The sequence below is a fragment of the Thermobia domestica genome, chromosome 10, assembly GCF_964235325.1.
Source record: "Thermobia domestica chromosome 10, izTheDome1.hap1.1, whole genome shotgun sequence".
Lineage (NCBI taxonomy): Eukaryota > Metazoa > Arthropoda > Insecta > Zygentoma > Lepismatidae > Thermobia > Thermobia domestica.
In genome coordinates, this window is record NC_137463.1 from 269,111,868 (window position 1) to 269,220,192 (window position 108,325).

A 108,325-nucleotide genomic window follows, 5' to 3' on the forward strand; every position below is an offset into this window, starting at 1 on the left:
CTCTGATAGATGAAAATTTCACTCTCATGAAACTGTTTACAGCTTCATTATATGATGATGATGATGATGATGATTATTATTATTATTATTATTATTATTATTATTATTATTATTATTATTATTATTATTATTATTATTATTATTATTATTATTATTATTAACCAATCAAATCAAATTATTGTTACATTACAAACATATATTCGTATTATCTTACCTATGTTACATTCCCGTGTCTATTTTCAAGACAGCAGTTTGCCCCCAGCTGAAAAATACTTCCGACGCCACTGGGGTTATTTATATTTGAAACATCATTATCAACAATTGTCGATCCATTGATAGATGAAACTCTTTCCAATACTTTCTGACAGCCATCCATCTTGGACAATCTGTTTCCAAGATGTCACACCACCTTGTATTAGGATGCTGTGTAGGTCTCTATTGTCACTTGTATGCAGTAAAAAAAAAAATGCTTTTGTCCATGTTGTATAGTTTGTTTCCTAAGAGAATTATGTGTATCAATCTACTATCTCTCATATATATCGAGAGAGAGAGAGTGAACCGGTTGTTAAAAATTACAATAGCACCACTGTATACAAAGGTGGTTTCCGATCTATGGTGACGATTTCAAACTGCATTTACCTTAGGAGAAACTATATCACCACCATCGAGAGTGCTCCGTTTGGTGGCCCTGCATCTGGACAATTGCCCGACAACGAAGTTTCTACTGTAGGAGACAGGCACGCAGTGTAGTCATGTCAAGCCGCAACCACTCCTCCTGACAGGATTTCCATAGCCCTTCAAAGGTGTGGGGTCTTTTGTGAGACAAGGCGTGTTTGTGATACTGTAGCTTTTTTAAGTTTGCAACTCTGAATAATAAACATAATATTGTAGCTTTTTTTTGTTAGCATATAGATTTTAGATATGTAAGCCTGACGTGGTGCCATTGAGAAAAACATAACTTTATATTGTGTTAGCAACACTGTTGTTATTGTAAAGTATGTCAAACAACTTTACCTTCTTGATATTAGATTCACACAAAATTTGAGCGTATTTTTTAAATCTAATAGCTTAGAAGCTGTCTCCAGTTAGAAAAAAAAACACCCTCTATACTTACTGCATCACTCGCTACACTGATGACTGGCCGATCTGGTGATTTCTCTACGTGTTTTGAAGGTCACGCTAAAGATCTGCCATTATGAAAAACGTGCCAAAACTAACTTGCGCAGAGGAAAATCAGTCTCGTTTCTTAATTGCCGCACTATGTATACAATTTGTACAAGATCATCTTATTCTCTCTTTGTTCTGTTTCCATATTTCGAAAAAGAAAAGAAAGTAAATGAAGAATTACCATTATGTTGCTAAAAATAGCTTCGCTGTCTACGAGAACAATTGCACTTAATTTTCCTTCCAAGCGAAAACATTTTTATATCGACTAATTTCTCTTCATCGCAAATGAAGAGACCAAGTAAAGAGAAATCCTGTTTAGTCTTCATTCATAGAATGAAATGAAATCTTTGAAGTTAACGTTCGACGATTATGCCCTTTTTAGGCTAAGGGAGACTATGATTAAAGCAATTGAATGATGATGGAATAATTGGTGGAATGAGAAAGTGGTAGGAAACGGGAGTAGGAAGCCGGAGATCAAACCAGGGACCCCATGCACCAAAGTTAAGCGCCACCGTGACCCTCTCTTCATTCAAGTAACTCCATAATAGTTGATTCAACAACTCGGAAATATCTTTGTTCCTACCAAGGGCGCCGACCCCGGGCTCCCCAAAGCTCATGTGGCTTCCATTACTGTATTTGTAAATTTACAATATTTGGCATAATTTGAATACAATTTGTTTTAAAATCCTCATATATGCTTTCTGTATCTGAATGCGCCCCCCCCCCCAAATTTATAGAGAAATCGGCGCCCTGGGTTCCTACGGGAATAGAACTGAGACCACGCGCACTACATATTCAGCTATACGGATGACCGTAGATGGCCATTTAGCATTGAGTTCATGCCCTTCAATAGGGATTGCGCTCACTTATTTTATTGGAGCTTGAGTTAGCACTCTTTTGGACTCGGACTCAATAACAGATGCATCTCCCATTCAATCTGATTTTGCATTTAAAAAAGATAGCCTGCGATTTATAATTTAATATATTAATAATTCAATAAAAATACGGGCAAGTAACCTTCAGTATGAATGCCATTTGTCAAAGAAGAAGTTTCCGCAATTCAAAAATAGCTCGTCTCGAGAAGGTCATATCAAACGATCTCTATTTTAAGAGGTACGAACAGTGACCCCTGGCAACAGTTCTCGTGTTTATCCACAAATACAGCCAGCGAAGTGAAGGAAGTGCAGCAGCATCAGACGCAAAATGCCTTTGAAAGTTGTTGCAACGGCTTCTGACGATGAGCGACATTTTAAAGATGTAGCAACATTATTGTTTCATGCGGGGAAATTGTACAGCGGGGCGGAAGATGGGAAAGTTAAGGTAGGTTTCTACTCTCTACATTGGTTTAGATTTTTGTAATATAACAGGATAACTACTTAATTATTCTGGTTGATTTGAAGTGTAAAGAGTTACAGCGGGTGGATGTCCTGACGTTGATAGAGTTTTGTCTTGTGTTACGAAGTGAATATCGGAAATGTACACTCATGTCCAAATTGATTGTCGCATATCTATAACTGTCTTCTTGTAAGAATATAATTTGATGATGATTTTGCAGGGTACTTCAAATACTGATACTATGTGTATAATCGGGAAATGTATATTTGTGGTAAATTTCATAGGAAAAGAATTACAAATACGAAAATTAGAATGAATAATACAAAATGTTGCTAAATGCACAAGAAAGTTTTATTTTCGTTTTATTATTCTTATTTACTGCTCTTTTGACATGAAATTTGCCACATACATGTCTTTTCCGATTATTACACATACTAACATTGTAAGAAATACCGGGCGAATTCGTTATCAAATTATATTCCTAGAACAACATATTTATAGACATGCAACAATAATTTTGGACATGATTGTACAGTAATTTGAAATGTATATCCATGTTGCCTCTTTTACATTACTATTATTATTATTATTATTATTATTATTATTATTATTATTATTATTAGTAGTAGTAGTAGTAGTAGTAGTTGTAGTAGTAGTAGTAGTAGTAGTAGTAGTAGTAGTAGTAGTAGTAGTAGTAGTAGTAGTAGTAGTAGCTATTAAACGTAGCATGTGCGTCACTGTTAAGAGTGTGTGTGTCTACCACCGTTAGAAAGCAAAAAAAATAGATTAAATCTACTGCTTAACTGAGCTCCTCCGTGGCTAAGCGGTTAGCGTACGCGCCTTTGGCGTGGGAGACCCGGGTTCGATTCCCGGCGGTAGCTCATGTGGTTCGGATTCCACGTTAATCAGTAGGTCCACGTCTCATATAGCCTCGCTGCTGAAAGGGACGCTAAACTAAAAATCAACTCAACTACTGCTTAACAGCGTATTTTTTAAAAATATACACTCACAAATGAATAAGCAGCCTGTTTCAGCTAAATGAAAGCTATTTTTTTATTGGCAATGAGTGACATTTTTAGTGCCATCAAAATTAGTTCTAGCGCTATTTTCGATGACTATGCATGAGAATTTACCGTGGGAATATGTCGTTTCCTTCAAATCGATGCTATCCACAGGTGGATTAACCATTAAGAAAAATATCCCTCCCCTGTACTTAGGACATGAAGTGAAGAGTGGCACCTCATACAATTTTTAGACAAATTTATCATGGTCCATATGGTGCAACTGAACCATTAGGGTCTATCCACAAAATCTATCCCCTACAAAATAATAATAATAATAAAAAAATAAGCATAACTACTGCTCCATATACAGGGTGTCGCAGGAGAAAGGGGCAATATTTTGTGAAATAGTAGTATGGGTGATTCTAAGCAAAAAAGTTCATATCAACATTGGTCCTAATCTCAACGGTTTTAGAGCTACAGATTGTGAACGATTTTTGACTTTATGTTGTGTATTGTTCACCCTGTTGTTATTCTGTAGAGGTGAATTATAGCAGATTTGAAAGGCGATGGAATGGCCTTTCCAACGGTATGTAACATGTGGCAGTTGTATCTTTGGAATGGAAGCTATTTGATAAAGTCAAGGTTATTTAAAGAAATTGAATGGCAACTCTGATCCCCAAATATCCCGTAATAACTTCTCTTCCAAAGACATCTCTGCTATGTCTTGCATATCGTTGGAAAGACCATTCCATCACTTTTCAAATCCGCTATGTCCCACCCCTTTAGAATAACTATAGGGTGAGCAATGCGCAATATAAAATGAAAAATGGTTCACAACCTGTAGGTCTCAAACCATTGAGATTAGGACCCATGTTCATATGAACTTTTTTGCTTAGGATCACCCATACTAGCATTTTCCGAAGTATTGCCCTTTCCTCCTGGGATACCTTGTATATAGTAGAGAGTGCAGACCAACACCAAGGATCATGAAAGGCGAAACCATATATACAACCACATATACCAGAGGAAACATTGTATACAGTATGCGAACTTGGTACACTTTCTGTACAACGTCACGGAAAACATGTATATATATACACCCACTCCATCAAGAACATAAATTCTTTGATGGAAGTAAGGCACGAGGTTAAGCCCTTGAATTTATATACACAATAAAAAGCAAAAAGAAAAATACTGGTAATGCAAGTAATTGATGGAGAAATGATCCCAATAAATTCCTTCACATTAGAAGCACTTCATACGTCAATGGAATAAAAAAAGACCAAATTCGTTGGGTTAAGTTTTGACCCCTTAAGCCCCTATTCTACAACTGCTTCAAATTGGAAAATGTTATTCCCCTTGTTCACTTTCATTTTAATTCCCGCACAAATAGCAGCTTGTGTGTGTCCCTTCATTCCTCATTTTTCGTACCTTCATTCTCACCGTCGGTCGTGTGATTAATCCAATTGGGTAGAAAAGCGCGATTAACTAAGTAAACTTATCATCATCAAAAAACCGAACAGGTATTTCAGACTTCGTCCGTTTCTGATTTTGAAAACGCTCCTGATTACATTATAAGTCATTACTCGGCACCTTGTGTACGACATCGTCATTTACAAATCATATATCATAACTTTCTTTAGGTAATAAGTAAAAACTTACTGTGATTCTTATTGAAAAGTTTGATTTCCGACCGTAGTGAGGAAGAAAAAAATTAGCAAATCTATTTCTTTGCAAACCGACAACAACATTGATTTAATAGGGTGCCAATACTTTTTCGGGGCGACGCGTCGTTTACTCATTTCCAACAGTTTTTTCTTCTTGCTAGCGCCCGGGGCAATCGCCCTGCTCGCCCCCTACAGACTACGGCTCTGATAACAACAACATAACCTTCACGCGTGGCACTTGTTAAAATCGTAAGCTAGAAATGAAGGCACATAGATAAATGATAGGCATTCTTCCATAAAATCAAGAAGTTCCTGTGGACAGCTATCCTAACTACAATTTTTCCATTGTTTTCCATAGCAGCAAAGAGAGCACGTACAGTCGGAAAGGTGTGCTAGCAAACTGCCAGCGTTGGTTCAACAGTGTAATTGGCTATTTCCCTCTAGCATTTGACAACAAACTAATGGTCGTCACTTCCGCTCTCAATCTAATATGTAAGTTCAAGCTCAAAGAAGTCTGCTTGTTAAAGAAAGCATAGCCCAGTCGTGTAAATATATTTCCTAATCGTACTTATCTTTCAAGTTCCTTTTTTGGAAGCAACAAAAAATTGCAATTTTCTCTTTCATTATAATATCTATAATTCAATACAAAACAGCCATTTTAATTCAACTTAGAGCCAAGAGCGCCCATGTTGTGGTTTTCAGGGGGGGGGGGCAAGTATAAGCGACATATCAAATGTAGTCTCAAATTTTGCGGTAACTATTCTAAAATATCTATTGGGTTTTCGATCTTCCGAAGCACAATTTCCTCTAAAGAGGGGGGGGGGGCGCTCGCCCCCTTTCTTCCCTGATGGGCGCCCTTGCTTATAGCCATAGGCGCCAAAACCTGCGTCTCAGAGCCTTTAAGCCTCCCAATAATGTCATTGAGAGTACTGAGCATGAGCAACACCAATGTTTCAATGCCAGGTTCACGTTTTTATTTCCATAAAACCATTTTCCTGACTAAGGTTTAAACAGTGACGAATTAAGTGTATTTTATTGTTTTTAAATTATCTATTGAAATGAAATGAAATGTTCAATGATTATGCCCTTTAGAGTAAGGGAGACGGATGTTTAAGGCAAACGGATGATGAAAGAATTGGTTGAGTGATAATCAAGGTCGGTTCTACCATATGTGCAACACGTGCATTTCCACGGAGCGGCAAAATCTGTCATAACTTTATTATTTAAAATAACTTCTTGGAAACAGACTTCATGTTCATGATTTTTAAATTTACTAAGCTGATCTTCTATTTCAATACTACATTCATAAATCATATTTACGTCGCATTAGTTTTAAGTTGCATGGACAGTGCTAAAGCAAATTGTCAAACAAATCTCAGCATGAATTGCTTGATTGTTGTCAAATACTAAACTCTCGAACAGTAGCGAACACCTGTTCCATTTAGTTATTAAAATTTTGATGTTAAAACTAGTTTTGTCTTTGTCAGAAACAAGTTCAAAGTAGAAACAACTTTCTTTAGATTTTCAACAGATGTAAAGAAAAAGCAAGGAATAAAGATTAAAAAAGCTACTTGCACTGGAATTGCGAACTGATTTATTGAGATTGAAGCTGGATATTGAATTTCATAAAAAAAAGATTATCATTTTTCCTCTGCAAGTGTGTAACATAATAGATTATTATTTAAAGAAAAAAACAGAGACAATGAGATTATATTTGTAGTTTCTAGGCTTTTCTGAGTGCGAGTACTCCTTCCCTCCCTCTCGTTGTTCATGATGCCGTAGCATACTTTAAATCACATCTTTTAAGATTTCTTCTTTCTGGAGAAAGGGACCGAGAAGTGATGTCATTGCACGGGGCAGCAAGTTGGCTAGGGCCGACTCTGAAGTTAGAATTATTGGGCCTAGTGCCAGACCCTACATCCAGTTCTGGTGATAATGTGAGAGCAAACGGGAGTACCCCGAGAAAACTCACAGACTCGACGTTGTCTACCACTAATTTGGCTGGGATCGAACCAGGGCACCACGCACAAGAGATAAGCACTCTACGGTTGAGCCACCATTAATTATCTACTTGGGGCTATTTAAATAGTATTAGCGTCCCCAAACAACTAATATTTTATTTCTTGCTAAATGCTTATTAATAGGAAGACATGTTCTTGCATGTTTTTTTTTCTGCTCCCAGTTTTAACTGTTTACTTGTGAACATATTTGTCGGTTTATTAATACCTAAGTTGTAGCGACTGGATGGCTTCTCGCTCCGAAGACTATGTCAAGACTTTTTTTGTCACCAAAATTTCAAACTATCTCGACCATTCACATACTTAGAACCTACAAGTTTGTCTAGGATTTACTCAGTCGGACCAAGCAAATGCTGGGATGGAAGCAGGGCGCTCTTCCACTTTGTAAAAAAGGCGAATAACCTGTTTACGACTGAAAGGAAGTACAACTATCTTTCAATGTATATTCAATCACCCAAACCTTGTAAAGACATCTAAATTTTTATGAAGTTTTTGAGAACATCAATGAAAAGTTCAAACATTTTTAGAGTAACTAGCTGAACCTGCGCTCTCTACACAGCGCATCATTCGCATATGAGCATAAATCTCTTTCTCATTCCTCGAAATATCTGTACATGTCCCTTTACAGACACAAGTGAAAGACGTCTTGATAAAAATTGGCAAGAAATACCATAAAGGGGAGATTTTTAAGATTATTTTTTCTAAATATCTCGCACCATTTGCAAGATTTCAGCCTACTTCTGGTTGGAGTTTCTAATTCATGTATGACCAGTGTTTTCTTTCTTCTTGCATGCAGTAGGTAATGAGCATATACATTACATACACAATTAATAATAATGTCAATGATATATGGTGTTCATTGGGAAAAACAACTCCAAAAATAAAGATTTATCTTAGACTCGAGAAATGGTTATGCTTCCTTTTTCAATATTATTTGGCCATTAAACAAACGCCTGAGACATATACAACCCCAATATACAACTATGTGGTGTTGGAATGTATAATGCGTAGGATATGATGCTTTAGTTTTTTTAAAATCTCAACGCTTCCAGTGTACCCTTAAAAATGTAATAAAGAAATAATGGTCACGTTTTTTTTAATATTCAATTAGAACTGGACAATCTAGCAAAATGTGCAATCGATCAGTGAAAACGTCATCTTTCTAAGGCCTGTAGTTTCCGAGATCTCATTGTCGAAATGATTGGTCACAAACATATAAACGTCCACAAACATACATGCATATATATATATATATATATATATATATATATATATATATATATATATATATATATATATATATATATATATATATATATATATATGGTTTAAAAGAACTCCAAAGATGGCAGCACGATTCTTCATTTGCATTGATTTTGGAGAAAGCTTATTAAAATACAAAGACTTTGAACAATAATTTTAAAACATAAACTTTATGAAAAAGATTTATTTAAATAACTTATTTAAAGAACACACACTTAAAATTTTTGTCTGTGTTAAACGTGAAATCACATATAACCTTAAATGAAAGATTTGAAAGCCAAAGTTATAGGTTGGAGCTCAGGCGTTGCTAACCATCGTCATATTTCCGATTATAATCTCCTTCCTCTTCCGCAAGCAGGCTTTCGACCCTCTTATAGTATCAATGATCAGCTTATGCGCCTTACCACCAATATCACAATGCAGTTCAACACATCCAAACCTTCCTGTCTGGTCTTATTCGATTTAGAAAAAGCTTTTGATAAGGTGTGGCACCTTGGTCTTGTTTCCAAACTCTTCTCTTACCGCCTTCCCCTGTGTTACATTCGTTTTATCTTCCACTTTCTTTCTTGTCGAATTAGTTATATAACTATCAACAACCACCTCTCACACCCTATATTTCTCCATTCTGGTGTCCCTCAAGGGTCCTCACTATCTCCGTTATTATATCTGTTATATGTGGCCGACTTTCCTCCTTTGCCTGGAAATATCAGTTTATATCAATTTGCAGATGACACAGCCTTTCTCGCCATAGCCAACACTATCCAAGAGATAAACCGAACTCTACAGCTTGCTATTGACACATTTCTCGCCTGGTGCACACACTGGAGACTGACCTTAAATGCTGCTAAAACGCAAACCATCATCTTTCTTCCTCCGAACAAACGCTCTCGCGTGTATCGCAACCCTGCTAACTTCCATGTTCATGTCGACAACGTTCCTCTTCAGCCTCAAAACACCGTCACTTATTTAGGGATAGTTTTTGACAGACATCTTAAATGGACTGCCCATCTCAAGTCCATCTGCAGCAAAGCCTACAATCGTCTCAACCTTCTACGCCGTATCACTGGTACTACCTGGGGATTGAACACCCACACCCTCTTAACCACCTACAAAGTTTTTCTCCGCCCAGTTCTCACTTTCGGGTTTACCGCCTGGATTGCCGCAGCTCCCTCCTTTTATACCAGACTTCAAATTCTTGAACGGCACGCACTCCGTTTAGCTTTCCGTATACGCCTTCCCAGCCCAACGCATGAACTCTACGATCGTACCTCCTTTCCCCACATACTCTATCACCTTGAAATCTTATGCCTCCGCTACATTTCAACTCGCTTTCAAACTCATCACCCCTTACTTCTAGACACGATGCATCACTTTGCTTTACACCCGACCAATGTCCTTCTCCGTCATACCCCTCTTTCACTCCTCTTTACCCTGTATCACTTCTCCTTACCACCTGACAGTCCTGACCATCTTTTCATTGCAGACTACATCACTAACACGGCATCACCTTGCATTATTCCATCTTATGCACAGTAGTCCTCTTGTCTAACTGGGCTTCCCCTGTCTCCATCAGATCCGGAGTTGCCCCCGGATCAGAAGATAACACACATCTGTCTTGCATTATTCCATCTTATGCACAGTAGTCCTCTTGTCTAACTGGGCTTCCCCTGTCTCCATCAGATCCGGAGTTGCCCCCGGATCAGAAGATAACACACATCTGTCTTGCTAACAAAACCCGTTGCTGTGACGTCTTGTGCACCTCATTACCATTCATTCCCATCCCCCTTCCAATATGATTATGGTTAACGGCCATAATGTCCAACCCTTTTGATAATATATGATATACTACTGTGTTGATCAGTAAATGCATTAATATATTTATGATGATGTAAAATAAAATGTTGAAATAAAGTTTAATAAATCTACTAGTACCCATCCACAATTCCCTAATCCCATCATTCCTTTACTCCACTTCCCGATACAAAGGGCGGTACCCTTTGGGCGGGAGCTAGTCGTCCACGACTAGCAAAAAAAAAAAAAAAGCGTTGCTAACTGCTGTTGTAACATTTTAATAGATAATTTGAACATACGAATAGAACACTAAATATTTTGGTTTGTTTAATTCAGGGATTATCAACTTGGGGATCGAGATCCCTAGTGAGATCACGAAAAGGAATATACTAGTATGAGAGTCGGACGGAAAAAATATTATTATTATTATTTATTTATTTTATTTTATTTTTTGTTTTGATAGATAGACATTTATTTCCATACTTATCCTCAAATACAGTAAACAATGCGTGTATTAAACAAAATTTTAAAGAAATAAAGAAATTAGTAATTATCAAAATGCTTATTACAAATCAGAAATTACTTATAGCAGATTGATAAGTAAGGGTCTTGATCAAAAAGGTTGAGGAAGTCGTTCAAGAGGTCACAACTTTGTGATAAATAATGCGTTTAAATCATTGGCAAGTTTCTCTTTCTTTCGAATGAAATCGTATTTTTAAAAAATCTAACTCTCCTTCGTTTATCACATCTCTAAAATTGTTTGACGTACAAACTTCAAATTTTTCATGTGTGTTTTTTCCTGAACTCTTTACCGAAGGATAAAACTGGATTTTGTCAAATGCGAGATGAGATTTGGCTACGCTTCAAAACTAGGAAGACATTTACGGGGACTTTCGGAAAATTCATTCTGGCATAGAGGAATTCTATTTTACAGTTTTCCCGAAAAGGGAAGAATCTTCGGACTTCGGGTCCAAGAAAGTCATTTAACTTTTCTTCAACTTTGAAACGACGCATTTACAGGTGACGTGGAACAACAGAATTCAAGTAATGTGATCCACTATACATTTTACCTAACAATTTACTTGATTTCAAAATTCCAGTACATAATTTAATTTTTTGTATAAGATAAAACACCAAACTAATTCGTATTTGAGAGTAGCATGCTTTGCATATAATTATGATCTTATCATAATAACTGCAAATCACAATGTTTTTGGAATTATATCGGAATGTGGATATGTGTAGAATGAATCAACAGTCTGTTGCTTTAGAATAGGATATTTAATTATGACAAACAGTCAAGCTGTTGTCTCAAGTTTTATACTCGGACATTTTACAAATCTCTTAAATCGATGTAATTTAAATGAAAACAAAAAGCTGAACAAGAATATAATTTTGCGGACTCTTTTGGCTGCAAAGGTTTTTATATTGTCCTCAAAAGATAGCTTTGAAGCTAACTTATCCTCTATGGATATGAACTTAAGGTTGGTGAGTCGTTGTTGTTCTGTTAAATTTCTGAGGTAATTTTTTTATGATCTTTAGTTTGCCAAAACTCCTTTCCTTGCCTTATAGTGAAAATAAATATTTGTCCAGTTTCGCGCCCTCCCAATCCGGTGCTTGGGGCGCGAGTCCTGTTTGCTCCCCAAAGTTAGGTTACTGCATCTGCGCATTGTTAAAAGTTGTTTAGGAGTTAATGTGTGAGTATTTACGTAACACCAGTATAACCAAACTTGCATTAATAAGTATCGTGAAACCAGACAAAAAAAAAATGTATATTTTTTTCAAAAGCTTTCGATAACTACTTTTCCCGTGCGAAGAAGGGCACTTCTGCTGGTCCCTAATAAAATAAAGAAATCAAGATACATCTATAAATTATTTTTGCCTGGAGATACATAGAATATTCTCATTTTAAATCCTGTAGAAGTAAAAATCAACCGGCAGAAAAATCACATTGACAGAGCTTCTTTCTTATTTTGATTGATTGGTAGTTTTAACTGTTCTTGCCTCATCTTTCTACTTCTGCTCATCATTTGTAATTTGAGGAAAATTTTTGAAATCCTCAAAATATTGAGTAATCGAATTCTCTTTCCCAAAATCTTATTTTTAATTAAATACTATGATTTCTCTGTAAGGGAAGGAGTATTAAATGAAAATAAAAATTTGGTAAAACTAACGTAACTTTTATTCTAGATATGGAATCCTGACCTCACTCTTTCAGGAGAATTCCAAGCCCATTACAACGCTGTTTACCATTTGGCGGCCAATGGTGGCACTCTGTACACTTGCTCCAACGATGGAACGCTTCGCTCCTGGTTGATTGAATCCCGAACTCTGAAAGGAGTTCTCCTGAGATATGAAGACGAAGTGTGGCGTCTCTTTGTTTCCGGAGGAAAGCTCTATTCAGGAGATACTAACGGAATCGTAAGTCAAAGATAGTTTTATCAAATATTTATATTATATTTGTAGCTATGCTATGTAAATGAAATGGCAAAGATATTTGGTGACTAATAGCTACAAACACAAGCTTTGTTGTACACAGCGCGGCAAATAGAAAATGAGATTGAAACTAGAAAATAAATCAATGAGAAACGGAATCAACTTACCTCGGTTTATTCAAAGTAGGAACCTCGTTTGTCCGCTTTTCACAGTCGTAGAATCATATCTGAAAGTCATGGACTGTAAGATGTTCAAAAACCCCGTTACTGGTTTCTGGATGGTACGAACATAGTCAAAAAGCAATTCTTTACTACAGTAGTGTGTGTGTGTGTGTTTTTTTTAATTTGGAGAAAAGAAAGTATTTGCAGAGAGAGAGTCTGCCGGGTATGCGGGATGTAACACACAAACAGTTTTTTTTTGGGGGGGAGGATTTCCCGCCCGTTTCTGATCCTCCATTAAAGAATAGAACACAAAACGAGTGTACAGCTTCCGTTTCTTTGAACCCTTTGTTATTATTTGGCGAATATTATCCTTATTCACTCCCAGATGTTTGATTTTACCCGGAAATCTGCATTTTGATAATTTAAACTAATATTCCGAACTTTGTCAATCGTTTCAGTGTTCTAATTCATATGCTTGGCCTTGGGCGCTCATCTTCCAGCACTGAGCCTCTTTTGTACTTCAAACACACGGCAGCGAGAAGAGAAACCGTATCCATAAATCTTTCTGAAGATGTTAGATGTTTTCGTTAGTTATCCTATTGCGCACCGAAATTGCTATTTAGTTTGTTCCATTGTTGAAAAGGTGACGAGATATCACAGTACCAATCCATACCTACCCGCATCACTTCCCAAAATGGCGATTGGCCGAGCTGAAAAATTCGGCACGTGTTCCCAAAGTCGCTACGAAAATCTACCATGTGTCACAATGAACTTCGAAAAGAGAGAAAAACAGCCTTATTTTCCACCTGCCGCGCTGTATATTTAAATTCTAACTGGAATCATTTTGAAAAATGATTACAAAGACATCTCTTAGTAATTGTTATGTTGAATGTGTAATTTTATGTATACTATTAGTAATTATAGTATGGGCTATCTTCAGAGATATTATGGTTTTTCAAAACCATTATGCCCACTGTACAAAACTATTTGTTTCAAAACTGGTTTTACCATAACAGTAAGTCTTGTCTATAGTCTACATATTCCTTTGATACTTTATGACTCATTCCTCTAAATTTTCACCACCTCCCTTCCTCGAGTACTTTTAAATTTACTCGATGATTATGATTCGTACTAGACCCCCTTACCCTGTCACGATCTTAATCAAAATGTGTGTCCTAGTTTAAATTACGCACTTACCTTCCAGTTGTTAGAGTAGATTGTCCAATATCGCACACTTAAACGTTTACCCTACTCAGGTAACCAACTAACCATTGGAACAACAAAACATGCTAACAATACTGGTAGCATGGGCATTCATCTTTAATCATAATAAAATTTGTACTAAAGGAGGCTGAGAAAAGGCAAGTCAGATAACTTAGACCGAAAGGCACATCATACATTTTGATAACACGGTATTACCAAATCTCTCATGGACAACAATTTGAGTTGCTGACGTCATATTGAAATGAATAATTCTGTAATAATATACAAAAGTAAATGCCCATAATTTTATCTTTTTAAAAATATTTTTCTTTATATTTGTAACTGGGAAGGCATGTGATTTTGGGATTAAGTAGTAGAGCCGCGCCTGTTCATACGTCGCTACTTAGCACAAAGTAAAATGAAACATTTCCGTCTATTTTTCAGATCGCCATTTGGGAAGATGAAAAGCTGAAACTTGCTTATAATTTAGTAGAGGAAGTTTGGGATCTGATTGTTGAAGACAACTTCCTTTACACTGTGCGAGACAAGGATGTTGTGGTTACAGAAATGGTGGAAGGTAGGAAAGTACCTTATGTATTTCTCATTTGCAATTTAACAGAAATTTCTCTTTCTACCTTATTTATAATCGAATTAACAGTATCTACATAAAATGCCTATGTACCATTAATATCATATATAAAGAATGAACTGAATACATGTAGAAACTCTAGCATATAAATGTTACAATCTTAGTGACTTCTTATGACCATTCGAAGAGAAAAGTACCAAAATACGAATCAGAATTTGGAATCGGATTTTACGCATTTGATTGTATCTTGATAAACTAGATATTAAAATTTCTTGATACATTGTAAATCCATTTTTGATGTGTTATTCGCTTTTCAAAGAAGTGATACAAAACACACCACATGGCACATTAGCGAATATAATTCCATTCGCAGCTTATTCATTAAATCAAATTCCTGTAAACTTTTACTTGGTTTCCAACGATCTACGCTGGCCTCCCTACTCCTGTTTCAAAGCAAATGTAATGAAAATGTATTTTTTTCTATTTCATCGACTAGCTGACATAGTGATGTATCTTTTTTTTCTTTTTTAAACCAATTTATGGTTATAAACTCAAAATGAATTTCGATCTTAAGATGGTTATCAAATTTGTCATGTGGCCAAACTCTTTGTTCCACCCATCATGACCATTTTGGTATTTGTCTGGTCAATATATACATAACGCCATCCACTTACAGCACGTATCTTAGATTTTCGGACCATCCTATTTTCTTAATTTTCTATTAGAAGTATTATTTATTTGCTTTCTATATTTATTCTTATAACGTAAACTAAATGTTTTATAATGTTCTACCTCATGCATCTTCTTGTACGAAATGATATTTTCTCTCTTGAACATCATGAAAACGCTTCCTATTACAGAGTTTGGGGATTGAAACTAGACAGGAAAACAAGCAAGAAAAAGTTTATTACATCGAAGTCGAAAGCGGCTCCCTTTTCGAGTTACGAGCGCGAGAAAGTGCAGAAAATTGCACTTTGAGTATTAATAGCGTAAAGACTAATAGTGAGTAGAAGCTGTAGTATGGTGAATTTCAGGGGAAACCATACTTGAATTTTCGAAAAATGCCACATTCAAGATATTCAGGAAATTACGCAAGACTTAATTAAACCTTGCTCCATTTAATCCACAATTATCTATGAGACCTTGACTTAATTTGTGAAATTCTGTATCTACTTTCTCCATACTCTTGACTTGGTATTTCCTGACAACACAGATGTGGTTTCCTCTGAAATTAACCACAACGCTTCCTCTAACACTTATTAGTACTAGGCTAGTCGACAAAGCGTTACCCCCCACAGCGAACGCGGCCTAAGTGGCTACACGGTAATTTTAGTTTCACCAAAGTTGTAAATCATACTATGAGCCAGTCAGGGTTTCCAGGTCTTTTCATTTCCCGCGCCACAAGTGGTAGACCTGGATTCGATTCTAGGCAGGAGCTTATGTGGTTAGGGTCCCACGTTGAGCTGTAGTTCACGTCTGATGTAGTCTCGCTGATATAGTCGAAAGAGACGGAGCAAGAGGCATTTATTTTTAAAGATATCCTCTGTATCGAAAACAAATATTAGACCCCAATCAATAAATTCCAACATTTACACTACTTTATACTTTACTAGCTATGCACGTGCCTTTGGAGAATGGGGTTCCGGATTCGAATCCTGTGGGAGATCATTGAAAAGTTTCAGCGCATAAAGGTAGTTTAGATTCCACCTTAAACTGTAGGTTCACATCTTGTATAGCTTCGGTGCTGAAAGGACCGCTAAATTCCAAGCCACCAACTATAAAATTTACATCATGATATTTTTAACCAATTCTCTGGTTTAATCTTTTAATTTTTTTTCCTCTCATGATTTTGGCTTCTTCTGAAATTCCTACTCGCTACCAATTTTAGCACCTTATTTTCAGTTTCAGAACAAAGTTGATAAAACACGAGCAGTTACAGTTAAAATAAATAAATAAAATAAAATAAACATATCTTTCCTAGGAATATTTCTAAGCTGCATGGAAAGAAATGTCTGGAAACTGAAACATTATGTGTTTGTTTTACAAAACTAAGTTTCGAAATAATTAGGCAACGTAGTTTTTTGGTCATTTCAAAGACTGGAAAGAGAATAAGATGTATTGAATCCCAATTTAAAATTATCGTCTTTGCTGTTTAAAACATTTTCGATATACCTAAGTACCAAACTATTAGAGGTGGCATTTTCCGCCTTTCTACTGTGCACACATCTATGGCTTAGACCATCTAAGGGCAATTGTTCCATCATCTAACATATCCACCCCATAAAATGACGCATAGCCGACCCTGGCCCTTTCGAGCTGTTGCGCCTTAAGGTTTGGTATATATTAGGTATATTGGAAGTTGGCACAACTGTAACAAAGTATTTATTATTATTATTATTATTATTATTATTATTATTATTATTATTATTATTATTATTATTATTATTATTATTATTATTATTCATAGTGAACATACAATTTGGCTCGATGTAGCTCTACTTAATAGTATTAAATGAAATCATAAAATAAGAATATTCTTACCTTCTTCATTCTGAGAATTCCGTTCCATTCCCTCCCAGTCTGGAACAAATATGGCAGCCACTTCTCTCCACATTTTTATTTTTAAGTCACGATTCATGTAGTTCGGATCTCTTAAATCATATAGGCATGGCCTATTTTGTATTTCGATTATAAACGCCTCTATGTTAAACACACTAACCATGACTGGATATGTACACAGGACACGTTTTCAAACACAACTGAAAATTTCTCTTTGTGATTACACTTGTGGTTATCTGTTTGGGGGTGGAGTTCGAGCTTCGGAGATAGGGGCTCAAATTCAAGTTATTTCGTTGTTTCATCTTTTACCTAAAGCCAAATATTTTGCTTATAGATTACCATGGCACCAGCTAAGTGTCAATCAAGTGTATCACGAGAAATCACCCTATTGTGTTACATAGATTTTTCTGTGATTAGCTAATTTTTCGGAATTTCCTTCTATTTTTGTGAATTTTCTTTTGTTATATACACACATACTTTATAATAGCAGAGTTCCAATCTCTGCACAAAGCGTCTTCCAAGCAGTTGTTTCTTGTTACAATCCCCTTGCCTGGCAACACGTCTTTCCTTTCTGTCCTTCCTTTTGAAATCTTTTAAACAGCAGGCGGTCTATTGTTCCGACCTGCACCAAATACGCTCGAGCCGGCGTTTTCTCAGCGATTTTATTGCTTTCGCGTTCATGTTTAGCCGCTCAGATTTAAATACATGGTCAGCGTATTTCAAGCATACGCATGAGCAATAAATGCGCTTTGCGATCGCTTCAAATAGCCGCCCACTTAGTCTTTGGGCTATTAAGATTAGAACAAACAGGATATGCATATGAAGTAACAAAATTAAAAATCTGGATGGGGAGCTACATTTTGGAGAATAGTTATCGAACCACTTAACCTATCAACCGGAGACTAAGAAAAAGATTACTTACAGTATCATAGGTTAATTTAAGACCTTATTTAACTCTCTGCGTTAAGTAGGTCAGGTTGTAGAAATGGTTGTACTTCCAATTCGAGGCCAATTTATGGCTGAATTAAATTTTGATGCCAGCTCCGATGTTAGAGTCGGGTAGTATCGTTATACCCAAATAAAACTTTAGTCCAATAATTTCATTCGGGACGAGGCTCAAGATTTCCGCAGAAGCAATTAAAAAAAAAAAAAATCACAAACGACAATCTTACCGAGCGAAGTAGCTCAATTGCTAGAGCGTTCACCTCCCATTCGGGAGGTCGTGGGTTCGATTTCCACTGCCGACCATCCTGAATGGGGTTTTCCTCAGCCCTACCAGGCAAATGCCGGAATAATACCTACTAAACAGGCCATGGCCGATAAATTCTCAAATCCTTTCCATTGTTATTATTGTTGTGGGTATCCAGTATAAAATGGCCTCTTAGCTGTATCTAGTGGTTGTTAACTAAATAAAATAAAATAAATGCACACTCTAGAGAAAAACGAGAAATAGATAAAGACAAAAAAAACCTCCTTAAAGTCTTTCCTAAAAGAAACAAAGTTGTAAACTAAAAAATGGGAGATTTTTCACTTTTTAAATTCAATTTTGAATTTTTAAGATTTTTTAGAAATTAAAACCGAGGAAGCAAATACGGAAACCCACAAGTCTAGCTCTTCTAGGTAGATTATAGTTTTCGTGATCAGACATTTTCTCAGATATTGAACGGTGTTCTATCACTGTTTATTAAATTATTAAGCCTTGAGCACACTGTCACACAAAAGGATTTGAAAAGGACGCTGCCTGGACTTATCAGCTAATGTACTATTCCAGCATTCACTTAATCCGTCAAAAAAAAGTTTGGGAAGAACAATGAGGATGGCCGGCTATCAATTTTTTAAAAATAGAATTATTCGCACAGTTGTTTCCAGCAAAATTTAAACCAGGTCCGTTCTTATAATAATAATAATAATAATAATAATAATAATAATAATAATAATAATAATAATAATAATAATAATAATAATAATAATAATAATAATAATAATAATACATCGGTGAAGAAGGTGTGGAAACCTCTTTGCAGATCAGCTATCTTGATAGGTTTTTCTTCATTCGCACCACGCAAATATCGGAATAGTACCTAACTTATAGGCCCCAATTAGTCTCCTTTGCAATGTCTTTAACGAAGGATCTTATTCCTCTGACTTCTTCGAGATCAAGCCGGAGATGCCAGAATAACCTTTATAATGTGAAATCAATAAATTAATAAATAAACATACTTACATCTGTTTCTGAACTAATAGTTGGGAAATTAACTTCTTCTTTGGATTTTTCTTCCCTATTTCTCGATATTTTTGCTTTTACATTTTCGCCAATGGAATTTACATTGTCTCTTTTCCTTTTTAACCAATTTTCTAACACCTTCTTGGACATCTTGCAAATTGCGAAGCAACTCTTAATTCGTCACCCTCCCCCCCCCAAAAAAAAGTTTTAACACTAAGCAAATTCGGCTACTATAAGTGACGGCTCTACTGAAATGTTCAAAGATTGTTGTGACATGCTCATACGCTAGGTCTTTCCTGACCTTTAGGAATGCGCGAGTCGAGTCCTGACCTTTAGACGAGTCGAGACAGGATTTTCCTGGCAAAATTTGAGTCGAGACACGGCTCTTCCAATAGAAAAATATACATTTTTCGAATCCAGACAACACTTTTACAGCACATTTTCGAGACGAGACAGCCACAAATCTTGTCTCGTGTGCATCTCTACTGACTTTTGTTTTCCACCTCCTCCTGTTGACAAATTTTCTTCAAATATTTTTTATCTGAACGAAAACGAAACAACAAAGAAAAATGTTTATTTTATCCCATCCTTTTTTTTTTTTTTTTTTGTTTTGTCCAGTGGGTTGCGGAAAAACTACTACTAGTACTAGCTGCTGAGTATATATGAAAATCAATCGCTGCTGTCTTTGATGTTAATTGCGGCCACAAATGAATAGTACTAATCCGAAGTTCGCTGTTGTATTTGATGGTATTGGAAATGACGGTGAAAGCTTCAACTAGACCGACGATAGGTCATGTTATTGTGTTAATTTTGTGAGGGTCAACTTTTTCTTGGCGTAAATATAGTCATTTAATTTCCTTTTAACCCTTGAAATAAAGTAAAGACTCATTTTTTCGGAACCTCCTTACACGATTGGAAAGGAACTGGTTCCATTCCGCATTGCCTTGCTCAAATTGTATCCAATAGAAGAAGATGAAATCTTTTTTGAGTTTTACGTCCCACGGTTATGCCGGTTAGGCTAAAGGAAACGGTGATGATGAGTAATGAATGAAATGGTGGAATGAAGAAAGTGGGAGGAAACGGGAGAACCCCGAGAAAACCCACGCACACGGTGTTCGTCCACCACAAGGTTCACTTGGCGGGGGCTGCGATCGAACCTGGGACCCTAAGCACCAGAGGTGAACGCTCTACCACTGAGCCACCGCGTTGTATCCAATAGGTAGACTGAATTTGGACCAAAGAGGGCGTGAAACCTGTGATCATTGCTATGTCAAAACAGAACAATTTCAATATCACCACCTGGATATACGCCCTACTCTTTACATTCCTCACCACTTAACACTATCTCCCACTGATCTTTAGATACAAAAGAGTTTCTAAGAGTTTCCAAGAAAAACATTTAGAAACAGCTTGGCTTTATTTTAGACCTATTATAGTACCGGAGGTCAGCTTTCAGAAGGTAAGGACAGCTCATGTGACATCTTGAGAAAAAAAAAAAAAAAAAAACACTGAAGGTTTAGTTTGATGTTTTCCATTGTAGAAGGGATTCTCAGAAAACTCGGTTCCCACACCCCAAAAATGCAAACACTTTTTTAAAAAATTAGACACCACTCGCGACAGCCTGACGACCATCTGTTTAGTGATTTTTTTAGCTACAGTACATAAAAAGTAGTTTTTTTTTTTAATTCAGTCAGTATACTATGAATCGAATGTAGTGTATACTCACGTACTTCCTAAATTTTAGGTGGCTATACGATAGTTTCCAAAACTTAGAGGTGGGTATACGCCGTATGCCCGCGTATACCCTCCATTACATCCCTGTATATAGATAGATAGATAGTGTACGAGTGATTACTATTTCTACAAGGTTGTGTAAGTGTAGGTAGTTTACACAACACCAGGACCGTGGCGTGGGGGGCGACGGCCCCGGGCGCCGAAGTAAGAGGGGCGAAAAATTCGGGAGAAAAAAGGAAAAAAAGATACGAAAAAATGTTTGGAATATACGTATGAGGGCGCCGTCGTATACTCTCGCCCCAGGGGCTGATTTTGAGTTTAACGTCCCGGTCAGCAACGAGGCTATATGAGGCTCGGATCTACTGATTAACATGGAATCCGAACCACATGAGTCCCACCAGGAATCGAACCCGGGTTTCCCGTGGAGTCATTTTCTTTTAAATTTCCCTTGGAATATTCTTCGCGTAATTATGAAAATGAAATGAAATTTTTGAGTTTTACGTCCCACGGTTATGCCGGTTAGGCTAAAGGAGACGGTGATGATGGGAAATGAATGAAATGGTGGAATGAAGAAAGTGGGACGAAACGGGAGAACCCCGAGAAAACCCACGCACACTTCGCGTAATTATCTGACAGACTATAAAGTTTCATAACAATCAAAGTTTTTGCTTATAACTTTTTATTTTGGTTTATTTTTCTCAAAAATCATAAATAATTATTCATTACTACACTGCTGTGTTAACTAAAGCGCAAAGAAGCGATAACGTATTAAGAAAACGGAGTTATTAATGAAAATGTGTAAGTTACACTAAATGCGAACTTTTTATTGTGGATGACGATACTTACTTTAAAGTGAGAGATGCAAGTAACAAACGCTTATCCAAGAAATTTGACGGTTAACTGTAAGAAAGTACGTACTTTTCCTCTCCCTCCACTTTCAAATATGCAGGAAATGAAAACAGCAAGTGAGGAGAAAATTCCCTCATCCCATTGCAAATCACAGACAGAAGAAAATATGAAACTGCACTTCAAAATATTTGGGAATATTCCGTTAATACACATTGCGTGTTTTCCTCGATGTAAATATTTGTTGAATAATAATAATAATAATAATAATAATAATAATAATAATAATAATAATAATAATAATAATAATAATAATAATAATAATAATAATAATAATAATAATAATAATAATTTTCCGTCTACTTTTGCTTAGAAAATATTCATTATATCTTGTTAAAGAACAGCAAAAAAACCTACTATGTATACATACACATAAATTTAACTGTAAACAGTATTGCAAATACAGCTAGAAAGTTCTTTAAAACAAATAGATTTGGTAGTTTCTTTTGTTTAACTCAATAAGGAAAATAGAATTTGGATCATAATTTTAAACATTTTATGATTCATAAAATGTTATTTGTGTTATTAGTTTATCGGGCCTACCCTACTTGTGGGATTACGCTTCGAAACTGTACGTTTTAAGGAAAATAACTGTAATAAAAATAACTGAATATCACTGAACAGTAAGGCATATAATAAATTAACTTTTAGGATATGTAGAAGTAATTATAAAAACTTTGCTACAAAAATACCTACACATATCATTATAAATTTAATAAGCTTCAAAATACAAAGTAACAAAATAGAGTATATAATTCAGTCTACAAAGCAATTGTTACTTAAAGAATGGACATACATTATTTCAAGAATACAGAGAAGACGAGAAATGTTTACGATACTTTTCGACTCGTCTTGATTCTCATCTCCAAAGCGAGACGATAATTTCAGTTAGCTTTGTCCCGTTTCAAATGTAAAATATTAATTCTCGTCTCGATTTTGTTTGTTTTGTTTTAGAAACGAGATGAGAAATTCCTCTTCTCGTGAGCAACATTAAACCAAACCGAAATATTTTTTCCAAACGTCATGTTTCTGGTTGTAATGGTATGGCCTGAGCGATAATAAGCTCCTAACTTTTAATCTTCTACGAGATGATAATAATTACTGTTAGTTTATTATTATTACTATAATTATTCCTAAAGATTTTATAGTTCAAGTATTGAAACATCCGAGTATTCAAATATCTGAAGATAATATAACGTGTGTCATCGCCGATCAATCGCCACCAAAAATTCTAAAAAAATAATCGGCTCTTCGTGGGTCCGAACCTAGAACCTTCATATTACTAGTTGAGCGTCTTGACCACTGAACTAAGATTACTACGCGGCAATTGATGTTGCTCCTGAACAACACGAAAGTTCTATATTTTTCCTCACGAGGATATTTATTGTACCATTGGCGATGATACCTACAAGCAACATCTCTTTTGTCGGATTTTTTTTTTTTTTTTTTTTTTTTTTGCGCTCCGGAAATTCGAAAATTTAGCCGTATATGTCACTAGAGTACTGACATGTTTCCAACGTTTGGCGCCTTGCGTTTCCGTCTTGTTTGTTTTATTGTGTGCAGCACTGAAGAAATAAAGTTTCGTTTTACGGTTTGACTACAAACTAGGCGAAGGTTCACTTGATATTTATGTAAAATATTGTGTCAATATCTTACTTACTAAAGTAGAATTACGCCTTTGAAAACTGTTTACTTGAGAGCAACACTGCCAGAATATGGTGTATTTCAAGACAGTATCCTTTCACAATTACCCATATACTCAAGGATGTAGATAGGGGCACGGGTCCTCCAAAATTTAGCTTGCCCCCAACTGTCAGAGTTTACTACACATTTATTTGTAAACTCACTATATTTGGGAGGCCAAACTGTTTCCATTTGCAATATGCCCCTCGAAATCAGAACTCGGTCTACGTTACTACACATACTGTAAAATTATGCACTACCGCAACTACCAGTTTGTTACGATTGCGCAAGGTCTAGTTTTCTCGGTTCGTGTATGGGGTTTGAATCTACTACGACCAATCTACTGAAAAACAAATAAACGTAAGAGAACTGTTTCAAATAAATTTATGGTTAGCATAACGATACATTAGATACTTCTACTATATACATAATAGCACCGGTATATAAGTGAATAGGCTCAACTTCTTTTATCAAGGAGTTCCGGGTTCGATTCCCTGTAGGGGCACAATATTGGTTCGTATCTCACATTGAATTGAAAGTTCCGTCCTTAGGACACCATCATTCAAGGAAAAGAAATGGCAAACCACTAGAGCAGAGTTTCCCAATCTTTTTCAACTTGCGTCACACTACGGGTGTTACTTGGATTCTCGCGGCACACTTACAGATATTATTATTCGTAAATATAAAAGAGAGTGGTATTTTTTCTGAGATTATTGATCTTCTCACAGAAAAGAAAGCTCTATCACTGGTTTTTCCCCGTGGTAAATCATTATGCTTATTTTTCATTCTAATTTGAAAATAGAAAACAATTGGAATGAAATATTGGACTCCGATTTCTAAAAATACGCTTTCTTTTTAAAAATTGTATCCAACCTTTTACTAAGAAGGAAGATCACTAAATAACGAAAGAACAAACAAATCTCTTTTACTTTTAAAACACAAATGTAGGTAATTTGTCGAAAGGATTGAATATTTTAAATTTTCAAGTTACGAAATAGTATGCAACAATAAAGAAGCAATAATGGTCATAACAATAGTAACAAATACTTTTTTCAACATTAGAAATGTACAGAATAGTAACCCGGAATGAAACTTAAAATTGTAGGTTCATAGTAGTTTCACAGTAATGTGAAAAACAAATATACATTTTCCCTACGTTTTGCTATTTGATTGTATATAAAATTAATAATTTTGTTTTAATTCCTCGCGGCACACCGGTTGGGAAACGCTGCACTAGAGGTTCACCTTGCTCAGTGATCCGTGTGTAATTGTTTGGTATCATCAGAAATATAGCAATATATACAAGCAATATATGTATTCCTGTGCAAGTAAGAAAGTAATCAGTGTGCAGTTGTTTCGTTATGTATATAAGACTGGTTAGCTTTCTAAATAATTTTATCTTAATATCTCCTGCTCAAAATGGCTTTAGATCAAATAAATCTACTGAAACTGCTCTTTACTCTTTTCTCTATTCTGCTTTAAATTCAATAAACGCTAAGAAATATACAACCGGCATATTTCTTGATCTTAGCAAAGATTTCGATACAATTGATCATCAAATTTTACTTAAAAAATTGCAAGATTATGATATTAGGGGAAATGCTTATGAGTGGTTTAAATCGTATATATCCAACAGAAGGCAAACTGTTGAAATTAACTGTCAAACTCGAGACACTCAGGGAGTAAGCAAATGTTATTCAGATACCAAAGAGTTAAAATTTGGAGTTCCTCAAGGTTCCCTATTCTATTTTTAATATATATAAATGATTTGCCACAATGTTTAGACTCTGCTAAAATTGTTCTGTATGCTGACGATACAAATATATTAGTTACTGGAGAAACTTACGTTGAGTTATGTAATGCAGTAGATTCCACCATGTCTGCCATCAGTGACTGGATGGATAGAAATAAACTAATACTAAACACAACAAAGTCTTCGTGCATGTGCTTTCACGTAGCAAAAAACGAGATAAGAAAACGCCCTTGTGTAACAATTAACGGCAAAACGTTGAATTACGTCTCGGATATCAAATTTCTTGGTCTTTGGGTGTCAGATACATTAGATTGGAAAATTCAAATTCAAAAATTATCTAGTAAATTGGCTCAAACCTGTTACATGTTAAAGCTTTTACGAAATAGTGTCAGTCAACATGTTCTGCTCACAACTTATTTTGGACTTTTTCATTCTAAATTGAAATATGGTATTATATTCTGGGGATCTACTGCACTGCTAAATTCCATATTCGTTTTACAAAAGAGAGCTTTAAGGTTTATGACCGGAAGTAAACCTCGAACTTCTTGTAAACCTCTATTTAAATTTCTTGAAATCTTATCTCTTCCATGTTTATATATATATGAAATTCTAAAATTTGTAAGAAAAGATATACAGATAGATACAAGCACCTTCCGGTTGAACTCAGATATTCATATGCATAATACAAGACAAGCGTCTGACCTTCATGTAGAGTCCTCACGTTTAAAAGTACATAAGAATAGTACATTTCCTATGGCAGTGAATATTTATAACAAGCTTCCTTCTACTTTAAAAAACAAAACATCTGGTTTCAATAAAGCAGTCAAGTCCTACCTACTCGAGCACTGTTTCTATTCTGTAGAAGAATATCTCGCCTGTAGTAAATAATGTTTAAAGTATTTATATTTTGTATATTTATAATGTAAGGTTTTATTAACTGTTATGTTGTTTTATATCGATGTATGTAAATTAGAATAATGAAAAATTGTACCTTTTTTGTTTTATATAAATTCATACTATTTTAATATTGCATGTAGATTTAAATCTATACATATGTACACATTCAGTGTTCTTATGACGTGTCCAACTCATACGTTCACTTTGTGAACAATTTGTATGAAAAAGGATGAAAATAAATACAATACAATACAATACAATATTCGGATATATAGCAAGAAATATATAAATACAGTATTTCATATGGTGTGTGTATTCCACATACAGTATATATTTCTGTTAAGTATGAAAGCAATCAGTGTATAATTGTGTGGTAGTATCAGAAATATAATTACAAACTACACGCATCTGTATATGTAAGAATGTAATCACAGTGTGTAGTTGTTTTGGTATTATCAGATATATATCAGAAACAAATATATATACGTAATTGTTTCATATCATGAGAAATTTAGTCACACACACATACGTATATATATACAGGGTGTAACATAAATGCATGGCCAAAAGTGACGAGGTAATTGCTGACATACAAACAAGTAAAAATGTTCCTATAAACATGGGCTTGATGCTGCTTCGTTTCCGAGATACAGGGTGCTCAAATGTCGAATCACTACAATGGCTCACTATGGGAAAGTGAATAGAAATATTCAATATTACAGGAACAATACTATCAAATGGAATTATGCCTGTGCAAATACATTTACACTAACATAGGAAATGAAACTAATCAGCATTTGCAGTCATTGAATTGTCAGTGGTACCAACCTGGTACAAAGTGTTATGTTTTCAAATAGCATCCACACGTTAGCATATGATTACTAACATCAAAACGTTCCTAAACATGGGGCAGATTCCGCTTCATTTTTGAAAGACAAGGCATCCATGTGTGAAGTTCATTAACGGCCCACAACCGTTCATAGATCAAAACTACTGCATGTTTCCAAAGATAAGTATTTGAGAAAGGTATTCGATGGAGGACGCAGCGTTCATTTATGCTACACATAAACTTCGGAAGACATTGCGCCATATTTAGGAACGTTTTGATATCAGCAATCATATGCTAAAGTGTGGACGTCTACTGCTATTTGAAAACATAACACTTTGTACCAGGTTGGCAACATTGCAAACCTAATAAACTCAAACATTGATTAGTTTCATTCTCTATGTTAGTGTTAATGTATTTGCACAGGCATAATTCTACTTAATTGTATTATGATTGTATTATTCCTGTAATATTGAACATTTCCATTTACTTTCCCATAGTGAGCCATTGTAGCGACTCGACATGTGAAATGCAGCGCGGCATCAGACCCATGTTTATAGGAACATTTTTACTTACTTGGATGGCCTCAATCTCCTTGTCACTTTTGGTCATACATTTATGTTACATTCTATATATATATATATATATCTTTGTAGAAGAACGTAATCAGAATGTAATTGCATGATATTTTATAAGATCATAGCCAGCAATAGAGTTGTAAATAGAAAAAAAAAAACGGTTCGTATTTTTTCAGAAATGTACGTTTTTTTTAAAAAAAAACATTGCCTCTCGTTTTTTTCTAAATTTCCTTTTTTTTTTCAAATAGTCATTTGTAATGCATCTTACGTCTATTTAAGTATAAAATTTTTTTTTTATGTAGGTGTAATCACCGTAAAATGCAACATAAACGCTAGATACTGATACGCTACAAATATTTTACAATTTACATAAATACCATACCTATTAACAATTCGGGTTTCAGCAGTTTTCATCAATATCAACTAAGAAATAAAAGTAGAAATGAAATTTTGTTTTTTCGTGAAAGCAGGCCTTTAATAAGTACGAAAATAATGTCACGAACAGTATAAAATTCAAATAACTTGTCTAAAGGTAAAAACTAATACTAATTTGCCTAATAGTATTTTTCTAAATGTCATATATAAATAATTTGTCGACTAGATATATATATATGATATGCAGAGCCGGCTATATATGCAACACGTGCATTTTCGTGGAGCGGCAAGTTTGGATGGTCCGGCAAAATCTGTCATAAGTATATTATTTAAATTAAATATTTCTTGTTGAAAACAGACTTCATGATGATGGTAGTTACATTTACTAAGCTGACCTTCTATTTGAATACTGCATTTAGAAATTATGTTTAGGTTGCATTAGTTTAAGGCCACATGGACAATGCTAAAGTAAATGGTCGAATAAATCCGAGCACAAATTGCTTGATTGTTGTCAAATGCAAGAATTCAATTCTCGAATAGTAGTGAATATCTGTTCCATTTAGTAAGTTATCACAGTTTTGATATGAAACTAGTCTTGTTTTTGTCAGAAACAAGTTCCTTATCATTGAAGATAGAAACAAGTTATTTTTTTAAAAAAATGTTAGAAGATGTAGAATAAAAATCAAGAAATAAAGATAAAAGAACTAGTTGCACTGGAATTGCAAACTGATACATTAAGATTGAAGACCGATAGTGAATTATATAAAAAGGATTACCATCTTTCCTGTGCAGGTGTGTTTGCTTTATCTTTCACTAACATAATAGATTAATATTTAAAGAAAAAGCCTTTCTGAGTGCAACTGAACTTACCTTCACCTTTGTTGTTCATGCTGGAGTAGCATACTTAAAATTATGACTTTTAAGATTTGTTCTTTCTGGAGAAAGGGGGAGGCGGCAAATTATGCCATTGCAGGAGGCGACAAATTGACTAGGACCGGCCCTGATGATATGTATATACAAGACATGAATATAGAATGACTCAATTTGAAGTAATGCAGGGTGTTTCAAAATTAATATTAGGGTTTTGAAACTTTGTAGTATCTATTACAATTAACTTACAATTATAAATATTATATCAAATGAAAGAGTAAGGTGATACGCACACCTTGTATTGTACGCACGCATGTACATGGATTGTTTCTTCTGTCTGCCGTTAGAAAGAGCAAGTAGCGAAGATGGAGACTAGAGAGCAGAAAGCTTTTTGTGTTTTAATAAAGACTGAATCTGTACAGTGCAACCGTCTGTGTGAAGAATATTAAGGAGACGCTTGCAATACGTCTTTATCGTTTGCAGTTGCTACAGGTCTAAAGCCCACAGACTACGGTTTACGTGCCAATTTCGCAAGTGAAATATTCCTGCATAACAATGAAGATTTTCTGGATCGTGTCGTCTTCAGTGATAAATCGACCCTCACCTAAGAGCTAATGTGAACACTCATAATGTTTACATCTGGCCGTCAGCAAATCCTCAGGAGATGGTACAGTTGAAACGAGACTCCCCTAAATTGAATGTGTTTTGTGTCATATGGCGGAAAGTTTATGGACCTTTCTCGCCTATCAACAAGATTGTCGTGTGACGAATGAATCTCACATTGAACACTTGTAGCAAAGACTGTTTGAGGTGTTCTTTTACTTGATGCATTGCTTATAATTGTACGTAAAATGTAATAAGTACTACGAAGACTTAAAACCCCAAAATTTATTTTGAAACATCCTGCATTTCTCACCAACAGTGTTGGAACTAAGATGTAAAAAGGAGAGAAAATTTTCCTTATAAAGTTATTGTTTACAACGATATTATTATTAGTCGAGACTATAACTCCAACAACAACACGAGTTAGTAGTCAAAAAAATGTAATCAAATGTATACTCGGTAGCCCAGGTGGCCAAAGTGGCACACACGGGTGTGACACTTGTTTAATCCGCTCCTCTGTGGACACTAATTAAGATATCGGGATATTATTCTTGCAAAATATGATTGGACTATAGTTTATCATATTAATTTCTTTTTCTTCTGGTGTCGAATTTCCTTCTCAAATTTCACCCCAGTCAAAAAGTCGAGAATTTTCTAATTTCGAATTTCCTTTACTTCTTTTTTCCCTGTAGCTTCCTTCGTTGTAGAAAGACATCCTTAAGACTTGCCTGGTAGACACCTCGAATGGATACCTAACTATTGACATCAATTGGACAGGCCTGCACGCACTGTTGCCAATTAGGAAAATTAAAATTCTCCTATATTTGGGCAAAAAAATATAAATTTTTGTTTATAAATCTGTAGCTATGTGTCCGAGTGCAAGTCAACTTACGCCAATCAAACATTTGTCCTTATTTAACAAACGCAAGTACAAATCGTTACAATGGGGTAATTAGGGGGCGCCCATAAAATTCGTATTTAGGTTCTAACCCTTGATTTTTCTAGTTTTTCCTTACTTTTCAGTTTACCGTAATATATGTTTGGTAATTAGAAGCTTTGTTCCTTAAATATCGCCATAATACTTATAGGATATATTAGTGGTGTACCAATGTTTAAGATAGTTTGCGTCTGTCTGGTAGCAGTGTTGCCAGCTACAGAAAATTTTAATTCCAGATTTTAGGGGGAAATTTTGGAAAAATTATGTTTTGTCTCTATTATTTCCCTCTTGTTGGCTATATCGGAACAAACGTACCAGTATCTGGAAGTCTCGTCTTTGCTCTACACACGCACTATAGAAAGTTTCAATAGGATAATTAGGGGAAGTACAGTTGAGGTTTACAGTAGACCTTGTTCTCTAATTGGAAAGATAACTGTGATTTTTTTAATATGAGATATTTTTTATTGACATGCTTACTTTATTAGATATCGTCACAATACTTGTAGGATATATTAGAGGGATACCAAAGCTTATTTTAAGATAGTTTGTGTGTGTGTCTGATAGTAGTGTTGCCAGCTACAGAAAATTTTAATTCCAGATTTTAGGAGCAAATTTTGAAAAAAATGCCCTTTTTATTTCTATTATTTCCTTCTTGTTGGCTACATTCGAACAAACGTACCAATGTCTAACAGCCTCCTTCTTAGCCTGCACAGCGCACCATAAAAAGTTTCACTAGAATAATTAGGGGAAGTACAGTTGAGGTTTATAATAAACCATGTTCTGGAAATAGTAAGAAAATGGTGAATTTCTGAGGTAGAATGAGATTTTTTTTAATTTCATGCTTACTTTGTTATATATCGCCATGATACTTGTAAGATATATTCTTGGCGTACAACGGTTTATTTTCAGATAGTTTTCGTCTGTCTGATGGCAGCGTTTCCAGCCAAAACAATTAATTCCGCTATTAGGTGAAAAATTCGGAAAATTTCCCTTTTCCCCTCCTCTCTATTATTACCCTCTTACTGACTACATTGAAACAAACGTACCACTACCTGAAAGCTTCCTCTTTGCCCTACAGAACGCACCATAAAAAGTTTCAATAGGATAATTAGAGAAGCTGTAGCCCCGGCATATTTGATTTTTGCTTCTGAGGCGTAAAAAGTGTCAAAATTTCATGTGTATGATAGAATTTTTTCTTTCCCCTCTTTGAATGGAAGCAAGCGACTTCAGGATTTCACTGTACCTTGTCAATACACCAAAGATTTGTTTAGGTGACTTGAACCCATATAGCAGCAGTGGTGCTAGATATAAAAAAAATTGAAATTCGGTTAGGGAATCTTTTGTAAATTTTCACCCCTGCATTTCCCTCAATAATTTCCCACCCGTTGGCAATACTGCAATGCAACTTACACCAAAAAATAGCCACATCCATTTTCTAAAAAACAAGACATTAACTATATCAATCGAATGAACAGTTTTTGAGCAATAAGTCACTAACTGGAAATGTAGGAAAACGCCAAAAGTGACCTTGGGCCGAAAGGAATAATCACACAATTTTGCTCGTATAGGTACAAAGAAACAAACGATTTGAAGTTACGAGGGCTTCGACTTAAGTTCTGTTGATTATTTCAATAATCTGCAACATAAATCAATAAATAATAGTTGCCAAAAAAAAAAAAAAAAAAAAAAAAAGGAAAAAGAACGATGTTTTTTATTGAAAAAAACTTCACAAAAAAACCGTTTTTTACAACACTAGCCAGCAATATATATATATATATATATATATATATATATATATATATATATATATATATATATATATATATATATATATATATATATATATATATATATATATATATATATATATGTGTGTGTGTGTGTGTGTGTGTGTGTGTGTGTGAGAGAGAGAGACATAACACGGCAAAAAAGATACCTCAAATTGGCATGGTTGCTTGTGGGCAATGTATCATATTTCATTTACTGTAAACAATAAATTCATTTTCACCCTAAATTTTGGATTTAGTACCTAAAATATGCAAATCACCCTAATGTGAAAATTTTAACACAACTCCACGTTTTACCAATTAAAGGGATAATTTACGCGCCGTATTTGATTCAAAATAAAGGAGTTTTGTATTTTGTTTGTTAAAAATCTGTAATATTGATAATTTAGTTAATACAACGATATAATGCACTGCGAGTCCTTATTTACACATTCCAGTGTTTTGCCAATGAATTTGACCATAAACAAGCTACTATTTTGAGCGAACAGAAAAGACACTTTATTTAGGCGAGCTAGAGTAAGTAGCGTTTAGGTGAATGGATATCGTTGTGATTTGCAATTTCCTGGTCCGGGTTGGATTCTCGCCCTCTCCCTTTACACTTTTTAAAATGTTTAATTTACAAGGCTGAGCTCCAGTTGGATGCTGCTAAACGAAGATAATATCCAGTGGATAAATTCAGTGATGATGTAATCCTAAAAATAAAGGAAGAAAAATGAATGGAGGAAACGAGTTACAGAGTTAATTCTGTTAATGGTTCCATATTTGATATTAACCGTTAATTTCGTGCATTTTTAAATTGTTGTTAATTGACACTATATTCTCCCCTTTTCTCCATGTGTCTCAATGTGTCAATTTTCACAAATCAGGAACCATCAGTTATATATGCAACCTAAGGGGAAATACGCTTAGTACGGATAAGTTCTCCAACTCGTTTGAGTGTTACCGAATTTTGCATTTTTAATATTTACAAAGAAATTACTACGTACCAATATTTAGCATTCTCAAAAGTCATTTAACGAATAATGAAATCGGACAAGTTCTTCTTTCGAAGTAGTATTACGTATCAATCAGTGGCGCCGGAACCAAGGAGCTCAGGGTCTGTTAGACCCCCAAAATTTTCATTGGAGGCTGGGCTCTTCCCCCGAATCATCGATCCATATTTTAATTGATTTGCAGGTAGGACTACTGTTAATAGTTTCAAAACTCAGTGCAAGGCTTTGGGTTTACTTAAAAAAATAGCGTACTACATATACCGTATAATCTATCTGTATATTATTTGATACGCTTATATGTACAGTCATTTGAAGCCTCTGGTATCCGTATCGTTTTTTTTTTTTCTGGTATTGTGCTGTTTACTGTGAGTACAAGTGTCCAAAGACTCCCTTTTGTCATTTCGTCAGCCAGCGTTTCTCCTCACTCCTGCATAAAAATACACTTCTACGATTTGTTCTTTTAACAGGTGGGGGCAACTTCATGCTCCTGTTCTAGCTGCTCTACCAGGCGTAATTAATCTTGGAGCAGGCGTAGTTGGGTTGCCTAACTCACGTATTTTGTACCTCAAGAATTTATGTGGTCCACTGTACAGACATTCTACCATAACTAACACTATACTGCTGAAGCTAAAGGGGGGTACGCCCATTTCCGAACCACCCTGTATATGCCAAAATTATTCACTTTAAACATTTTGAATGTTCTGAGGAAACCATGAACGTGTAATTCCTAAGGTGTAAAAATAAACACCTGTAAAGAAATAGACGCACAACACTGAGCAATCCTAGCTTATGAATTATCAATTTCAATTTTCAGGGGAAACAGGGCGCTTTACAACAAAGACCACAATGATGGGCCGTGGCCCCATGTGCTTTGTGAATGACAAACTGTGTTTCCTTACTCGCTGTGGGATGAATATCATGGTCCATGAGGGAATGAAGAAACATTTCCAGGAAATTGGAGAACTCCAGGTAATGGGATGTCTCATTTCTTTTTAACGACTTAACATTAGGTTTTATTCACGATACTTTGATTTTGAGGCTAATAACATAACAACAATAACGAGATTTGGGCTTAGTATAAATGTAACAAATGATTAAGTGACAATTTCGTAGTTTCGTCCTCCATATATATATATATATATATTGTGCGCCGATTATAAGAATATTATAATGATACAGAAGAAATTTTCAAAACAAAAGAACAGTTGTGGTTGAACATTGAGTTTATTGAAATACGCGTCCATAAGCATTTTGAAAGTAGGTTGCCTATATTTTCAACCAAGTAAATTAAAAATGTTTTGTATTTTGGACTGGTTCATTATAGTAATTCGATAATATGCATAGATAACTCAAAATTCGTTCGGTAAAATATATAAACAAGGCTGCATGTAAAACTCATATTAAAATACTTTATTATAGAATACTCTATTATTATTCAAAATCTGCTGGGATTATAGTTTAGGTATTCTATCCTCACTGGTCACATCATTTTTCTGAATGATATAGATGGGTGTTCGAGTTGAGGCAAGTATAAATCTTAGAAATTGTAATATTTGTAATTTCTAAAATACTAATATAATAAAGCTCAAAGTTAAATTTATAAATCATATATATATATATATATATATATATATATATATATATATATATATATATATATATATATATATATATATATATATATATATATATATAGGGGTGCTAATGAACTATAGGTACTGACATACTGTTAACAGGTGATTCCACACATAAGACATAAAGTTCACATAGATCTGTGTGGAAAAGTCCTTAGTTTCAGAGCTAGAGCTGTCCAAAATCGTGAAAGAGCTCAATTTCAACACGCTCTATTTCGAATTGGAAAAACTGTGGAGCGGCGGCTCATATCAGCGTAAGAAAGTCAATCCAAAAATGCACATTTCATCAATATGTAATGGGTGTTAGAGATTCCCTACAGGGTATAATTCCCAGACATCCTCTTAGCAGAATTTTCAAATATGATCTAATTTCAGAGTCCAAAGTAGGCAAAAGGTAAGAATTGATTTCATAACGCATTACTACTTATGATACACTATGAATATTGCCAAATAATAGCTGAGTTCACATTAGTACTCTTTAGAGGATTATGGAGACTTAATACATGTTATGGAATAAGTTCTTCATATATGTACCTGTAACTTAAGTATCAGTGGACATTTTGATTTCTATACGAAATAACGTATTTTTTTAGGCCTTAAATACATTTTTAAATAGTAGAATTTAATGTTGTAAATTATCTGAGAACAAATTTAAAACCCTAGGACCAAAATTTAGGTTAATAATTTATTATTAACTGTTTGTAGCTATTTACGTCATAATGCAATTTACACTTCGCACCCGTGTCGTAATATCTACTTTGTAGTTAGCGTTTGTTTTTATTTTTAGTAATATTAAATGTTTAAAAATCTTTTATACATTCACAGATATTAGACGTGTATATAGGGTAGAGTAGCCAAAATCGCACCACTTTCTACATAAATTGTTTTAACTCGAAACTTTTGAAGAAATTTAAAATGATTTTTTGATCGTATTGAACTTTATAGTTTTCCAATTCTTTTACAGTGATTTCATAACGATATCTTATCATTATCATGATAAAAATGATATTTTAAGCCTGCGATTGGTGCAATTTACGCATCAGGTTTCCCAAATCGCACTATGTGAAGCCAAAATCGCACCGCCATTTGAATATATGCAAATTTTACAGTAATGCATATGTGGAAAACAAATTATCATTTCCATAGAATATCGCATTGTTTTATTTATGTTACGTATATTAAAATGAAGTATAATACATATTTAAAGAGAAAAAATACTGCAATAAAAATAACCGAGCACAGAAATAACACCTTAGAAATAAGCTAAGTAGAAATGCAACCTACAAGAAAAACAAATTAACATTTCTATGATATATCACATTCTTTTATCTCAGTGTTATTAATATGAGGAAGAACATATCATTAAAGAAAAACATATCCATATTGCTGATCCAATGAGCAATATTGTTCATAATCCTATCAAACGTAAAGTATCTATATTTATGGAAAACAGACAGCTACAGCTTATGTACACAAAAATCACATTGGAATGCACGTTCATTACTGAAACACCCGCACAAGACTCACGTATCCAGACTTTACACAAAACACATTGTACCGAATCTTCGACTAAATTTTGTTAACAAAGGACACCAAACCAATCTTGTTCATTGATTTCAAAAACCACATTTGAAACACTGTGAATATGTAGCTCGGAGCATCGTAATTTGGATGTATCTACTTTTCGAATACACTTTTTGGTGTTAAGGTTTTCTTAAGCACATGCAGGCCTAGCTGATGGTTTAGAAAGATTAGGTCTCCCCACACGTTTGGATACTCTTGATTGCCTTTGCCGTTATTCTTCACGATGTTTTTTGTAAGGACTTGATGACAGTACTTGTTCTTTGTGGTTGCATGTTGGTAGTTCTATTTCCTCCTGCTATTGGACTGGGCAGCGTCACTTTATTTTCTATATATTTTTCAAAGCACGATTCATAGATTCCGGAGACCATTTTCCATATTGCCATGTGCCCACCTTGTGTGAATTGTAACGAGAAAGAAACCAGGAAAAACAATTCATTACCGGAGTCAAAATAGCACTGGTGCGATTTCGGACACACGGTAGTAGTGTGATTTGGGAAACTACGCTATTTAAAATATATACAGATGGTGATCATAAAAATGGAAACACCTGTAGTTGGCAACACGTCAGATTTATGGGTTGGCAGTGGTATCGTGGGGCCCGCAGCGCCGGACCGCTGGTGGTGGTGTGTTAGGTCGGTCTCCATACTACGTTAGACGCAGTGGAACAGCAGTGTCCAGTGGCTGCAGCAGACGGAGGTAGTGTAAAATGGGAGACCTCTCAGATTTTCAAAGAGGGCAAATTGATGGTGCGCGGTTATGTGGAGTGAGTGTGACGGCAGTGGCTACTGTGTTAGGTGTGTCGCGTGGGACAGTGTCGAAGATGATGACGGCCTACACAACACACGGGAAAACCATATCTGGGAAGCAGAACAGTGGGCGGAAGAAAATCATGAATGACAGGTCACGCCGGGTATTAAAGCGCATTGTCATGCAGAACCGTCGTGCCACTGCGGAGCAAGTGACGGAGGAACTTAACCAGCACCTCCCCCACCCTGTTTCGACAATCACAGTCCACTGCGAATTACATGACATGAACTTACGGGGTCGTGTTGCACGGGCCAAACCGCTCATCAGGGACCATAACGCTTTCGCACGCCGCAAATGGTGCCGCGACCATGCAACTTGGACCGTTGAGGACTGAAAACGTGTTATATGGTCGGATGAGTCATCCTTCACCCTATTCCCAACCACGGGCAGTGTTTATGTGTGGAGAATGCCCAAAGAAGCTTATGATCTGCAGTGTCTCCGCCCAACTGTGAAATATGGCGGCGGCTCGGTGATGCTGTGGTCCGCCATATCATGGTTTTCATTGGGTCCTGTGGTCACAGTTAGCGGACGAATCACTGCCAACGATTATGTCGCAATTTTAGGAGACCACTTGCATCCTATGGTCCGGATGCTGTTCCCGGACAATGACGCCATCTTCCAGGATGATAATGCACCCATTCACACAGCTGGCATTGTTGCAGCGTGATTTGAGGAACATCGGGATGAAGTTCAACACCTCCCCTGGCTCGCCAAATCCCCAGATCTCAACATAACTGAACATCTGTGGTCCGTCTTGGAAACACGACTCCGGCGACGATTTCCACCTCCATCCTCTCCCACAGAACTGGCCGATGCCCTGCACGAGGAATGGTGTAAAATTCCACTTGCTACCATTCACGACCTCTATGCCTCCATCACACGTCGCATCAAGGCTGTTCTGAAGGAGAAAGGTGGCCCGAGACCATATTAATCTGGTAAGTTGCATTTTCGTTCAGGTGTTTCCATTTTTCTGATCACCATCTGTATATACATATATATATTCTTTACATACCTCACAAATTAAAAAAAAAAAAAAGCATAACTTGGGATTGTCACTATAATATTAATGGTATTTTGTTTATTACTACTTATTGAAACTTAAGCTAATTTTCTTACCTTAATCCCTATTCTACTGTGAAATGCCCCGAAAATTAGTAAGGAATACTATAATTATATTGTACTGCAACTGCACACACACACATACATAGCTTACTGAACTTGTCACTTTACTCGTAATTATGGAAATATGCTTAAGTACTTAATTTAACTACCAGATGGCTTGTTAGTACTACGGTTCTTTTTAAATTAGGGGTGTTGTGATTTAGAACCCGGTGCGATATCGGGAACTCTCCCCTATTTTACTATAAAGTAACTGAAAGGTAAGACATAATTATCACTTCACAAAAAAAGTTTTGTAATGAAAGAAAACTCAGTTCTTCAGAGGCCTTCACAGTATTATGGGATATGGAATGCTTTGAAACAGTTTTTGTTCTTGTGGAAGCATAGTGATACCCTACACTTGTTATATTTGACCCAGGAGAATCCATTACATTCAGAAAATTTGCACCTTTGTCTTATTTCCAAGTGCGAAGAGAGATGACCCACTTTATCTTGCCTCACATCTCTTGAAGGCAAATGTGTTGTGAGTCTTCTTTACTTGAATCTGTTTCTCCAGGACGTTGCTTGGTCTTCCACGTTTAGGTCCACAGATACCATACTGACATAAGCATTGAACAATTTCATACGAAATTGACTAAGTTTCATAGTTCTAGTAGTTCCCTTCCTTTCTCCTGCTCGTCTATACAGACTCCATGAGTTTACAATTCCCATGACTAGAAGATGATAGAATAGCGGTACCAGTTTCGAGATCTCATAAGTATATTATGTCTACCCATAATGGTATCAAACAAGTCAACCTCTCCCATGTGTCTGTTGTAAAGTTTCATTACTTGTGAACATGATACATTGAAATTCAACACATCAGAATTATGTTGCATTCTAAGGACGTTTTCTTATAGCACATGCAAAAACGAAATGTATACAAGCTGCGACAAATTGTACATACGAAAAGAAACAACTATTCTGAGATTTATACGCAGGAATTAAGTGTGTAGCTAATCAGCTACACGGTGCATTGAAGGGTTAAGTACACATTTTAAAGGAGATACCGACTCAATTCCAATTTAAGTTTTCTACATTCAAATTTCCGTACTGATTATTTTGTGTTCAGCCATATTTCATTACGTACCCTCTACTAGCCAATGTAGTTGCGATATGTTTTCACTGTTTCTGAAACTAAAAGTTATATTTTTTATGGGATATTGAATCAATGGTTTTCGAATTGAATCTGACTAATGTAGATCTAGAACGGTTAGCTTATTATGAACAATTCACACAAAAGTTTATATCGGCTTTATTAAGAAACTACATTCAACGGGAAAACACTGGAGCTTTAAAAAAAAATCACCCCTCCGATAAACAGTTGCAAAACAAGTTTTTGTTATTAATATGGTATATAAATTAAATATTTTATATCTACATTATAGTGCACAATTTCAAGCGTAATATCCTATTTTAAATTTCGTTCATAACACAATACGCGGTTAACGGGGTTCCGATTTTACGGACAACTTTTCTTCACAATTATCAGTTAAGTGGAGAGTTTACTGCATTTCAAATACATAAATAATTTTTGTTTCATAGTATGTAGTTTGTAAATAGTAGATCGCCATGATAACTTAGACTGTTACTGTCTCATTATTTTGTTACTAGCTGTTGCGGAAAACACAGCTCCCCTTAAATACAAAGAGAGGAAAAATTAATTGCACTACACCGAGTTAAAAGAACACTACTAAGTTTACATGAGTATCTCTACTCATTATCGTAAGAAAGTAGTACGGAAAATAACTGGAGTGTAAGAGCTTAACGGTAGTCATTCTATTCCCGTTGGGAGATCTGCTTCTACCATAAGACAAAGAATAATCGAATTTAGTAAACGTTCTTCAAATCTTTTTGAAAGGATGAAGAAAGATCTGAGCAAATCTGGTTAGATACACTGCATGTTAAAACACTTTTTTTTTCCTGCACTCAAGCATTCGTAATGAGTTTTCGAGACTGACTGTAGTTCTTGGTTATTCTTTGATGTGTTAACTGAGTGAATTCCTTTGTCATTGCAGTCCCACACTTTGATAGTGAACGCGCTGTGTGGCGCTGATAACAAGCTGTTCAGTGGCGGATGGGATAATAAGGTGAAGCAGTGGGACTTGAACACACTGAAGTGCATTGACTCGTTGGACGTGTGTGGCTACATCAACACCATGTGTATGGGCCCCAACGGCCAGGTCTATGTTGGGGGCTCCGGTGGGTTTCTCTACAGGATCGAAGCCACATAAATCATTGTCTCTTCAGACGCCATTCAACGACTGAAAGACTGCTACTAATTCCTTTTGTTTATATATATATTCACTTCCTAATATTTTTCATTGTATACATTTTGTTTACTACAACTTGTAAAGAAATAATTTTGTATGTATTAAGATTTGCTAATGTAATTGTTCGCAGAGTCGCCAACAAAAATTGATACTTCGGATATGTCCATCTGGAATAAAATGGATTCTATAATAGATTTATGTAGCTTATCAAGAGTCACGTTCTCTTATAGCTACATGAATGTATTTAAGTCGTATTAAGCATTTTCAAATGATTACACAAAACAGTATGCACGGACCATTGACTTTTGCTGGCGAATTTATGTTAATTGATTAATGTTATCAACTGTTCTCTGTTTTAAAATAAATATATTTGTGTGTTAGACGTCTCTTGTACAGCGGGGGACACTTCTAAATGGTACACCTTAGCCGTAAATCTCCATATGGCTGTACCATTTAGAAGTGTCCCCCGCTGTACAAGCTTTCCTCAATACTGTTTTAACTTAGTAATGTATTAACTCTTAATGTTTACGATTTAAAAAAAAAAAAAAAAAATCAAACCAAGACCAGTAGAGGAAATAAATTAAGGATTGAAGAAAATCAATAGTAAACAAAATAATTATATCTTATCACTCAAGTAGGTCTACCACGAAATATTAAGAAGAAACAAGAATTTTAGGAAACAAAAATGCATCAAAAGATTGCGATGTTGGCCAATAACACTGAAAAACGAAAATAAATTTTCGGCGGATATTTGAGTATTCAACACGCGTTCTAAGACAATCTCAATGACAATGGAGAAGGAAAGAGAACATGGAAATACTTCACCAATTACTAATAGGAAATGGATACAGCACAGAAGAAGAGACAGGTAGGAACAAAGGTTTGAAATTTATAGCTTAAATGATAAAGCAGAGTCTTAAGACGTTGTTGAGAAAAAGAGAGGAAAGGCGGGAGAAGGATTTTAAACTCAGTAAGAGAGAAAAGAAAATTGCAGGCAGAAGAGGAAAGAGAAGCAAATCGAATCAGTTGTAAAGGGTGTAAAATGAAATACATACCAAAAAAACAGGAAACAGATTCGAAGAAAGAATGACAACATAAAGACGTAGTCACATTAAGAAAAGAGAATAATGCAATATATACCGGTAAGCACGTTAAAGAAACAGAGCTTGAAGTAGACTGGGAAAAAATCCAAGCCCTGAAGAGGGAAAAAGAAGCATGATACAGAAATGGAAAGGAGCTCAATGGATCAAGAAACATTGAAAGGATGTATTGATGAATTGGACGAGCGGGCTTACTATTTATGAGTCGTGGAATACAGTGGTGGACCAAATAGAGAAAAAAGAACTAAAAGAGTAAACAACAATACAGATGACAAAATTACGAACACGTGTGCGAATTGTTTGGGGAAGTATGTAACAAGGATCTACCTAAACTTTACATTTTGCACCTAATTAAAGAATTAAGTTTTGTTCAGATTGATGTCAAAAGTTACGGGAAAACTTGATTGACTCTGAGAAGTGTGGGCGTGTACTCCTTTCACTTTCTGTGGATATTTAAAATTTTATTCTTAGATTGGTCTGAAAAAGGTAAAATCACATCGCCGAAAATCTTACATAGGTATTATTTATATATATTTGGTGCTTTGGTCAGTTTTGATTTTATTAATACCAGAAGACGAAGAAATATGGAGTTTTTACTGTGTATGAAATTTTTGCCAAAATATGGGAATTTAAAACATAGTGTTTCACGATATGTCGAATCGAAAGAATAAGATCCTTCTCCTCACTGCCCCTACGAACCATGGTTTAAAATATAAAATATCATTTTTCTGTCTACATATCACTTTAAATTAAACATTATTTTAAATATTTTTTAGAAATAAAATCAGAAAGTACTAGGCTTCTCTTTAAAATCTTGTAATTAAGTTCAAGCAAACATGTTACAACGTCGAATTATTGCTCGTAGTTACGGCACTGATACGAAAAGACTTAGTGGTGCTTCTTTTTGCCTTCTTACAACAGCAGAGTGTCGCCTTATGAAACGGTAGATCCATTACAGTGTAATCTGCCTGAAAAGCAATCTTTGAAGATATTCACAAAGTGAGTTTCTTTTGAGTTTAATTGATCTTCAAGCAGCTAATATTATGGATCTTTTTCATTTTTACTTTGCAACAACAGCATAAAGCAAATATTCCGACCAACATTGAATAATAATAACAACATTCAATAAAAAAGCACGAAATAACGACAGTAATAATATTTAAGATTCTAATTAGGTTTTCTAGTTAATGTTTACAAGTACAACAAACCCAATATTATCAATAAGGTTCCACCCGCAATCTGAAAATTCAAGTTTTCGGTTTTAAATAAATGTATATTGTTTTTATAAACATTTATTTAGTGCTTTGATAGTATACAAAAATGAGTATAAAACTGGTTAACGTTTCATGGCAAACACTTTTCTAGCTACAAAATTAAGCAAATATTAATTTTCTTAAAAAAAGTTGTTCTATACAATATAGAGAGCATCAGAGCTTAAAATATCTTTCATCACAGAATGAATTAAGTAAAGGTCGTCCCTTACTACAAAATGAATTGCAACAACCATTGTAGGCTTACGAAATGTTTAGAAGTATTAATATTTTTAAATCTTTAACATTTTAACTTAATGAAGTTACACATTACTACTACAAATAATTTTTAAAGCACATCGTATAACAAAAATACAAATTATCACAAAACAGTAGTGGGGGAAGGGAAACGGGGAGTCCACTAACTGATCTCTAGATGAAAGTGAGGATTATCAATTTTTCGGGTGCTATGCAATGGTATCAACGATTCGATTTCTATTATTTTCGGTGACCATGCATCGTTCAGTTAAACATGTGCCATCTGGCTGGTTATAGCCTCCTTGTGCTGTAGCACCAAGGAGTTTAGTTTATGATTGTTACTATTTGAACAATTTTAAAAATAAAAATTATCTGTTATTCAGCAGGTAAGTTCAACTCTCATATTAGATTTGCTGATTCTGAGTGCAATGCATTACGCACACATTTCTTTTAATAATTCTCAATTCACGAAAGTTCTTCTGTAATTCACGAATCTTTTTAACATTACAACTGGAAAGTAACACTTTTACTGTCCAGAAAGGCCTGGTGACCCACTACACATATCACAAAGTACCATAATGTTGAAATCTTTATCACTATGGTAACTTGTATCACAGACGAAAAAGGACTCTTATTAATTAATATTTCTGCTCCTCGCTTTTGTAAAAATTATCCTACGTAATTTAATAAACTAACTTTCTATGTGCACCTCGAGTAAAATTCGATACTCGACACCAATGATATTCACTACTTGTTTTCCACTAACAATCAACGATCAGATTTCTCTTAACATACAGTTCTCGATATATACTGTATACATTTTAAGTCATTAAGTAGTCAAGTTTTAAATGCCCAATAAAAGAGATCATTGAACTGAGATAAACATACTCTCATTTGTAGCAAAAGAAAAAGTTACTCCAACAAATGACAACTGAAGCGTCAAAATTTGTCTCTAACATATTCACATTTAATATGCGTAGACGTAAAATATATATATAAATGTTAAAGATTATACCCTCGAATATATATAAAGGTTATACCTAGATTCCGTTTCGTAAAATATACTGAAACTCTGTCATATTAAAACTGGACGAGTACACTACAAACAAAGAACTGGGACGCATTTTGACAGATTCATACAATCAGAGGAGGGATTTCTTTTTTAAAAGAATCTCCAAGACACACACTTATAACTTCCACTTAAAGACAATGTAGAGACCACAGACACCTGCGATCAGTGTTACAAGAGAACTTGAAGGAATCGAAGTTAGTGACGAAACAACGGAGTAAGTGGCCAGGTGTTCGAATTTATGAAGAGCTTTTTTCATGTCCTCCAACATTACATTGAGTCCACCGATATGAAAGCATCCGATCTTCACAGTTGCCACGTTGACTATCTTCAATCGAGCTTCAAGATCCACACAAGCCTTCAGAACCTCTGTTGAATCCAGGATGTGGTTAATACGTGTTACCTGCACATTGTACAAGTGCACGCAGATGTCAGCGTAATCAGCTATCAACGGAGACTCCACACAAACAGCAGGGGGATTACGAGCTGCAAAGAAAATAATTTCAGCATAACGTTTACTTAAATCATAATAGCTTCTCATATATAAAATGTTTCGCCGAGAACGGAATAACCTACAGCTACCAAATTTGTTTCACACATGGTTCTTCACCAAATTTAATTTAGTACTAAGCCCTTTTCTTTATTTTTGGCTCGGGTGGAAGAGTGAAAATATATGCACGTTTTACACAGTTTCTAAGAGCGCCTTGCGTGTGTACAACCCCATTACACCATTCTTGTGCGGGCTTACATAACGTCATAGGATACACACCGGGGAATGGGGTAAAAACATTTTTTCACCTCATTTAATCGATGTTCTGAATTAGGACTTCACAACGAAGGGTGGTTAGAGTTAGTAATCTATATAAACAGAAAAATGAGTAGGATGGTGTTTGTCCAATGAACTCCTCTGATGAGATTACCCTGGCCTAGCTTATTACTTTCAATACAGGAGATAGAGGGGGTTCAAAATTTATGCCACGACCCCTTAAATTTACAAAGATAAAACTCGGTATGTAAACTCCTCATTAAATGTACGTAAATGCATGTACCAGCGTTTTTGAAACTTCCGTTTTAAGTGGATGAAGGGTCATTACTTTTTTCTTTCTTTCTTTCTACTTGGTGCATGAATGGAGTATCTTAGGATTTTTATCATATTACGTTGATTAAAATGTATATCGTATGGGGAGAGTGCAGGTCAAAATTTATGCGAAAAATTTAGTGTCTCACGATTGTGTTAACAAGGAAGATGAAACTTGCTATTTAAATTCTTCACTTAAAATAAGCAAGTCCATGTCTCAGAGCTTTTGAAAATTCCCGTTAAAAGGAGGGTGAGGAGGAGGCAAGTGATATCATCTATATGTATAAAAATAAATGTAACTCTGCCATGACCGCTGCACATTCCTCCCAATTATAAATATCGCCGGACACAATCTTGTACTTCTTTGATTTGCTCAAGTAACCATGGAATCCGTCAGAAGTAACAGATGTGAATTTTATACTTAAATTAATGTCTTCCACCTTTGTAATCACGGAAATTGTGTCATGTAATATCGATAGGGAAAATTATTCTTTTACCTATTGTCCCTTAATCACATAAAAAGATGTGAATGTTTGCGTGGGTTCCTGTCACCACGGCATGGTGCGTCCTCAGGTTGAGGATCAAGGCAAGAGGCCTCTAGATATAAATGTTAGCTGATAATGTGTTGGATAAGCACGACAGACAAGGGTAATCTTCCAGTGTGGAGTTTGATGTGAGTTTAACAACCACGTTCTGCAGAAAAGGCATTCATTCAGAATCATTCATAGCAGCCTCGGACTAGGATTTATAACTTGGCTCGATCTCAGCAAAGTGAAATGAACATGAGACTTGGAACTTGGGATATAAAAAGTCTTTATAGGGCAGGTGCTTTAAAATATGTAATAAATGAGTTTTGAGGAATATACGATGAATCTGGTAGGAGTTCAGGAAGTTAGATTGGAAGGAAAGAGAGCAGTGTACACAGGAAATTTTACGTCTTCTTATGGAGGAAGGAAATCAAAATAACCAACTAGGAACAGGGTTTTTCGTTCACAAACGAATTATATCAGTAATTAAAGCTGCTGAATTTGTTCAAGAGGGTCTACTTATTACTCTTCAGGTTCCGTGGTCTGATATTATTATTATTACTAAAAATGTGCATGCACTAACAGATGATAAAGATGATAATATAAAGAACAGTTTTTACGGAGAACTGGAATGTGCATTTGACCAACTCCCGCGATACCATAGGAAACTTCCATGATATTCAATGTGAAGGTAAGGTGAGACATTTTCAAACCGATTATAAGAAACGAAAGTGTGCATAAACAAAGTAATGACAACAGTGATAGACACGTAAACTTTGCAACGTTCATAAACCTTACCGTGAAGAGTACAAAATTCCCATATTGCGACATTCATAAAATTACTTCTTGCTTTCATCGCCAAACACAAGTCCTGCGTGTCGTCAAGGTCCCTACTCATCCGAAATGGCTCCGTGTGACTTTTGGTTGTTTCCCAAGCTGAAAATGCCACTACAAGGGACCGTATTTGAGTCAAGAGAAGACATCATGCGGAATGCGACATCATTCCAAAAACTGCGTTCCAGAAGTGGGCGCAACAATGGCGAGAGAAGCGTGTCCATTACCAGGGAGATTGTTTTGAAGGGAATTAGTGTTTCGGATTTACAAATCAATAATTGTATCTTTGTCAACCAAAGCTTCGATATTTTTTGAGCACACCATATATATATATATATATATATATATATATATATATATATATATATATATATATAGGGTGTTAATGAACTACACCGACAAACTTTAAGATGTGATTTCTCACATCAAAATAAGAGAAAAAGCTCATATGGACATATGGCGAAAAGTGCATAGTTTCGGAGCTAGGGCTGTCCAAAATCGCGAAAAATCCAAATTTCAATAGGCCCTATTTCGAATTCGAGAGACTGTGGATGGTGGTCCTTATCAGCGTAAAGAAAGTCACGCATACGGAATCCAAAAATGCATATTTCATTAATGTTCAATGAGTGTACTGATTATTCCCTACAGGGTGAAATTCGCAGACATGCCATCAACCGAATTTTGAGATATGCTCTGACTTTATGATTGGTCCAAAGTAGGCAAACGATACGGCAATGATAGCAATGAACACGGAATCCTCTGGCGCGATGTCGGAAGTGTTAAGGATCGTCAGCAGCACGGTCTCTCGTACTCGGGAAAACGCATGGTGCGACGTTTTCTCTCACGCTTATAAGTAAAGAAAACGTGAAATATACAGTGACGAAATACATATCATCACACGTTATTCCGAACACAAAGAAACATGGAGCTGCCGGTTCCTAACATTTCCGCTTTCCCTCCGAAGCATTGGATGCCCATTGTTGTCAAGGTTTATCTGCTGCCTACTTTGGACCCTTCTTGACATCAGGGTATATCTGAAAACTATATTGAAAGCATATCTGAGAATTACATCCTGGGAATAACCTTTACACGTATTGACGATTGATGAAATATGCACTTTTGGATTGCATACGCGTGGCTTTCTTTACGCTGATAAGGACCACCATCCACAGTCTCTTGAATTCGAAATAGGGCCTCTTGAAATTTGGCGTTTTCGCGATTTTGGACAGCCCTAGCTCCGAAACTATGCACTTTTCGCCATAGGTCCATATGAGCTTTTTCTCTTATTTTGATGTGAGAAATCACATCTTAAAGGTTGTCGGTGTAGTTCATTAACACCCTATATATTATCAGGTTTAGTATTCATACAAAAGTACGTTTCAATATTATTGGGTAATTCTGTTGACACTCTTAAACCTCAAAAAGTACAGCTTACTATTGGCTAGAGGCAGTAGCGTCATTTCAAATTTTACTAGAGGGAGAGGGAGGAGCGATCCTCTACCAACATTAGTTTCAAGTTTTTGTCAGTATATAATCGATTAAATAGTATAAGGGGCAATTACTCCCTTCCCAAATGAAGACGTGACTTGTCCTGTTAGTATTGTATTTATTGTCAGTACATCATAATGTATCTAATGAAGGTGTTCTAATGTCGAAACTATAAGACGTTCGGTAACATACTTCTACAGTCGTATGCTTTGTTAAGGTTACTATTTATCTGCATATCTATTTCAGCAGCCTTCCTATTGCTTTTTGAGGCTCATCCCCAACTATAGTGGTCTTTCATCTACAAATTACTATCAAATTTAGGTTAATGTAATCACCCAGTTTCTAATTTTCTATACTATATTACATGCATTTAATGTTATCCTTTCGCTTCAGTTCTTTTCTCCATAATCTTACTCTTTTGTCACTGTCTTTCCCATTTAGAAACTTTCAATTTTGGAATCATTTTTAGTGAGAAAAACCACTAGAAATAATTTTCCAGACTACGAAATAGCAGTCTGCTTTCCACATCGAGTGTTCCAACTGTTGAAAATCACTTTCACCATACTTGGAATTGATCAAGTCGCCATACCAATCAGTAAATCATGATTCTTCTTACTTTGACTTGAAGAAATGCTTCTTTATTTTAGCACGTTCTTCATCAGACCACTCAGCATGGATTAACTCATTTGGTAGCAATCTTATCGACCACGAAGTTCTAAATTCCAATCCTCTCTACCCAACACAACAGACTACACGTAAAGACGGTATTTAACGGAGAGATTTAAATAAGATAAAAAGATCCAATTTAAATGCATATTTGAGACAGAAATTTAAAATGTAGACTTCGTCCACGACACTATCATTAATCTGTTTAATGATTACTGAGCTGCAATCGAAAACCACAGCACAATTCTCCTGTTGATTTATTACATTCCGCTTTACTACTACTACGAGGGCTATACTGAAAGTTGTGAGTAACATGTTTTTACAACCGTAATCTTTAGTTGTAAGTGAAACCAAGTACATCATCTCAATCTACACACCTCTCTTTCTTTCCAGGTGTTCACGCTGTTTGTTGCTAACACGTAACCACAGGCAGGACTTCCAAAATGGTGGGCAGCGATATTTCGTTTAGACAGCGTGCTGTGATTGAATTCCTTGTTAAAGAGAACCAATTTGCTCCTGAAATTCACCACAGATTGCTGCGTGCCTATGGAGATGTGTGCATGGGTGTCAGCAGTATTAGGAGGTGGGTGAAACATTTTAAGGATGGAAACTCGAGTAACGAAGATTAGCCTCGCAACGGGCGCCCTCAAACTGTCTCCAAGAAACGCAACAAAGTAAGGGTTGATGAGCTGATTAGGGGAGAAAGGCGTACCACTGTGAATGAAATCGCTGCAAAACTTGGTGTTGGACATAGTGTGGTGCAAAAAATGATTCACAGCTTAGGTTATCAGAAGGTTTGTGCCCGTTGATTCCCACGTTTATTAACCGAGGACCACAAACGTCAGAGACTAACCATTGCCCATATCCTTATTTAGAGATTTCGACATGAAGGTGATGACTTTTTTGACAAGTATTGTGATTGGAGATGAAAGCTAGCTCCATCATTATAAATCTGAAACAAAATAACAGAGTATGGAATGGCACCACTTGAATTTGCCACCGAAGAAGAAAGCGAAGACAGTGCAATCGGTAGGGAAAGTTATGGGGAGCGTTTTCTGGGATTCACAGGGTTGCATTCTGGTTGACTTTCTTGAGCCTGGATAAACCATAAATTCTGCCGGCTACATCCAGACACTTTTGAAGCTCCGTCGTGCCTTGCGTGATAAACGCCCTGGAAAGATTATCCTTCAACAGGATAATGCGCATTCGCATACTACATGTGCCATTATGGAACAGATCATCAAGGGGTTTGGGTGGGAAACACTTCCACACCCTCCGACTACCATCTTTTCGGTTTTGTGAAGGAACAGGTGCAAGGCAATTGCTACGAGACACTGAAGGATTTTCGGCAAGCAATATGTCAGTGTCTACAGGCAACTGGAACGGAATTCTATAGCAAGGGTATTTTCGAACTTGAGAACGATGGGGAAAATGTGAGCAAATAAAAGGATACTATGTGGAAAAGTGAAAGAAAGATCTGTAGATTCAGATGATATATTTGGTTTCACTTACAAATCAAGATTACGGTTGTGAAAAAAATGTTGCTCACAACTTTCAGTATGCCCCTCATATATTTATCTTATATAAAGATGCAGTCTGCTGTATCTGCATTAATTTTACTCCTATTATATACTAGAAACTAAGACCACATTTTATAGTTGCTTTTCTCTTCCCTAACTTCTTCCCCTCCCTCTCTGATAAAAGCGCTTCCTCCTACTGCTGGGTTTTGGTAAGTAACTTGTTTTCATATTCGCCTTCAGAATTTCTTTGGATTGGGCCAACGTGAGGAGGTGAAAATTCATAAGAAAAAAGAAAATTATATTTAAAAACATTGAGTTATGTTACTTTTCTTTAAATAAAAAATTAAGAACTTTAAAAATAATTTTAAGCCGTATTTTTTGAACCCCCTCTTTCACTTCTTTGTCCTATTCTTTCGCTCTTTGAGAATTCTATCGTTTATTTGGAGATATAGATAGATAGATAGAGAAAATATGAATTATTTACCATCAAACGGCCTTCTGACTTTAAACTAATACATTGAAAATACTGACATTTTGTAGGACACAATAGAGCATAATTGTTTGGACACTCTGCAACGCCACTATATTAACAGTGTCGCCAACCCAATATAAAGTTGTCTTAAAAAAAAAAAAAAAACAGCTACCGCGCGCCGGTTATTGCATATTCCAAATGTACATGTTCAACAAAAACTTACTATTTATTATTCAGTGTTATTCGTAGCAAAAATGTTCTTCATGCTTCGAAACACCTATGCCTACAAGATAAGCGTCAATTATCAATTTGCGGCTTCATATGATAAAAAAAAGGCTTGTTATTGTTTTTTAAAAAATTAAAACGCAGAAGGAAATCTTACGTGCGTTTTGTTTTCTGTGTCTCTGATAGCAGCAGACACATGTGCAGGCAGCAGAAGGGAAACCCATGATAGCATTCGGTCACCCAACGTTAGTGGACGGGAGGTAGGGTGCTGTTTCTTTGTCCTGTAGAGAAAACAATATCAGTTCAGCAGCAAACCTTTTTTTTTTTTTTTTTAGCATAGGTGCAATAGAACACAAAGAGGCATGTGTTTTCTTCTCTCTCCCCCCTCCTTTTTTTCGGGGTCTCTAATACACAATACACAAAACCCTAAACCCTGTTCTATATTTTTATTTGTGTGTGTATGTGAGAAAGATCAAACAAATATTTTACAAGTTTGCACCCCCCCCCCCTCTGGTCCCACTGAATTCGGACAAAGTATCTCAAATGCCACCAGAAATTATAGTAGAGACCCTGGGAAGCAAAATACTTTTTACTTCATGTCTCTATGCACAATAGAAGTGATGCTATACGCTTTTGTTTCATATACTACAGACTATTAAAAATGATTTAAATATCCCGCCGTACCGTGAAGCATTCTGGGCGTTCGGGCGTCGTAAACTAAGAGTTAATACTGATTTCTATAGAGTGAAAAGGGGTAAGAGATGGGTAGATGCGGTCTTTTACAATCGATTCAGCTTCCCAAGAATAAATGCCCATCTTTTCCCTTAATCTGATTTCAACATTAATCATTATAATACAGAAACAGAGCGATCTTTTGCAATTCATACAGCGTCTCAAGAGTATATATAATCACAACCTGTAACACACAATCGAAACCGGAAATGGTTTAATTTACTAGATAATTCTAGTTTTCATACAGCAAAAACTAAGATATATCAAGAAGCAGTTTTTTTGCAATCGATCCACGCTCTTCTTTATCTTCTCTCTTAGCCCTCTATTCAACCCAGAAGTAGTTCAAATTAACGTTTTTTTTTTTTCAATTTTTATGGCCCTACAACAAAAAATACTAAGGGATCAATGGCTTTTTGATAGGAATTCAGCGTCCAAAGAACAGATTCTATCTTTGATCTTATTATTTTATTGAAACTAGTAATTACAAGTACTGAGTTCGCATACTTTGGAAGTCTACGGTAGTTCCATCCCGTCAAATGAAACTCAATTGTTAAAAAATCATAAATACGTCATATTTCAAGCAGTATAGCACACTCTACCCAGATCTTTCCAAATTTTCGGAACAATTTGAGATTTTTTTCTCTTTCCTTGTGTTTTACCTCCCACTATTATGAGCCGCTAAGGGAGACTGTGATGAACAAATGGATGATAATAGTGGCACGATGAAAATGGCAGGAAACGACAGGATCTCGAGAAAATTAATGCACACAGTGTTTGTCTACCACAAAGCCTACTTGGCGAGCTAGGATCGAACCAGGGATCCCACGCACAAGAGGTGAGCGTTCTACCACTGAGCCACCGCGACTCTGATTTGAAATATATTGCTTACAACGGCAATATGATCTTTACATCTGATAGAAGTAACATACGTTTCTGAATGTGGTACTTCGCTTGACAGATTTTCAAAATAAAGCCCTTTGAAGAGGTTAAATTTTTAATCCCTTATAACTTCACATCAAGTTAAACGTTTGATGATTATGCTCCGAGGTAAGGGAGACGGTGATAATAACATGGTGGAATGAAGAAAGTGGAAGAACCCCAACGAAACCTACGCACCAGTGGTGAACGCTGTACCACTAAACCAGCCTGGCCCCTAACTTTGTTCCTATTTATTTGAAATACGTCATATCATGATTATAGCATTTGACGCTGAGGTACTTTGAATGTAAACTACTCCGTCCATCTCACTTACCTTATTACTGTTGTAGAGGCTTCCGAAATTCTAATGTTTGTCATAGTGTAGGGTTCTTAGTTTGTACCATTATATACTAAATGTGTTACTGGATAACAAATTAAAAATATAAATCGCTGAGCAAAACAACGTTTATTTAAAAATAGTAAATGTACGTCCAGGACAGGGAGTAAGAGACTACTGAATGTGTTACACATGAAAAGAAAGAAGAGAAAGCCGAGAGGAGCTGATGGAAAGAAGAGGATTGGTTTACAAAATAAATTATAGTGAATGTAATAGTTGTTATATTGGTGAAACGGGGGAAAAAACTGAAAGAGAAGTTAAAACAACACAAAGATGATGTAATATTGGAAAGAGAAACAAGTAAAGGACACGGGACATTATATTAATAGTTGCGAGACTGAAGTGGAACAGAGGACGTTAATAAGAAAGTGGAAGGAGACCAGATTTATTCAAAAAGAGCAAGGCTCTGTTATGAATTAGAATGTAGGACTTAGCATTGACGAACAGTGGGACAAGTTATTGGAAAAACTTAATTTGTAGCTAATTTTTCTAACCGATCAGGGAAGGAAAGGAATTTACGGTGTTTAGTTTCACTTTTGACAACTGAGTCCCTTCTGACCAGTGTTCAAAACTAGTTTCCAGGATCCCTTTATATTTATAGTCCCTCTTGTTTGTTACAGTGTCTGATGAAGTTCAGTTAGTTGGCAAAACTGTTACACATTATTATTTTTAAATAAACGTTGCTTTGCTCAGTGATTTCTATTTTTAGTTTAAGTTATTTAAGATAGTGAAGCTCGTATGAACCAGTTAGTGTTATTGAAGTTTTCGTTCAATATGTAAAAATCTGATGTGGTGCATCTGAAAAGATACAATTTCATCTTGAGTTGGCTACATTGTTAATCTGCTGGAACAGCAAGCTATGTTACACAATCTTTCCTGTCGATATTTGCAGCGGAAAAATCAGCGTTTTTATGTATTAGTTTAAAAGTTACTAAGATTTATCAAGAAAAAGAGGAAAGCAATGCTAAAGCGAGAATAAAAGAGAAATTACCATTATTGGAAACATTCTTAGGGGTGTGGCGATATGTATATAAAGGCCATGCAATTTAGAGAAGAGCTTTACTATCGCAGTTAGCTTCTAAAAAGCGTAGGCAGAACAAAGTTAATTTGCAAGTATTTCCTACCAGGGTAATCACTACAGAGTTAAAACAAAGGATAAAAGACTTTAAATTAATTCAACGTAGTTCTTTCTGCTTCAAACATTGAAGCCCTGGGTTTTTCTCATTCACACCAGGCAAATGCCGGGGTGGTACCTAACTTATAGGTCCCAGGTCGCTTTCTTCCTTCCCCCATTCTTTGTTCCTTCTCTTTCCCCGGATAGTGTGCTCGCCGACGGACGTCATCCCTCAAAACGTGAAGGGCTAAATGGCCTTAGATGCCGAAAGCCCAGAAATCTAAATCCTAACCTAATCAAACATTGAAGCGTTCATAAGCCAAACCAATTTTCTGTTGTTTTTTTAGTTCTACACATTTTTGACTCGGAACAGATACATTATTTTCAGAGGAAGAATAAATTAACTCTATCGAGTAACAATTTGCTACTAGAATGCGTAAACGTTCTGATCACTCATTTAAATACATTGTGACTTACTAAAATGCTTACTGAAAAATCTTGTTTCATAGAGTTAATCAGTTTGGCATCTGAATGGCTCACTAATCAGAAGAAATGGCCTACAATGCTTCTGGATCATCATGTGTAATTTTTGAAACGAATCCGAAGAAATAGGGTTATGCCTTGTGCAGTTGTTTTGTTTAAAAACAAAAATAAAGCTGGTATGAGACTTGGTTCGATTCTAACCCATGTAAATGATGGACGTCTTGTCTGGGTCCTACCTTTTCCTCCCATATTCTCATTCCACCAACTATTTAATAACACAACCACACACAAATAAATAAATAATAAAATAAAATACAAGTTGTGTGCACCGAAACCCACGGTATGGATTCAATGCTATCTCGTAATACAGAATCCAAATTTCGGAACCCCGGGATGACTGACTGTGCTAATTTTGTTTTATGAGCGAAATACGTATGTACTGTCTTACGTACCAAAATTCGCTTTTTGTGTGTGTGTGTGTGTGCCTGTGTAATTATTTTATTTCATTTATCATCAGTCTCCTCTGACTTAAAGGACATAATCGTGAGACGTAAAACTACACATTGCACTTTATTTGAAAAAGGAGTTTCATTCTGTTCCCAACATTGGTTTGTACAAGGGATGGCCAGAACCGGTTCCTGGTGGAACCGGTTTTCGGGTCTGAACGGATCCGGTTCTAGAAGATCTGGTTTTTCGGATCCAGGTCTGGAACCGGTTTTTCGGATCCATGTCCGGAACCGGTTCCAGAACCGGATTTGGAAACCGGTTCCTCGCGGAACCGGAACTTTGTGGCCATCCCTAGTTTGTACTCTAAGAATCTGGCAGTCTCAAAGCAAGACATTCATCTTCTTAACATCAGATAAGCATTTTCTACATCTATTGATAGTTGCATTCATAAACAAGCACTGCATATATAAGCAAGCGACCACTCGTGCACTGTAGATCATCAAATCATGCTATGCCTAAGAATACATCAAGACCAAGAATATATATCAAAGTTCAAGTTAAAGAAAAAAATCTCTTCTAAAAGCTACGAAAAAGAAGAGAAAAAACTGTTAGAGTAACCTACTATTTACACCATTATAACTGACGGGTAGTTGAGATGATCATTCTCCTTCGTTGATGTAACCTTCTCCGAGTCTACAAAATCACTGTCAAAGCCCTCCACCTTCGAGTGTGTCCCTCCAATGTGAAAGCAGCCCAAATCATACTTGGCAACCAGAACTTTCTTCATCCGGGCTTCAAGGCGTACGCATGCATGGAGCGATGAGAAGGTCACATTCACGTCGTACATTCGGATACAAATCTCTGCCAACTCAGGAATCAAAGGAGTAGTCACACAAATTGGAGGAGGGTTACGAGCTAACAAACAAAGAAACGATTTATACTATTTACCTTTCTAGATAATCACTCTACAAGATTATCATTATAATGTATTTTCAAGAACTACCCAGTATCGATAACTCTGGAATAATAGGAATTAATTTTATTATTATTATTATTATTTATTTATTTATTTATTTGGAGTTATTATCACAATGGAGTGATATCAAATGTTCCGAATGAAACTTCTTGTTATAGTCTTAGAGAGAAAAAAATCGCCCAAGAACTTAAATGACTAAACCCAGATGAATCAAGATTGAATCATAACTGCACGTGAAAACTCATTTGCAAATTCAAAGAGGCAGAATCTGCAGTAGTTAAACCTCGCAGTGGGACATCAAAAGATAAGAAGGCAACTTATGATGCTGTCTATAAGTCCATCAGCATAGAGGATATCCCTAGAGGCTACATGCACCGACTTCTGCATCCATACAACATGCAACTGTTACGAACTTTAAAGTGAAGATGTTCCCAATTCATCAGTCAAATTCCGCGAATGAGCTCTGCATTAATGTGAGATTAATCTTACTTTTCCGTATACAGGGTGTTTCAAAACAACACCAACAACGTTTGGGATGTGATTCCTGACACCAAAATAAGACAAAAAGTATAGACCAACCTGGGTGCACACAAATGCTTCCTTTCGGAGTTACAGGCTGCTGAAAACATGATAAATGAACTTTAAAGATCTATAGCTCTAATACTATGGGACCTACCGTAGTCGGGTCTAGACTTTATTTAGGGACTAGTATGTGCCCTATTTAAATATCCATGTTTCAGAATCCTGCGCAGCAATTTTTATGGAGGTAGTAGATGATTACTTCAAATTATATACCCGTAGCCAAATTGCCTCTATAAAAATTGTTGCGGAAGTACCTCAGGATTATGGAATATGGATTTTAGCATAGGGTACATATTAGTTCCTCAGAGAAGTGTTGACCCGACTACGGTAGGTTCCATAGTTTTGGAGCTATGAACCTTTAAAGTTCATTTTTTTTCATGTTTTCGACAGCCTATAACTCCGAAAGGAAGCATTTCTGCACCCAGGTTGGACTATACTTTTTGTCTTATCTTAGTGTCAGGAATCCCCTCCCAAATGTTGTCGGTGTTGTTCTGAGACACCATTAAAAATACTTCAGTATTCACCATACCTCTCCTTCCTCCCTGTTGGATGTATGCTTCTAAAGCACAAGATGAAAATCGCACCACGGTCTGGTGTAGGATAGGATGTTTCAAGCATTATTGACTAGACAGACATAATTGGCAGTACTTCAGAAGATACATTTACATCAATCTTGAACTTAAAACAAAATTTCCTAACTTTCTTCCAATAGGGCGATGCACCACTACACTGTAATGGGAATTCCCTGAGTTAGATTGGTTAACGAGAACTGGTTGAATAACCCCCAGGAAACAAGACCTTGAGTTTTAACGGTGGGCTACTAGAAAGCGATGGTACACCGTAGGACAATGCAAATCATGGAATATCTTTTGAAACGTATCATGTCATGGTGTGCTCAATCAGTCCAAAGATCCTCACTGTGTCATTAAAGGTCTTCATTCAATAGATATATACTGAACACTGAACTGAATCTTTACGGTTCCAGAATTATAGGGTATACATATTAAACACCAACAAAAGTAACGGCATTATTTCCACTTTAGAATGGTTTTAATTTCATTTTAATTTTTTTGTATCATTTTAATTATGTACTTTAGAAGTAAATATCACTTGTAAAGATTCCTCTCCTTTTTCTACGAATAATAACAGTGGGGTCGATTTTCTTTTATTTCTTGTCTTCTGTTAGTACTCCTTTAACAACTAACGATAGTAGAATTCTACTGAAAGAGTAGAAGGCGTTGGCTTCCTTCCTTTCAGCTACAAAATTTCAAGATTTGAAAGCGTTAATCGTCCAATATTATGCAGTGACCTCAAACAAGTTGGTAGGGTGATAGAAGCATAAGAAGAACAGCAGCAATTTGTTAGAGGACTTCAAAGAGCAAGCTTCATTATATGTGGCTTTGAAGAATACTTAAGTTATGCTGAATGGGATCAATTCGTGTTCGGAATGAAGAGAGAATTAACTAGAAGAAAGCAACTGCAGCAAGCAGAGAGATTGCCTGTGCGATAGAACAAACAGATGCAAGTTTCAGCTTCGTAACAATTAGGTACAGCAAGATGAGATTCCAGGTCATATAAGAGTTCGACAGATTTGAAAGGTAAGTCAGTCTGCCGACATATCTACAACATATTTTGCAGTTTTCTCGTTATGCAGCAGTTGTAAGTGGAGTCGAGGATATGGAGTTCGCGAAATGTTATATAGCATAATAATTCATAAATACAATGGGGATGACGCAGAAATGTGAAACAAGTTTTTAAGTTGTTTGGGGTAAAATATGCGAAAACCATTATTAAACTGAATAGTATTAAGAGTCACGAACCCGAGAAATTTTAGATTGGAGATGTTTTAAACAAAATTTATTTACCTTAGCTTTTTAAGGCTTACACAGAGAACAGAACAAATGCAGATTAATAGTATTAACTATTTATTGAAATAAAAAGCAAAATCTTTAAAAATTGATTGAAAAACAATAACAGAAAATGAACAACATAATTCAAATAAAACAGAGACAAGAAAAAATAATATAATTTATTTTTTTGTATTATTAAGGAGCCTTTAGAGCAATATAATTGACAACATGTGCATGCTAAGTGGCACTTTAGTGGCTAAGTTTTAGTTTTTGTATTCTGAAATTTTTTTTTCAGTTATGGCTTCAAGAAAATTTAAAATATTACTAGAGTCATGATAAGATTAATGTTGTTTAGGGAAATAGAAGTTACGATTATAGCAACTTACTTAATAGCAAAATTAAAGATATATTTATTTTATATAAGGTGACGTCTTACGAGGATTGAACCTCGGCTGCTGGTAGTTGGAATGTGGCTCTAAGAACTTTTGTATATTCTACTTATATATTTTTTGGATAGGCTGTTAGCCGGAACATACAGTTTCACAATGTTAATTGACGTAAATGGTAATAAAGGGGGGTGAAATAGTACGATTAGGTGGAGTTTATGTTTTTTTTTTTTTTTTTTTTGACATGTTTAATCGTGGTTCATTATGAACTTGAGTATCAGAGCATAGAAACAAAGAATATTTGTTGTTTGCATTTCATTATTTTCTTTCGCTTTCCACTATCGGTGATGAAAAACCCCTTGCGGTTTGTCTTAGTGGAAATAAGATTTCCGCAGGAAACCACAATCATTAAAGTTTAACTTGGTGGTTTATGCACTTCCAGAATAATAATTGCCATCCTGTTATTCTTGGAGCGTTGAAAAAAAAAGTCTGTTATAACAAAAATAATGATTTAATTAATTTAAAATTATTTCAATTAAAAATATCTCTTGCAAATGCATGAAGTCGAACTGCAAGGTAATATTACATTATGTGACCAGCAAAAGGCGAGGTCGAGCTCCCTTGAAGGGAAACAACTTATCACACTCTTATTCTTCCATTTATTTCACCAAGAACCTCAGTAACAATGAGAACACATTTTTACATATTCAACTATAGAATCAGCTGCACCTTTAACCTAAGTTATCATAATATAAAACTTATGTCATATTTTCATTTAACTTAATTAGAGATTCCTCGATTTATATTGAGCCGAATTTGTATATGCCACTCACCTAGGAAATGCCATGTTTCCACTACCGGTTGTGTTCGATCTGCAAGTCAGCTCTATTTACTACTGTCCGGTATCGGAGTTTCCATTGCAGAAGATTGCGTTGCAGGTGGACCATAGGTAATGCATCTCACTCCTCTTTACAGGCCGGAGATAGCTCGGACTCGACGATGGGACAGATGTCATTTGAAGAGTTCGAAAGCCCAATAATCAATTGTGCTGGCATCTGGACTTGACAGGGATATCAGAGATGTGAATTGCCGAATTCTAGTTTCCTGTTCTAGACACACGGTGATAGAATTCCAGCAATATTTTCACCATATGGTTGGATGCCTTGTCTTGGTGCAGTTCAACCTGGTTCACGCCTTGTCTGTACAATTCAGTCAGGGCATTAGTCTGGTAGTACGTAGCATTGATTTTGACGTTTTGCTCCACATTTCGAAAACTTAGTTTGCTCCCTACGAGAAACCAGCCAAAATCATGAAACTTCATGGGAAACTGCGCGCTGGCGGAAGAACTGTTTCGGCCCTTGAGGTCAACAGGTCTGTATACGAGTATAATGGCACGAATTTTACCACAGTCTGTGAGGTAAATTCACGCTTCATCAAGGGTAACAACAAACTTTCACCGATCACCCGCGAGGTGACGTTCATACAGCCTCATACAGCTCCTTTTTCGTTTAGCCACATTCAGGGAGTACACACTGCTCTTGCGAATAACTGTAGGACGTAAATTCCTGTGAATGGTGCAGTTGATTGTCACCTGTGGTGTGCGGCCGGTTTCTAGTTGGTCGTGTCGTTGTGGTGGACCCAGGACTGTGTCGCGTATTTCCGTATATGATTCACAGTGGCATGACCTGCACGAAAATTATGAATTTTTGACACATTTCTACGATGCGCGGGGCTGTAAACTTACCGTCGGGAAGGAGCACAATGAATCCCTCCCAGACTTTGTTCAGACTACGCTCGACTACATTGCTCTATTGCGGGATTAACTGCTCTGCTGATAGACTATATCCCGTTGCTTGCTAACGGCGATGGGTTACGCATGTGAGGTACAGTTTCACATTGACTTCGGCTCAATATAAATAAATCAACCTCTGTATGTCCTATAATCGCAATATATAAAGAAACAGTCTAGCGCTACACAGAAGCATGGTATATGTACATTACTTACGCTCAAACATTTCAAATGAAGTGAAGTCTTAACGTTCGACGTACAGATCCTTTAGGTTAGAAGAAAACAATAAATACAAATGAGGTATAATGGATTTAAGCCCACAGAGGCCCCCACGATTCTAACTGTTGAACCTACACTTCCGACATGCAAACTCTATTATTAAGTTATCATACCCTTCCACAATGATTCTCCTACCAAATATTTCAAAGTTAGATTACAGTAACTCCTCGACTTATGTCAATTTGCAGTTACAAAATAAATCTCGAAAATTACAACTACTATTGCATGTGGCTTTTGCGTCTTTGACATCCATTGCAGTATGCAACGACGTACATAAAAAAAAAATTTTTTTTTTTTTGGTATAAAAGAATATATCAGGGGTGTAGAAGCAAAACCTGCTACATTTGTTCTTCACTTTTGCCAGGAAATGAAAGAAAAGTGACGCCCTTATGTTTCAGAATTGCTGAACAAGTTGTTTGTTTAGTGGTCACTACAGATGAGTGAAATCTATCACTAAACAAAACAAAACAAAACAAAACAAAAAAAAAAAAAAAAACTTCAACAATTCTCAAACATAATGGCGTCACTTTTTTTTGTTTCCTGAAAAAACTGAAAAATGGATTTACCAGGCTTTGCTTCTATACCCCTAATATACAGTACAGTAATTATCTTGATATGTTCTTGTAACCTTCAAACTAATAGAAAAAAAAAAAAAAAAAAAAAAAACTTGAAATTTTGTACCATGCGGGGGACATAACAATATCACAAGGTTAACAGTGTTGCTAACCCGACAAATATTTCAAATGATACTACGTCAGTTATATATAAAACAAGAACTTATATTGTTACATTTATTGTTGAGTGCTGTAATCTAAGGACGATACAGTATCACAAACATTCAAATTTTGTTGGCTTCTACAAGAGTAGTAACGCAAATGAGATGGGCGAGGCAATGCACAACCAAAGTACTGTAATCGTGAAATGAAATGAAATCTTTATGAATTTTACGTCCCACGGTTATGCTGGTTAGGCTAAAGCAGACGGTGATGATGAGTAATGAATGAAATGGTTGAATGAAGAAAGTGGGAGGAAACGGGAGAACCGCGAGAAAACCCACGCACACGGTGTTTGTCCACCACAAAGTTCACTTGGCAGGGGCTGGGATCGAACCCGCGACCCCAAGCACCAGAGGTGAACGCTCTACCACTGAGCCACCGCGGCCCCTAGTACTTTAATCGTATGATCATTACATGACATATTTCGAATGAATAGGAACAAAGATACAAAGGACTGAAAACCTCACTTTTTTCATAGGACTTTATTTCGAAAAACCGCTTAGATAAGTACTTCATCCAATTGCATAGATGATTTTCAATAAATGCGAATATCAAAAAGCCGCGTACAGCAATTTTAGATGTCAATTCATTTTGGACATACGGTGAAGTTTGAAACCTCGCTTAAAATGATATAATTCGGAGAATTTATTGTCATGATAGCTATTAAAAGTATTATTGTAATGTAATAAAAGAAAGTAAATCAAAAATTGTTTTAAAAAGTTCTCACAAATACGCCATTTTAAGCAACATGTATATATCTAAGTTTTACCATCTTTTTAATATCTCTCGAATGGTTTGATATATCAAAATGGTATAAACGAAATTTTTGATCTTTATGTTTGTTGGAAACCGTGTATGTAATTCAATGTGATACTTATCTCAACATTTTTTTGAAATAAAGTCTTTTGAAAAAAATCAAATTTTCAACTGCTTGGAACTTCCTTTCTACATGTTAGAAATACGTCATATCATGATAATAGTACTCAACATTAAGGTACGCTATTAGTCTCATATGCGTTATTACTATTGTACAACACTCCAAAATTTGGTTGTTTTTTCTGTTTGTGATATTGTAACGTCGTTAGCTTGCAACACTGCATACCAAGTGTGGTATTGTATGTTTTGGTTTTATATGTAGATGTAATAACCTGACGTAGTGCGATTTGAAAAAAATACAACTTCAGGTTGGGCTGGAAACACTTGGGTGAGATACCCTTGCGGTATCACAAAGTACTGTTACAAATAACCTGTACATTTTTCACACTTTTCCAGTTTATATTTGTCTAAATAGCACTACATGATGTTTCATTTATAAAATACGGGTAAGGAATTCGTACTAGTTTCTTAACGAAGTTATACTAAAGGCATTTACGAATTCGACTCAAAAGTTACGTTTAGGTTCATAGAATGTCCATTCAGAATTTAGATACGTTCGTCGCATCTAATTTTTATCACTATTTTACTCCCACGATAATGCTTATACTAAATGCTCTATATTAGATTGTCCGTGTCAGCATTTATTTCAACAGATAACACAAGGAGAAGTCAGAAAGTGCACGGAACACACACATACACACACTTGTTTCCCCGCTCCTGTGATTGGTGGAAACACCTACGAAAAGCCTCTTTTGGTATCTTCCGAAGATCAGTTGTCGCATTAGTTTTGATCTCTTCCACGTTGGCGAAATGAAAAAGGCTCACTTTTAGCTTTCAGAAGAGCCAAATATCTCTGAATCAGATATTCCCCAATCTGCTCATGAACTTGGGTGTTTGCGAGTTGCTTTATCTGTGAAATTGCACTAACTGATCACTACATACGCCTCTGTTTAGCTACACTATTCGTACACTGCCTGTTAAGGGGGCAGACAACTAAATATTTTTCAAAAGCTAACAATTTTTCTTTTGCCAGTTTTTTGTAAGTGAAAAGAGATAATGAAATGGAACTTACCTCAGAAATAGATAATGTTATTCTACACCCTAAAATACGAATCGGAAGAATTTTCAGTGTTGCCATCCATAGAAATTACAGTGTCACCAGAATTTGAATTACTCAAAAATCTAGGTTATGGCAGCGACTAGAAAAATGAACTCAACGGCAATTGATGACTTATCATGCTGTCTGTGTTCCTTGTTAATTACTTTTTAAATAATATTTGGATTTTAATTGTACTGATAACACTGCTCAACAACGAAAATGTAAATTGAACAAAATCAGCTAATTCTTATTGATTTTGTGGTGCTGATCACGAATTTGAAAGTTATTTTCGAATATTAGCTCTACTTTTCGTTTTACAGGCATGTCTAATAATAACGCTTTAAAAATAAATATATTCGCTTCGTTTGGGGTAAAATGTTACACTGATCCGGCAACACTGGAGAAACTATATGAACGTTTGGTTTCATTGTGTTCCTTATCTCAGTAGTGTTCTGCTATTGTTAGAAAAGACAGGTTTAGTGCAGTTATCAGCGTTTTGGGTGTGACGTTTGTGGTTTGTGTAGTGCAGGACATAAAAATACAACTACAAGTACGCAAAAATACTGGTATTTCGAATGTAATTGTCGGAACTATTTCAAGTGACATTTTGAGGATTTCAATAAACAAAAATGCCGCGAAATTGTGTAAACAGTGCGGATAGCTTCTGCTACGTGTGTGGGGAAGTAACATTTTCCTCACAAACGCAGACTATAACACCACTAATAAGAAAAGCCTATCAATATTACTTTGGTTGTAAAATTGGAGACCAAGATAAATCTTGAGCACCCCACATTGTGTGTAACACTTGTGCCAGCAATCTAAGAAATTGGATTAATGGGAAGGGGCGCCTTTGCAGTGCCCATGATTTGGAGGGAGCCAAGCGACCACATCAGACTCTGTCATTTTTGTATGGTTCCTTCCGTCAAGAAGGGAATTTCCACGAAGAAGAAGCGGGCCTTGATCTATCCTAACGTTCCTTATGCAATGCGCCCTGTTCCACATGGAGAAGGACTACCTGTCCCTGACCCACCTAAAGAATACGATCTTTTTTCTGATGATGATCAAGAAGTTGAAGCTCCTGAATCAAGTACTTCGAATGACTCTACGTTTGTTGTAGAAGAACCTCCATGTGAACCACATAGACTTACTCAAGAGGAACTAAGTGATCTAATCAGAGACTTGAACCTCTCGAAAAGCAAAGCCGAAATTTTAGCGTCACGCTTAAAGCAATGGAATTTATTACAGGAAAAAGTAAATATTTCAGTGTATCGGAATAGGGAGAAGATGTTCACTTTACTATGGAAGACACACTTGTGGCATGTACAGATGTAAATGGTCTCATGAGGGCACTTAAAATTAATTACGAACCTACGGAGTGGAGGCTCTTTATAGATTCGTCCAAGGTGAGTTTAAAGGCAGTGCTTTTACATATTGGAAATTAACTTCCTTCAATTCCTGTAGGTTACGCAGTTCATATGAAGGAATCTTATGAAAACTTGAAACGTTTACTTCAAGCCATTAAATATTACGATTTTCAGTGGCTCATTTGTGGTGACCTTAAAGTAATAGCACTGTTGCTAGGTATGCAGTTAGGGTATACAAAGTATTGTTGCTTTATATGTGAATGGGACAGTAGAGATCGTGGATCTCATTACCACAAAAGTGATTGGAGTACCAGAGAAACTCTTCAGCCGGGAGTGAAAAATGTGCAGCATGAACCACTGGTAGATCGTAACCGAATTTTGCTTCCCCCTCTACATATTAAATTAGGTCTTATGAAAAGTTTTGTTAAGAGCATGAACCAAGAGGATGAGGCCTATAAGTACCTAAGAGGACAATTCCCTCGATTTAAGTGATGCCAATGTTAAAGAGGGTGTTTTCATAGGGCCACAGATTAGGCAACTATTCAAAGGTCACAAGTTTTACGAAATTCTCCAAGATGAGGAGAAAGCTGCGTGGGAAAGGTTGAAGAGTGTTTGTTCACAGTCTTGGGAAGACACCGAGCAACAAATTACAAACAACTGGTAGCAAAGGTGTTATTGTGCTACGAAAATCTTGGTTGCAATATGTCTCTGAAACTCCACTTTCTTCATTCACATCTAGACTTCTTTCCCGAAGATTGTGGAGCAGTAAGTGACGAACATGGTGAGCGTTTCCATCAAGATATTGCAGCCATGGAGAAGAGATATGAGGGAAAGTGGAGTTCTAACATATTGGCCGACTACTGTTGGACTATTGCAAGGGATGCTCCAGATGTAACCTACACAAGGCAAGCCAAGCGAAGACGCTCAAAATAAAATAAACATAATCCTGTACAAGGGATCACTTGAAACTTTTGTCTACATTGCATTGTAGTTCTTGCACAAAAAGGTATTTGTACATATTTTTCATGTTTTGATGTTAATACTGATTTTTATTACGGAATTGTTAATGTTTAACTTGACCACGGTTACTTTATTTTCTGTATCGCTGTGAAACTGGTATTTGCGCAATTTTGAAAAAGGAAGTACAAGGGTGTAGAAAGCTATAGATTAGGGTACTTCTTAACTCCCCAGCTTATCACATCACAATGAAATAGATAAAAAAAAAAAAAAAAAGTGAAATGTAGGTTTTTACAAGGATTTTGCTTAAATGTTCTATAAATATTAATACATTTGTATATATACAGCTACTGTTGTACAAGGGCGTTTTTTTTTTCACAACCTGAGCTAAGAAAATTCTTCTATTATCATTTCCTTTCATATTATGCTTAAATGAATGTAAAAATCGCAATTTCAAAGAATTTACATACTTTCGATCAAAATTTGTTAAACAGTGTAATTAAAAATTATTTATTTTGTACTCTTTATTACAAAATAAATACAAATATTAATTAAAAAGTAGTTGACAAGGAACACAGACAGCATGATAAGTCATCAATTGCAGTTGAGTTCATTTTTGTAGTTGCTGCCATAACCTAGATTTTTGAGTAATTCAAATTCTGGTCACACTATAATTTCTATGGATGGCAACACTGGAAATTCTTCCGATTCATATTTTTCTTTTGTAGAATAACATGATCTGTTTCTGAGGTAAGTTACATTTCATTATCTCTTTCCACTTACGAAAAACTGGCAAAAGAAAAATTGCTAGCTTTTGAAAAATATTTAGTAGCCTGCCCCCTTAAGACGTGTTGACACTTGTTAAATTCAGAATTAGGCAAGATTCATTGTGATGGCATCACAAATACCAGAACTACAACATTCCGGAAACTTTGTGACTGCTCCTCTCAACAAGAAAGCATGTTTATAAGCATTGTGCATCGCTGACTCCCTGAAAAAGGCCGAGTTGAACTGAGTCTTTCAGTTTATTGAAGTTGGGCGTGGTCCTTCGCAGTGTGTCACTGTATTTTCAGTGTGTACGTTGAAATAAATGCTAACACACCTGACGAAAAGTTTCATGACCTATACAAATATAGTACGCAGTATCTCTATCACTTACCCGATATAGTTTCATTATACAATGTATGGTTATTTAACGTTAGAGTCAATGAAATGCCATAATCTTCTTTCAGATATGTCAGGTTTAAACACACTGAAAAAGAAAAGAAACGACAATAAACCAAACACATTGCTTGCAACAGAAAAATTCATGAATCAACTCTCAACATTCAAAATAACATATACAATACACGATTAGAAATAAAGTTTGTACATAAAATGTTAAATACCAAGTACAATAAATGAAAGCAAATGACTTACAAGGTACATTCGTGAAGTGTCCTCTAGGGATTCGTGTAGAATTGATTCACATGCAAAGTTCTGTGCGGCCCAATGTGTAATGTACTAATTTTAACGGCCGATACCGGTAATTTCCATATTTATGAGCTTTCATATATTCAGAATTCAATCAGAAACTATAATATTAGAACGATCGGACACAAAATTGCTTTTAGTTTCTTTAGATGTAACTGAACATGAATGTGGGCATATGCAAAACAAATTGGATTAGGCACTGCCTCTCTGACACATGTTACCCACCCCGGCCGCCATCTTGGATTCACCATATTGGATTCAACTTTAGCTTCTTTTTTTTTTTTAATGGAAATAGCTGCAAGTGATACACCAAATTCATGTACAATTTCCTCGGAAAGTCACTGATGTTGTGACTTTTATGGTATCTTGTACCGTTTGCAAGGTATTGCATGTTAAATGTTAGGCACTTCACGAAAATTGAACAAAATAGAAAATTGTGCCGGGCAGGGCAGAGAGTTCGTAGTGCAGGGAACCCCGTGTGTATATGTAACCTTTTACGTTATTTATCGTTGACGAAATATCCTCTGACGTATATACACACAGACATAGTCACTACGAAAATGACAGGTCTGCATCCAAATCTGGCCGTATCTGGATTTAACGTTAGACACTTCAGACATGCATCCAGTGTGCTTACTGTCGAGTATATTTATGCTTACAGGATTGGTTCATGAAGTCTCATAAGCATGTATATTCCCTCTATGGGCTGCAGGAATTAGTACAATACACAGGGGGTGCTGCACAACTTTCTATTTGGTTCAAGATTCGTGAAGTGCCTGACATTTAACATGCAATACCTTGCAAACGGTACAAGATACCATGAAACTCACTACACCAGTGGATTTCCGAGAAAATTGTACATGAAATTGATGTATCACTTGCACCTGCTCCCATTTGAAAAAAAAAAAAGTTGAATCCAATATGGCGGATCTAAGATGTCGGCCAGGGTGTGTAACATGTGCCAAAAAAGCAGTACTTGATCTGAATTCTTTTATAAATGCCCTCATTCATGTCCAGTTGCATCTAAAGGAACTAAATCAATGTTGTGTCCAAGCGTTATAGTAGTTTATGATTGAATTCCGGATATATATGAAGGCTCAAATATGTAAATTATCAGTGTGGGCCGCTAAAATTAGTACAATACATATTAGTCCGCGGAGAACTTTGCATCTGAATCAATTTTACACGAATCCCGAGGGGACACTTCACGAATGTACCTTGTTAGTGGGAAGTTTTGCTACTGATCAACCCTTATTTTATGCTTACCCAATGAATCTAACAGCCCTAGAACATTCTGAAGTATCAATAACTAATTCTATCACTAGACCGAATTCTTTTAGTTACTCGCTAATACACGATTTCCCTTACGTGTTTTTTTACACTACAGCACATCTCTTTCTCTATTCACCTGAAAACAGAATCTCTATATATTAAAGATTGTCAGTAAAAACTCGAAATTGCAGTAAGAGGAAAGCATATCAAATGATTTTGCATTGCACTAAAATTTTATCCTTCTATAGAAGTATATATTTACGTAAAAAGTTGCCAGTAAGCTCCTGAACTAAGAATTATTACCATTACGAACATGTAATTCGTTCTTCCACAAAAGAGTTAAGTATAAAAGTGGAATAAATCCAATCACAATAAAAGCTAATGTATACATATGATTCTCGTGACGACGCGAACAATTTTAGTAATTCGTTTTTATGGTATACCATTTTCCTCTTGTACGGAGGCAAATGTACATTGTTCTTTTCAAGTCATCACTGAAGAACGTTTTTCCATACGACCAGGGTTGATATGCTTAAAACAAAATGTATAAAACAAGTGTTTAAGACATGTTCAAAACGAGAGCTGTTGTTTTATTCAGTTTGTTTTAAACTTTTTTTTTTTCCGAGGGTGGTTGAGCATGTTTAAAACAACTAAAATATCAGATTGAAGAAGCCAATTTAATTTTCTATCAAACACAACCCATCCTCCGCAGGATATGTGCATGGAGTAAATTACAAGCAGAGTTATATTCTTATAACAGCAATTACTGAACGAAATTCTGCACAACAATGTGCATATAATTAAACCAACAGAAATTGAAGTCAAGTATTTGAACATTTCTTAAATTCCAAGAATAACGAAGGTTAAACACACTATGCACTGTTCTAAAATCCAAATTCAGAACTTGAGTATTTTTTCGTCACTATCATTTCCGTATTAATGAACAGTTCTCACATCATAAGCACGAAAAAATACTTTGACAAATACTATACAACTGAAAGAAAAGAGCAGTGACTAGCCTACAAGGATCAAGTGAAATATTTTAACTAAACAGTTTTCAAGATACATCTGTATCTGCGACATGGATAATTAACCATGATTAGTGTCTATGGGATAAAAGCATAAATTAACCTTTAGACGCTCGCCCGAGATTTGAACAAAATCGTAGACTTTCACGCTGGGGGCTCTGGTCACATTCCTAATTATCACGGTCATGATTCATACACCGCTGGAAAATGCTTACACCACAGATTCCAACTAGGTAACATTCGTGAACAGGGTGTCTACTAAAATTCCAAAATTAAAAATTTCGGGATTTTTTCGTGACCTTTTCTTTACCAAATCATAAAATTTCCTAACGTTTTCAAGAGCGAATTTGGGTGAGAATTAGGCCGAATTTTCGTCCATGTGATGGAAACTTACTTTGCTTGCGATTTGGTAGCGTCTAAAACCCGACCATAAACATTTTTGGTGGTGAATTTTGACGTTTTATAGAACAAAAGTTACTCCAATCTGCATTTACATTTGTACAGTTAAAAAAAACCGTGACCCCAAAGCTAAATTTCGTGACTTTCATGACCGTTTTCTGATTTCGTGACATTCGTGACCAATAGACACCCTGGTGAAATTTCCGCCATATTCGTAGAAGAAACAAAAATCATAAAAAAATATGAAAAATTGACTTTGCGGGACCTTGTCAACATATGCAGTCAGCCTACGCTGACAAAATGATGCTAATGTACGCCAGAAACTTGTGACAATAATATAAGAAATGGTAGTCATTGCTGCGATACAAAGCGTAATGAATTCGTTTTATGTAGGAAATATTCTCACACACACACACACATATATATATATATATATATATATATATATATACAGAAAAAAAACTCGTTGAATTTGACATTTCTCTCCCCTCCCCCACCATAGTACCACATTCATATGCAAATTATTTTTGCTGCACACATCATGTATAGGAAAAAGAATTATGCTTCTAGACCAATTCAGTGAAACATATTTTATCTTATATGGAACCGTCCTGAAAATAAATACAAATTAGCCAAATTGTCCCTTTCTCCTCTATAAGCAACAAGTGCACATATACAGGTTATTGTCATGTAGGGGACTACTTCATTGTTTCACATATCAATTTTTATGGGTGTACCACAACGGGGAGAGGAATGGTTCCCCAAAACCTCGTGGAAAAAAAAAAACTTCGCCCTTCTCCCCTTGGTCGTGGTCCCATTACATACATATTTAAATACATACTGGCGGAAAGCTTCTTCCCTCAGGAATACATTAGTATCAAATCATCATGTATAGGAACATGCTGTATCATGTTTAACTTAATTAGGGGCTAAGCTATTGATGTTTACCATAAAAATAAATGTAATTTACGTCAAAAAACAAACTTTGCCCCCTTCCTACTTCGCCCATATGAGCAAAAGGTACAAATACAGGATATTACCCCTAGTGGCCTACTTCATTCCTTCACATACAGGTTTCTACGATTGTATTTCCAAGGGAGGGAATGGCTCCCAAAAAACCTGTTCTAAAAACACGACCTTTACCGTCTTCTACTCCCCCCCCCCTCCCGCCGTTGCACTCTCCACATACTGATATGAAATGCGCACCGGTGAAAAGCTGCATCCTTCGGGAATAATTGATACCAAAAGCATCTTCCTACCTTAATTACGACTACCTACCGATTTCTTAAATGGTGTAAAAATACCTAAACAGAGTCCGCTACGCGTATATAACAAAAGGACTGTCTTACCTGTGCTGTTCAGCTCAATTTCTTTGACGTCCATGTGAACGCAGCAGCCACATGAGTAATTGTAGCAGAGACACTTCCCACTGGTAGCTTCCAACTCATCAACTATGCTCACCATCTTCTTTTCTAGCCACTGAGTGTCATTCTGTAGATGTTTTTCCACGACCTTCTCTTCCTTCCCCAACCAATTGGAAACCTCTTTGAACTTTTCTTCAGCTACCACTCCCTCCTGCTCTACCCACTGCTTAGACTTCGACATTGTACGCTTGAATCCATCGAAATCTTTAAGCAGCGAGTTGTAAGCAGCGGACGCCTTGTTCTCTGCCCAATGCCCTGCAGAAGCCAAATGACTCTCAGCCTTCTTTAACCCATTCTCCACCGCTTCCAAGTCTTTTTTCAACCACTCCCCTGTTCCATACACGTAGTCTGGAATAAAGAAACAGCAGGTGAAAAATTATAAACATTATATCAATTTATTTAAGAGTGCTTACATATTTTGGTGCAAAGTACTATTCATAAGACACATAATACAGAATTTTATATACCGGTATCTTTATAACAACAAATAATTCACTTCTGAAAGAAGTTAAATAAATAGATGGGAACTTCCTTCAACTCTGCACAACTATTTCCTCCAACTATCATAAAAATCGGTATTGGCCGCCAAAATGTATGCGTAGCAGCAAGAGTGTGGTTGACCATCATTGTAGACCTGAACTGAATCAAGACCTCATTGATAACTGTGAAAATATTTTCTAAAATCTTTCGTTAAAAAAAAAAAAAAAAAAAAAAAGAAAGAAAGAAAAAAAACTGGTAACGGGAGGCGCATGTCGAAAAAAGGGCAGATGATAAAAGTCATGGGGGAAGAAATTTATTGTGACTATGAAAGTACATACCTTGGCTATTTGTTGACGCATTCACCATGAACATTCAGACATCTCTGGCAGCGTGGTACAAGCTTCCGTATATCCTCTGTGTAAAAATCCACCGCCTGAGTGCAGCCAGTTTAGAACTGGCGTTTTGAGCACTTCACTGTCGTTGAAACGCTTCGATGCAAGTCCTTCTCTTAGGTAAAGAAAGAAACCGCTGAAGGCATAGTCAAGGCTATAGGGAGAATGAATGAATAGTTCCCATCGAAATTTTTGAATTGTCTCAACACTGCAAGCTGCTGCTTTTTTTTTTTTTTTTTTTTTCTTTGGGTTTGTTTGTGCGTGTGTGTATGTAACAAATTTATACTTTTTAGCATGAGCGGACATTGTCATGGATCAGAATTCCAGAACGTAGCGTTCCTCTCCAATGATTTTGGATTTCACGTCGCAGATTATTCAGCAGTACACATCTGCTGTAATTGTTTGTCCTGGTTCCAAGAATTCCACAAAAGAATTACACCCTTTTAATCCCAAAACACATTGCCATGATTTAGTGAACTGATGGTTTTTGTTTGAATTTCTTTGCTCTAGGAGAATCAGAATGCCGCTATTGCACTGACTGCTGCTTTGACTCCCTAACGGGTATAATATCAAAGGTTTCACCTCCTGTCACTGTATGAGGAAAAGAGCTATTCTCAATCCTCCCACAGCGGGACAAAAAAATCACGGGTAGCCGCTATTCTCTTCTCTTTGTGAGCGTCTGTCACCGTTTTTTGACACCCACACTGCGCAGTTTGTAATACCCAGCATGTCAGTCACAATTCGTGCACTGTTTTCGCAGACACTTTTGGAAACTCTGGCGATTTAAGTTATTGTGAACCGGTGACTGACCGCACTTTCTCGTTAATGCGTTTCACCGGATCTGTCTTAACACTAGCTCTTCCTCTACGCTCGTCGTCATGAACATTTGAACGCCCTTCCCGAAATTCTTTGCATCATTGACTGACCTTTCCTTCACTCATTACTGTTGCTCAATAAATATCATACAATTCCCGATGGATCTCAGTTCCATTCTGTCCTTTGGCGTTCAGAAATAGTATGACGGATCTCACTTCATATTTGGCAGGATTTTGAATCCGGGCAGCCATTTCACTTTACTGCTACTTCCACGTACGTAACCCTACTCGGACGATTTTAACTCCGTTGCAAGCAAAGGATACTAGAACATTAACAAAAAAATTGGTTACTTACCAATGAATCCTCCCTTGAAAAATTTAAAGATTTTGACGTTTCGGAACTCTCAGCTGGTTCCTTCCTCAGTGGCAAGGTAAAAAGGATTAAAACGGAAAGGAGATAAAAGGAGTAAAAACAGGAATACATACCACTATATATAAAAGTAACGTACAAAAAGGATCTTGAGATGGCCAGAGCAGAGTGAAAAAAAAGAAGAAAAAAAAAAGAAACTTAATCAAAAAGAACGTGGTGTCTATGTTAGGCCACTATTGCCAGATCCAAAGTATGCATCAGAGGTAGGTACCCAAGCTCGATCAATGTTGCCAGTATCAAGGTTCAATGCAGGTTTGTATTTATGAATAAAGAACGATTCTTTAATTTCCCGTTGTTTTTTTGATTTTGCTGAACCTATTACCCTAACATATTTTATATTATGTGAATGTTGTTTTAGATGAAGCACCAAACCCGACATGCCTTCTTCTTGTGACTTTTTGATTGTCTAACATGTTCCTTCACACGCGTGTTAATATTACGTTTAGTTTGGCCAATGTATGAGGAATCACATTCGCAATGGACGCGGTAAATACCTGCCTTATTTAATGAATCGACAAAATAGATTTTAAATCCAGTGAGATGTTTTTGTAAACTTTTGGGGGGTATAATTGAAGCAGATATGTTATTCTTTGCAAGAATACGTTGAATTTTTGTTGAAAGTTGTGGAAAATAAGGAATTGCAATCCAAGTTTTTGCTTCTTTGGAAGTTACCGTTTTGGGGACTTGCAGCGATCTACGTGTTTGATTAAACCATTTTTGTAAAATACACAGCTTATAACAGCTTTCTTGTCCTATTTTATATAAAAACTGTATTTCTTCATTGAGATCTTTTTGACGGTCACAAATTAATAATACTCTACGAAAGAAGTTCTTCCAAATATTGGCCTTGTACATTGGCGGATGAGCTGGCAGTTGATGTATGTAAGTAGTGCCTGCATTAGGTATTTGGTATATTTTTGTAATAAATTTATTATGTGATCGGATAATCAATAGGTCTAGAAATGGAAGACTGTTATCAGATTCACGTTCAAGGGTGAACTTCAGCCTAGGATGCTGACTGTTGAATTGTTCAAATATTTGTTTTGGCATAACAAAGATATGTTTCCGGTATTTTAAAAATAGCAGAAAAATGTAATTTTGTTTCATATCCCTGTAATCTGTTACCACAGGTTATTAAGAAGGTACAGTCGACAATTGATTCTTCACCACTTTTAACTGACATTAAAAAAAGGTACGATAAAAATAGATCTAGTCTTCCCATTATTTATGGTCTTCCAAAGGTGCACAAGCTTGACATTTCCCCTTCGCCCGATCATATCAGGTTTCAATCATCCAGCTTATTTACTAGCAAAATGGTTATATAAAAAACTCAGCAGTTACAATAGTGGTTTTAAATATGTTGTAAGAAACAGTCTAGACGTAAAACAACAATTATCATCATTTGTAAATGCCAATGCCATTTTACTTGCCTCCATAGACATTGTTGAAATGTATCCGTCCATACCACTGAAACTTACTATCAATAGTAGTCGATCCTTGTTATTACAAAATGGCGCTTCTACCTACGAAACTATTTTTTTTATTACAATTACTTGAGGTTTGTTTAACAACTAATATATTCCAATTTGAATATCATTACTTTTCTCAGAATGATGGCTTAGCCATGGGTAACACATTATCCCCAATATTGTCAAATATTGTTTTAAATCAGATTGAAAAGTCTATTTTAGGGCAGGACACATTTAAATAAGTTAGACATTACCGTTGCTGACATTAGACATGATGATATTTTACTACTTGTTCGTGACGAAAATACACTTACACAAATATTTGAACAATTCAACCATCAGCATCCTAGGCTGAAGTTCACCCTTGAACGTGAATCTGATAACAGTCTTCCATTTCTAGACCTATTGATTATCCGATCACATAATAAATTTATTACAAAAATATACCAAATACCTAATGCAGGCACTACTTACATACATCAACTGCCAGCTCATCCGCCAATGTACAAGGCCAATATTTGGAAGAACTTCTTTCGTAGAGTATTATTAATTTGTGACCGTCAAAAAGATGTCAATGAAGAATACAGTTTTTATATAAAATAGGACAAGAAAACTGTTATAAGCTGTGTATTTTACAAAAATGGTTTAATCAAACACGTAGATCACTGCAAGTCCCCAAAACGGTAACTTCCAAAGAAGCAAAAACTTGGATTGCAATTCCTTATTTTCCACAACTTTCAACAAAAATTCAACGTATTCTTGCAAAGAATAACATATCTGCTTCAATTATACCCCCCAAAAGTTTACAAAAACATCTCACTGGATTTAAAATCTATTTTGTCGATTCATTAAATAAGGCAGGTGTTTACCGCGTCCATTGTGAATGTGATTCCTCATACATTGGCCAAACTAAACGTAATATTAACACGCGTGTGAAGGAACATGTTAGACAATCAAAAAAGTCACAAGAAGAAGGCATGTCGGGTTTGGTTTTTAGGGTAATAGGTTCAGCAAAATCAAAAAACAACGGGAAATTAAAGAATCGTTCTTTATTCATAAATACAAACCTACATTGAACCTTGATACTGGCAACATTGATCGAGTTTGGGTACCCACCTCTGATGCAAACTTTAGATCTGGTAATAGTAGCCTAACATAGACACCACGTTCTTTTTTATTCTGTTCATTCTTATGGTTCTTATCCTGCCACACAGTGCATTATGTATTCGTTATGACTGATGTAAGTACTATTGTATTACTTACCATAGTCTCGGAATTCCTTTACTCCAGCTATGTATATAATGAAAAGAGGGCATGACGAAAGAAATACGTTCTTCCCCCATGTTATCTTGACTAAACAATTTCTAGATTGAAATTCAACAGACTTACCTAGCCAGCTACCAGCTGAGAGAGTAGCTTCGTATGTCACAACCAAAAGGCTAATTACAACAAAATTTCTCATCTTCAGATATTTATCACCTGTCAAAACAAGAAAAAAGGTCTAAATATATCATTGTATGACAAACGAAACTAACTTGATTTATGTATTTCCATTATGCCAATAATATAATTCAGTGGTCATGATCTCACACGTTGCTTGCGAATGATTCCATGATGAATTATAATTGTATTTTTATAACATTGAATACAGGCCACATGTCTGCCTAAGACACGTAATTCCTGTTAATTTGTCTTTTGCAAATATTAGAAAATTTTCGGAGCTTTAGGCTGAGATCCTTTTCCGAAAACTTTAGCTAACAGTGGATTAACACTTTTGATCTCTATATACGCACGCGTAGCCTGACCATTCTTATTTCAATGCATACACTGAGAATGGTGGGCAGGGTATGCGTCAATATCATCTGTTATTATCTTAAATGGAAACACATAAAATGTCCTGATATTTTCAATTAAAGATGGAGCCACGAAGTTGAGAAGTCCTGTTATTACATGTAGCGTTGGACTACAATATAAACAAAATTCGTGTAAACAGAGATGGAACAATTAATACCTTATTACTCTTTCAACAGAGACAACTCAAGTGGTAAAACCACTCTTTTACCATTTTCTGATTATGTCCGCAACAAATCACTGCATTCTGTACACAGAGAATAAGGAACACAAGAAAAAACAAGAAAGTGCATTCAGAAGATTTTCTAGAGGCAGCTGGTTTGAAAGAGTGGAATTGAATCTGAAAACATTTCTGGGATTTTCTAGGATCAAAAAGGTTGCGTGGCGGAGGTAGTTTAAGCTACGGAAAAGAAAGGAAAACTGACATGATACTACAAGGCGAGTTTTGATAAAAGGAAGACGACGGGTGGCGAAAGGAAGGAAGAAACCACAACGAGCTGATGCTTTCAATGCAATGTTGGTGATGGTGTGCCAGAATGCTTCAAGTTGTCTCAGAAGAAAGTTTGCTATGTGTAAAATTAAAAATACGAACATTTCGGCTGGGGTTTCCGTTATAAGTTTTTAAATACATTGGGACTAAAAGCATTAAGGGTGCCATACAGAAAGGAGAGAATGAAAAAATGAGGAGACAGAGTTATTAATTATACGACAATATTCTGATTAAGATATTCATCATAGAGCTTATAGTAGTCATTTCCAATTGGCCCACGTATGACGTCAGGGAGAAGCAGAGAAAGGGGAAGGGAGAAAGGTCCAAAGTATACGAGTAATGATTTTACAAACGGTGTATTGGCGAAAGAACTGACTTCAACATTGACGCTGTTGCTTGCATTACCATTGACTCCGTCAACGCCTGCTACTTGTTCTGTCTGAGTGATCTACTGAGAATGGAAAACTGTCCGATTGAAAAAAACTGACACAGCCCTTCCTTAAAACTTAACAAAGTTCTTAATTAATTCCCAGCTAAAATGCCCGGGTACAAATAAAATCAGTTAATAAACAATGTTATCACAAGAACAAATGTATTGTGATTTCAGTGAGTTCGTATTAGTTAGAACCAGTTATTTGGTATTTTACGTTGCCATACAGGAAATACAACCAACGCATGTTAGTCTTTCTCACTATAGGAAGTCTTTTAATAACCACGAAAAATATGGAAAGAAAGATGCACAAGAAACTTAAAAAGATACATTTTAAAAGCGCACTGCAACCTTCACTTCTTCTCAATCACTATGCTAACTCTTGTTCAGGGTTGGCAGGTTTAAACTCAGTGGTTTAAAAAGAAACCAATTGGTTTAAGCCTAAATAAATAAATACAAGACATGATTCCTAGCGATCTGGATAAATCTATTTCCTCGACTTTCCCTGCCTTTGGCAGGAAATTCCCTGGCTTTCATGACAGATATCGGACGACGTTGACACGTAAATAAGGAATAAATAATGGTGAATATTTACATATGAGAACATTTATTCCAGAGAGACAAATCATAATCAATTGCTCATACGTACATTCCACTTTCTACACATAAAAGTCTGAGCAACATCCATTATAATGGCTGGCTAAGCTGAAATTCCTATACAACTAATGTTAGAAAACATGTTCCTGATTTCCAGTCTTTTTCTCTGAACTTCCCTCACCTGCAACATTTTCCTTGAGTTTTCCCTGCCTTCCCTGAACAGGAGGAACCCTGCAAGAGCAAAAATGCCAGAAATCGCATAAAATTCATGGTGAAATCTTATTGCATCTTAAGCCAACGAGATCTTTTGTCACACATTACAAACTTAGATAACATAAATGTAACTGCTTTACAAGGTTGGCAAAAACAATGGTTTTTATTGAAAAACCATAAAATCCTTTTTTTTTTTTTTTTTTTTTGTTTAAAGTTTCTTTTTTGTTATTGTTGTTGTTTAAACCAGGGTTTTTTGGTTTAAATAATTTGCTCTATGTATTTATATCACATAAGGACAGAAATAAAGTTTGTTTCGCCTTTGTGTTATTATGCAACAACCGGGTTACGCTGGAAGGGGTCACATAAGCTTAAAGTGAAATCCAAACCGCTTCTCAGCTTACATCCGAGAGATTGTCCTCCATTTGAACTCGAAACCGAGACTAATTGGTCACAAATATGATAAGTCTGCCGACTCACTCATGAAGGACTCCTGATAAAAATACGTTGTACTGGTCTTTACATATTTGTTAATATAACTGTCAAGAGTCATTTCAGAAGGACAAAAAGATAAACAATTGCACAAGTGAAACCATTATACAGAATTACATATGGACAATTTCAAAATACTGCAGAGTACAGAAGAACTAATTTAGTCCTAGTTCACTAAGACTTTTATTAGTCCAAGTTTAAGAAATATAACGACTTAATTTGCATATCAGTAAGAAAAGTGAATAAAGATACGAATTATTTGAGTCCACTTTGGCTCTGACCCATTTATACACAAACAGATACCAAAGATACTTTTGATTTCAATAAATGCCTCACGTGGGTTTTGTATGACCTCCTTCCCCCCCCCCCCCAAAAAGTACGGCATTTCGATGTATTTTATCAATAGTAAACATTATTAAAACGAAGCAATATTTAGAATTTTTCTTTGACTGCAATTGCATAACAATAACAAATTATTTTTTAAAAAATCACAAAAGAAACATTCATAAAAAAAGTTGCTTTTGTAGTTTAATCTCTTTGAGTACTGAATGGGGAATTTAGGTCTGAATATAATACTAAAAATATACGGAATGAAACGTGATAACTCACAAATGTGTGTCCATGAAGATTTTACGAACACTTACATTATTACGAACATTTTTCGTATTTTGGTTTAAACCAGTTGATTTTTATAAAAAAAAAAAAAAAAAAAATAATAATAATAAAACTGCTTTAAACCAAGGTTTAAACCAGCCAACTCTACTGCTTTATTAAGGTTTCAGGACCAACAGGGATTTCAAGAAAAACGTTGACCTTTACGTTAGCGGCCCTAGTAATCCTCCTGTCACAGGGGGATGAACGTAAAAATCAACTGTATGTGTATGTGAATGGTTCAGAAGCAGAGGTTTTTTTTTTTTTTTTTTTTTTTCAGATATACAAATTGAATTAAGTCGTTTTGCTTCTGACTCATTGAATTAGCTTGGACTAAATTACATCTTCTGCACTGTGTCCATCTCTGCACTTGAAATTGTCCATTTATGTTAGTAACATGTATAACTCCGTGCTGTTATGTATCTTTTCGTCCTTTTGAAGTGGCTCTTAAAATATTTGTATGCAAGATCAGTAGAACGTTTTTGTATCAGGTGTTCTCCGTGGTTAACTCGGTGGACTCGCCGCTCTTTGTAATCATTTGTCCACAGGGAAGCTCTTAAAAAACATCATGAAATTATCACAAATAAATGGTTGCAAAATGTTTCATTCTTGTATTTGGTCTATATAGATCGATTTTTATTAAATTTTGATCTTGCTTGATAGGGAATAAAATATGATTGACATAAATCACATATAATTAACAATTATTCGAAGCTCAGAATATCAAAGGCAAAATAAAAATCAGGTTGCATTGGAAAAATGAAATGAAATATTTTACGTCCCATGGTTACGCCGGCTAGGCTAAAGGAGACAATGATGATGAGAAACGAGTGAAATGATGAAAGTGGGAGCAAATGGGAGAATCCCGAGAAAACCTCGCACTTGAGGTGAACGCTCTACGACTGAGTCACTGTGGCCCCTGCATAGAAACTTCAAAAATTTTCCAAAAAATACCAATCAACAGCGACAAAATCTTAAACAAATTTGTTAATTAATAAATACACGAATTTTAAGCCACTGACAATAGGTGAAGAAAGTATTTAAACGTCGAAAATTTGAGTGAGTAACTATTACCAATTTATAATTACATTGTAAAGTTGTGCCCTAAGACGGTAGAAATTTGTATGCAAAATAGTAATAATTCGCGCAAAAAAATATTTTCTATTAATATAAACAGTTAACTTGTCTGAATAAGAAAACAAAGTGTGTGTGTGTGGTTATTGATATGAAAGGACCAAGCGAATTCAGCAGAAGCCCCAAATAGCTCGTAAATTTTACGTCAGAGTCGGTTAGCTGTAGAGATGCAAAAAAGCCGGCTTTTTTGAATCGATGGTTTTTTTCACATAAAAAGCCGGCTTTTTTGGGGAAAAAACGAGAATTTTGGAAATTTTGGCTTTTTTCATTTTCATGGTTTTTCTATCTAAATAGCTTTCTTATAGTATTTCCATAGTTAGATAAGAATTCCATGACCTAAATGCGATATTTCGCTCTGAAATTCACCATCAAAATGGATGGAGCACATGTTTTACGAATTAAAGCTAACATGAAGAATGTAGTATTTGAGGGCAATTTTAGAGGCTATTTAACTTTATTTTAACTTTTGAGCTATCGACATCTTTTTTCTTCTCTAGACCATTTTAGTTTGTCATCCGTGTTTCATTTCTAAGAGCTTTTAGTACTCTAGCTTCTAGCGCAAAAGTTAAACTTGCCCGTTTTTCTATTTATCCGTCAAAGCGTACGTTTTTCAATATATCCGTCAAGCCGTATTTCCACATTTCTGTTATACTGTAGCTGTGAAGTGATTTAGCAATAATTTTCCCGACACAACCTTGAATACCAATTTATACAAATAATCAGTAGCGGATTTAGAAAAATACTTTTAGGAGGGTTTTTTCTGATTGTTTCGTTTCCTTAAAAAGTCCTAATTTTATTTGGGAGGTGCTTGAAGTTTATGAGTACAGCCATAACTAATATTTCGTTTCGTTTATATGTTCAGCAATAATCTTCCGGATACAACCCTGAGAATCAGTAGCGGATTTAGAAAAGAATTTTGGGAAGGGTTTTTCTTACTAATGTTTAGTTTTTTTAAACATTCGTAATTTTTATTTGACGGGAGCTTAAAGTTTATGAGTAAAGGCATAAATAATAGATATTTCGTTTGTTGCAGACATTCCGTAACTTTGGGGAACGGGCTTCAGTCCGAAAGACCGCCCCCCTAACATTCGCGAAACCGTCACTGCTGGTAATTAGTAATAATAACGATTTAAAAACAATAAGAAAGGAAGTCGCCCAATTCACAGTATACGCACTATTTCTACATTCACAGATGGAATGAAGAAAAGCTTTGTCAGAATGGTCGAGTGCTGGTTGAATCCCGGACTTCCCGATAGAAGCGCAAAAGCTAATCACTCAGTCATGTTTGTTGTGCAGTTGTATTTAGCTTAACTTAAATATATTCCGTAGTCCTTTTTTTTTTGGGGGGGGGGGGGGGGAGTTCCGTAATGATATGTTGAATCCCTCTTGTTAGAAATTCAGAAAACTTGAGGACTGGGTAAACCGTGATGGTGGTTATATAAAACTTAACTGTAAAATTTCAAGAATATACAGAGCCAAAAGCTCTAGATGTGCCACCTTTAAGTGTATCATATAAATCTTAAGTATTTCTCTTATGTTTTATTTTAATTTTATTTTGTTTCAAAAAGAGGGTATGGAATATTTTGAAGTAAAAATACTACATACTATTTTGCTAGTTATTTGTGTATTTTTTTAAAAGAAGTGTTTACTTTTAGGGTTGGCTGGTTTACACCTTTTTTTTTTTAAATAACTGGTTTAAACCAAAAAAAAAAATGAAAAATGCGAATCGTGTGAAATTCATGGTGGCGTTTCCTGATATCAAACCACCTGCAATAGTTTTATTTCCCTTTTACCTTTTAATCAAGGTGTCCCATGTTCAATTCTCGGTCGAACCACAACCCTTCTTTCATGCGTAAACCAAGTAGCGGTTCGGATATCAGTTTAAGCGAAAGTCTTCTCCTTGATAACCTCGGTATTTCGTAAGGGTGTTAAGCCTAAACATACGAAACGAAACCAAATTGTACATTTCTGCATGCCTAAATGCCGGTTGTTTTATAAAGAAGCCAAGATTGCTTAAATATATTGATAGAAATTGGCAAAATTTATCGATTGCCTACATAGCTTCCAACATTAACTTGGATTGGACTTTCAATGATATCTACGTACTAAATTTGTAAGGTAATACCTTAGTTTTAGCGTACTGATTATGATACGTTGACCTTTAAATTTTACATGCAAAGCAATAACAGGATTTTCCCGTTATTGGCTTACATTTCAAGTAATGATGGGATTTTCCCGATGGCTAGGACGGGAGATTCTCAATTTAAGAAATCTACTGACCGGACTTCTTTAAGCTTATGGGAGTTCTTCCGGCATAACCCCGCTGTTGCATAATAACACCAAGGCGAAACAAACTTATTTCTGTGAATATGTAATTTAAATACATAAAGCAAAAAAGCCTGGTTAAACATCCCCCCAAAAAACGGGTTTTTGGCATTTTCATAAACAACCATGGTTCTTGCCAATTCTGCTTACTTTTGTGTATAGGAGGTTAAAAAAATCTTATTATATAACATTGGTTAATCCATTGGAATTTATAATGTAAATATGTTGAAGTAAAATTGTTTGAAATATTTTTTCGAAATTCATGGCTTATTTTCGATATTATATATTATTATAAGCATCAACCATAATTAAATGACGTTTAGTGTTATAAAGAAGCGAAACAAAGTCTGCTTTATCAATTTAAAGCAGAATTTTGAAAAAAGCCCAAAATTTCCCAAGCAAAAAAAGCGAAGCAGAAAACAGTTTTTTTTTTTTTTTTTTCAAAAAAGACGGTTTTTTCCGAGCCCTTGCATCTCTAGTTAGCTGTATAAGATTTCTAATTTAGACTTCACCTTCTTAAGTTGCTTACAAAGAACACTTGATATTCAATACATACCAAAGCACGGTTTGAATTTCATTTTCTTAATGATTTTACGACACTAAAAAAATTTGAGTTGAGCTGAGTTTTAGTTTAGCGTCCCTTTCAGCAGCGAGGCTATATGAGACGTGAACCTACTGATTAACGTGGAATCCGAACCACATGACTAAAAAAAAATTAAACAGTACAGGAATTCTTTTCTTGGTTTGTTATATATTATAAAACCATACACACAGAAAATATTTCTCCCTTAATATTTGTTGGAGACATTTGTACTTTTGAGTCATATCGGTACGAGAATTGCTACTTTCGAATACGTGAGGGAAAAGAAAAAAGAACACTTCAACTATTAAAGCAACTTCCTCTAGAATTTAGGAAGCAACTACGTATAAACTTCATTAATTTGAAACACGATCACTTTACAGGAATGTATCATAATGATTAATGACTCCATTTTTACTGGATATGTTTGTCTCGAAACAATTGTTTCGTGAAGCGACAGGGATTGAGAACCTCAAAATGCGAGAAAACGGAAGTAGCACAGAGAATTTTAAGGCGAAAAATGAGCAGACACGGGCACTGTTTGATGCTTTTTTCCTTTTCTTTCTTTTTTATTAAAAGAAAAGCAAATAAAATATGGAAAGGTAAGCGTAACAAATGTCAAATGTAAAGGTGCTATAAAGGACAGTTTTGAGACCCAGCTGCGGATCACTGGAGTCACTTTCTGCCAAATTTACAGGTAGAATCTATAAATTCACGAAGTATAAGAGTAATATTCAAGGAACTAATATGTGGAGACGGGCAGTAAACATCTAACTCATAGCGTAGATACATCATCGGAGAGCACGGCCAATAACCATGCTCTTATGCTCCCAGAGAAATGAGGCAAGGTATGTTATAACATCAAGAGTGAGTGTAGTGTCTTCGTTGGTTCACTACCATGCGAGTTTCTGCATCACCAGTTGGCTTCCTTACGCAGACAAAACAACAACGCGAATACCCACCGTCGCTAATGCGTCTGTTTGTTACGGATGCATACCTGCAGCTTTGCACTGCTCTGAACCCGAAAGAATCAGAGCTAGCTTGTAATGAACGGACAACACACAACTTGGCGAGTTTTTCCCTAAGAGTATCAGATCTCATCAAATATTATAAACTTACGCACAATTAGTGGTCATGTGTTATAAAAGTACGTCTTTACAATGCATTTGGATTTTACATCAAGAAACAGATATTCTAGAAAACAATCTGACATTCTTAACGTGCAGCTACTTCTTTAGAAAATTTACCCGTTATTTTTACAAATATTGGTACTCAGATTCTCAATTTGAAACATTGGTTTTGTGTTAGCATTTTTTACCTTTCTCTACTTAGCGGTAGTATCTTTTTCTATCTAATAGTCAGAGTCGCAGGGCCCCTCGGAAAGGGTCCGTTCTTACGAAGCAGTGAGTGAATGATGGAAGATATGACATAAAGGACAGTGCAAATATATATATCGATATCGCACAAAATTACATAGCTTTGAGAACTTTTATGCTAGAATCTCTTATAATATAGGCTTCGAATGACATTTAGTATACCCCCAAATCTATCGACGGCTCCAGAGCCGGTACTTCTGACTTATAGTGAGCAGTTATAAACGACCTTGTTTATGCGTATACAGACCGTCGCTGACGAGCCTGCTGCCTACGAACGCAAACCCTTGCTAACGCTCGGGTCAACAGCATTCATGCCTTTCATTGGCTACCTAGCACAAGTTTCATGCACTGTGTTTTTTATTCCATACGCTGTATTTACACTTATCCCAATTACAAATAACCGTAATCACTACAAAGTGATTTGGGAGAGAAACTAAATAATACCCATAGGCTTCTTACCTCGCGCAGAATTATACCGCCGGCGGAAATTAGGATTAAGTTTATATATGCCCCGCCAAGCCAAACTAATATACTAAGGTTAAGTGAACGAACGAAACCCAACCTAAGCTAATCTAAATTAGTCTAAACCATCCAAGCCACTAAAAAGTCAATATTGTCATATCGAAAAAAAAAAAAAAAACTGGCGGGGTCAATAGAACGCCGAAATTAGTTTGTTACGCAGTAGTTTTGATCTAACCTTAGTATAGCCCTTGTAATGGTTTGAAACTAGTAACTGCATTTGTAAAAATAGACTAGTTTCCTACATTGTGAAAAACTAAGCCGACAATAGAAATATCCTAGACAATCATATGCACTCTCATTTTACCCGTAAAATTACAATTTTTATGACAGACTATTTTGCACCAGTAACATTATTGCCTTTCAAATATATTCTGTAAATTGTTCATTACACCATTTTGTTATATGTGTTATATGAAGGATGTTACCTTTAAACTTCATATAAATTGGCTAGAACTAATTTGAAACTTAAATTTACCGTATTTCTTGCGACAGCTCGTCAATCTGTTCCAACCACAAAAGGTTAATAGGAATAAATATTATTTGAATGTGAACTTATGTTCACAACAAAGGAATAAAACCTTAACACTGACAGGCTAAACAACCCGACTACCCATACAAATATTCGAACACATATCACATGCTCTTCGCATGATCATATTCGTCTGCAATTATTTGGACCCGGACCCCCTTCCCTTGTCGTTATCCACCAGAGACAAAGTGCCGCCAATGATGTCATGACGACTACGAAGCTCGTCCAATGAGTATGAGAGATGCAAGCACCAAGAAATGATAATTATTCTATTTTTCCATTAATACACCCGGTAAATATGGGATTTTCCCGCTTATTCCAGGCGCAGATGGAGTCAAAACCTATTTGTATTTCATTATGTTTCATCTTTCGTGTGTTATACGTAGGTTGAGTTGTGACTAGTGCTGTCGAAGTTGGTTAAAAAAAAAAAAAAAAAAAAAAAAAAAAAAAAAAAAACGGTTTCTGATAAAAGTGAAATTTCATAAAGCGAAATGTCGGTTTTGAAAACCGTTTTTGCGGTTTCGGTTTTGAAAACCGCATTTGCGGTTTCGGTTTCCAAATCCGCTTTTGCGGTTTCGGTTTTGAAAACAGCTTTTGCGGTTTTCGGTTTTGAGAAAACCATTTTGCTAAAACAAAACCGAAAACCGCAAATGTTAAAAATGCGACACCACTAATATCAAGTAACGACGAGAAGACAGCAAAGAATCTTTCCCGTCCCCAGTCCGACTCACAGTTGCCAAATGGAGAGAAATTTCCTTCGGTGTAGGGAGAAAATGCTCAAACTTTGCAGAGGGGAAAGAAGGTATTTTTCTTAAACTGTAGGGAAATTCTTGTTGAGTATACTTTTACAATTGGCAGAATAAAAAAATAAGTTGCAATTTCTTACAAAGAGGAACAGCTATCGATATTGGGAAGTAAAAAGATAGGCTTACAGAATAAAACATGATCGGTGTTTCCTTCACGTATAAACTATTGCAGGTGTCTGGGACTTGCGATAAGAAACCAGTCAACACATGCAAAACCATAACATTCACATTTATCGGATTGGCAACAAATCAACAAGAAAATTGTGTATTGCGATCTAGATTTTCTTTTTTTTAAAAAAGAAAGGGAGGTGGTGCTTTTTTATAACGAAAGAATGGCAGTACTATTTTTAAAAACAAGGGGAAAGAGTAATAATAATATAAGATCCCAGTCTAAGTGGATGATTTCAAATTGAATTTCATGAGTTGCATGTGTAGTTATCTTAAATAGGGATATAGGCTACCTTATTTTCTATTTAGCTTAGTGTTGCCATATTACCCGATTTTAGCGGGTACAACCCGATTTTCAGGTTCTATATTCGTCCCCCGCTTAAATATATCTTAATCACGAAAAAGCACCCGCTTTTTGGGATTGGAGAAAAATCTAAGACGACTTAGTTGATAAAGTGTTGGTATATTCAACGTAAACCGCTACGCCTCTGACAATCTCAATCGTGATTGAGTTAAATTTGGACTAGCGCTCGGGCTCAGGGCTATCTGAGCAGTGGGCGTATGCAGGGCCATTTGCTAATAAGAGATCTGCTCTAATGCACAATAGTTTTCTTGTCTTTATTTCGTTCTTTTTTCATACATTTAGCACTGTATTGCAATGCATATAAAGTGGACACGTCATTTATATATAAATACAAAAGTAAAAAGAACAATAATAATGAAAATGACACACACTAGGTTAATCTTACATCTTACATCTTATTATACACTTTGCATGATATTATTAAAAATAAAGTTAGAGTAATTATTATTTGCAGTTTATGTAGAAATCCTTGAACATATATCAAAAGCTAGAAACAGGCAATGACACTGATTACTGTAGATCATGTTTTCTTCTTCTTTTTTTGTTAGTAATTCATGTATTCCTCTATCGAGTAAAAGCAGTGTCATAATTAGAGACCGGATGTTTAGGCACTAAAAACCTGGAAAAAAGGCAGGCAAGTAGGCACTAAAAGTTTAAAAAATAGGCAGTAAAATAGGCACTAAAATGTATCTCGAAATAATGAAGATAAATATTCAATACCATTAAAAAATAGATTGAAGTCATAGATAATGTTCAAAGAATATAGAAACATACTTGTTTGTTAATATCTTCTTTTATTGTATATATAAACACGAAGCTTGTTATGCATTCCATATATACTGGGTGAACCTGAAATATATTCACATACTTCGGGAGGTGATTCATGACATTCAAGAGGACTTTTTGTCTTCTTTTCGTGTCACGAATCGTCTCTTGAAGTATGTGCAGATCTTTCAGTTCCGTTCCAATTGTCAGGATTCGATTTTCGATTCCAAGTTGGCACCCCTGTCACTCGTACACGAATCGGAATTCGACGCAACAGGACGTTTTGTCTTCTTTTCATGTCACGAATCACCTCCCAGCATGCATTTTCGCGGATCCCAAGAGCTTCAGATATCCTTCGATCTGATTGGCCGATACAGATAAGACATCATGAGTCATGACATACATATAACACAAAGTAAACGCTAGTTGCTGTCGGCCCTCGTGGCTGAGTGAGCTAGTGCAGCATGCTAGTAAGAAAAATCGTTTTTGGCGTGGGTTCAAACCCTGCCTCGTGCCTAAGTTTTTTTTTATTTTAAAATTTTTTTGTAACATTTCTTTTGTTAAAATAATTTAGAAATAATATTCAGAAAGTGATTTAACGATTATTTTTTTAAAAATTTTCATTAACTTCTTTCATTAAAATAAGTTTGCCCTTGTACTATACAGATCCAAAGTGATCTAACGATTATTTTGTAAAATTTCCATTAAACTTCTTTCATTAAAATAAGTTTGCCCTTGTACTATACAGATCCAAAGCAAAAGCAGCAGTAGTAGTAGTAGTAATAATAATAGGTGACGTCATCGGTACGTGGCCAATAAGAATGCTACTTCAGCCATGTTTTCGCTGAACCTCTTGGGATCGGCGAAAATGCTCCCAGCATATGTGCACATCTATCTGTTCAGTTTCAATTGTCAAGATTCGATTTTCGATTCCAAGTTGGCACCACTGCCACTTGTACACGACACGAAATTCGACAAAATACAAGAGGACTTTTTGTCTTCTTTTGATATCAATAATCACCTCCCGAAGTATGTGCCCATCTTTGAAGTTCACTCTGTATATATATATATATATATATATATATATATATATATTGTAACGTACCACGTGCTTATGTTTATAAACACCTAATATACGTGTGTATGTGTGTATTATTTATGTTATATAAATTACATATTTTCCCAATGACGGCTTATTTTGAAGAAAATTCATAGATTAGGCAACAGTAGGCACTAAAGCAATTATTTATGCAGTAAAGGTCGAAATAGGCAAAATAAAATTGGCTTAAATAGAAAATATAACCCCCCATGTAAACTTTAAAACGTTATTTTTGATCATATCTTTAATATTAAAGAATAGGCATTTTGCCTAACATCCGGTCTCTAGTCATAATAAATATTTCTGTAGTTCTTTTTTAAATTTAGCAACAGAGTCCTGAGTCTTTATATCTTTAGGAAGTTTATTGTATAGCATGACACCCGCGTATTTAAACCCTTTTTCATATAATACGGTTCTGTGTTCTACAATGGAAAAGTTTTGTTTGTTTCTTGTATCATGATTATGTTACTCTTGTACTCCCTTAAGGATATCCTCTAGGTGTCTCTTTACAAATATCAGTAAATTTAAGATATACAAACAGGGTACTGGGAGTATACGAATTTTTTTAAATATTGGTTTGCAGTGATCTTTTGGTTTAGCGGCCGCCATCATTCTTATTATTCGTTTCTGTATTGTAAAAATTACCTTGGCTTTGTGTGTGTTTTCCCAAAATATAATGCCATATGTTAAATTTGACTGGAATAATCCAAAGTAAATTGTTTTTAAAGTAGACTCTCTTAAAACATTTTTAAGTACTTTAATTGCGAAATATATTTGGTTTAATTTTTTACTAAGCTTAGTTATTTGTACATCCCAGGAGAGATCTTTATCTATCCAAATTTCTAAGAACTTAGTTGAGTTCACATAGTCTATTCCGTTATTTTCAATTAAAATATTAACAGGCTGCGTATGTTTGTTGCGCATATGATGAAAATTAATTGCCTGTGTCTTTTCAATGTTTAATTTAAGCTTATTTTCTTTAATCCACTGATATAGTTTATGAAGGATTTCATTTGCATTACCTTCAACACCCTCATTTGTGTTCCATTTTACTATAATATTAGCATTCTGCATAAAGGGACAGTTCTGCTAAAGCAATATTACATGGTAGATCGTTAATGTATATAAAAAATAATAATGGTCCTAATACGGATCCTTGTGGCACTCCACATGATACTTCTTGTTTTCCCGATATGTAGTATGTAGTTTGGTTTGTATCTCTGTTACTGTATGTAATTTCTACTCCTTGCTGCCGATTTTCCAGATGCGATTTAAACCATTTGGACGCAATGTCTCTTATTCCATAACCTTGGAGCTTTGAAAAAAGATTTCTATGTGCAACTAAGTCAAATGCTTTGGAAAGATCAAGGAAAACACCTATACATTTTTCCTTAGTATCTAAATTTTTATGTACAATTTCTACAAAATTATATATTGCTGTTTCCGTTGATTTCCCTTTTAGGAACCCATGTTGATCGTGTGTTATTAGATCATGTTTAAGTAAAAAGGATGATAGCCGGATACTCATTGTGGTTTCTAAACTTTTGAGAAAATTGAGAGAAGCGAAATAGGCCTATAATTTTCAAGCGCTGATTTGTCGCCTTTTTTATATATTGGTTTTACTTTTGCAATTTTTAATATACTAGGGAATTCTCCACTTGAAAACGACATATTTATGAGGAAACACAGAGGGTCAGCAATATATTTAATGCTTTTCTTTACAATACTTGGTGGTATACCATCTACGCCAGCTGACCATTTACATTTCATCTTCTTCACCAATTTTATTATTTCTGCATTTGTAACTGGATGCAGATCAGTGGCGTATTTAAGGGGGGGCTTCCGGGCTTAAGCCCCCCCGAAATCTTACTTACTATAGTAAAGTATATGAAATATCTTGCAGAATTTTCACATTTTCAGGCAAAGCCCCCCCCGAAAATTAGCAAAGCCCTCCCCGAAACAAATCATAAATACGCCACTGATGCAGATACATTGTATTGTTTCAAGTTTTTGAGAATATTTTCGAAGTGGGCAATGCTGGCTCATTATTGTACATTTTTGATAAGTTGCTGTAATAATTATTAAATAGGTCAGCTATTATACGAGGATCTTTAATTATATTGCCATTTTGAATTACCTCTAAATTTCCGTCATCATTACGAGTGTTTACACTTAACTCGGTTTGCACTAATTTCCACAACGCCTTCGACTTATTATCGGATTTTTTAATGATTGTGTTATTGTGTAACTGTTTTGCTGCTTTCAGAACTCCTTTATATATGTTCTTGTATCTTTTGTAATATTAGTCTGTATATGGTGATAGATTTCCTTGTGTTTCAGCCTTGTTAAGAAGTCTCATTTTTTTACTTGCTATTCTGATCCCTTGTGTTACCCAGGGTTTTGACTGTTTTCTTGGAGTTACACATTTTACAACAGGGAATGCTAGATTGAAATAGAATGTTATGGTGTCAATGAAGTAACTGAAAGATTCATTAACCTCAGTGGCGGCTAATGTTAGTGTTGCAGCGTTGCGCAACAACCAAAGTATTTCAAGAAAAATATTATTATGAATAGTAGTAAAGAACAGAAAAATACTTTTTAATACTTGCATATATACACTTTAAATAACATATTTTATACTTCTATAACTGTACGTTCCGTTAATCCGTTTTAAAAAGCGAAAAATAATCCGTCACAGAGTCTCTAATTTATATTGTGTTGCAGCGAGCATACAACAACCAGATTCCTTCAGCGCGGCAATTGGAGCAAATGTTAAGTCTCCTTTCCCCTATCTCAGAAGTTAAAGGGACTGGTCGTTGCAGTGCTTCTGCAACACAGCACGGTTTCCAGTGAACGAGGAGGTTTTTCACGCTAAATAAGTTTTCTGATTTTGTTTTCCACTAGCAATTAACAGATGGAATTTGTTTTTATGCATTCACATTTTTAAATCAGGGGACCATACTGAAGCAAATCAATATAATGACAATTAAAAAAGTGATTGCAGAATTACAAAATAAGAAAGAAAATATCTAGTAGAGGAGAAAACAAATGAAAGTAGACTTGCATTTACAAGTTAATTCTTAGCTTATATTGATAATGAAGGCTTCTTCTACAGTAATTTGTGAATCAAATATTAATAAGTCAGTATGTAGAATCGCTCCCCCCCTCTGTGGATAGTATTTTAGTATAAACATATTTCTTTTATAAAATAAGTATATTTTATACTCTTGATAATTTCCACATAAAACTGTATGATCGAGACCGCCACATTGAGTTTGGGACTAGTTAGCAATGCTCAGCGGCGTAGCCACGAGGGGGTCCATCGGGTCCGGACCTCCCAAAAATTTCGAAACTTGACTAACATTTGTAGACTTTTTTAACGAACTATACTTGTTTAACAGAGAAACGATTGATGTAGGTTAAATATTTTATTTTACGCCTCATCATGTACTCTTCTTTTCTTATAAAAATAATCGTTTTATGATTTTTTCTAAAAATATAGGTGACTAATTAAGAATTACTTATCGTCTTTTCGGGTGCAGTATAAGACAGGTTCCATATTATGTAGACGTATTGGACCTCCCTCAAATACTTTGGACCCCTTCCAGTTAAAATTTCTGGGTGTAGATCTGGCAGTGCTGTTTGTTTTGATGTTCTTTGATTTTTGGGTTCTGTTACATGCTGATCCTTCATCTGGCGGGTTTCGCGGTTTCCTTTCCAAAACATATCACATTGGTAAGCATTGTTTCGCCTCATGTGGAAGTATATTGTGTTCATCGTGCATTGCGTAACAAGCAAGACGGATGATTTGGAATGTAGTTTTTTTTCTTTTACGCACATGTGTGTGTGTGTGTGTGTTGATGTATGAATATGTGACATTCAGAATTCATATACCAGTACCTATTTTGTATCAGCTGTTTTGGTTTTTAATTATTAGGTTTAATTTTATTGTATGTCCTTTAATTCTGTAAATAACCTACAAATTCTGAATGAATTGTATACCATGACTTCTGTAAATAACTTACAAAAAACATTAACCAGCTTTCAACTGAGGAAAAATTTGCAATTAAGGCTTAGACAAAACAAGCAAAGGGCAATTCAGGAGAGTGTTAAAAAAATCCAGTTTAAATTTACAGGATATCTTATGGCAGTAGTGTTGTTTGCACCAGATACATTTCCTCAATTTATTTTAAATTTTCCTGGATAAGCTGTGAATAAAGTGTGTTCAATGTACATTTTTTTATAACACTAATCTCTGCTACGAACTCTCTTCAGTCAACGCTGAAGAGGAATTCGGATCACTGTCAGGGACTGAGTTTGCTAGAATAAATCGTTCGCAATAATCTAGGAAAAATATTTAGTGAATCTACAAAGCTTTTGAAATTAATATTAACTGTACCTATGGCGTCAGCAAAAGACGAGAAGTTTTTTTCCACATGAGAAAGAACAGACACTTTCAAGGAATTGAATGTCCCAAGAAAGGTTATCACCATTGGTTATGCTTTCCAAAGAAAAAGACCTGACAATAAGAATACCAGAGTTGAACCAGCATGTATTAGACAGATTTGCTCCAATCAAAGAGAGGAGAATGAACTTACTAATTAATTAAGGTGATTAATCGGAGAAAATGTTCTGCATTTTTTATTTTTTAAAAACAGATTTTTATTTAATTTAACATGTCACATAGCATTTGCATCTAAAGTTACGCTGATTACTCAATGAGTCCACTTTATATCTTCTGTCTCCGATCGTTCGTACTGCAACACCCGAAACCACAATCCACCGGCCGCCACTGATTAACCTGTTATACAAGTGAAGCTCGTTCCAGTTTTCTTCCCTGAGGAGGCGATTAAAATATTGTATATTTTCATCATTAAATTTTCTTTTGTACGTTACATTACTTGTTCTTGTATTACAAAAACTTTTATTAGGAGTTACATGTATGTCGAGTACTTCGGCAAGGTGGTCTGAAAAACTACTGTTGAAGACGTCTACTGTGTAGTAGTTAAGATGTTTGCTCACTATGAACTGGTCAATTGCACTTTTGGAGCATTTTGTGATTCGTGTGCGAACTTTAACAATTGCATCCATATTAAATGAATCTAGAAAAAGTTCTACATCGTGTTTTATCGGCTGTAAAAATCCATGTTGCTGCAATAGCATGGTATACCTTCTTCTTGTTCTGGATATACTTTCCAGTCGCTGGCTTATTTGTTTCTTACCTATCTTATTCCATGCTTGGTGAAACAGTTTCTTCCTAGATTTGAGAGGTCAACAAAGGTTACATTAGGGTGACAATATCCCGAAAATTATTTTAAACACATCCGGATTGAATATAGTTAATGAAGCCGGAATCTCTTCTTGGGACGCTGAATCGATTAAAATAAATAAATAATAAATCTTGATAGCATTTACCAATTTTGCTCAACGAAAATAACTATTGAAACCGGAAATAATAGTAAATTTGAGCCACTTCCGGTTTTGGTAGAGTGTTAGGGCTACTTATGGTACGTTGCTTTGAGACGCCGAATCGTTTGGAAGAAACCGCTCCTCGCTATATGCTGCCGTTTTCTTTTCATGACGATAAACGTTGAAACCGGAAATGACTAATTAGAATCATTTCTAGTTTGAATAAATGGTTAACGGAGGAGATGGAACGCTGTATCGATTACAACAAACATCTCCTTGATACTTGATACCGATTTTGCTCTGATACCTGTCGACAGACGGACGGACGGACGGACAAAGCTGTTCTACAAGACTTCCAACCAATACGTTAGTTTGGAAGTCAAAAATGGTTTCAAGTCCGAACGACCGCAACGATTTTCATCGTCTCTCCTTTACAAAAATACTTTCAGGCAAATAAAGAATCGAAAGAAAGGGAACGATACTCAAGGTTCCCATTTCCCTAGCTTTTGAAACACTCCCTACATAACCAACCAGTGCTCAAAACGAGAAGTGACAATCGCTAGCTCTGGTAGCCTGTATTCTATGTTTTCCATAAGAATTTTCAAGTGTACCCTTTAATTATAAACCTTACATGTAACTACAATCTCCCTTAAAAACATCGATATGAAAATTAAACGGACAGAAGTGTAGGAATATATCACACCGGAATACACAATACGACCTATTTCGAGCATTGGGGGTCGCGGTGGCTCAGTGGCAGAGCGATCACCTCTGGTGCATGGGGCGCCTGGTTTGATCCCAGTTCGCGCCAAGCGAACTTTGTGGTAGAGAAACACCGTGTACGTGGATTTTCCAGGGGTTCTCCCGTTTCCTCCCACTTCCTTCATTCCATCATTTCATTCATTTCTCATCATCACTGTCTCCTTTAGCCTAGCCGGCATTACCGTGTAACGTAAAACTAAATATTTCATTTCGTTTCTGTTTCGAACATTGCTTAACATCCTCAGCGCAGATTTTCTTTTGTATACGAGTACTTTGCTTTCCAATGTTAGTTTTAGCGAGAAAAGTACTATCAGTTAAAGCGGTGCATTTGCAAACGTCTATTTCTTCTTTGGAGTTTGGACACCTTTCGCGCAGTGGTCGAAGTGAGACGGTATGAGGTGGAATGCCGTACCGCCTCTGGTTTTTCAGTAATGAGGACATACCGTCTCTGGTTTTTCAGTGATCAAGACAATGTTTAAATAGCAGGTATGTTGAGTCAAAATCATAATAAAACATACCACCTCTGCTTTTTTTTTCCACTTCGAACACTGCTTTTGCAACATCCAGTTCTCGCTTTCGGGTACCCGATTCCAGGAACGTAGCCAGGGGGGTCCCGATTCCCCCTTCTTCGGAGCCAGAAATGAACAAATTAAGGAAGGATGAAACAAAAACAAACGATATAAAGAGCAATCAGCGTTAAACATAAAAAGCTACAGTAAGCTTTTGCTTACTCTTTCTTAAGAGGAGATTTGTATTACTTGCAATATATTGTAGCGATTGAGCAGGATATGCTGGAAAAAGTCAGGGAAATTGAAATTTCTAGAAAAGTCACGGAATTCTCAAATTTCTGCTACTAGTCAGGGAAATTCCAAGCTTTCGAAAGCATAGTGCCGTTCTGTAACAGTGTGGATATTTTTTATTATAATTTTTCGTCATAGATTCTCTGCAGTATCAAACAAGTTATTTCCGGAACAGTTTTCTACTGCTCCTTTAACCTGTCATTTGGAACAGACAGTAGTTGACGGAATAATGAAAACAAAAAAGTTATGTGGAAAGAAATTTCTGTTAACATTTGATTCAACTGAAAAAGAAAGACAGATATTCCAAAATACTTTACAAGATATTATTAGATATACAGTACGTACTTTTTATAATAGTGGATATACACTTTTTATAATAGTTGAGGTCATAGTGAAAGGAAAATTGTTATATTTGAATGATCAAAGGAAGGAATGTAACTATTGTAAAATCTTTTTCAATACTTTTTTTGTATTCTTTTACTCGAGATTTCTTCATAGTTTGTTATTAAAATAGTGACTAACATATCCTCATTTATTGTCTTAACAAACCACTATATGTTGCCAGTAAACTAGTTTAAATTGATCGAGTTTCTAGTGTGATAACCGTGGTATTTCATGTTACGACCCCCCCCCGCATTTCCAAATCCTGACTAAATGAACCAGTATATGTTGCTAGTAAAATAGTCTAGAATGATCGAGCCCCTGGTCTAATGAGCACAGTATTTCATGTACGGACCCCCCCCTTTACGAAATCCTGGCTACGTGCCTGCTGATTCTCGGTTCCGGATCCAGGTATCCGATTCTTACCATCTTATAAAATTGATTGTTCACGTTTAAAAGTATTACTAGGAAAGTTTCAGTAGAACAGCTGATTTCGAGGACTTTATGATAGTGTTTCTTTCAGAAAAAATGTTTCGGGGGGATCACATTTAGTATTTGCAGGGGCACATTATTTTCACACGGTACTATTCTATTTATTATTATATTAGCAGGCCTATAGATGTATTATTTTGGTGTCCTCCAGGGGTCACTCCCAGAGCTCCGGGGTGGAGCAGTGCCCCCCAAAAAAACATGTCTGGAAGAAACACTGCTTTATGATATTCTGGCAGTGCTATAAGACTTCAATAGATAGAAAATCGCAACATTTCAAACAACCCTCGTGTGATCGCGTACCATCAAAAGTTACCAATGATATAATTAAATCATTCCTAAAAATAACTTCTTTTCCTTCTCTCGTCAAAGCAGAGTAGATAAAACTGTTCGGGACTCTCCCGATGGGTCCAAAATAAACAGAGCTTCAAACTGAATTTTCCAGTGTTTTAATTATTTCAAAATTATGATAAATGTATAAAAGATTCTATTTAATAATATCCCAAAATACCAATACAACTAAAACAGTGAAAAGTAAGTAAATGTGATTTTTCTTTCTTAACAACACAATACCTCATTCTTCCTCTTCCTCGTTGTGTTTTGTGCAGTTGGCGGGAAACAAACAAGTAAAAAGTAAAAGACAATAAAAGATTAGGCCCAATGGTCGAAGTGAGGCGGTATGCGGTGGTATGCCATACCGCCTGTGGTTTCACAGTGATCAAAACATACCGTCACTGCTAAATACCTGTAATAATTCCATTTTTATACACAGTAATTGAGGAATAGCTTTGCACGCAGCGGCGGCTGGTACTATATGTTGCATGGTCGTGCAACCGGATATTTTTTTTAATACTAAAACTATTTTTAAGTATTAAAGTAGTGTATCAGTAAAAAATAAACCTCTGCTCTTGAGCGCAAAACAGTATTGATGCATTTCTAAAAAAAAATCAATTAAAAAACAGAAAGAAAGAGAGAGATTTACATTTCCGGTGGCAGCGAACGTTGCCACTGGAAGCAGTAACATTGAGCATATGGCAGCAAGCTCTTATCTCTTAACATGGGGAAGTGGATTTATTCTTGCATCACTCCTATCTTCCCGTATTGCTCTCTTGCGGTTGCCTTTCTTCCGCAACTGGTCAGCTTCTGTAATAGTTACGAATTCCTCCGCCTTGACAGCGCTTGACTCAATTGATAGGGTGAGGGAGATACAGACGCTTGGAAGAAAGAAGTTATTCACAAAACATAAACTCCCAAAGAACAAATATAAGTCTGGTGGTAGCAGGGACGGATCCAAGCTGAAAGTTTGGGGGGCGGTCGTTCGAAGTCAATAAATTTTATTTAACATTTATAATACAAAAGTGAAAATTCTTGGGATAAGATTTATAAAAAAAAAAACTTATTCTGGGGGGGGGGATCGATCGAGTCTCGAAGAAGAAAATGTCTTACTACTGGTCTAATTCCTAGCTCTGTGTCTTTCGTGCACATGATTCCGTGTTTGATTTCCGGCGGAAAGCATAAATTAATATCAAATCATTCACTTCCAATACTCATCTGTCTTCTTTAGCCAAATTTGCTGGAATGTTAAACTATTTTTTTTTTCATTTTCAAAGGAAAACATCTTATATTTCATGCTTCTTTACAGACAAAAAAATGTGGTTTCTGAAAATGGACTTTTTGTACCGCATATTTAAAAAAAGAAATGCTAACAAAATGCATATTGTCGGAGGAGAGAGGTGTTTCTGGACCCTAAAGAAAATAAAGCGGAAAATATTTGCAATAGCGATGCTTTCTATTCAGAGAAACTTGGCGAGCAGCATTTCAGATTTCAAAAAAGTCATAGAAAAATTTGAAGCCCAAAACATCGAAGAAAGACCTTCCATTCGAAAATAATGCATAGTTTATATAATTAAATAATTTTATTTAACTGCATGCATGCAATTTTCTTGCTTTTTTTTTTCTTCTTTTCGGATTAACGCCATCATTCGTGGCTTACAGCACATACTATATATTCGATTTATCTCGTGTTCAATAACATGAGTGTAGAGGTTTTGTATATAAATAGTGTATAAACGTACATTGATAGTGGTTGTTTGAAAAAAAAAAGGAAATAGCTTATATATTAAATCAATATTAGAGAAACAATTTAATCAATAATATACAAATAGAGCTTAAAAACTTTCCTCTTCATATTTCCTGAATATTTTTTTGGGGGGAGGGGAACACTTGCGCGTACCTACATACCTTTGATATTGCAACATTGCAACCGGTGCTTGTACAGACTACGAACCGCTACTGTTTGCACGTCCAAAAATTTTATTTCTAATGTAGAAATAATTTCTAAGTTAATAACACCAACATTTTTGTTATCTTTTTCCAATCTTTTGATTTTAAAAATGAGGTGTCTTCAAAGAAGTCCATATAGTTTATATTTTGATGTGCCATATTGAACTGTTTCTTTCTTATGTAGGCCCTATGTGTATGTCTTCTTGCCTTAATGCATATAAATGCCAGTTTTGAGCATGGGCAGATTTAGGGGTTGTCTGCTGTGGGGTCGGATCTTCCGGGAATTTGAAATATTCCTCAGTCGAGTGGGGAGTCCGGGAGTTTTCCTGCAGGAAATTGTTAATATAAAAACTCGGTTTTTCATTATTTTCATGTACAATTCACCGTATTTCAACATTTAGATAGCCGGTATGTCAAGTCAAAATAGTAATAAAACATACCGTCTTTGCTTTTTTCCCACTTCGAACACTGATTAGGCCTAAAGAATAAAGATGTAGTTGTTGGATAATTATGCGCCTTTAATTATAGCTTCACATAATCAATTTGGTTTTGTTAATATAAAATAAGTTCAGTGAAAATATATTAATTATTTAAAATACTCAATATGCAATTCATTCGCAGTCAAAACCAATAGCAGACCAAGGTGTGTTAGCAGCAGCCAAACAAAGATAAAAATAACTCAATGTACAGCACTCGGCATAGAAAATGTTACAAAAAGTAAGTTCAAGTTACTAACAAACTCTTGCGTCGTGTGTTTAGACATTCACAAATACACGTCTCGATCGACTACTTGCTCCTGTTATTCAATCCAATCCAACCTCCTCTTCCTCTTCTTCTTGTCTAAAGCAGTCTGTGTGAGTAATATAATCTTTCCATTTAGACGAAAAAAAAAAAAAAAAAAACAGAAACCATGTTTACAAGCTTTAAGATTCTAAAGCCGTGTCTTTCATTCGTTTGTTTTGAAATGCCTTTTTAAAGCTTGAATAATAATAATAATAATAATAATAATAATAATAATAATAATAATAATAATAATAAAACAATTGTCACAAAATGTTCTCATAGCTTTATAAACGTCTTTATTTGCATTATTTCCCCTCTTCAATGACTGCATATCACGTCAAGCTAGGAAGATGCTCTTTCTGAAATCTATGGAAATTGTCAATTACGGCTGCAGGTTTTCCAAAGTTCGTAATGCGATCGCAGAGCTCTAAAAACCACTGACAAAAATGAGTGTTATTCAATGATTAATTTAATTTTCTTTTATCAGTAATTGCAAGCAAATGTTCCAGAAGCGTCATTGGGCAGGACTGGAGAATGTAATTTCAGCTACCTTGAGTTTGATAACACATATTGTTTGATAAAAATCTATAGTAACACTGATATAAAAAGTAAAACTCTTATGCCGGCGGAGAATCGCCCCCTGGACAAAATCTACAATAGCTGCTCTGCTTTTAATAACAAACATATAGAGTTACGATAGCACATTGCTAGAGCGCTTATTTTTTGTTTCAAGAGTCGAAGGATTGATCACAAGCCATGTGCATTCATAGTAGATAACATACAGACAAAGATTCAAATATAGAGACAGAGAGGATGATTTACATATGAAAGTTTAGAATTGGAGAAAAAATGATCTGATACAATCCATATTATAACGAAAGGGTATAGCCGGGTAAAAAGTGCCCTTACACGGATTGCTGTGCTATTTATACCAAAGGTACCTCATATTCAAAGATAACTTTGACCCGAAAATCAACTTCAATTTCCTTCGAATTTCGAAGTTTTCATTGAAAATTTGAAAATCAAAATCTTTGAGTTTTACATCCCACGCTTATGCCGGTTAGGCTAACGGAGACGGTGATCAGGCACGTAGCCAGGATTTCGTAATTGGGGGGGTCCGAGACATGAAATACTGTGGTTATCACACTAGAGTTCGATTATTCTAAACTATTTTACTGGTAACATATATTGGTTCGTTTAGTCAGGATTTCGTAATGAAGGAGGGGGGAGGAGGAGTTTGACTCGAAATATTGTTGTTATCACACCAGGGGCTTGATCAATTTAAACTATTTTAATTGCAACATATATTAGTATGTTAAGACTTTAAAATTAGGACATGTTAGTAAGTATTTTGGTAACAATTTTAGTAACAAACTATGAAGAAATCTCGAATAAAAGAATATTAAAAAAAAAAAAAAAAAAGATTTGACATGAAAATGAAATGAAATCTTTAACTTTTACGTCCCACGTCTTTGCCAGTTAGCCTAAGGAGACGGTGATGATTAGAGATGAGTGAAAGGGTGGAATGAAGAAAGTGGGAGGAAACGGGACAACTCCGAGAAAACCCACCAGCACGGTGTTTGTCCATCACAAAGTCCACACGGCGCGAGCTGGTACCGAACCAGGGACCCCAAGCTCCGGAGGTGAACGCTCTACCACTGAGCCACCGCGCCCCCCCCACAGAAAAAGAGATTTAAAAAAAGATTTTACAATATTACGTTCCTTCTTCTGTTCATTCAAATATAACTATTTTCCTTTCATTATGACCTCAACTATTAAAAAAGAAAAAAAGTACGTATCCAATAATGTAAAATATTTTATAATATCTGGGTTCCTTTCTCTGTTGAATCAAATGTTACTAAAACTTTCTTTCCACATAACTTTTTTGTTTTTATTATTCCATCAACTGCTGTCTGTTCCAAATGACAAGTTAAAGGAGAAGAAAACTGTTTCTCAAATGACATGTTTGATACTGCAGAGAAGTGATGATGAAAAAATATTTTTATTTTTAGCTTTTTTATTTTTAACGCTGATTCTTCCTATTTCTTGTTTCTTTTTGTTTCATCCTTCCTTATTTTTTTTATTTCTAGTCTCGAAGGGGTGGGGTCCGGACCCACCCCTTGGCTACGTGCCTGCGGTGATTATGAGAAATGAATGAATGGTGGAATGAAGAAAGTGGGAGGAAACGGGAGAACTCCGATAAAAGCCATGCACACGGTGTTTGTCCACCACAAAGTTCACTTGGCGGGAGCAGGGTTTGAACCCGGGACCCCATGCACCAGAGGTGAACGCTCTACCACTGAGCCACCGCCGCCCCTTGAAAATCAAAGATTGTTCGTATCTCGGAAACGACTTAAATTATGAGAATGAAACAAAATATGAAATACTTTGCTTGAAGACTCTTACAGAAAACAAGAAACAATGTATCTCGCCCTTCAAATTTGTAGCGAACTACGCGTCGAAAATATTAGAATTCAAATATTTTTGCTTTATGTTTTTGTGATCACCTCCTGTTTTCCACTATAGAAGCAGCACCAATCCACCTATAATATAAAGGTAACCAAGAAAGTTCTGTCTCTTGTTGTGGAGATCTCTGTTCAATTGGCCCTCACACCGTGAGTTGAATGCGAATGGAGATAAGGCGAAGGTTAGTTGTTGGTGTGGATATATCTAATATACTGCCCGGTTGTGGCAGTTTAGCTACGCCGTGAACTTGCGTGAGGACAGAGTGAACATGAGACCTCCACAGAGCGTCATAAGGGCGTGTATGCTGTACGAGTTCAAACTGGGTTCAAACGTCGCTGCAGTGGGGTGGAAGATATGTCAGGCCTTTAGTGTGAGAGTCATGACTACGCGGACAGAGCAACAGTGGTTTAACAAGTTTAAGGACGCTGACAAAACACTCGAAGACGCACCACGTGCATGAAGAACATCACATGTACAAAATGAAGATCTTCAGGCATCAATTGAAGCGAACAGTTGCCAGACAAGTGAGGAACTTTGACTACAATTCAGTGTGAGTGGAGGAACCATTCGGCACCACCTCCATCATCTTCGGAAGCACTACAAGTTGGGTCGATGGGTTTCACATGATTTGACTCCGGGCCAGAAGGCAACGCGAGCAGACAACTGTGTATCTTTGCTGTCTCGTCTGAGGAAGGGGCCATTTCTGGACAGGGTGTTGACATGTGATGAGAAGTGGGTCCTGTAGGAAGCTCTACGACGACGTCATCATTGGTTAGCATCCCATGAACCCGTTCCAAAACAGCCGAAACCAGCACTACATCAGAAGAAGGCCATCCTGTGTGTTTGTAGGCTGCTCGTGGCATCTTACATCTGGAACTGCTAAGAGCTCGTTAATTTTTTTCTGTTGTCACGCAATCTTCAAGTCAACGTAAACAACACAAATAAAGCTATTGACAAAAAATTTGAAGTACGTTATGATTAACAAACAATGCCAAACATTTCTATCCAAACAAAAAATGGAGACCTAAGTATAATCAGTGTTGCTAAGGCTCAAAATATAGATAGTGGCCCTCGTATGGCATTACGTCTGAGGCCCTCTATCATTGATAATAGTGTACGAGGGCCATCCGGAAAGTGGTACCTGTTTGTGAAATAAAGACACAGTAGTACATATTAACAAATATACACATTTTTATTGGAAAGAGCATACTTTACACTACTTCTCCACATAATCACCAAGCAAATTGAGGCATTTGTCATACCGTGTGACGAGTTTTTGTATTCCAGCGTCATAGTCCTCCGCCGCCAGCGTATTCACACCTCGTTTAAGTTCTTCATCGCTGTCAAATCTTTTCCCGCCAGAAAGTCTTTAAGCTTCGTAAAGTGATGCATAACAAACCCATGTTTCGTCCCCTGTAATGATGCGATTCAGGAGTCTCCTTCATCGGAATAACGTCCCAGAAACGTCAGTGCTGCAGCCATACACTTGGTTTTGTGCTCATCTGTGAGCATGCGAGGGACCCACCTTGCACAGATTTTTGAATAATGTAGATGGTCTTTGACAATTTCATGAACAATTGTTCGAGACACATTCGGAAAATGTTCACAGAGTTCATCAATTGTGACGCGCCGATCGTTCCTCACGCATTCGTCTACTGACCTCAGCAGTTCGTCCGTAATGACAGGTGGTCTCCCTGAACGCTCCTCGTCGTGGGTACTCCCCCTCCCCAGGTTGAAGTTGCGACACCAGCGCCGAACAGACGACTCGTCCATCACATTGTCTCCATACACCTCCTTTAATTGGCGATGAATTTCACAAGGTCGAACGTTTCGTGCATTAAGAAATTTAATCACGGCCCACACTTTACAACTGGCGGGGTTCTCAATTCGTTTAATCATTATAAACGAGCACAGACACAACACAGGCACTGCTAGCGTCACGCAACCTCGCACAGAGCAGGCAGACAAGCCACTGACGCGGGCTGACCTTGCCCAGCGGCTCCCCGAGTCGTCAGCGCTTCATGCGGCGCAAACGGGTATCACTTTCCGGATGGCCCTCGTACAAGAAAGAAAGAAAGATTCGCACATGGCTCACTCAAGTTTTGACGATCTTTTGGTTCAAATTTTATTTACAGCATCCAAACTTTGATGAAAATGGTATTAACTTTCATTTATCTTTTTAGTTCAGAGATATTACTTAAAGTACCTGTCGCAAAATTGAACCCACTTGAGAACCATACCCTGAGCAAGTTAATTTTTTATGTGTTCTTTACAATATTTATTACAGTCTTCACTTGGTGCAGGATGTAAGAAATTATGTTATTTCTATCTCTTACCGTTTCCAGGAAATATGATCCTAAGGATGAAAAGGACAGAAATTATCACCCAAAAGGGTTAAACTTTGAAAAATATTTTAAAATGTTTCGAGAATTTTGGATCAAATATTGATGTATCATAATTTGATGTGATCTCTCACCGTTTCCGAAATTTATTCTCCTACGGATGAACATTTTGACATTTAGGATCACAGAGTGCTTACGATTTTGAAAATATAATTTTAGAAAGTTTTGAAGATTTTTTTGTGTATTGTTTATCATTATATTTTGAATATTTTAAGTATACGCTCTTAAAAAATATTGGTATCCCATTTTAACTTTCGGACATGATTTATTGATAGTTATATATTAATACCATAATTCGTTCTTTCACTCCATTTGCGAATTGAAACATTTTTTTTTTTGATTGAAATTAATGCAGATCCAATTAATATGTTCGCTCACCCTAGAAACATCGTTTTTTGACATTTTTATAGATTTAGTTGTGGCAAAAATATATGTCTACAGTAATATAAAATATATGCTATAACTTTACCTTAGTGCAGTGTAAATTTAATGAAAAAAGTATGAAGAACAACGCAACATGTTCAGAGCGCGCTAACCTGAGTACAACTATTGTTATTAGCGATCCAAAAATATGGCGTCAAAGCCACGTGTTTGCGTTTGGTGCGGAGATATTGTTCGCAGGTCTCTGCATTTCTCTGAACTCAATGATTGTTGAAGGTATGTAGACTGTTTGCCTTAAAAATTAAATGGGCAGATTAATTTGAGGTTTACATATAATCAGTATAACGCAACTCTGCCGAAAATTAAGGGTTATAAATTGCACAAAAACGCACCGAATCCAACAATTTGGCAACTTTTGGAAGGAGGGGTCCAACAGACGCTCAATTCGAAATTATGTAGCCTGGGCACAATCAAGGACCACGTCCTATTAAACAAGAATTACTCCTATTATAAGGACTTTGATACTTGGTCCTCACCAAGTAGACACCCGCCCTAGATAGTAAATTTTGTTTGCAATGGTTTGTAAGTTCGGATGTGCTCTGTTCAAATTTTGGGAAGAGTACCTAGGTCACTCTAAAACTACAATACTTTAGCTCTAGAATAATGCGCAAGTTCAAATTTACTTGTTTTAACAATTTCGGAATACGCTTAAAAATTTTTCTGAGAGACATATGGATCATCATAAAGTTTGGAACGTTTGGTCCAGAAGGAGATGTAAGTTAAAATTCAGTTGTTTGGGACTAATTTCGGGTGTACCGCTACCTAAATTTTGGGAAACAGTCTACTTAATTTCGGTGATGACCCCTCTGAATGATCAAATGATGTAAATGTATTGACTCTTTATCTTTCTTAATTTGGCAAAGGTGAGCTTTTAGTTTCTAGCGTTGAATAAATGATGACTCGTTTTATGTACGTTTAAAGAATCATTCTGTGCATGTTGAAGGATATATTGAATATTTACATTCGCGTATTCTGTTACAGGAAATATTTCATCAACAAGTCTTTTGTTTAATGAATGATTTTAAAAAAATAAATTAAATCTTTAAGTTTTACGTCCCACGGTTATGCCGACTAGGGTAAAGGAGATAATGATGATGAGAAATGAATGGAATGGTAGAATGGAGAAAGTGGGAGAAACCCACGCACACGGTGTTTGTCTATTACAAAGTTCACTTGGCGTGAGCTGGGATCGAACCAAAGACCCCATGCACCAGAGGCGAACGTTCTACCACTGAGCTAACGCGGCCCATGAATGATTAAAGGAAGCCTGACTTCAAAGCGAATGCGTATATATTCAACGCATTTTATTTAACAAAACTAATTTCTATATCGTCCACTGAATTTTGACAATGTTACGAGTTCAACGTGGTAGTGGCTTCCATCCTAATTTCAGCTGGCCCCTGAGATCTGATGGAAGCGCTTCATTTAAGTTTTGGAAGTTTTATTATATCTTTACTGCATATGATTTAAGATATATTTTTGTTCATCATTTTGCTTATTATTCATACAAATTTTGTTGCCCTCAAATCCTGGCATAGATATTTAAATTTAGTCTCTATCGGTTTATATGATACAATTAAATTACATTAGGTTAGAGTGAATGAAATGTCCGTTTTGACATCTATGTAATGCCTTGTCTTCTGATGTTAATGCGCAACGGAAATAGATTTTTTGGATTAAAGTCGTCCAACGCAGAATTCAAAGAAAACCATGCTAGGCGACTTTGAATGGCCCGAGTCGCCAGCTTAGAGCATAGCTCCAAGCAACACTAACGCATCCAAATTCGGAATGTAGGGAGCCTGTACCCCAAGGAATCGAATATATGCCATAGTTGCATTCAGAAAGAACATATGTTAATGACATTATCAAAACAATTACCGGAATACAACATATTATAATATTATAGATTGGACCTAAAACAAAATTCGTAAATAAGGACATACATATGTATAAAACATAAATATTCACATAAATAACATTTCACATTATCTGTACACAATACTTATTTTATGTTCTCTTTTCTGACTATCTTTGACTTGCCCATAAACAAAAATTCCAGTAATGTACAGATCAACAAAAGTAATACGATAAGTAAGATGTTTCTCAGTAATTCTTATTTTACTAATGGTGGTATTAAATTTATAGGCAAATAGATATATGTCGCTAGTCTGAAACAATTCTAACTGAGCGGTTTAGTTTCGATTGTAATGGT

At 35.8% G+C, this 108,325-nt stretch overlaps 2 protein-coding genes across 6 annotated transcripts; one reads left to right on the plus strand and one right to left on the minus strand.

Annotated features, from left to right (window-relative positions):
• The first annotated feature begins 2,348 nt into the window (after window positions 1-2,348).
• On the plus strand, window positions 2,349-41,188 carry LOC145663220 (uncharacterized). Its single transcript, XM_081729582.1, has 5 exons — window positions 2,349-2,487; window positions 12,436-12,666; window positions 14,490-14,622; window positions 34,173-34,327; window positions 40,560-41,188. Exons 1-5 carry the CDS (start codon window positions 2,371-2,373, stop codon window positions 40,773-40,775), a joined length of 852 nt encoding a protein of 283 aa, XP_081585708.1. The 5' UTR covers window positions 2,349-2,370; the 3' UTR covers window positions 40,776-41,188.
• On the minus strand, window positions 32,922-87,031 carry LOC145663219 (uncharacterized). 5 transcript variants are annotated; one of them, XM_081729580.1, is made up of 6 exons: window positions 86,592-87,031; window positions 76,898-76,987; window positions 71,848-72,270; window positions 67,486-67,578; window positions 56,015-56,307; window positions 32,922-33,058 (listed from the first exon to the last, which is right to left on the minus strand). In XM_081729580.1, exons 1-5 carry the CDS (start codon window positions 86,602-86,604, stop codon window positions 56,018-56,020), a joined length of 909 nt encoding a protein of 302 aa, XP_081585706.1. In that variant the 5' UTR covers window positions 86,605-87,031; the 3' UTR covers window positions 32,922-33,058; window positions 56,015-56,017. The 5 variants fall into 5 exon arrangements, with proteins under 5 accessions (XP_081585706.1, XP_081585703.1, XP_081585702.1 ...); XM_081729577.1 differs by lacking the exons at window positions 32,922-33,058; window positions 56,015-56,307 and adding exons at window positions 43,209-44,977; window positions 79,058-79,107 and having other exon boundaries at window positions 86,642-87,026; XM_081729579.1 differs by lacking the exon at window positions 32,922-33,058 and adding an exon at window positions 44,839-44,977 and having other exon boundaries at window positions 86,592-86,619.
• Between the last annotated feature and the right edge of the window lie 21,294 nt (window positions 87,032-108,325).

Excerpts from the sequence above, each read along its gene's own strand:
- LOC145663219 (XM_081729576.1), bottom strand. Across the intron at positions 72,271-76,897 it reads CTCAGCTGGTAGCTGGCTAG|ACTACGTGTATGGAACAGGG; the intron begins GTAAGTCTGTTG and ends TCTTTATTCCAG. Across the intron at positions 67,579-71,847 it reads AATTGAGCTGAACAGCACAG|TGTGTTTAAACCTGACATAT; the intron begins GTAAGACAGTCC and ends TTTCTTTTTCAG.
- LOC145663220 (XM_081729582.1), top strand. The coding sequence starts at position 2,371 with ATGCCTTTGAAAGTTGTTGCAACGGCTTCTGACGATGAGCGACATTTT. Across the intron at positions 12,667-14,489 it reads CAGGAGATACTAACGGAATC|ATCGCCATTTGGGAAGATGA; the intron begins GTAAGTCAAAGA and ends TCTATTTTTCAG. Across the intron at positions 34,328-40,559 it reads AGGAAATTGGAGAACTCCAG|TCCCACACTTTGATAGTGAA; the intron begins GTAATGGGATGT and ends TTGTCATTGCAG.